General features: G+C 43.1%; 5 protein-coding genes and 1 pseudogene across 5 annotated transcripts; 1 reads left to right on the top strand and 5 right to left on the bottom strand.

Annotated features, from left to right (window-relative positions):
- Positions 1–60,005: 60,005 nt before the first annotated feature.
- Positions 60,006–70,136, bottom strand: LOC145416874 (glutathione S-transferase kappa 1-like). Its single transcript, XM_080285741.1, has 5 exons — positions 70,015–70,136; positions 67,066–67,248; positions 64,248–64,376; positions 61,608–61,760; positions 60,006–60,483 (listed from the first exon to the last, which is right to left on the bottom strand). The coding sequence occupies exons 1-5, from the start codon at positions 70,117–70,119 to the stop codon at positions 60,340–60,342; spliced, it is 714 nt and encodes a 237-aa protein (XP_080141867.1). The 5' UTR covers positions 70,120–70,136; the 3' UTR covers positions 60,006–60,339.
- A 7,876-nt stretch (positions 70,137–78,012) lies between these two features.
- On the top strand, positions 78,013–81,911 carry LOC145416930 (uncharacterized). Its single transcript, XM_080285786.1, has 4 exons — positions 78,013–78,130; positions 79,261–79,458; positions 80,357–80,522; positions 81,719–81,911. The coding sequence occupies exons 1-4, from the start codon at positions 78,013–78,015 to the stop codon at positions 81,909–81,911; spliced, it is 675 nt and encodes a 224-aa protein (XP_080141912.1).
- Positions 81,912–83,030: 1,119 nt separating this feature from the next.
- Positions 83,031–89,653, bottom strand: LOC145416929 (ionotropic receptor 21a-like). The gene is made up of 11 exons (XM_080285785.1): positions 89,572–89,653; positions 88,392–88,516; positions 87,766–87,876; positions 87,416–87,648; positions 86,999–87,127; positions 86,669–86,846; positions 85,921–86,157; positions 85,338–85,603; positions 84,923–85,060; positions 83,665–83,851; positions 83,031–83,279 (listed from the first exon to the last, which is right to left on the bottom strand). Exons 1-11 carry the CDS (start codon positions 89,651–89,653, stop codon positions 83,031–83,033), a joined length of 1,935 nt encoding a protein of 644 aa, XP_080141911.1.
- Positions 89,654–101,034: 11,381 nt separating this feature from the next.
- Positions 101,035–110,173, bottom strand: LOC145416927 (ionotropic receptor 93a-like). The gene is made up of 12 exons (XM_080285784.1): positions 110,092–110,173; positions 109,516–109,640; positions 108,311–108,424; positions 107,204–107,436; positions 106,751–106,879; positions 106,405–106,576; positions 105,778–106,014; positions 105,419–105,684; positions 104,370–104,507; positions 103,956–104,142; positions 103,633–103,809; positions 101,035–101,172 (listed from the first exon to the last, which is right to left on the bottom strand). Exons 1-12 carry the CDS (start codon positions 110,171–110,173, stop codon positions 101,035–101,037), a joined length of 1,998 nt encoding a protein of 665 aa, XP_080141910.1.
- Positions 110,174–112,595: 2,422 nt separating this feature from the next.
- Positions 112,596–125,988, bottom strand: LOC145416926 (uncharacterized; annotated as a pseudogene).
- A 955-nt stretch (positions 125,989–126,943) lies between these two features.
- On the bottom strand, positions 126,944–130,131 carry LOC145416887 (procathepsin L-like). The gene is made up of 6 exons (XM_080285753.1): positions 130,030–130,131; positions 129,693–129,845; positions 128,449–128,646; positions 128,101–128,292; positions 127,456–127,624; positions 126,944–127,155 (listed from the first exon to the last, which is right to left on the bottom strand). The coding sequence occupies exons 1-6, from the start codon at positions 130,129–130,131 to the stop codon at positions 126,944–126,946; spliced, it is 1,026 nt and encodes a 341-aa protein (XP_080141879.1).
- Positions 130,132–144,179: the final 14,048 nt, after the last annotated feature.

The raw sequence follows: 144,179 nt of genomic DNA, 5'->3' as shown, positions 1-144,179 counted from the left end.
GGGTTTCGCTAGTACCAGGTAACATTCACTGACTAAATCGCCGCAATCAAAACTTTACGCCAATAATGACCAAACTTCATGAGCTGCATAGTTTGAGAGAGAGAGAGAGAGAGAAAGAGAGAGAGAGAGAGAGAGAGAGAGAGAGAGAGAGAGAGAGAGAGAGAGAGAGAGAGAGAGGAGGGGGAGATGAGGAGGGATCAGAAAACAAGAGAAAGAAAAAATCAACAAACCGATGAGAGAGAGAGAGAGAGAGAGAGAGAGAGAGAGAGAGAGAGAGAGAGTACCCTAACTGTTATTGCTCCCATGTCCTGCTGGGAGGGGGAGAGAAATGGGAGGGGGAGGGAGAAAAATGAGAGAGGGAGAGAGAAAATGGGAAAGGAAAGGAAGGGAGGGAAAATGAGTGAGGGAGAGAATGCGATGAAAAAACTTACGAGAGAGAGAGAGAGAGAGAGAGAGAGAGAGAGAGAGAGAGAGAGAGAGAGAGAGAGAGAGAGAGAGTATACTGAAGCAAATATATGGCAGTGTATGCAGTAAATTAAACACAATCACAGGCAGTTACTCAATACCATGTGGACTGCAATTGGGGAGGGGGTGGGTGTAGGTAGGGAGGAGGTGGAGGGAGGGAGTGGAGCGGAAGAGAGGGAATACTAAAGAGTGAAGAGGGACAGGGGGAATGGAAGAGATGAAGTGAGAGAAGAGGAGAGAAGAGAACAGGAGGGAACAGAGTGGAGGACAAAGAGAAGAGAGGGGGGGAGAGTATAGAACAATGGGGTGGAAAGAAGTGGGAACGGGGAGCTGAAGAAGTAGAGCTGAGAGAAGGGGGGAGAAGGCAGGAGGAGGTGAGGTGAGGAGAAAGAAGAGGGAAGAAGGGAGAAAAGGAGAGGCGGAGACAAAGGATTGGGAAGTGGGAAGAAGTGATGCGGTGAAAAGAAAGAACTACGATGGGGAAGAGGAAGAAAGGAGAAAGTAGAGGGGAGAGATGGAGAGAAGGCAGATGAGGGGATAAAGTGAAGAGGGAGGGACATGAGAAAGTAGAGGAAGAAGAAAGAGAAGAGAACAGACAGAGGGGAAGAACAGAGAGAGAGAGAAGAGGATGAGAAGTGAATTTGTTTGAGCAGGTCCAGGAAACTGAAGGTGATTACACATGGACAATTACTGGGAGTTTAAATAGGAGGGGGTGGGGGGTTAGGGGGGTTAGAGAGGGGTGGAAAGCGGGGTTTGAAGGGGAGACTGGGGTTTAACGTGGCTAGAAAGGGGTGGAAGGGGGGTTAAAATGGAGATCTGGGGGCTTGGAAAGGGAAGAATTTAAATGGAAAGGGATTTAGATGGGGGGCTGGGTGTTTAAAGGGGGGGCTAGAGAGGGAGGGATTGAAATGAGAGTTGGATGTTTAAAGGGACTAGAGGGAGGGATTTAAATGGGGGGTTGGGTGTTTAAAGGGGGCAAGAGAAGGAGGGATTTAAATGGAGGGTTGGGTGTTTAAAGGGAGCCAGAGAGGGAGGGATTTAAATGAGAGGTTGGGTGTTTAAAAGGAGCCAGAGAGGGAGGGACTTAAATGGGAGGTTGGGTATTTAAAGGGGGCTAGAGAGGGAGGGATTTAAATGGAGGGTTGGGTGTTTAAAGGGACTAGAGAGGGAGGGATTTAGATGGGGGTTGGGTGTTTAAAGGTTGCTAGAGAGGGAGGGATTTAAATGGGGGGTTGGGTGTTTAAAGGGGGCTAGAGAGGGAGGGATTTAAATGGGGGGTTGGGTGTTTAAAGGGGGCCAGAGAGGGAGGGATTTAAATGGGAGGCTGGGTGTTTAAAGAGTTAAAGAGGGAGATTTAAATGGGCCTTTGGGTGGGTCGGGAGGTATGAGAGGGGTGGAGAGGGTAGTTTAAATTAAAGGAATGTAAAAGATCACACCCCTTCTCCTCCTACCAACAACTTATAAATATAAATAAAAATAAATAAATAACATGAAAGGGATACATAGTTGGTGGACTGGGTAGAAAGGAGGCACATTTTTTTTTTCAATGGTGGCCTCAGCTAAAAGTGAGTCACAGGAGCCGGAGATCAATGCAGCAAAAGGTAAATATGTAGTGAAAGCATGACGTCATCCACTGGCTTCATCACGCTATGGTAATCCAGTAATCAATGACCGTAAATAAACAGCAGCCTAAATGGGTCCCGTAATGGCACACAGGCAGACACACATGCATTAGCCACACACACACACACACACACACACACACACACACACACACACACACACATCGTTTTCAGTGACATTAGTATCGATTGTGTAAAAAAAAAAAAACTATAGCTTTCTTATGTAAAAAAATAATAATAATAATTCTCTATTTTTGGGCCATTAGTTTCATTCCATTAACACCCCTCTGTGGTCTCCCTCTCTCTCTCTCTCTCTCTCTCTCTCATAACGTGACCTTGACCTTCCCTCCCACCACCAAAAATAAATATCCATGGCCTATCTTCCAGCCTTATGAGGTCACCACCAGCTAGCCAATCACCTTAAAGCAATTTTATGACGTCACCAACGGCCAGCCAATCACAGTGCAGCAAGATAATGACGTCACCACCAGCCACCAATCACCGTAAAAAATATTCATGACGTCAGAACCAGCCAGCCAATCACCGTGGAGTAATATAATGGCGATTTAGTTTTAGCTTCAGTCAAATCTGCAGTCTATTCCAACTACTATCTATCTATCAATTTATCTATCTAAACTGCATGACACCGTAGCTCTTTATTATCAAGAGAGAGCGTACAACTCTCTCTCTCTCTGCCTGCCTGCCTGCATGCATACCTACCTACCTACCGACGTTCCTACTTACCTACTTACCTGTGTATATCTACCTACGTACATATCTATCTGCGGTCTTTTTCTGCTATATACCTAGATACTCCTCTCTCTCTCTCTCTCTCTCTCTCTCTCTCTCATCATCGATCTCCACCTCCCTTCAATCCCATGACCCTATAATTCCAATCTTTCCTTCAAGGCGTTCACTCATCCAACCCTCCCTTCCTTCACCTTCCTTCTCACCTGCCTACAATCACCTATAATAAGATGCAAAGGAAGTGATGAAGGAAGGCAATGTAGGATGCAAGGGAAGTGAAAATGATAAGGAGGTGATGAGGGGAGGGTAATGACAGGAAATGAGTAAAGGTGAGTATTAAGACATAAAGATAATGAAGAAAGTGAGTAACCATGAGTAATATACTGGGAAACAGTGTACAGAGAGAGAGAGAGAGAGAGAGAGGGGGGGGTAGTGCTGACTGTATCGACTGCTGACGTAGTTACTGCACAGCTGCTGCGTCCTCTCTCTCTCTCTCTCTCTCATTTTTTTTTAACCTTTTAACCTTTCGTACACCGCCAGCACTTTCACTCAAATCAACACACACACACACACACACACACACACACACACACACACTTCGTAATCATGCTAACGGAACACGCATACAGACACCCATGCATACACACACACACATGCACACCTCTTGACATACACAGACCCAGACACGCACACGCTCGCCTCCGACTAGCCTAATCATGGTAACGGTACAGACACACACACACACACACACACACACACACACACACACACACACACACACGCAGAAAATATGGACTGTGGTGTAGGCTATTTCTTCCAGGCTTTCCCACCCTTATTTCCTTCCCTCCTTCCTTCTCCTTTAAAATTTCCCTTCCTTCACTCTGTTCCTGCCTTCCCTTCCTTTTACCTTCCTTTCCCATATTCGTCTCCTATGTCTTTCCTTCTCTAGATTCCTTTACTATATTTTCCTTCTTCCTTCACTTATTCCCTTCCTTTTCTTATTATTTCCTTCCTTCCTTCCTTCTTTTTTCCCTTCCCTTTTCCTCCTACCGTCTCTTCTTTTTTCCTTCTTTCTTTCCCTTCCTTCTCTTATTTCCTTTCCTTTTTCCTCCTTCCTTCACCCACTTTATCCCTACTTTTCTCTCTCTCCATTTTCTCTTTATCTCTCCTTCCTTCATTATTCTTTTTTCTTTCTTTCCTTCCCTTTTCTTTCCCCTCCTTACCTTTCCTTCTCTTTACCTGTACTTTCTTCACCATTTTCTTTCCTTCCTTCTTCCTCTTTATCTTCTCTTCCTTCATCATCTCTCTCTCTCTCTCTCTCCCTCTCTTCACTTATTTCCTTCCTTCTTCCCTTCTTTCTCATTTTCATTTCCTTTTTCCTCTTCCTCCTTCCATTACTTTCACTTTCTTGCACAAAAACACACACCCAGGCAAATAATAATGATAATAATAAAAAAACAAATAAAACACTGAGAAAATGAAAGCAAGACCATAAAAAAACAAACGAAGAATAAAACAAGATAAACCAAAGCAATGAAAACAGACGAGTGAGCATAAAACAAACACACTGACAAACACGCACAAACAAACGAAGAGAAAAACACAAAAACAACTAAAATAAAAAGCAAGCAAGAAAAAAACAAGCGAAAATAAACAAGTGAATAAAAACAATGACAACAAACTCACAAGGGCAAACACAGATACTTAAAAAAACACAAATAAACAAACAGATCAATTAAACATACGAAGAAAAAACACGACAAACACACAAACAATTAAAACAAACGTAATCAAAGTCAACAAACTTACGAGGACAGACAAACACACTGACAATTAATAAAGCAAAAACAAACGAACAAACACAGGCCAATTAAATCGAGAGAGAGAGAGAGAGAGAGAGAGAGAGAGAGAGAGAGAGAGAGAGAGAGAGAGAGAGAGAGAGAGAGAGAGAGAGACCGTGAATAAACATGAAACATAAACACTGCACAAGGACAAACACACTAAAAAACACGGGAAAAACACTAGCAGAAATACCATCACATACGAGTATACAACATGACTCATACATATCCATACACACGCATACCAGGCCAGGTTGAAATATGTATACCACCTACCTGTACGTAATTAGAATACACACACACACACACACACAAACACATTTTATCCTGTCCGTCTGTCTGTCTGTCTGTCTGTCTGTCTGTCTGTCTCTCTCTCTCTCTCTCTCTCTCAGCTATTGTGGAGGCAGTGTATGACTTCCTCAAGGAGTGTCTGGATGGTTGTTCTTGCCGCAGTTTTGTTTAGTGTGTGTGTGTGTGTGTGTGTGTGTGTGTGTGTGTGTGTGTGTGTGTGTGTGTGTGTGTGTGTGTGTGTGTGTGTGTGTGTGTGTGTGTGCAGATGTTTCCAGTATGCTATCGTGTGTAAGCTCATTCATTAGAGAGAGAGAGAGAGAGAGAGAGAGAGAGAGAGAGAGAGAGAGAGAGAGAGAGAGAGAGAGAGTCATAGCAGTGAAGGGATAAAAATAAAAGGAAGATGAAGAGAGTCTAAGGATATATTCTTAGCACACGTAAGGAGATTGACGAAGGACTTGAGAGATTGGCGCTGAGAATAGCACATGGATCGATACTGCCAATCACACACACACACACACACACACACACACACACACACACACACACACACATTTTATCAACTAACCTACACCCATTATATTCTCTGTCTCGTCTCTGTCTGTCTGTCTCTCTCTCTCACACACACACACACACACACACACACACACACACACACACACACACACACACACACACCATATTACTTCTCCATTTATGCACTTTCTCAGCCATTCACTCCCATCTCTCTCTCTCTCTCTCTCTTATCTACCTACCTATCTATCTATCTGTCTGTATGTCTGCTTGTGTCTGTCTGTATCTATCTACCTATCTAAGTGTCCGTATGTCTGTTCTTGTGTCTATCTATCTATCTACCTTTCTACCTCTGCCATACGCACCTGTCAACTGCGCTCATTCATAACACACAGGTGTCTTTCACGCACACATTCATTCACTCACTGACGCACATGTGTATAAGTGTACATATCGGTAGTCATACACACGGCCTACCTGTGTAAACTGATACACAGGCATGATTCTCTCTCTCTCTCTCTCTCTTTCACACACACACACACACACACACACACACACACACACACACACACACACACACACACACACATCAATTCACTCACTGGAGCAGAAATATACGAGGCACACGCACACAAAAAACAAATGCTCACACACACACACACACACACACACACACACACACACACACACACACACACAGAACCAAGTTACACTCTTCCTTGGGCCATCTTCCCAAAAATTCCACCAAATGACACCTCCATAGCCCTTTTTCTCCCACATACATCAAAATACCAGAGAGAGAGAGAGAGAGAGAGAGAGAGAGAGAGAGAGAGAGAGAGAGAGAGAGAGAGAGAGACCTATGCAATTTCCCACACTCGTAACAATACTCTTATCAGCCATCGTCTTCCGCTGACTGATGCGATACGTAGGAAAGTCAGCATCGTAAACTTAAGATGCTGGACAGTTCTTACGCACATAAATAATTTCTCTCGTAGTAAAGAAACCTGGCTTCTCTCTCTCTCTCTCTCTCTCATTTTCTTTCAATGTTCCGACACTATGGTCTCTATGTCTGTCCCAAATTCTGCTTTCAATGTTACGGCACTATCAATGCTCTCTCTCTCTCTCTCTCTCTCTCTCTCTCTCTCTCTCTCTCACACACACACACACACACACACACACACACACACACACACACACACACACCACCATTCACCACCTCACCCCCTCCCCCACCTATATCACACTCAATCACTCCCTCATTCCACCCACTTGCTCTCATTCACTCTCCCTCACTCCCTCTCTCTTTCTCTCTCTCACACACGGCCATTCTTAAAAAACTCTACTGAATTTGATCGCCTAAGTGATTACGCCATTTGCTTCACTTAAGGTCACTCTCTCTCTCTCTCTAGTTGCTTCACTAACACACACACTCTCTCTAGTTCCTTCACTTAGGGGCTTTCTCTCTCTCTCTCTCTCTCTCTCTCTCTCTTTATCTCTATGTAGCATATTTCGTTCAAGGTCACAGTCATACATACAAACATACACATCTGTTTTACCTGCTTTGCGTGTCTGTCACTATGCATGTATCAGTGGGTTCTGTGTGTGTGTGTGTGTGTGTGTGTGTGTGTGTGTGTGTGTGTGTGTGTGTGTGTGTGTGTGTGTGTGTGTTTTGATGACCTTGCCCGGGCTACTGCCTTAAAAAAACAGTATCAACTTTGCAGGTCGTCACGCGCACACACACACACACACACACACACACACACACACACACACACACACACACACTCTCTCTCTCTCTCTCTCTCATATACACACACATGCCAGCAATCAACGGAAAGGAAACATAAGCAGGTACACACACACACACACACACACACACACACACACACACACACACACACACACACACACACACACACACATTCCTCTATGACTAACATCCTGCACCATCTCCTCAATCTCCTTCAACACTCAACCTGAATAAAATCGTCTGGTTGGGTTAAGGGTCTCGGTATTAACACTCTCAGGCTGGAAACTAACAGCTGAATAAAATCGTCTGTCGTTGAGTAGAACAGAATAAAAGAGTTGCACCGTTCATGACAAGGTTACGTGTCTGTGTTCCGTACTTCATAATACGGACCAGGTAAGGCAGAGAGGTCCCCCATTTAAACAGGTGTACTGTGATAAGTATAAGCACTCCTTGAACTACTACTACTACTACCACCACCACACCACGACATCACCACTACTACTACTACCACCACCATCAATACTAATACTACCACTACTATTACTACTAGTACACAGAGAACCACTACTTATCTCCCCAATCTTTATATCTCTACATTACTAGACAGCACATCAAACAAGGCCGCTTATCAACACGACAGAGGGAGAAAAAACGGGGAGAGGATAGTTAGGGAGAAAAGGGAAATGATGTATGGCTGGATAATGAGGGCCAGAGAGGAAAATGACACTGATAATGAAGGGCAGGGAGTAATGACGGTAATGATGATGGGGGATGAGGGAAAGTGTGACTGGTAATGAGAGGGGGAGGCAAAGGACCGTGTGTGGTAATGAGGATGGGAGATAATACAAGATAATGTGTGGTAATGAGGATGGGAGATGATATAAGAGAAATGACTGGGACAGAACACATAAAAGATGAGGTTAAATGGCCACAGAAAACGGGGGATGGAAGACGGAAGGGAGACTTTAAAAAATGGAAAGGAGGACGACAGAAAATGATATGGGAGACGTAAAAAGACTATCTATCTATCTATCTACCTATAGCCCGACGCCCTAATCCCGCAAAGGGTGGCCGAAGACAAAACGCCTCCAAGTCACTCTGTCACCCACCATTCGACGAAAGGATGATAAACGATAATTACAGATAACATACAATGCTTTATCACCTTTCAACACCTTCCACTTCAAATTCCTCCACTCTTATCTATTCCCTGTTAACCTGTTCCATCCAACCCCAGGAAAACGTACATGACTGAAAAAAAAAAAAACAGTCACCTCTTAGGGTTGACACACACACACACACACACACACACACACACACACACACACACACACACACACACACACACACACACACACACACATACACACACACACACACACACGCTAGCCATGAATTAGGAGTCCCATGTTACCATTAAAGATAGCATGATAAGATAAAGAAAAACGGAGAAATTGAAAGACAGAATGAACATCACATAAAGAGAGAGAGAGAGAGAGAGAGAGAGAGAGAGAGAGAGAGTGTGTGTGTGTGTGTGTGTGTTACTGCAGTCACGCGAGGGGTTATGTTATGGGGTGAAGTGGGACGTAACAAGGGGAGGGGAGGGGAGGGGAGGGGAGGGGAGGGGAGGGGAGGGGAGGGGAGGGGAGGGGAGGAGAGGGAGAGGGGAGGATAGGAAAGGAGAGGGTAACGAAGAAGAGAGAGAAAGGGGAGGGGAAAGGAGAATGAGGAGAGGATAGGGAGGAGACAGGGAAGAGGGGAGAGAAGGGGGAGGGGAGGATAGGGAGGGAAAGAGAAGGGAAAAAGGGAGAGACAGAAAGGAATGTGGGACAGAAGGGGTGTCTCCCTTAGCCTGGCTGCCCTTATGATCAGTGGAAGGGCACGAAAGGGAGGGAGGAGGGAAGGAGGGAGAGTAGATGGAGGGAGGAGGGAAGGAGGTAGAGTAGACGGAGGGAGGAGCGACGAAGGGAGGGTAGATAGATGGAGAAGGGGAGGAGGGAGATTAGCTAGAGGGAGAAGGGAAGAGAAGGGAAGGAGGGAGAGTACACAGAGGGAGGAGGGAAGGGGAGGGAAGGAGGGAGAGTACACAGAGGGAGAAGGGAAGAGGAGGGAAGGAGGGAGAGTAACAGAGGGAGAAGGGAAGAGGAGGGAAGGAAGGAGAGTACACAGAGGGAGGAGGGAAGGGGAGGGAAGGAGGGAGAGTACATGAGGTGAATAAGAGACAGGAGAAGAGACAAGGAGGGGGAGGAGGTAATCATTGAGAGGAGATGAGAGGAAAGGAAGGGAGAAGAGGAAGAAGGGTGAATAACGAAAGGCTAAAAAGGAAGGAAAGAAGGGTGAAATAAGGGAGACTAGAAATATACACAGAAGATAGGGTACTAGAGACTATGTAAGTATGTGGAGTGTATGACTATGTGCGTTATGTGTGTATGTGCGTTACGTATGTGCATGTACCTGTATGTGTATGTATGCTTGAGTTTACATCATGCTAATGTATATATGGCTAGTATGAATGAATGTATAAGTATGCATGTGTGTCCACGCGCGTCTGTGTGTGTGTGTGTGTGTGTGTGTGTGTGTGTGTGTGAAAGGGGGAGTAGGGGGCGGAGATGGAAGGGAAGGGTTAAGATCTAGAATGGTCAAACAGGAAAATGACACGAATGGGAAATTGAGGGATGATGGGATGGATGGGATGGGTCAGGGAGGAGGAGGAGGAGGAGGAGGGGGAGGAGGAGGAGGAGGAGGAGGAGGAAAATGTGCGACAGAAAAAAAGAGGAAGAGGACAATAATGATTATCAAGATGAGAGAGAGAGAGAGAGAGAGAGAGAGAGAGAGAGAGAGAGAGAGAGAGAGAGAGAGAGAGAATGATGACACGGATGATTTACTGAGAGCACGAATTCAAGCTTCATCATCATCATCATCAGCCGGCGTTACTCCACTGCAGGACAAAGACCCAAGCTTTCTCCACTCTGACCTATTGGCTACCACTTCAATATAAGAACCTTCCATACTTTCTTCTTCCTATACATCTTCCACCTGAACCTGGCTCAAATTTTTGTCCTGTTGCAGATCACACAGCTCAATGGCAGAGGAAGACAATGCCCCGGCTCAACGTCCTAGTTAGAGCACTTCCTCGTGACTAGCATCATATTCTAGAGTTACTTTTACAACTCAGCACTGATGATGGAAAGATGGCAATTTTAGGCCAATACACCTTACTGCACCTGATCCCTTAACGCATGCATTTCGCTACTTAACCAGGTGAACAGGGAAGGGACTAACTAGTGTATGTAGGTGACTATCTAGGGCAAAAACAAAGTGGTTCTCTGACATTCACTTCTTCTCCTTAAGTCGCCCCCAGAATGTAAAAAGAAAAAAGGAAAAGAAAAATAACTTGCCTGAGAGAGAGAGAGAGAGAGAGAGAGAGAGAGAGAGAGAGAGAGAGAGATTACGGGTGTAGCAATTTACGCCCACCAAAACTTTCAACGACGCCCATATAACATACAGGAACTTTCACAGCTTATATAGGATCAGGCCTCTCTCTCTCTCTCTCTCTCATTCCATTCTCCTATCCATTCCTCCCCACACCCTCTTCTCCTTCCTCCATCTTCCACTTTTCATCCCTCACCATTTCCATCAAACTCTCTCTCTCTCTCTCTCATCCACCCAACTCCACACCTACTATATCCACCTCTCCACCTTCCATTTCCTCATCATTTACATTTCCACCAAACTCCGTCTCTCCACCCTTCCCTATTTTTACACTCCACCCTCCTACTCCTCCACCTTTTTACCTCCACTCCCTCCAGGCCTCCCCCTCCTCTCCCTCCACCTACTTTTTCATCCTTTTATTTTCCACTTTCTCAGCAAACTCCACCTCTCTCCACCCTTCCCTATTTTTATATACTCCACCCTCCTTCTCCTCCACTTTTTTACCTCCGTTCCCTCCAGGCACCTCCACCCTTGCCTCCAGTCCTTCCTTGTACCTCCACCTTGCACCTCCACCCTTTCTCCACTCAATCAAGCCTCAACTACCTGTTCATTATAATCAATTCTTGTTTACCTGAAAATATAATCAATCTCACTATTAGATTACCTTTCTACTATTTTTCTTATGGTGTGTGTGTGTGTGTGTGTGTGTGTGTGTGTGTGTGTGTGTGTGTGTGTATACGTCTTTTCGTGTAGTAAAAACAACCAAACACTAACTGTACACAAGGACCCGAATTCTTATCAGTTAAGGAAGCTCCCGAACACCTTTTTCTATGCGATTTATTTGCCCATTACACCTTACTGTCCTCTTGTGTGTTATATAAATCCTTCCAACATCGCCTGCATAAATCACGTACAACAGGATATTAACCAGCCATATCCAAGAATAAATCGCCAAGGAAGTCACGTTGAGGATGGGATTGCAAAAATGAGTTGCACTGGCGAATCAATATTTAGTCGCGCTTGGGTATCGGATTAAGGTGTGTGTGTGTGTGTGTGTGTGTGTGTGTGTGTGTGTGTGTGTGTGTGTGTGTGTGTGAACTATATATGGGTGGACATGTTTGTATGCTCGTGTAGGCTAAACCAACTATGAATGTGTGTGTGTGTGTGTGTGTGTGTGTGTGTGTGTGTGTGTGTGTGTGTGTGTGTGTGTGTGTGTGTGTGTGTGTGTACGTCTGCCTATGTGTGCATGTGCAAACCAAGTATGAATGTGCGTGTTCTTGACAGTTCCGACACGCCCATTGTCCGTCCCATCTCCCCCCATATCCCCTCCACCTCCCCTCCTCTCTATCCCTTCTTTCTTTACCCCTCTTCTCTCTTCTCTATTCACAGTTCATCTATTCCTCATATTTCTTTACCCTGCCCTCTCTTCCTCCATGCTGTATAATTTCTATCATCTCATGCACTCTTCATTCCTCTCTCTCTCTCTCGCCCTCTTCCGCTCCTTTCTTTATCTCTCCCTCTTAAATACACAAGTACACTCTCTCACTTCCCTCTTTCCTCTCTCTCTTTATCCCTCCCTTTCTTTCTCTTATATACTTCCTCTTGTCACTTTACTCCTGCCTCATGCACAATACTTCTCTCCCTCCCTCCTCTCGCTTCCTATCTCTCTCTCCCACGTAAATCTGCCTCTATCTTCCTCTTCCTTCTCTCTTTATCCCTCCCCCTCCTCCCCCCCTCCCTTATCTACCATCACCCCCTCCCTCCCTTTCTCTTGCAACTCAACAAAGGCTGTCAGAACCACCCAATGATCTCCAACCTTACTATTTTGCGCCCTCCGGTGTGTGTGTGTGTGTGTGTGTGTGTGTGTGTGTGTGTGTGTGTGTGTGTGTGTGTGTGTGTGTGTGTGTGTGTGTGTGTGTGTTGAGACTGGACTGTTTTTGCCCTGCTTGTTAGGAACAGATTACTGATTCGATATTTATCCTGGAGAGTTGGCAAATTTGACTTAAAAATACCATCCCCATTGACCAAACTGCTGAGGTTACGGAAGAAGAGGAAGAAGAAGAAGAAGAAGAAGAAGAGGAAGAAGAAGAAGAAGAAGAAGAGGAAGAAGAAGAAGAAGAAGAAGAAGAGGAGGAGGAGGAGGAAGAGGAAGCAGGGGTAAGCGTGGAAGCGGAAATAGCGAAGAGTGGTGAAGTGTGAATATAACTGCTTGAAATTACGAAAATGCCTGCCCATCCTCTTTCCCGCAACACGACTTGAGAGAGAGAGAGAGAGAGAGAGAGAGAGAGAGAGAGAGAGAGAGAGAGAGAGAGAGAGAATTTCCTTCGACTTCTTTTCCCCTTCCATTTCTCCATTTCCCCTTCCATTTCATCTCCCCTCCTCCCTTCCTGCCTTTTTACCCCCTTCTTCTCATTCTCAATTCCCTGCCACGCTTCTTCCCCTCCTCTTCCTCTCTTCTATTCCCCAAACATCCCCTTTCCATCCCTTTCCCATTCCCATCCCACACATCACGCCTCCTCTCTCCCACCTCCATCCCTTTCTCCCTTCACGCATCTCAACTTATCTTTCTCCTCCCCCTCCCTGCTCCCTCCCCTTCCTCTCTCTCTCCATCCCTCCCTTTCCCCTCACCCTCTCTACATCTCTTTCCCCTCTCAAACACCTCAACTTACCTTCCTCCTCCCCCTCTCCCTCCTCTTTCCTCTCTTCATCCCTCACTTTTCCCCTCCTATACACCTCTCCTCTTCTCCCTTCCTCCCCCCTCCCCCCACACCTGGACCCATAGACAGAGAGGGACAGGCAAACAGACAGACAGACAGGCAGGCAGCTGTGTTTGTATGCCCGTGAGTGATAGGGGTAATGGAGAGAAGGTATGACGTGGGGGGAAAGGGGAAAAAAGACGAGCATCATCAGGAGAGGAGAGGAGAGGAGAGGAAAGGAAAGGAGAGGAGAGGAGAGGAGAGGAGAGGAGAGGAGAGGAAAGGAAAGGAGAGGAGAGGAGAGGAGAGGAGTGGAGGACTAATTTAGATACGATGGAGAAAAAGAGAGCAGAAGAAACGAGAAAAAATGAAAGAAGAGAGAAGAGGAGAGGAAAGGAGAGGAGAGAGGAGAAGAGGGGATGAGACGAGAAAAAAAAAGAAGAGAGAGAAGAATTGAAGAGGAGAGAAAAGAAAAAAGAGAAGAGGAGAGAAAAGAAAGAGAGAAGAGAAGAGGAGAGAAAAGAAAAAAGAGAAGAGGAGAGAAAAGAAAAAAGAGAAGAGAGGAGACGAGCTGAACAGAGCAGATTGCAGAAAAAAAAATGGCAGATCTGATTACATGAGGGTAAGAGATAAAAAAGGAAATAAGGGAATAGATGATGAGAGGAGGGAATGAGTGGATCAAAAGAGCAATGTATGTGTGATATTAATGTAGATGGGGGTGAGGGAGGGATAAAATGGAGGAATGGAGGGAGGGAAAGGGAGGAAGAAGGAAGAAGGGAGGCCAGAGAGAGGAGAAGGAGGAGGAGGAAGGAGAGATGAAAGAGAGAGGGAGGCATAAAATGGGATAGAGGAATGGAAAGGAAAGGGAGGAAGAAGGAAGGAAAAAGACAGAAGGACGGAGAGAAGAAAAGGAGGAGGAGGAAGGAGAGATGAAAGAGAGAGGGAGGGATAAAATGGAATAGAGGAATGGAAAGAAGGAAAGGGAGGAAGAAGGAAGGAAAAAGGGAGAAGGACGGAGAGAGGAGAAGGAGGAAGAGGAAGGAATGATGAAAGAGAGGGACCAAGAAGAGATGACGAAAAGACGATGGGAAGAGAAGGAAGAAGTGGGAAAGGGGTAGAAAGAGGAGAGAGAGAGAGAGAGAGAGAGAGAGAGAGAGAGAGAGAGAGAATCAAGAATGCTACCAAACAACACAACCCTCGATAATAAAAACTTGTTATGGAAAAACACTGCTACTAAGGCCTTGCACCCCTCACACAGCACTTCTTCGTGACTAGCACCATAATCCAGTGTTAATCTCTTGCCACATATCATCATTCACGACGGAGAGACGGCAATTTTACACCAATTAAAGTGAACAGAGTAAAAATAAATTTCTTTGACATTATTATTCCTACTTACGTAAGATTCCGTGAAGGGAGAGAGGGTTTTCTTGGTCCGGCTTCTTATGTCACCTGTCTTACCTGGAAATAAGAGAGACGGGAGTTAATTACAGGTATCTCTACAGGTAACATTTAATGAAGGAGCTGTTATATACATTCATAGACACATACAAAAATACAAATACACACACACTGACATTACATATACACACACATATAGATTAAGCACCTCAGTTATACATACATAAACACACATACACACAGACTAATATATATACACACACAAAATACATTACAAAGTTTACAAATTCGCTGACACATGGAGAAAATATCAACTATCTAACCATATAAATATCTCTATGGTTTACTGTGGAATATAAATCGAGAGACGGTGTGGAGTACGGTGTGTTGTAATTATAGTGTAAATTATAGTGTATGTTGTAAATTATAGCGTAAGGTCTTGTTATTACTATCTTATCCACCTTCACACCCCCAGGCCTCCACCCCCTACCCTCCTCCACATCCCCATCCCATCCACCAACCCCCTTGCTACTCATCCTCCCCCCCAAACCACCCCCAATGATCCCCTTCACAGTTCACTATGCCAACCCCCACTATAAATGTCCATCTATCTATCGATCTATTTATCTATCTTCAGGATGGCCACTCCACCCTTACTCCTCATCCCCCTTCCTCATACCCCACCATCCTTCCTCATTCTCATGTCATATATCCCATCACCCATCCACACCCATTCACTATCCACCCCCACCCATAATCACCCACTCCATACCTCTCATTCCCCCATCATTCTCCCCACTCCATACCTCCTCATCCCCCCGCCATTCTCCCCCCACTCGCCTTCCCTCCTCTCCAGCACCCCTCACCCCTCTCCCCCACCCACCACTCCCTCTTCGCTGCTAATTCACTCACCCTCACCCTTTGACAGTAAATACCTCTTCATTCTCTCATCCTACACACACACACACACACACACACACACACACACACACACACACACACACACACACACACACACACACACACACACACACACACACACACACACACCGTAATTAACAACCCCCCACTATTCACTGCATTATAAGGGTGCAATAAGGCGAAAATTCCCCATAAAAGACCCCTACGATCGCCCCTATGACCACCCTTTGACCCCTCACACACGTAATTGGGAAGAAAAAAACAGGAAAATTAGAGAGAAAAACATCAAACATCTAAACATAAATATCTAATATGGAAGAGAGGAGGGAAATTAAATGGTAGAGAGGAATCAGGAAAACACACCCACACACCCACACCCACACCCACACACATAAACTCTCTTCACACTAAACTACAGCTCAACTCTTGTCACTAATACACACACACACACACACACACACACACACACACACACACACACACACCCACACTCACACGCACACCCACACACACACACTCTCTTCACACTAAACTACAGCTCAACTCTTGTCACTAATACACACACACACACACACACACACACTCTTTACCAATTTCATTTAGTAACTTCCCCTCCTCTCTCTCTCTCTCTCTCTCTCTCTCTCTCTCATCTCAAAAAAATCTTACCACACCCAGAAAATAAAAAAATAAATAAGAGAATAAATGAATCAGTAAATTCGTCTACACTTGGCTAATAGTAAAATAAAATATGGCTTCCTAGTCACGAAGAAGTGGAGCAGTTTCTTAACCCCTTCAGCCCGACGTCCTTCCAAGTTAAAGACAATCATCTATGGTTAACCAGAGAGAGAGAGAGAGAGAGAGAGAGAGAGAGAGAGAGAGAGAGAGAGAGAGAGAGAGAGAGAGAGAGAGAGGGTACTGGGGTGAATACACGTCTGATTTTTCCCAACAATATGGCGCCGATTTACTTATATATCTACTACTACTACTACTACTACTCCGACTTGGTGGTAATAGTAGTAGTAGTAGTAGTAGTAGCTCCAGTCAATTTAACGCAATACTGGAAACGTCTCATGTATATAAGGGGGTACTGAGGAATATTTTTAACCCCTACAGTTAAAATGGCCTCTCCTGGGCTGAATAAGAATCGTTTGGACGGCAAGAATGTAATAATTAACAGAAAAATAGAATAAGTACAGAATATAATACCGCAAATACAAAAAATAAAAAAAAATAATAAATAGTACAAAATATAATGCCGGGAGTACAAAAAATAAGAAAAAAACATATTATATATAGTACAAAATATTAAATAGTACAAAAATATAATAAATGGTACAAAGTAATAGTAAAGAATGTAATAAATAGCTACTAAAATGAAGAAAGTAATACCGGTACAAAAATAAACAATAGTACAAAATATTAAAAAGTACAAATATATAACAATCAGTACGATATATAAAAAAAATAGTACAAAAATATAACAGGTGGTATGTGCAAAGGTAAAGGTGTTGTGAGCACCTGGTGGGAATGGGGCGCCTAGCTTCCCACGCTACGGCCAGACACAACCCAGACGGTAGTGTTTTCTCAGTAAAAAAAAAAAAAAAAGAATAAAATACTGAAAATACACATATACAACAAGATATACATATGGGTGTAAGTCTTGACCTTGGTACAATGATCAATAAAACCAAATAAATAACAATAACAAAAACAACAGCAATAATAATAATACTAACAATAACAAAAATAATAATAATGATGATGATACTACTACTACTACTACTTCTACTACTACTACTACTAATAATAATAATAAAACTCAAAATAATCCCCAACACACACATTGCACCAGGTGTTCCAAATGATGTGGATTACGACGAAATGGCTGGCATAAATATCCTGCCAGGACAAGAACACTGCATAAATCGGGGTCAGTCTGGCTGCAACAAGGCCATTAGGAGTAAGTATCACACGTTAAATTGCCTGGGAAAGGAAACAGTGAACGAGGCAAAGACTAATCACTAACTGGTTTCTTCTTATCACTTTCTAATGTCGTTTCATTGGTGCATAAATTCGTGTGACGGAAGTGTGGAAAAAAAGAGAAAAAAGTCGTACAGGAACTAACAGAGTCGAACCTTTAACTGGTGTGTGTGTGTGTGTGTGTGTGTGTGTGTGTGTGTGTGTGTGTGTGTGTGTGTGTTTCTGTTGATGGTGCTGTGTGTAGCGACCTTGGCTCAAATTTGCTATCTCTTCATCCTGAATGCTGAGATGTAGCAAAATACCACAACACAGCACACCACACCACAACACACTACACAGAATCACACCTAACCACCACACACCACACCACAACACACTATACAGAATCACACCTAACCACCACACACCACACCACAACACACTATACACAATCACACCTAACCACCACACACCACACCACAACACACTATACACAATCACACCTAGCCACCACACACCACACCACACCATACCACACACACTTCCCTCACACCACCACCGTCTTACCCAACGTCTTCTGTCCTCTCCATAGGTCCCACAGTTGCACTAAATTCTACTTATAGCCTCTTACAAGGATGAGGGAAGGAGGCCTTTGTACTTTAAGTGGATGGAGCTTAACATATCTTGATTAACCTTGTCGAGAAAGTGACCCAATTGACCTACTCCTCCTAACACCAGACGATTTTATTCAGCTGAGGAAAAGCCCCTGCCCAGAAGAAAAGGTTGGCCCTGTTCTTGGTGGTAGGGCCCATCTCCCCTCCAAGTCTCCCTGCCATACACCCTCCATCTCCCCTCCAAATCTCCCTGCCTTACGCCCCTCCAAGTCTCCCTGCTATACGCCCTCCATCTCCCATCCAAGTCTTCAATACACTAACTCTTCACAAAACAAACACTGGATTACCACCATGTATTTTCAACTCTATTAACTCCATCACTACCCAAACTCTAATATCCAAACAGTGGCAATTCTTTTATATGCATTTCTTTGGGTCTCACTCCTCTCAGTCCCCTTACCATGCGCCCTTCCCTAAGTACACATCAACAACTTACATCCCTTTAAGTTACTTGATAGATTTCAAGCACAAAATCTTATCTTAACCTCGAGATACTTGCACCATCTCTTATATTTCTTGAGGTCTCCCCCTCCACACATCGAAATCAACAACTACCATGTAACTGATTCCTGAATCTAAATACACACACACACACACACACACACACACACACACACACACACACACACACACACACACAAGTACCCTATCCTGCCCTAACCTCTCCACACACACACACACACACACACACACAAGTACAGCCGCAGTACCCTATCCTGTCCTAACCTCTCCACCTTACCATCAGGAAGGACAGGATGCGCTATATTACGTACTTACCCTCACTTTTACACAATTGGCTGTACAATTTACCTCTTAACAAGGAAGTAGGTGTATTTTTTTATGCTGTGGTACACCCGGAAGGACAATTTAAGAGTTAAGAGGGAAGTTATTTGTTGATGGATGAGGGCAGGCGCGTGGCTGCTAGGAGAAACGGGCCTAAAAGACTGTAAGTGTAAAACAAATGCTACTGTTCTGACGATGATGATGATGATGGTGGTGGTGGTGGTGGTTGCGGTGGTGATGATGATGAAGATGGTGGTGATGATGATGGAGTTTAGGATAAGGTGTCTATATGCATGTGCTTGTGAGAGTTACGAGGTGTGTGTGTGTGTGTGTGTGTGTGTGTGTGTGTGTGTGTGTGTGTGTGTGTGTGTGTGTGTGTGTGTGTGTGTGTGTGTGTGTGTGTGTGTGTGTGTGTGTGTGTGTGTGTGTGTGTGTGTGTGTGTCAGTCTTAATAAATCTGAACTACCGCCGTCCGCTGCCTAATGACCCCTATGTGGCCTAAATGAACTCTCTCTCTCTCTCTCTCTCTCTCTCTCTCTCTCTCTCTCTCTCTCTCTCTCTTTCTCTCTCTCTCTCTCTCTTACCTATTTTGACTCGTATCTAATATTTGCTAATGCCACTCAATTACTCCTCTGTCTATCTATCTGTCTGTCTGTCTGTCTCTCTCATTACCCCTCGCACCCACCACTAACAGCGCCATCATCCCAGCCAATCACCCGGGCATGGCAATTGTTGGGGAAATTCACCAACGTCACTGAACTCAGGTGAATCTCTCTCTCTCTCTCTCTCTCTCTCTCGCTCTCTCTCTCTCTCTCTCTCTCACACACACACACACACACACATTCCCCCTCTCTCTCATATAACCTACACACAAATACTTGGCATAACTTACATACCCTTTCTCCCCACCTCTCCCTGCCCCCTTCTCTCTCTCTCTCTCTCTCTCTCTCTCTCCATACATACGCACACATACCGGTACACATATACGCACACTTACTCTTCCTCTCTCCTTCCCTCCCATTCTGTCTATCTGTCTATCTATTTATTTATTTATCCATATAGGGTACAGTATCCATCAGTACATACATAGCCTACATACATACAAATATACACATGTAGGTATACAAAATCCCCTTCCCTCCTCCCCCCCTTTCTCTCTCTCCCTCACTCACACACACACACACACACATGCACACACACACACACACACACACACACACACACACACACACACACACACACACACACACACACACACAAGAAAACATCATGCCATCCGAACCGAAGAACGAATCGGTAAAAAAAAAAAAAAAAAAATTGCAGTACTTTATATAAAATGAAAAAAACTAAAAAAATAAAGAAAAATAAGTATATAAATAAATAAATACGGATATATAAAAAAAGGGGGAGAGAAAGTTACTAATAAATAATACGACATGAATGGGATAAGAGACATGAGGAGAAAGAAAAGGAAGGCTGAAAAAAGGAAGACAGAAAAGGAAGACAGAAAAGGAAGACAGAAAAGGAAGACAGAAAAGGAGGACAGAAAAGGAAGACAGAAAAGGAAGACAGAAAAGGAGGACAGAAAAGGAAGACAGAAAAGGAAGACAGAAAAGGAAGACAGAAAAGGAAGACAGAAAAGGAAGAAAGAAAAGGAAGATAGAGAAATGAAAAAATGAAAAAAGAAAGAAAAAAGAAGGAAATGAAAAGGAAGATTTTGAAAAGGAAGAAAGAAAAGGAAGAAAGAAAAGGAAGAAACTGAAAAGGAAGAAATTGAAAAGGGAGAAATTGAAAAGGAAGAAATTGAAAAGGGAGAAATTGAAAAGGGAGACAGTGAAGGGAGAAATTGAAAAGGAAGATAGGGAAGGGAGAAATTGAAAAAGGGAGACAGTAAATAAAAATAGGGAGCGAAATAAAGGGGGTGAGATGGTGAACAAAGGGGGGAAGAAAAGGGCATAAATTAATCAGGGAGGACTGAGTGGGTGAGGTCATGTTACACCCACGCTAACCCCCCCCCCTCGCTCCCTCTCTCTCTCTCTCTCTCTCACACACACACACACACACACACACACACACAGAGGCTGGGTAAGATGAATATAATTGTCGCATAATTCAATCTCTCTCTCTCTCTCTCTCTCTCTCTCTCTCTCTCACACACACACACACACACACACACACACACACACACACACACACACAGAGGCTGGGTAAGATGAATATAATTGTCGCATAATTCAATCTCTCTCTCTCTCTCTCTCTCTCTCTCACACACACACACACACACACACACAGAGGCTGGGTAAGATGAATATAATTGTCGCATAATTCAATCTCTCTCTCTCTCTCTCTATCTCACACACACACACACACACACACACACACACACACACACACACACACACACAGAGGCTGGGTAAGATGAATATAATTGTCGCATAATTCAATCTCTCTCTCTCTCTCTCTCTCTCTCTCACACACACACACACACACACACACACACACAGAGGCTGGGTAAGATGAATATAATTGTCGCATAATTCAATCTCTCTCTCTCTCTCTCTCTATCTCACACACACACACACACACACACACACACACACACACATATACACACACACACACTGACACACACACACACACACACACACAGGATAGGTAAGAGGCACAAAAATCACCTAATCAACCAATCAACTAACCAACCCACCTCTCTCTCTCTCTCTCTCTCTCTCTCTCTCTCTCTCTCTCTCTCATCTGTCCCTCCGCACCTTATCTCTCCTATCTCTCCTCTAATCATCCCTCTCACCTTTCCCTCCTCCTCCTTCGCTTTCATGTATTTCCCTCACCAATTACAATCTGTTCAATTTTTCTTTTGATTTTTCTATTTCCTTCGTTCAATTCGCCTCTTCTAGATTTAATTACGCTAATCTGTCAACCTTATTCTGTGTGTGTGTGTGTGTGTGTGTGTGTGTGTGTGTGTGTATGTGTGTGTGTGTGTGTGAGTAAGAATAAGACAGCGTATGATTCTCTCTCTCTCTCTCTAATCAAACTTTTTTCTCCCTCTTTTTCGTGACCTCTTTTCCTACCTGTTCGACCTACCTCCCGTGACCTATTTCTCTCTCTCTCTCTCTCTCTCTCTCTCTCTCCTGGTTCCCCCTTCCTTTCATCAGCTCCACTTCTCAATTCACTCTCCTGCCTTTCATCTCTTCATTTTTTTTTCGTTTCTCACTCCCTTTCCCCCTGCCAGTTTAATTTTCCTCTCTCTCTCTCCTATAATTCCCCATCATTCCTTTCTTTCTTCCTACTTCTATCTTCCTCTCTATTCTCTCCTTCCTTCCCTATATCTTCCTCCCTTTCTTTCCTCCCTTATGTACAATTATTCCTGTTTATTCCCTCCCTTCAGCTTCCCTTTCCTTCCCTTTTTCTTCATCCCTTTCGCCCTCGATTGCTCTCTCTCCCTTTTCACCTTCAGTTTCTCTCTCCCCTCTCCCCTCGATTTTTTCCTCTCCCTTTCAATCTCCATTCCTCTTACTCCTCTCCTTTCTTTTAAATGCTCTCTCTCTCTCTCTCCTTTCACAGCTGCTCCTTAATTCCAATCCACCTTTTCCCCCCTCTTCCCCCCTACTCTCCCCCTCCACCCCCTACTCTCCCCCTGTCTCCCCCCCTCCACCCCCTACTCTCCCCCCCTCCACCCCCTCCCTCCCACATATCACTTTTCAAAGAGTGTAAATCTTTATTGGACTTTATTGAGTGGCAAAATCTCAATACACTAGAGTCTGCCCCTACACTACACCTCAACCTGGTCTCGTCCATCCATCCATCCATCTACCTATCTATCCATCCATCCATCTATCTAGCCTATCTATTTATCTATCTATCCATTCATCCACCTACCTATCTAACTATCCATCCATCCTTCTACCTATCTATTTATCTATGTATCCTTCCATCCCTGCCTCTCTCCCTCCATCCATCCATCCATCCATCTACCCATCTATCTATCTATCTGCCCGTCTGTCTGTCTCTGTCTTTACTTTTCCATATATATGTCAGCAAATACAAACTCAAAACTTAAAAAATATCACTTTTCCAGAATGAACAGCTTATCAAAAAAATATAATATACTCAAAGGGAACGTACTCTCAATAAATATCGTCCATCTTACCGTCCATATCATTCTCAAACACAGACTAGGTATTGTGATATAGGACGAAGGATTGTGATTTTTTTGGGTACCCTGAAATTAACAGTAAAAATATTGTCCTTGGTAATTATCAGAACTCAAAATTATTAGGACTCAAAATTGCAAAAATCGTCATATATCGGATGGTATATTTGAGAGACAAGAATAGATTTTAATGTGTCTTTAAAATTAGCTCACTTTCGCAACTATTCGATCCCCATGTGAGCGATACTTTTAGGGCTGGCTGTACACTGAATTATTTGCCTATAAAATCTTGTCTCTAACTCGTCCACTCATTAAGTCTTCTGTAAATGGGCAATTAAGAGGTTAATTACCCTACCATATGTAATTTTCTCAAACGTAATGCCCACCTAAAGACTGGGTGAGGCTGGAACTAAAAATAATGAGAGAGAGAGAGAGAGAGAGAGAGAGAGAGAGAGAGAGAGAGAATGCAGAGTACAAAAGCGGGGTGAAGAATGGAAGTGAAGGGAAGCACGAAGAGGAAGGGTAGAGGGAAGGAAGGGAGAGGGGAGAGGTATGGGGAGGGGGAGGGGAGATGTATGGGGAGGGGGCAGGCAAGGGGAGGGGGTAATGGGGACCCTTGTGAATGGCAGGACATCCCTTATTGTTGCCCCTATGGTGGTTGCCCAAGTGAGGGAGGGGGAGGGGGAGGGAATTAGGGAGGGAGGGAGGGAGGGAGGGAGTTAGGGAGGGAGGGAGGGAGGAAGGAAGGAGAGGAGAAAGGAAGCAATGAACAGAGTAGGGTGAAGGAAGGAAGGGAAGAGGGAGGGGAAGAAAGGAGGCAAGGAGAAAAAAAATAGGATGAAGGAAGAGAATGTAGGATGAGACAAGAGAAGACAAAGGCAGACAGACACGGAGAAAGAGAGAGAGAGAGAGAGAGAGAGAGAGAGAGAGAGAGAGAGAGAGAGAGAGAGAGAGAGAAACCCCATAAATGTCCACTACACTCGTCACTATAACACCACAATAATCATGGTACCATATGCCGTCCCCCCCCCTCTCTCTCTCTCTCTCTCTCCAATGTCAAAGGGAGCGGCGCCCCTTAATTAGTGAAGGGGGCTCAAGAATTAACCATTTCACTGCTATGACGTCATTCTAATTATCTTTATACAATTCTTATCATTTTTCTTCCACCCTTCCTTTATCCGATATTATTCCTTTATCCGATATTATTCCTTTATCCGATATTATTCCTTTATCCAATTATCATTCCCTTATCCGACTATTCAATTACCTTATTATTATTATTATTATTATTATTATTATTATTATTTTATCCGATTTTTATTCCCTTATCCAATTATTCTTCCTTTAACCGAAATCATTCCTTTATCCAATTATTTTTCCTTTATCCGATTACCATCCCCTTATCGTATTTAATGCAAGGAGGGATGGGCAAAATTAACACGTCTTACATACTTTCTTCCTGCCCTCTCCAGACGACTTTCCTCAGGTTAATTATCGACCAGGTGACAGTCTCAGGTATAATGGCCCGTTTCTCGCTGTTAAAGTCTCCTAAACACCTTTTCCTATGCCATTTATTTTGCTTATTACACCTTACTGTCCTCTTCTGCTTACGTAAATCAATCTAATATCTCCACACTCGGCATAATCACGGTACAAAACTTTATTAGCTAGTAGTTAAATAAAAATATAATTAAAATAAAATAAAAAATAAATCGGTAAGGAAGAGGTGTTAGGAAGCGTTCTTAATACATGAATACAGACCCTAGTGACATCAGATATATGTAACTCATTCCAATATCACCACAATCTGGATAAACATCGTATAAAACAAGCCAATATTAGCCTGCCGTATCCAAAAAAAATAAATCGGTAAGGAAGAGGTGTTAGGGAGCTTCCTTAAGAGAATACGGACCTTGCTCTCCAGATGATTTTATTCAGCTCTAGAGGCTTTTTTTGAACTGCAGGTAAGGAATTGCTATAACTAACACCTTCACAAATAAATATCCTTTCTCAATTTAATACAAGTGTCAGGAGATAATAACGCGGATAAATAAGACGATAAATGAATAAAAAATACATGGATGGAGAAGGAGAATGATGTAAGGGAGAGAAATGGGGAGGGAGGGAGGGAGAAGAGGTGAGGAGGAGAGAAGGGCGAGGGGAAAGAAGGGGAGTGGAATCGATCTTATTCAACTTTTGAGAGACTTCGAACTCGTGTGTGTGTGTGTGTGTGTGTGTGTGTGTGTGTGTGTGTGTGTGTGTGTGTGTGTGTGTGTGTGTGTGTGTGCAGACAGACATGCGTGTAAGCGCTAATGTGACTCTATCTGTGTGTGTATTAGAGCGTGGCTGGTGACATGAGAGCAAGTGTGCGTGTGCGTGTGGTGAATGTGCGTGTGCGTGTGGTGAGTGTGCGTGTGCGTGTGGTGAGTGTGCGTGTGCGTGTGGGAATAAAGTGTGGCATTACGAAAAAGCATACTGACTCCACTCTGGAACACCATCTCATTATTATTATTATTATTATTATTATTATTACGATCACAGTTTTTTCTCTCCCAGTATCGTCAAAACCAAGGCTACGGTGCGTAAAGTCAAAGCTCAACTCCCAGTCAGCTCTAACAAAGGCCCTGGTGAAGCTTATCCCAAAATACGGAAGCGTGTAGGTGAAAACAGAGATGGAGTGCAAATACGTGAAAAAAAAAAAGGGAGCATAAAGGGAGGATAAGCCTCAAAGGGGAAGCCAGCCGGAAAGGGAAGGACAAAGGGAGTGAGCGGGATGTGCGAGAGGCCAGATTTACAGGGCAGGCTGTCACTAGGGTAGGGTAGGGTAGGGTGGGGTAAAGTAGGGCAGGACAGGGCAAGGCAGGGGGAAAGGGAGGGGAGTTGGGTTGGACTGGGTAGGGTAGGGCAGAGTAGGGTAGTAAGATACATTACAGTAGGGTATTAGGAGGAAATATGGGCTGGACGGGGTAGGGTAAGGTAAGCTAGGGTAGGGCAGGGTAGGGTAGGGTAGGGTAGAGGAGAGGAGAGGAGAGGGCAAAAAGGAGTGAGAGATAAGGAAAGAGAAAGGTGGGGTAAGGTGGGTAAGGTACGGGGAGAAAGGCAGAGTGTGGGGGAAATCGACTGTAGTAGGCAGGGTCGGATGGGGTACGGAAGGGTAGTGAGACACGGTAAATTGGGGTATAAAAGGGAAAGGCAGGGTAGGGTACGGCAGACTGTCACCAGGGTAGGGTAGGGTAGGGTAGGGTAGAGTAGGGTAGGGTAAGGTAGGGTAGGGTAGGGTAGGGTAGGGTAGTCAGATACATAACAAGAGTAACAAAGGGGGAAAGGCAGGGCAGAGTTAGGTAAGGTTGGGATTAGTTAAAGGTAAGGTAAGGTAAGGTAGGGTAAGGTAAGGTAGGGTAAGGTAAGGTAAGGTATAGTACAATATGGTATGGTAGGGTAGGGTAGGGTAGGGTAGGGGAGGGGAGGGGAGGGTAGAGTAGGGTAGGGTAGGGTAGGGTAGGGTAGGGTAGGGTAGGGTAAAGTAGGGTAGGGTAGGGTAGGGTAGGGTAGGGTAGGGTAGTGAGATATAAAGTGGGGTAGTATAAAAGGGTAAAATGAGGTGGAGTACTGAAGGACGTAGTGAGGCAGAAGGAAGCACAACACTGGGTAAGAGAGAGTAAATCTAGGTATAAAAGAAACGATATGGAAGGGTTCGGAAGAGCAAGGTGGGGCAAAGGACAAGGTAAAAGGTATGGGCAAGGTAGGACAGAGAGAGCAAAAGAAAGTGTAGGGAAGGTAAAGGAAAGAAAGAGATGGAAAATGATAGAAATATCTGAACATTAACACACAAACACACAGGGAGAAGTAGCAAAGGGATGGGATGGGATGGGAAAGACAGGGATGGGATGGGAAGGGAGTAGCGAAGGAAAGGGATGGGCAGGGGAGGGATGGGAAATGCTTAGGTATCGTAAAATTGGACAGAAATGTATAGGGAAGGAATGGGCAGCAAAGTATAAGGTAAGAATGAACGGAAAAGTATGGAGAAGGGAAGGGAAGAGAAAGGAAAGTATGGGAAAGGAAGGCAAGGAAAGGTAAGAGACGGGAAGAGCAGGGAAGGGAAGGGAAGGGAAGGTATGGGAGGGAAGGGAAGGGAAGAGTTGGGAAGGTATTATAGACTTGAAGAAATTATAGACTGACAGATAGACGGAGAGGAGCGTAAAAATATGAGAGAGAGAGAGAGAGAGAGAGAGAGAGAGAGAGAGAGAGAGAGAGAGAGAGAGAGAGAGAGAGAGAGAGAGAGAGAATTAATCATCAGACATCAAATAAAAAAGATATCATTGAAAAACGCCGAGTCATGAAGCAACAGCAGCAACAAAAAAGGAAAAAAAGAAGAAGATGGAAAACACCACGAGAAGGGGAGAGGGGGGAGGGGGAGGGGGAGAAAGAGGGGGGGAAAGGGAGAAGAGCGTAGAGGTGAGGAAGATGGAGAAAAGGGAGGAGAGCGGGAGGGTGTAGATAATAGGGGGGGAAGAGAGGAGAAAAGAGGCAAAAGGGGAAGGAAGAAAGAGGGTGAAGGTGGGGAGGAGAAGGGAGGGAAGAGGGGAGCGAAGGAGGGTGATGAAAAGAGTGGGAAGTGAGGGAGAGAAGGGAGACGAAGGGAGAGGGAGGAAGGATAGGAGGGATTAAGCCAAGGACAAGGAAGGAAGGAAATAGGGAATGCAGGAATGGACTACCGGTATATGAAGGAAGAAGAAAGACATACTGGAGGAAAAGGAAATGAAGAGAGGAGGAAAAGGGAAGAAAGAACCCAAGGCAAGAACTAAGAGGCAAGAATAGAAGAAGTTGATCCTCTCCTAGTCGCGTCTTGAACTAGAATTAATAGTTACGCCAGACGATTTTATTGATCTGAGTGAAAGGCAAGAATGGAAGAAGTTGATCCTCTCCTAGTCGCGTCTTCAGCTAGAATTATAGTTACGCCAGACGATTTTATTGATCTGAGTCATAAGGGTCTGAGGGAACGGAAGAAGGAAGTTGAGGATATACTCCGGAAGTGATGCTTAGGGGAAGGTGGGGTACAGAAAGGCAGAATGAGGTCAGGAAGGAATGGAAATAGATGAGAGAGAGAGAGAGAGAGAGAGAGAGAGAGAGAGAATAAAGAACAGGAGTAGAGGAAGAGAAAGACGAAAGGAAGACGGGAGGCGAGAGGTAAGTAGTAGTAAGCAGTAGTAAATGGAGGAAAGTAGAGATGGAGGAGGAAGTAGGAAAGAAAAAAGGGGAAGGAGGATAAAGGGAGGGAGGTGCAGCTGTGATCAACCATCCCTTTACAACAACAACAACAATAACTAATAATAATAATAAAAATAGGAGTAACAGGAATAATAATAATAATAATAATAATAATAATAATAAAATAATAGGCACTGACACCATATCGAGCCAGTTTAAAATAATTATAATGGATAATAATGAACCAATCCAAGCCAATAATTACAGAAGGGAAAAAAATAGAATAGGAAGAGGAAACATGAATAAATATAAAGAGGAAAGAGGAGGAAGGAACAAAACAAGAGATAAAAGAAGAGTGGGGGGGAGGGAGGGAGGGAGGGAGAAGCCAGGTGTTCAGTGAAGAAAGGGAGGACGGAGGGGGAGAGGATGAGGGAGGGAGAGATGAAAAGGAGGGGAGGAGGGAGAGACCTAGTGACAGGGAGAAGGGGGGAGGGAGTGAGAAGAGAAAGAATGGGAGGAAGAAGGAAGAGAGAAAGAGAGAGGACGTAGGAGAGAATAAGAGAGAGGAGAAGGGAGAAAAAAGGCAAATGAGAGGAAGGAATTAGACCAGAGGAGAGGTATAAGGAAAGGAAAAAAAGAGGATGATAAGGAGGGAGCGAGACGAGAAAGAGAAGGGAGAGTGGTAACCAGAACTAACCCTTTACCACGCTGGCGAGGTACGAATGACGAAAAGGTGTCCAGAGCGAGTAATGAATGTAAACAATGAATTTTTCGAACGGCGTGGAAACAAGAGTGAATGAACATATGCAAGGACACACTACCACGATAGTGTATATATATAAAACATCTTCCAAGGCTTACATTTCCCACCCTTTACTCAGAGCACACACAACACAAGACGAGAGCGCTACCCACTGAGCCACATCATCTCCGAAACTGAAAGGAGGTGCTGAAGAGAACTTGGCCCTCATAGTGTAAAGGCTGAATATCTTAGAAGATGGGACTATAATACACACCTAGGGATCTAAGACAGGAAGGAGGAGGGGAGGTCAGGGGGCAAGGAGGTGAAGAAATCTTGGAAGAAAAGAATGGAGGAATGTGGAGACGGGAGGCGGTATAAAGAAAAGTATTATGGAAGAAATAGAGAGAGAGAGAGAGAGAGAGAGAGAGAGAGAGAGAGAGAGAGAGAGAGAGAGAGAGAGAGAGAGAGAGAGAGAGAGAGAGAGAGAGAGAGAGAGAGAGAGAGAGAGAGAGAGAGAGAGAGAGAGAGAGAAACTATGGTAATGATACTGCACACACACACACACACACACACACACACACAAAGTGAGAGAGACATCGTGACATTCTGATGACAGCCTAAGTATGCTCTGGTGACGGACAAGGACTCCACACACACACACACACACACACACACACACACACACACACACACACACACACACACACACACACACACACAGACTGCAGACGTCACTACTTCCGCTGTGTGTGTGTGTGTGTGTGTGTGTGTGTGTGTGTGTGTGTTTTATTGGCATCTATCCACGAACAATTTTTCCTCTTATTCTCTCTCTCTCCCTCCCTCCCTCCCTTTCTCTCTCCCTCTCTCTCTCTCTCTCTCTCTCTCTCTCTCTCTCATGGAAGGGGTGAAGGACTCTAAGGCAGGACTGGTGACAAGCCAAGCGAGGCTACAGGAAGCACGCTGGGGGTCACACACACACACACACACACACACACACACACACACACACACACACACACACACACACACACACACACACACAATTACAAGTACATACACACTGCATAGACACAAAAACACAAAACACACACAGACAATTACAAGCACACACACACACTGCATAGACACACAAACACACACACACACAAACAAACACACACACACACACACACACACACACACACACACACACACACACACACACACACACAATTACAAGTACATACACACTGCATAGACACAAAAACACAAAACACACACAGACAATTACAAGCACACACACACACACACACACACACAAACACATCTGGTGGCTACCCTAACTGTCCTCAACGATGACGCCCTTTGTCCTCCTTCTGCTTACCTTACAAACATCTTATTCCCTGCACAAGACATCTCACACTGACGCTCAAGAAATTTACTACGAGAGGCCTTGTAAAATAAATACCATCTTCAAACTTTAGCAGGTGAAAATTAGGCGTCGGAAAATGGAGACTAACTTTAACATCACAAAAAATCACTCATGGTCTGAAAAAAATCGTCTGAGGGAAAAAACGAATTAAAAAAAAAAAAAGCCACTGTCCAAAGGGGTTGCTTTATGGAGACTACCAATAATCCCTTCACTACGAAAGGTCTCTAGGAAGCTCAATAAAATCGTCTGACAATATGAAGTTAAAATAAAAATACAGAATGAGTTATCTTTATCCAAACTGCTTCTAAATTCCTAAACCCTTCACTACTTAAGCCCTCCTAAGCTGAATAAAATCGTCTGGAGGTAGGATGAATGAACCACCTGGGACGTCACGGTACGGAAAGGGTCAATGGTACCTTTTTAACCCTTACACGACGAATGGTTTCTTCTAAGACGCTTGTGATGTCTTGGGGGACTTGAGACGGAAATATGAGATGTGGTGTTAATAATGGGTTGTAATGCTTCCTGTGATGCAGCAGTGTAATTAAGGACACAGGATAAATACACGACGGATGACCCTCTGACGCAGCCTAGTTCTATCGTAGTTGGGGATAATGAGATGGAAAGAAAGGTACACAGGTATATAAACAGATATTACACATACACTGACACACACACACACACACACACACACACACACACACACACACACCTGCCGTATAACTCTCTCTGAGCGAAGGAAAGCAGTGTGGACAGGTAGTGCTTTCACCATTTGGCGTGTAATCCTACCTTCCCGACACACAGGCACGTTCTATCGTGTGTGTGTGTGTGTGTGTGTGTGTGTGTGTGTGTGTGTGTGTGTGTGTGAAGGGGGGGAGGTATGACAGCCTACACAAAAAGGAGAGACAGAATAAAGAAAACGAGAAAAAAAAAAAGAGAAGAGTGGGTAGGGTAAACTAGACAAAACGTGGAGAGCGTGAAGGACATCGTGTTAAGAGGACACTGAACAGAAGAGTAGGATGTCCGTATTACGAGGAAAGTGGGAAGTGGAGGGCGAAGGGCAGAGAGTGGAGGGACGAGAGGGAGGGAGGGAGGGAAGGCGGCGGAGGAGGGGGGGGGAGGCAAGGGATGGAAGGTGGTGGGAAAGAAGGAAAGATGGAAGGGGGAGAGATGGGGAAGAGGGATGGAGGGGGGAGAATGCTGAAGGTGGAGGGAGTGGAGGGTAAGTGAAGTGGGTTACCAGGTACAAACGATAGCAAACAAACACAAAACTGGTCCTGTCGAGGCTGTTTCTCAAGACTACAGAGAGCTATTTATTCTGAGTCCAAGACAAGGATAACAAAGAGGGCTCTCCCCCACCCACCACTCCCTCCAGCTAACACCTACCAGTAGGCTAAGTTTAGCTGAGTGAGAAGGATTACTAGCACCAAGAAGCATTCAAAGGCTATCACTGAAATATCACAGGAAAGGATTAATGGAAAACATACGCTACCTTAACAAGTAACTCAAATTTCGATGATATTACTGTGTCTTCTACGTTTTATATTGTAGATGACACTACAGCCTACGTCATTAAAATATAAGCTACTCAAATGTTAAGCTGGTGTTTAGCAGATAAATATTTCAGTACCGCCTATGGCTTTTACATGAAGTACTGTGCTGAAGTTGGCTGCACTCAAACTATATCCACATATTTAAAACCCCACTGAAGAAAAAAAAAAAATGCTTAGTTTCATGCGACTGATAAGAAAAAAAATGCCAACTTTATGACCACTGCCTCTAGTAGTCTATGCTATGATCGACCTAGTGTAAAATATTAATCTTATCTTACAAAAATGCTACATACTTAAATTCAATCCCCTTACAGTCTGCGTCAGATCAGGTAAACATATTCATCTCCTCTCAACGTTACTCGTATGATTTATTTCTCGATCTTGGTGTCATAGGCTATTTGTTACCCTTCGTTGTACTATTTCAAGCTTTTCCTGTCCCCCTCTTTTATATAGTGATGGCCAGAACTGAATGTAGTAATCTAAGAGTGGAGGTACCAGTACTATGAAATTATGCAATATGATAATGATACTCTCTGATACGATGGGACGGTGCAGGTGGAGGGAGCAGAGGGATGGAAGAAGGGAGAGTTAAGGTTGACAGGGAGGGAATGTGGAGGGACAGGGAGAGTGGAGGAAAGACAGGATAGGCGAAGGTGGAGGAAGGAGGGAGGTCGGGAGGAAAGGGATGGGACTAGAATAAAAGTGAAGGTACTGAAGGGCATATCAAGAGGGAAGAAAGGCATGTGGAGAGGAGGGGGTAGGGGAGGTTGGAGGGAAATGGAGGGAGAGGGGAGGGGAGCAGTAGAAGGGGGGGAGAGGCGAGGGGAGTAGTAGAAGGGGAAGAGAGGGAGTGAGCATGAGGGAGAGTAGGGATGAGAGGGAAGACCCGTCGATGGCAAGGTCGGTTTGGCAATACTCTCACGGTCTGGGATGGGTCTGAAGTAGGTCTGAGTTCTACCGACCATCAATGAGAGAGAGAGAGAGAGAGAGAGAGAGAGAGAGAGAGAGAGAGAGAGAGAGAGAGAGAGAGAGAGAGAGAGAGAGAAGTAACAAAAGACTGAAGACCTGTAAGAATATTTGTTTTAGACGATGGTCAAAGACGGAGTGAGTGGAGGTGTGGAAGAGGGATGTGGAAAGAAGATGATGCTGAAAGAAATGTGGAAGGTGATGTGGAGGGAAGTGGAAGGCACACTGGAGGGTGGAGGATGAGAGATGAGTGGAGGAGGGGAAGGTGGATAATGTACAGGTGGATGATGATATGATGTAGCGGATCCACTCATTAGGGCGTTACCACATTCCACCCTTGTTGACAGCTGTTTTTGTTATTGTTGACACACACACACACACACACACACACACACACACACACACACACACACACACACACACACTGAATATAATCGACACCATTACTACAATTTCTTAACAAACATCATCACCAACATCGCTTTCCCAACTACCACAACTACCATCAACTACTTCCATCTTACTACCACTATTACCGCAAACTAACTAGGCCTACTAAGATTGCCTCGTCAGCTACCACAACCACCACAAGTACCAATACCATTACCGCACCACACCAACAACCACAATTACCACCACTATCACTTAAACCACCATTACCACGACCGCATCAATAGTACCACACGCACCACTATCACCACACCAACAACCACAACCACAGTCACTCCACACCTAAGCCTACCGCACTTACAAACCTTTAATCCCCTTACAGCTTCCCTCTTCCCTCTTCACCACCTCCCTCTTGCTCTTTATACAGTAGCACTAAAAAATGTCTTCCCACAATAATTCTCCCTGTTCTTGTATCTTTAGGCCTACTCAAAAGGGTGGTGATGCTGGTGATGAAAGCGATGGTGATGGTGGTGATGGTAGTAATGGTGATGGTGGTGTTGATAGTAAGTGACGATGGTGGGGATGAAGGTGGTGATGATGATGATGATGATGATGATGATGATGATGATGATGATGAAGAAGAAGAAGAAGAAAATGAAGAAGAAAAATAATAATAATAATAATAATAATATGATGATGATGATGATGCTACCCTAATCAAGCAACAGGAGCATATCACCATTTTTTTTTTTTAATGCAAGGAAGAAGGAACCCAAGGCCTGATAATATAATACACAATCTTTCCTCAGCCTACAATGCAGAAATCCCCATCTATCCCTTAAAAATCATCTTGTACCATCATTACACTAAAAATACATTAATTACACGTATATTTTTCTTTTTTTTTATTTGTTCTAAACGTCCACAATATATATATATTTTTTCAACAATAACCCTCCATATGCAGCATAACCTTCCATTATAACTGCATAAAATAAACAAAACTTTCCTCTATTTTTATATATATATTCTAATCCTATAGCTACAATAATTTCTCCTCTACCTTTAATCTCTGTCTCCGTCTCTCTCTGTCTCTCTCTCTCTCAATATCTTTTCCACATTTCCCACCACTACCACTACTGTCCCCCAACCACCACTGCCACACTCCTACAATTACTCCACCCCTGCCTTTTAATGTCTCCCTGAATTATAACTACAACACAAAACTGTCAGGAATTACCACCACGTTCATAACTTCCCACAACCACCAACGCCCTCCACTGCTCCTAACAAGACCTTCATTCACAACTTACATAATATCAGTCCCTTCACTTAACAAACTTCTGTTCAGAGCCCAACATGATAGTTTCCCCAATGCACACACACACACACACACACACACACACACACAACTTCCTGCTTTTTATGCTAGCGTTAGACTAGTTATATATACACCTAGTTAGAGCCTACACACACACACACACACACACACACACACACACACACACACACACACATACACACACACACAACTTCCTGCTTTTTATGCTAGCGTTAGACTAGTTATATATACACCTAGTTAGAGCCTACACACACACACACACAAACACACACACACACACACACACACACAACTTCCTGCTTTTTATGCTAGCGTTAGACTAGTTATATATATACCTAGTTAGAGCCTACACACACACACACACACACACAGTAACTTTAATGATAAGACTACACCATGAGCCTTAGAAGTACCATTAAAAATTAAAATACAAAATAGAAAAACTCAATCCAGCAGAGCACAAGAAAGTGTCATCTTTTACTACCCCACTCTCTTCCTGTCGCTAAAAACACCATTACTTTAGACAGCAAATGCGATAAGAACGCTAGACAATTATAAGAAAAATACAAAAAATGAAAACTGACAGAGAATAGGGTAAGAACGCTAGACAATTATGAGGAAAAACACAGGGAACGAAAAACGAGAAAGGAAGAAGCAAAATAAAAATGCAAAAAAGAAAAGAAAGAATTATAATAGATAAACCAAATGAAAAAAAAAAAGGAAAACCGAAAAAGCAAGACAAATGCAAAAAATAGAAAAACAATTGAAAAGGCAAAATAAAAAAAAATAAAAAAAAACAGAAAGCAAAATAAAAACGCAAAAAAACAGAAAATTCAAAAGCAAAATAAAACGCAAAAAAAAAAACAGAAAAAAAAGTCGAAAAACCAAAATTCGCCTCAGTACTGGACAAAACCGACCTCTTTAAATCCCATACAAACCTCCTATACATTACCTACATCAATAAATTAATAAATAAATAATAAAAATACTTAGGTGATGGGTAAATTATAAGAGACTGTACAATTTCAAGGGCCATAAAGCTCCATAATCGCTTCTTTAAAACTCCCCTTCCCTAACTCGTAAAGGATTTAACTCCGTCTTATATTATGTAGCCCACTCACTGGAAAGAAAAGGTTCGCTAAGGGCCCTTGCATCGACTTTCCTTAACCCTTTCTGCGGACGTCTTTATCACCGCCTGCGTCGTAAAGCGGTGGGTATATGGGAGCGGCGCGTGTCTGCTTATTTTGTTGTTGTTACTGATGTTGTTGTTGTTCTAGGAGAAGAATTGATCAGGTTCTTCAATCTGGGTATATCAGAAGACGATATTACTTGCTGCCTATCTCATGAACAGTACCGCAGTGGCAGAAGACAGTGCTACGACTACACATCCTTTCCACCGCACTTCTTCGTGACTAGCATCATATCCTAGTTAAACTCAGCAATCAAGAGGGAGAGATGGTACTTTTAAGCCAAGTAAAAGCGAAAAGAGTATAATTAAGTCTGGCTTTGTAGCTCCAGTTTTTTGCTAGGGAAGAATTTGGTGCAGGTATAACCCCAGGGTATATCCACTGCAAGTTTAGCCCTCGAGTATGTCTTCCATGAGAGAGAGAGAGAGAGAGAGAGAGAGAGAGAGAGAGAGAGAGAGAGAGAGTCTAGTGACATTTTGATACTAGCGTGTTCTGTGTGTGTGTGTGTGTGTGTGTGTGTGTGTGTGTGTGTGTGTGTGTGTGTGTAACATTTAATCTAGGTTTGTTGTGAAAGATTTGGTATGGCACCTACACAACTGAATATAAATGTACACACACACACACACACACACACACACACACACACACACACACACACATCTGACAAACAACTTAAGCTCAAGAAATTTTATGAATAAGGCACAATCTCTCCTCAAGGAACTCTTTCATCTCTCGTTCCTCATTTCAATGCAAGTAAGATGGCGTGAAGGTTTTCAAGACGCGTTGCTATGGTTACACAGAGGCCTTAAAGGATGTTGCAAATGGCTTAAGAGGCGGGGGTTGTGGCCAGGTGGGGGTGACTAGGGATGATATTTACAAACACACTTTACACCCAAACTCAGAAGAATCAAGAACCGAAAATATAAGTAACATTATTTACTTATTTATTTGGTTACATAAATTTACAAAGGATAAAAGTACTAGGCTAATTCTCTCTCTCCCCCCCCCCTCTCGTCCTATAGCTACCATACATTTCTCCCTACCTCGTGAATCTCAGCGTCTCTTTCCCTTCCCCCCCCCCTCTGTCTGTCTGTCTCTCTCAAAACCAGATATTTATAACAGTGGAGAGGAGGGGGCGAAAGTTACCACCCTATTATTTTCTCCAATGGCCATTAAACGCTAAAGTCAATTCCAAACTTTAAATAACAACACTTTCCAGGGACAAAAAAGGAACGTTCTCTCTCTCTCTCTCTCTCTCTCTCTATTTTCACCCCCTCTCCCCTCCCTTCACCATTTTCCTTTTCCCGTCATATACATTCCTCTCTCCTCTTTCAGCATCCTTTCTTTCCTCTTTCTTAGTTTCCTTTTTCTTCCTCGTCTCCCATCTCTCACTCCACGTTCTCAGACTGCTCCCCCCCCTCCCCCCCCCTCTCTCTCTCTCAGTACAACGGGTAAAGCTATCGATCCACACATCAATCAAATTTCAAATGCTTTTCCCGCCCTTTTGTGTCTGGGTTTTGGCGCGAAAACTTCAATTAACCCCTGGCAAAGTTTCACGGTTTTTCCCATGAGTAAGCAAAACCGTCTGATATTATACTGATTTTACTCAAGACCTACAACTGCCATCTGTCCATCTTGAATGCTAAGTTGTAGTACTAGATTCATACTAGAATACGAGGCTAGTCAAGAAGAAGTGCGACGGCAAGAATGCAGCACCATACCATCGTCTTTTTCTGCCAACGAGCTATGTGTAATAAGCTACAAAAGAATGAAAATCTGGGCCAAGTTACTGTGAAAGATCTATTGTTAAAGAAAAATATATATCGTTAATTCAGCAAGGGTTTTTATCCATTCAAATTCAGTGCCTCGTTTCGCATCCCGTTTCTTCGTCTGACAATAACATCTAAGAAGGAACACACTCATCAGCCTTAATTATCAACACACTTCCTTCCTCAGCATCTTCTGCCATTCACAGCTGTTTATCCTAGCCAAACAGCTTGACGGTAACGAAAACAAAGCAAATAAAGCAATAATTAACGAGAATAAGGCAAATAAAGCAATAATTAACGAGAATATGGCAAATAAAGCAATAATTAACGAGAATAAGGCAAGAGAAGCAATAATTAACGAGAATACGGCATGGAAAGCAATAATTAACGAGAATAACGAAACAAAAGCAATAATTTACGAGATTAAAGCAAGGAAAGCAATAATTAACGAAAATAAAGCAAGAGAAACAATAATTTATACGGGCCTGAAGCAACAAAAACAATCACTGTTCCGAGGAAGCCACGTAAAAACGTTTCTATGTCCACAAGAACAGATTAAAAAAAAAAAACTATACCGGTACTCAATTCACTTTAATCTGGCATACAGCTGCCATCTCTCCATCCTGACTGCTGGACTATGGTGCAAGTCACGAAGACGTGCTATGGAAAGAGGTAGAGTCAATACTGTCTAAGATTTACTACGGAATATGGTGCTAGTCATGAAGAAGTGCTATGGAAAGGAGGGAGAGTCACAATATTGTCTAAGATTTACTATGGAATATGGTGCTAGTCACGAAGAAGTGCTATAGAAAAGAGGTAGAGTCATAGTATTGCCTTTATTCCGTCATTAAGGTATATACACGAAATAGGCTACAGAAGGACGAAAATCTTAGCCAAGTTGAAGTGAGGGAACTATAGTCACCATCGAGACAACCGAGTATTTATTTATATATATATATATATATATATATATATATATATATATATATATATATATATATATATATATATATATTCTCACCACGATGACATCTTGGCTCGTGTTCTCGGTGGTTATGGAAGCTCCCTAACACCCCTTCCTTTGCGATTTAGGCGAATATGGCGAAGTCAGAGGTGTGTGTGTGTGTGTGTGTGTGTGTGTGTGTGTGTGTGTGTGTGTGTGAGAGAGAGAGAGAGAGAGAGAGAGAGAGAGAGAGAGAGAGAGAGAGAGAGAGAGAGAGAGAGAGAGAATAAAGACCTTTCAGGAACTCCAATAATAAGAGAAAGAAATAAGAGGAAACGACATCTGAAAAATTATCTTCAACTTCACATACATCCGATGGCACACATTGGTTTCTAGTTTATCTATCTATCTATCTATCTATTTATCATATTCGTTTCTCTATTTATCTATCTACTTATTTAGACTATTGTAGATTTATTTACGTGAGGTGGACGATAGCCAAGAAGAATATTATAACTTCTATTAAAATCTCTTTCTCAGTTCCACCTGAAGCCTCACGATTCTTCTTCTTCAGATTTTTAAAAAGATGAGTTAAAGGAGTCTATTTACGATCGGTGTGTGTGTGTGTGTGTGTGTGTGTGTGTGTGTGTGTGTGTGTGTGTGTGTGTGTGTAGGCTTTAACCAGGTAACTAATACAACTCTAGGATAAAAAAAGGCAGGAAGTTTTGTGTGTGTGTGTGTGTGTGTGTGTGTGTGTGTGTGTGTGTGTGTGTGTGTGTGTGTGTGTGTGTGTTTATTCTCAATGCGGACAAATGATACGCTACATTCGGTTTAAAATTCATATTATAATGTTCACTACAGCACATTTCTTCAAACATGATAAACTTCCCTCTCCTTTTAACCCAAATGATGGCCACGTGTGAGGTGATTTGACTAATAACCAAGGAGATTCATTCCTACCTTGTGACTAAAGGTAATCGAATTTAATATAGCCTAAGTCTTCCATTTCCTTCTACCCTCCCTTACTACCTCCTTCCCTCCCTACCCTCCCATCTTCCCTACTCTCCCTCCCTCCCTACCTCTTTTCCTTCCCTCCCTCCCTCTCCGCAAGTTCTCACGAGCAGTTTTCCTCCACTCCATTCCTCCTTCCTTACCCTCTCTCCTTTCCTCAGCCCCCCCCCCCCCGGCTCTCACGGACATTTCCCTCGCTTCTCTCTCTTCTTTCTTCTTCTCCCCAGGTATCTCTCCCCTCCCTCTTTCCTTACTTCTCCTCCCCATGCATCCCTCCCTTCCCTCTTTCCTTTCTTCTGCCCACGCATCCCTCTCCTCTCTCTTTCCTTTATTCTCCTCCCCATGCGTCCCTTCCCTCCCACTTTCTTCTCCCCAGGCAACCCTCCTCTCCCTCCTTCCTTTCCTCTCCCCAGGCAACCCTCCTCTCCCTCTTTCCTTTCTTCTCCCCAAGCAACCCTCCTCTCCCTCCTTCCTTTCTTCTCCCCAGGCATCCCTCCTCTCCCCCTCCCAGTTATTGATTTCTCCATGACGCTTCCTTGCACTCCAGAACCCTAAGAACCACTCCTGTTACCTGGTTCTGAAGGCTCCACGGAAATCTATTAACCTCTTGTTTACCTGGACTTTCCTCTCTCTCTCTCTCTCTCTCTCTCTCTCTCTCTCTCTCACCTCCATAATGTCTTTTTTTGTTGTTTTTTTCCATCTTCACTTCTATAATGTATTTTTTTTTTTAACATTTTTCTCCTCCATTTCCAGTATTTGTTTTTTGTTTTTTTTCATTTTTTTCTCTTTCATAATGTCTTTTTTGTTTTTTCCCTCTTCCCCTCCATGATGTCTTTTTCAATCGCAGTTTATTCTTGTTCATACACGCTGGGAGGACGGAGGATGACAATTAGGTGCGGGAGGCGAGAAATGTGAACGCCGGGGGGAAGGGTTGCGAGAGGCAGACCGAAAAAGACGTGGGACGAGGTTATACAGTGTGACCTCAGGGATAACGGACTGAATAGGGAGGCTGCCAGAGATAGAGCTGCGTCGAGAGCTGCCATTAGGTGACCGAGGCTGACGCATGCATGTTCGAGCCTTTATAAACGATACGATACAATACGATACGATACGTTTTTGTTTTGCCTATGAGAGCTGAATAAGACCGCCAATAGACAGTAAAATAAAGAGGCTACATAAATAAATAAAAAGGCGTTCTCGGTTTGAAGGGTAGACTCGTGGTATCCCCAAACGATTTTACTTAGCTTAAAGGTGAATGTGGCCCGTACTTAACACTTTTTCCCTGGCGACTTATTTTTGGATATGGCAAGTTAATATCCCTTTGCATATTATCCTTGCAGTGTATGGCGATATTTAAATGACTTGTCTAATACGGAGATGGACAGTAAGGGGTAATAAGCAAAACAAACTGCTTGGAAAAAGGCGTTAGGGAGCGTTTCCTCAACCAACAAGAATACGGGCGATTAGGCTAAGTTCTGAAATAAGACAAGGATAGAAGAAGGTTTTTTAGTGTCATAAACCCACAAATAACGCATAACAGCATCCGTGCCGCAGGTTATGAGAGAGAGAGAGAGAGAGAGAGAGAGAGAGAGAGAGAGAGAGAGAGAGAGATTGGTCAGGGAAAGGTGGTGGAAAGCCTCTTGAATGCAAACCCGAGTCTCTCATTGTCCCATTCTCAGCGCAATCAGACATGGGAGAATCCAGTTTTTAACGCCTGGGGAGCAAAATTGCTCTCCCCCCTCCTCACAGCTCCTCTCACCCCCATCCAACCCCCCTTCACAACTCCTCTCACCCCCATCCACCCCCCCCTTCACAACTCCTCTCACCCCATCCAAACTCCCCTTCACAACTCCTCTCACCCCATCCAACCCCCCTTCACAACTCCTCTCACCCCCATCCAACCCCCCTTCACAACTCCTCTCACCCCATCCAACCCCCTTCACAACTCTCATCCCATCCAACCCCCCTTCACAACTCTCACCCCATCCAACCTCCCTTCACAACTCCTCTCATTCCCATCCAACTCCCATTCAGTGCTCCTCTCCCCCATCCAATCCCCCTTCACAACTCCTCTCAAACCCATCCAACCCCCCTTCACAACTCCTCTCATTCCCATCCAACCCTCCTTCACAACTCCTCTCATTCCCATCCAATTCCCATTCAGTGCTCCTCTCCCCTATCCAATCCCCCCTTCACAACTCCTCTCATTCCCATCCAACTCCCATTCAGTGCTCCTCTCCCCCATCCAATCCCCTCTTCATAACTCCTCTCACCCCCATCCAACCCCCCCTCCTCACAAATCCCATCACCCCCATCCAACCGTGTCTCGAAAGCATTTCACACTCAACAGGCTTTTACCCCGAATTTTTTTACAAGTCTCCCATGTTCACCTATATTTTATCTTCACTGTTACTGATTCGTCCAGCCTGTCTGAATTCCACCAAACGAAAGAGGGATGAATCTGTGTATTAAAGAGGGTGTGTATTAACCTGTGTATGAAGGATCCGTGTAGGCTACTGGGCTGTGTATTAAGGATTTGTGTATCTAGCTTGCCCAGATGGTGCCACAGAGACTGAGTTGTTTTAAGTTGTTCCGTGTAAGCGTGATGAAGGTTGTATTTCAAAGCAGAAGACCTAAGGGAAAACACACAACACTCCCGTACACGTTGCTTCTCACACACACACACACACACACACACACACACACACACACACACAACATACCAGCATCCAATAGTCTCCCCTTACACATATTAAGGTTTACCTCAGGCTAAATGATAACAGCAGCTAGCAAAAACCGCGACCTGTAAAACTGCTGGGAATTCTCTCTCTCTCTCACTCTCTCTCATTCACTCACAAGAACCGGCCTAAAACAGAATGGGTGTGGCTTCATTCATAACTTTAGCTCTCCTCACTTGAAACTCCTCCCTCCCTCCCTCCCAGACTTCTCTCCTCCCTCCCTCCCTCCCAGACATCTCTCCTACCTCTTTCCCTCCCTCCCTCCCTGTAACCTTCCCCATCTCCCTCCCTCAAGCTATTTTTTTTTACCTCTCACTTACACTATTATTATTTTTTTTTTTTTCTCCCATTCTCCCTCCGTTTTTTTCTCCTTTCCTCCATTCTCTCCATTCGTTTATTTTCTTTCCTCTCACTTTCCCTCTCACTCTTTTTCTTCCTCCCTCCTCCCCTCCCATCTTATTATCCCTCCTTCCATTCTCGTGTTATCTCTATCATTACATTCTGCATCATCATCCTCTCCTCCCTCCCTCCATCCCTCCTCTCTCTAGTTCTTTCTCCTCCCTCCCTCCCCTCTCTAGTTCTTTCTCCCCCCTCCCTCCCCTGTCTAGTTCTTTCTCCCCCCTCCCTCCCTCCGACAATTCATACTCTCCTCCCCCCTGACCTCCCTGTCTCTCTCCACTCTCTCCCTTACCCTTGAGTCCCCCTTCCACTTCTCTCCCTTCCTCCTTGCCCATTTTACCACTTTCTCTCCCCTTCCTCAGTCCCTCCCTCGCTCCTCCACAAGGCTTACCATCCTTTTTCGCCCCTCTCCTTTCCTACATTCTCCCTCTTCACTTTCCTCCCTCTCCCTCCCCAGTCTTCTCCCCCCTCGCTTTCCTTACCTTCCCTCCAAACTCAGGACTCCCCTCACTCTTCTCTCTCCCCAGTCTCCCCATTCCTCTACTTCTCCCCCTCCCTCTCCACACAATTTACTCCCCCACTGCCCTTTCTCTCCTTTCCCCCCCACACATTTTACTCCCCACGTATCTCCCTAGTTTCTTATCTCCCTCCTCCCCTCCACCTCCCTCCTCTTTTCTCCACCCCTCCCTTCCTTCCCCCACATAATATACTCCCCACTCCTCCCTCCCTCCCTCCCCCACACAGTTTACCTCCCTCACATCTCCCTCTTCTCCCCCACCTCCCTTCCCTTTTCTCCACCCCACCCTTCCTCCCCCACACAATTTACTCCCTACACTCCTCCCTCCCTCACATCTCCCTCTTCTCCCCCACCTCCCTCCCCCTTCTCTCCACCCCTCCCTCCCTCCCTTACCGAGTTTAACAAGCCTTAATACAAACTCCTCCATGTTCTCTCCCTCCCTCTCTATCCTCTACTATCCTTCTCTCCAACTCGCCCTACATACTTCCAAAATATCTCGTTTTCTTTTCAACCGATCCTCCATTTTCTTTCCCATTACCTTTCCATATATTTTTTCAAACATGCATAAATTTCCGTCTTCTTCGATTACCTTTATATCCAAACTGCACAAATTCTCGTCTTCTTCGATTACCTTTATTTCCAAACTGCACATGTCCTCCTTTCCCATCGATTACTATTTCCCGTACTACTTGTCATAGGCTATACGGTAATTCCAACCTCTTACTGGCATCTTTACTGATCTGGGTAATAAAAACGGCAGCATCTTTACTTATCTGGGTAATAATAATCCATCCATCCGTCTTCCAATCCTGTGTTGCCCCATGAGGAGTGTAGGAACCCGGGGCTAGGCAGGTTATAATAATAATAATAATAATAATAATAATAATAATAATTATAATGAAGAAAGAAACACAAAAGAGGAAAAAGAAGAAATGGATGGATAGAGGAATGAGATGAAGGAAAGGATGGATATAGGAAAGGAGGAAGGAAAAGAAAAGGATATATGAGAGAGAGAGAGAGAGAGAGAGAGAGAGAGAGAGAGAGAGAGAGAGAGAGAGAGAGAGAGAGAGAGAGAGAGAGAGAGAGAGCTCCGTAACTACTCTCAATATTAATACCTACACAAACCAACTCTGCATTACCTATGGAGTACCTACACACAGAGATATCGGTATAAGGTAGATGTCACCGTCTCAAAGAAGTTACCAAAAATAAATACAATAAAAAATAAAAAGCTACTCTCACCATGAATGCCAGTACGACAACTTTGCATAAGGGTAAATATCACCAAGAGAACTGTTATTGTTATGGCTTTACTTCACCAAGGAAAAAAAAGTCAAAAACGACCCCCCCTCAAAAAAAAAAAAAAAAAAAAAAAAAAAAAACATCTAGCAAGGAAGAAAGCTCGAAAAAAGAAAGAAAGAAATGAACAGGGTAAGCAGAATTATACTCTCTTCACACAAATGGCCTAAAACTGCCTACCCTCAATCCCACATGCTCAACTGTAACAATATATTGACAGAAATATGATGCCAGTCACGAAGAAGTGCTACGGAAAGGATCCAGAACCGCAGTATTATATTTTTTTGTCAATGAGTTACGTAAAATAAACTGCAGAAGGACGAATATCAGTGCCTAAAATAAACTGCAGAAAGGACAAAAATCCCGGCCTAAAATAAACTGCAAAAGGACGAAAATCAGGACCTAAAATAAACAGCAAAGGGACAAAAATCAGGGACCTAAAATAAACAGCAAAAGGGCGAAGATCACGGCCTAAAATAAACACCAAAGGGATAAAAATCAGGGCCTAAAATAAACTGCAAAAGGACGAAAATCTGGGCCAAGTTAAGGTGACAGGAGTAAAGTTGTTGTCTATGTATGTCAAGGAAAAGGGCATTGAACCTCCTGGGGCGGGATTCACGGACGTAAGATCAATTCCCTGTTGTAACTTACGATATTATTTTTGCAGGAAGAACTAGAGACTCGGGAAGACTTTGCATTGCCCTTTCCAACTTCTTCCTGGAGAAAATTTACCGGTAACTTACAAGAATTTTTTCTCACGTAACAGGAACTGGGGATTTGGGAAGCCTCTGAACTGTCATTTCCTTGTCCTTCCTAATGATGATGATGGTGATGATGATGATGATGATGATGATGATAACAGTAAGTGGTACCGGTAGTTCATCGCGCAAGTGTTTGTACTTCCCAGCCATATTAACAGCAACAAAAGTAGTCAAGAATAGCTTACCATTCCAAAAACTATACTCTATTTCACCAAATTTGGCACCATTTCAGTTATGTCAACACCTGTAGCATTAATGAAGGTCCCCTGTACTGGATATACCTTTTTGTACTGCCTTTATATATTGGTTCTCAAGGTAATAAACAGGTTCACCTAGTGCAAAGGATGTACATCAACAATACACGCGTTGACGACGTGGCTGATGGTGCCGAACTTGGTGAAATGGAGTACAATACAAAGTCGAATGATGCTCGTCACGAAGAAGCGCTATCTTGAAAAATAACTATCAGCTCAATTATATCTAGCAAGAAAATACACTTATAAAGAGCGTTAAAGAGCTTTTGTGGTTCTTTTACCTTAATTTCCTTTTACCTGGCCATGATTCATCCTTCAGCAGCTTATTTCACCCAGCTCCGTTGCAGAAAAAAGGCAATGCTACGACTCTACATCCTGTAAATAGCACTTCTCTGTGACTAGCATCATATTCTTGTGTTACTCTGTTGCTACAACTCCGTATTCAAGAAGGAGATAGAACACAGTTAATGCTGCGACTCTACATCCTTTCCAAAGCACTTCTTCGTGACTAGCATCATATTCCAGTGTTACTCTATTGTTACAGCTCCGCATTCAAGATGGAGGCGTCGAATTTAATGCTACGACTCTACAACCTTTCCACGGCACTTCTTCGTGACTAGCATCATTTTCTCGTGTTAATCTCTTGCTACAGCTCCGCATTCAGGATGGAGATATGGCAAATTTAATGCTACGAGTCTACATCCTTTCCACAGCACTTCTTCGTGACTAGCATCATTTATCTCGTGTTTACATAATGGTATTGCTACAACGCATTCAAGACGAAGATACATCAAATTTAATGCTACGACTCAACCTTTCCATAGCACTTCTTCGTGACTAGCATCATATTCTAGTGTTAATCAACTGGTACAAATCCAAATCCAAGATGGCGATAGACTATGCCAAATTTAAATGCTACGACTACATTCTTTCCAGAGCACTTCTTCGTGACTAGCATCATATTCTTGTTAAGTGCTACAAATCCAAATTCAAGATGGAGATATGTCATATTTAATGCTACAACTCTACATCCTTTTCACAGCACTTCTTCGTGACTGGCATCATATTCTAGTGTCAATCTACTGCTACAACTCCGCAAATTTTAGGCCACGTTAAAGCAAAATTATAGTTAGGATACGATTGTTATAGTGGCTTTTGTTTCTGGAGGATGAAATACGAAAGGAAGGACATAAATTTCCCATATCCCTTGTTCTTCCTACCTTTCAAAATCCGTGCAGAGGGGGAATTAATGGTGTATTTGTGGAGAGGTGGAGGGGGAGATCGTGAACGAGATGGGAGATGGGGTGGAGATCTACGACTGTATGAGTGAGGGTGTGAGTTGGAGAGAGGCTAGCTTGATGGCGGAGGGCAGTGAGATAAAGATTCGTCCTGTCCATCTTTTCAGGGATTAAGATGTTTGGTTATTCAGGGATTAAGATGTTTGGTTACAGACAGCCAGATAAACAGACTGATAGATACAGATAATGCAAACAGCTAGGCATGTGGGTACGTATGGATAAACAGACAGATAAGCAGTGTACATACGAAGACACACATAAATGGATACCGCACATAGGCTACATACAAGCAGTCACACACCCAGCCAGCCAGGGATTGATTAAATATAGACACCGATACAAATAAACATACACAGACAGACAGATGAGGAGGATAAACAGAGACAGACAGACAGATGAAGATGAATAAAGAGAGAGAGAGATATGTAGGCTGGAAGACTTGTAAACAGTCAGCATCTTACCTTTTTGAAGTATAGCCGCTGCAATGACGAGTGTTGTAACAAGGCGTCCTAGGTAGCTGCGTCCCATCTTGCTTGCTGGTTAGTTTAATTGGGCTGTTAGGCAGGTGTTAGAAGCTGGTTCCCAAGCCCTAGGAGTCAGGTTAGCCGTCACAAGAGCACGTGGGATTAGTGGCACTGATGGGTTGGTGGGCGGTGGAATTTTAGCACTTTCACTTTTTTTAATGAGAAAAATATATACAAAAACTGCATTAACCCCTCTACAGCACAAAGACGATTTCCGTATTCTATGCTTGCTACCTCCAGACGACTGTATTTAGCTAGTCACGAAGAAGTGCTAAGCCATGTTGCTCTACCTTGCCCTATTTCTGCTATTGCTCCATGTTGAAAGCCGAATTTTAACCAAAGATTAACATTAGAATGATGCTAGTCACGAAGAAGAGCTATGGAAAGGTGGAATGGACTATTATACTTACGGTAAGAAGACTAACTTGGTCTAAAATTGCCTTAAAGAGATTAACACTAAAATATGATGCTAGTCACGATGAAGTGTTGTGGAAAGGATACAAAGCCGTAGCATTTTTTGTTTCTGCGACTAAGCTACGTCAAATAAGCCAAAAAGAACAGAAATCTGGGCCAAGTTAGGGTAAAAAGAGTATAGTTGTTACTGATGGCCGAATTTAAACTCTACAATCCCTAGTCTCCCCCAAGTCGAATAAAATCGTCTGGAAATGAAAATAAATCGTCTGGAAATAACTAGAATAAAAAATACGCCATGGGATTGAAGGGGTTAAGATAAACACTCCTTGTTAGTTTTTGAAAACGTTGCAAGTCATCTCCTCATTGGCCTAGGAATTTTTGTAGCCCCTCTTATTAAATTACTGTATAAATTACGCATTTTATAATCTTATATTATTGTTTATTTTTACGATAACGTTGAAAAAAGGGCACATCGCACTTTTTTTTGTCGCTATTCCGGATTATTAATTTCTATGCAATTTTCTTTCTCAAGTCTAATACAGACATTAATTACTGAACACATAGAAGGAAACTAATCTGCACTACTTTCTTTAATATTTACTTTTATCATGATTTTGCTTGTTCGAGTGAGCGCATAAACTGCGATCAAAACAATGACGCGGCATAAGCTTTTAAGTACACTAGTCACGAAGAAGTGCTACAAATCCTCCCCTGCCAATGAGAATACGACCACGTGAAGTAGCACACGGCGATGACGCAATAAAAAGTGGTTCATTGTTAGTAGCGCCTATGCCTACAAAAGCACGGCACAAAGCAAACTGACTTACACATTAAAGGTGAACTACCATCACGCGGTCTCACTCCCTCCCCTCTGCCCTACTAAAGTCGCCTATGTTACGGGAGAGAATTGGTGTCCAGTTAACCTTTTGATCAGTCAGGTTCAGATAATAAATTGCATCAGATGTTTTGGTCTTGAATATTGCGATCTGGGAAGCGCTTCTCTCTGCGTCACTTTTTCAACACTGGCGTGGTTGCCTCTGGTTCTCATCACATAAAACGCTACTGAACCGACGTACCGAGTTTACATGTCCCAGATATATCGCAGTTCGTACCTATGTCAACGATGCTACAGAACACAATAGCTGTCACGCATAAGGAACGAGCGTAAACAAGACACCAGCTTCACATATACACACAACACTACCCCGTCAGTGTCCGCACATACACTGAGCGGATGGACCACCAGAGGCGACGAACGTCAACCCTGTGTTCATGCCACACATCGCCAACTGGTCAATTATTGTTTCATATTTTCCCTCAAACTTAGATTTATGCAATGATTCACTTTCACAACTTTTTGAACAGTTTGTTATATTACGTTTGAAATGTATATTATATTGTTATTTATCTGTTATATAATATTACAAGGAATGACAGCACCGTCCATTCAAGTTTGTACTACGTAGTGAATATGGATGTTTAGCTAATCATGATTTTTGTTCAGAATGGTGCTGTTCATCGCTTTTTCTTTTTTTCTTTAGCCTAGGGCCCCTTCGTTGTACAAATTCCCTGACAACACCACTGTCCTACCTCGTGTTTTCTCATCGTATGTGGCAATCAATATATCGTGCACCAAGTTCAGAGTTGCGGTTGCTGCAAGTGACGCGCCTAGACTTCGTTGTTAATCAATTAGCTGCCAGAAATTTGCTGTAACTTGTAAATGCTATTCAGTTCACTGATCTGAAACTCGGAAACTGACTGACAAGTAAATTTGCTGCTATGACCTCCTATGACCAGTTTTTATTCCCTTCGGCACATACTATGTAGATTATTTTGCTGCTACCTGTAGACCAGTTTTTTAAACTTGTAGCTTCATGCACTCCTAAGCCAAACTTACAGAAACTCATGTACCTCAGAAGAATAAAGGCCACAAACTTGCATGTTCATTATTTTCACGTTTGTGCCTATATTATCGGTATTAACGCTTTGGGAACTGGCGGTTTCCCAGGGGCGAGTAAGATCGTCTGCCGTTAGCCAGAGTAAAATACTAAAATCGAGTAAGTACTCTAAGGGTTTAGATACTCATAAAACGCAAATAACTCATTGACACATATTTTACTACAGACAGTTTTCCTCAGTAACGTGCGAGAGGATACTGAGGCGTAATATGTTAAGAATAAGTTGCCAAGGTAGAGGTGTAAAGTCTCTAATGCCAAGGGACGAAATTTACATAATTGCGATCATGTCTCTCCTGCAACTCGAGCTTTTCCGGGATGAACAAGATAATTTTGCTTAACTTTGGAAAGAGACCCCATAATGAAGGGAGTTACAAGTGTCCCCAAGGCAAACGAAAACTATCTGGACGTTGAAAAAATAAAATTACACATCATGGTGGTCAAGTGGCCAAGATTCATCAGTGAGCATACAATAAATTAAACCCTGGTTTTGTATTCATTAACCTTAATTTACCAGGCAAATTTCCTAGCACTAGAAAATTATAAAATATGGGCCATGATGACGAGTATAATGATCACATGTCCACCCACATTTAGGTAACTATGTGCACATTCGTACGCAGCTCTTTTACGAATATCAACCAGTAACTTTATTCAGTATATTATTACCTACCTCCTTTCCAGCATATGATGTAGGGCGCGGGTGTCTTGTGTAACGCGAAGCTCGGGATCTTGAAGACAAACCACGTACGTGTACAGACGTCATCTGCATTTCGACCTGATTTGCTCTCCATTCTCATCACATCCTTCCAGAATTATCTAATCAAAACACCTTTCTCATAACCTCAGTTCAGTCCACATGCAATGTTTCACTAGTCTTTCCAAGCGCCACTTTTTTTCAGTCTTTTTGTGGCTCATTTCGCTATATAGAAGCAGGAACAAAGCATCCACTATCTGTACTATTTTCGACATCCCATGGTGCAGGAATCATCCATAACAGTTCTACCAGTAAGTTTACAATGTTACAAGCTCATCCGCGACGGTGGTGCTTAGAACATTTTTGGGATCGAGTTAAGGGTTACGCTTCGAGTATTTTTTGAACACTTACTTCCCGCACATGTATCTGCGTCATGAAAGCACAACACCCCACACCAGGCTCTATCAAATGGACAGTTGACAGCTACAATAAAAGTTAATATTTCTGTCCTTGTGGGTTAGGAGAGATATTACAGTCCATAGAGCACTGCATGACACGTTTATCAATGTCAATCAAATAGTTTGGCGACAGTAGGAAAGTATTTAAATTTTCTACAAACTGCAAGGGTAATTCTGTGTTGTAACTGATAGGAACTGGTTAAGAAAAATGCGAGTGATAAAATCAAGCTGGGTAAGGAAGCAGGTAGATCAGGGATACTAGGCGAAAACATTTGGTAACATTGGTGTGAAACTGTGGGGAAGAATACTTCCCCTGTATCCCTTGTCATAAGAAGCGACTAATAGGGCGCTTTTTGTCTCCAGTCTTTCTCTCCTGTCCTCTTCTTGATTTTTTCGTGTTTCTTCCTGCCTTTATTTTCCCCTACTATCAGGTCAGACATTTAGTTTCATGGGATGAATAGTCTAAGGGCCTCTCATTGTCGTCGACCCTTCCTGGGTCAAACCTTTAAACCAACTGACCCATCGTCACTTCATCGCCAAGCCACTTAATGCAATGCCACTTCACTGCCTAGTTGCCTCATTGCCATGCCGCTTCAATGTCAAAAGCACTTCAACACCGATACTACTTTCACACCACAACCATTTCTACGCCAAAAACCACTTCAAGGTCTCTTTTCCTATTTCTCTTCCTTTGCTAGTCATATATCTTTGCTTTGAATTAGTGCCAAATGGTCTTTGGTACCTGGGGCTAGAAATACATTACTGAATTCAATTTAATTGAAAAATTGGTTCTGATGGGTAGAACTAAAATTGCCATCTTTATTGTCAGACAGCTACAAAAGAAGGTTCTGGTCAAGAAGAGAGACCTGTACTTTGTCTTTGTGGATCTTGAGAAGGCTTTTGACAAAGTAGCCATTAAGATGGTACAGTGAACGATGAGGAAGGTGGAAGTTGGTGAACGGATTGTTAGAGTGGTTAAGAAACAATGGAGCTAAAACCTCAGTGAGAGAGGAGTGGCAAACTTTGCAATGAATTTTATGTGATAGGGACGGCATGGAGGCTTAGGTTTTGAGAGTGAATGACAATAAAAACAAGGTAATTTTAGCAGGTGGTGGCCCTGTGGTGATAGGCAGAGGAAGGTCTTGTATTTTATGTATACAGTAGGAAAGGTGTGGGTAGTAACAGTTCTGTGTACTGGGTAAATACTGTACACAAGAGGTACAGTGGTGTGCAGGGTGGGCTGTATAGTGTTTTGAACTTTGAATGTGGCATTTCAGGAGGAATCATGTAAATACTGTTACAGTGGATAGTGCAGGCTTTGGTGGTGTTCCCCCACAGTGTGTGAGAAGATATTTAGCTAACAGGAAGATGCACTCAGTGCTGGGGCTGGAGCAGAGGCCAGCTCCACTGCCAAAATCAGTAGTGGCTGCAAGTTCAGAGAACTACTACTACTTCAAACAACAAGAGGACTCATTTCACCGAGAGGAAAGTTTCTGATCCTATGAGAGAAGTGCGATGTACAGAAGTGAAACACAGCTGGTAGGGAATGAGGAGGTTGACAGGTTGGAGGGACTGAGATGAGGATGGGGATGATGGAATGGTTAGGCATAAAGTGTATCAGTGATATGCTATGAACGGGTCAAAGTTGATGGAACAGATATGTGGAGAGAATGAAAATATTTAACTGTGTGAGGAAGACTGCAGATATGAATGCCAAAGGCAGAATGGTATACAAAGGGTGAGATTTTACATAAAGACCTCAAAATAAAAGATTAACTTGGAATGCTGCAAAACATCAAGCAGCTTGAAAAGCTGCCACCAGATGACCAAAGCTGACATTCTAACATGGCCTTTAATCATATAAAGTTAATGTCTGTCATTATACACTGAGTAAAATATACAATCTTTTCAAAGTTACAGAAATTCAAAGCAAGAGTTACTTTAGTGGAAGGAAATTAAATAATTTGCAACTACAAAATTATTCCCCCCCCACTCAGTTCCTCTCAGCATAATTCACTGTACCTGGTAGGCCTGACTGACAACTACAGTGCAAATACTGTATTCCCATGCCTCCATGTTCTGCATTCAAAAAAGATCTTCATTACGAGAAATTAGTGTTAAGTAATTTTACGTAGCAAGAACAACAGAAAAGAGAATGCTGAGTGTTAATGTCTGTTGTTCTTCCTGCAAAAACATCGCTGAGGTATGACAGGGAACTCATCATAAGTTTGTTTGGGCATCCTGACCCAAAATGACAACATAATGAATGATCTCTACTCTTTTGACTCTAATTTGGCAAACAAATGTCATTTCTCCATCTTGAATGCCGAGTTGTAACAATACAAGTATATTAACATGAGAGCATGATTACACAACAGTGTTATGGAAAGGATGTACGCAATGGCACAGTCTTTTTGTGTCACTATGCTTCATAAAATAAGTTGCAGAAGGATGAAAATCTAGGACAGGTAAAGGTAAAAAGGGTACAGTACAGCAGTATCCAACAACAAACAACAGTTTCAGATAATGCAAGTGACTAGCTAGGTTTTTCTAAAGAAACACAGAAAAAAGTATCCCACTATATTATTACAGTACCAACACACTGGCACTCCCTACAAAATTAACCATCACTCTCTCTATTTACAATTTTTTTTTTTTATATCAGGGAAAAGGGTTTAGTGAGAGGAAAGCTCAGGCCTGAGCAAATACTTTACTTCTTTAAATTAGGTAAAAATATAACAGTTTCAGACTCTATCAGTTATGTTTATGTGAAGGTACAGAACATGGTGGAAGTTTTTGAAGCATCAGATACAGTCAGGATTCTGGGGGCTTGAATGATGAGTGAATGGAACTGTGGCCCATTGGACTGGGCAAAATTGGGCTGTCGGGATGCTGCTACTCCTCACCATGCCCTAGGGTGGGAAAGGAGGTCCCGATGATGATGATACAGTTAATACTGTATCACCCTACAATTACCATAATTATTAATAGTTGTGTGATGTCAAATCAGTCAGGCTATCAATTAGCATATAGTGTACAGTACATAAAAAATTATCTACACACTGATTACTTCTTACATATTTTATGGTGGGGTTATTATCAGGCAGTATATGAGCAAGACTTGAACCCTTTTGCTGCAAATTCATTACTTTGTATTATTTTACAGCAAACATCACAGTTTTATTATTCTCAAGCAAAGGCTATGGCACCAGATATATTAAGCACTATCACAGTTAATGTTCTGGTTATGAATAAAGAACATCAAATTATATTCCTGCTTAAGAAGAAAGTTTCAACGGACACGCAATAGGATATGGTAAGCTGAACATCAAATATAACCACATTCGCTTCCATAACTGGACATAGCTGTACCATAACTACCATATATAATGATACAATCAACTCATATAACACACTTTTTTGCTTTCTTATTACCACCAAATGCTTTTATTCAGCACAACATGGAGCTTTATTAACAATTTTTCCATGATAACAGCTGATTCATCCTTGCTAGGCTACCAACATACTGTTTTATTCAGCTGGGGAAGAGGCTCTTGGATTTACATATTTTCTAAATTACCCCTGAATATTACTTTGTACAATTTTTTAACATGGACAAGCTTCATTCTGCATTTGACACCAAATGTCCCCCTGTATGCTTTGTACTGACACAGGTGTTAAGGAGTGATATGCGTAGTAAGAAAGAGAAAAAAGTTTAAAATCTTGTAAACCAAAATTAATAGTGTATGCCCCAATGACTTAAGTATATCCCTAAAACAACGAAAACTAAACCTCTACACATTCTCAACCTCTACGATCCTGCAAACAGCACTTTTTTCACAGGATCATATACGAGATGGCATAAGAGGCTTCACAGTACTGCTCCACAGCAATTTATTTTGCATATTAAACTTTAACATTCTTTTGTTTATATACATGGCTATACAAGTCATCAGGAAGGCACATATGGTTTCTAATTACTAAAGTTATAATAACTTGTACAGTATAAGGTTGTTTGTCCACTTATTTTTCTCTTCTTAATACAATTATGTACTTGGCTTGCAACATGTGCAGCCACCCAGGTCTGACTGATTTGGCTCTTATTGGAATGTGGGTGCCCTATCCTCAATGTATAAGACAATGAACAACCCATGTCACCCTCTGCATGGTGAATTTCAATGTTGCTCCTTGACAAATTAGAGCTCCAGGAAGATTGCATGGGCCTTCTTGTGACTGAACTGTTCAATGACACTGATCAGGGGTTTTATGAATTTTTAGTGTGTGGTTGTAGAATTGCTCACCTAAGTTCAGAAGGCTTATTTGGATGGCGCCAAGTACTGGAAGAATTGTGAACAGTAAAACCTCATTATAACGGACTAATTGGGGCCCAAGCCATTCCGAAAAAAGCGATATCCATACTTCCTCCTGCTAACCCGGACTTTTTCAGATACATCAGACATTAGTCCACATCACACCAACAGTTTTTAAATGGTTTTCACTACCATTGCAGCACTGTACTGTATTTACATTCACTACAATAATTAAATGGTATATTCTGTATATAATAATACTGTACTGTACACTGATAAACATGTCTTTTATTTACCTTACTGTGGTGAAAATAGCTGAAATGGTCAGGAAGTCCAGAGCGCATCTGGCTCTATCAGACTTTTTTTGATGTATAAGAATTTAGTCCGGTCGGCTCCTCGAGTCCGATAAAAGCAAATTCCAGTATACTGAAGTCCTTTATATTAAAGTTTTACTGTACTTCTGTCTGATTTTTGGTTATTTTTGGTGTTGGGGACCAATAACTTCGACAGCGATAATCCGATAACCCCAATACTGTATTTGAGTCTGATATCGATAATACGATATTTTAATACTGTACAGTAATCACTCTAATATCCGGACGCCCAATAACCGAACATCCCCACTAACCGAACCTTATCGTCCTGGGATCAAACATTCCCAAAATGGTCCGAAAATCCAAAAAAATTGGAAAAAAAACCGATTTTTTGCCGTCCGTAATTTGAACTTGCCGCGCGCGCCGCGTGAGAGCATTGTTTTGGTTCGTCATTCCTCCGACGTCCGATAGAGCGCCGCTGCATCCTCCCCACTTCCCGCCTGTCTCTCACCGCGACTGGACCTGCGCTCTTCGTAATGGCTGCCCACGTGCTCGCTTTTGTGGTGGTGCCGTACTTGCTGCAAGGCCTCCTGCTGCTCTCTGCCCTACTCTTAGTGTGTGTGATGATGGCCCCGCCTCCTGAGAAAAGGAAGAGAGTGGTGTTGACTCTGGAGAAGAAACGGGAGATATTGGAGAAGGTTGATGCGGGTTGGTCTTCCTCTCGCATTCTCCGCGAGTTCAACCTGTCGCCCGGTCGACTTTGTTTGATATCAAGCGTTCCCGAGACAAGCTCATGCAGTACACGGCTGACTTCTCGTCGAGAAGCAAACGCAACGTGGAGAGGAAGGTTATGTTTACTCCCAAGTATGCAGAGATCGACCGCTCCACGTTGATTTGGTATCGACAAGCAACGTGCAGCTGGTGTGATGGTACGTGGAACGGAGCTGAAGGCTGCTGCTGAGAAGTTTGCAAGGCTTCACGACGCCTAGACTTCAAGGCATCCGAGGGTTGGCTCTTCGCGTTCAAGTTGCGACATGGCCTTACTAACCGTAAAGCACATGGCGAAGCATTGGACGCTAACGAGGATGGAGTGGACGAGTTTCGGCACAAGGTGAAAGGCTTGATCGACAGGGAGGGCCTCACTCTCGGTCAAGTCTATAACGCTGACGAAACTGGCCTATTCTATCGCTCGGTGCCAACGAACACTCTCGCCGATGAGACGGAGAAGCGTGTACCTGGCCGCAAGCTTTCTAAGGAACGGATATCTGCTTTGTGTTGTGCCAATGCTAACGGCATGCACCGGCTTAAGCCCGTTATTGTTGGCCGTGCAAAGCAGCCTCGGTGCCTTCGTGGGGTGATGGATGTCCTTCCTGTCGTATGGTACCATTCTTTGAAAGCATGGTTCACAGCTGTGATTTTCAAAGACTGGTTTCACCATCACTTCGTCAAGGAGGTCATACATTACCAGACGAAGACACTGGAATTCCTCGCGACCAGGTAAAGGCTCTCCTTCTCCTCGACAATGCACCTGCCCACCCGTGCGACAAGGACTTGGTTGCTGAGAATGGCCGTATTAGGTGCATGTTTCTGCCACCTAATACGACTGCTCTCATTCAACCAATGGACCAAGGAGTGATCGTGGCAACAAAGCGCCTGTACCGTCGGAAGTTCCTGGACGAGGTGATGGTGGTTCTCGAGGACGAGGACGAGCGCAGGGAAGGACGTGACACTCGAGGCAAGCGGACTTTGGAAAACCTTCGCCGCTACAACATCAAGTCTGCGCTGTACAACTGGGCTAGTGCATGGAAGGAAGTCCCTGTGAAAACTCTTGAAAATGGTTGGTCTCGTCTGCTTCTCGGAACAGATGTGGAGTACGATTTCCTAGGGTTTGGCGTGGATGACTTCCATGCACGGCTACGCATACGCACGGCGACGATGTTGATGTGGACGATGTTCGTGAGTGGTTGGACGACGACGAGGGCGATCCTGGGTATCAGACGTTGTCTGATATCGAGATCGCGTCTTCGGTTGCTGGTGTCAGTCCCGAACTTGAAGATTCCGGCGACGAAGGCGATGATGATGCAGACTCCGCCCAGCAGGACACTACTCAGCCATCCCCAAGCTGAGCGCACTCCGGGAACATCTAGAGTTCGTCCTAGACTACCTGGAACACCCGGACTGCGACAGGGGAGATGGGGCCCTTGGGACTCGTGGAGGAAGTGCGTGCTTTCCGGCAGCATCATCAATCGCCAGAATCGTCGGTCCTTGCGTCAGTCAACGATTGACAGTTTTTTCAGGCCCGTGACCCCCGCTGTGCCAAGCCCTGGTTCCACTCCGTTGCCTCCCCAAGACAGGCCCTCATGCTCCGAGCCACAGCCCAGCACATCAGCTACAGTGGAGTCACCGCTCGACGTGAGTTTGTGGCTGTCTTCAGAGTCTTCTGTAGTCGGTACGCCATCACCACTACCCACCGATGCACCCCTTGGACGCCTGCCAGTGATACTCTCGGGCTCTGACAGTGAATAAACAGCAAGAACTTCTCCACTAGACCACACGGGAATTTTGAGTGTTGTGCAGTGAAAAAAACGGTGTGTTGTGTTAAGGTTTTCAAGTTGGGAGAAAAGACTAAGTAGAAAAGAAATTTAACGTAACTAACCTTCTTTGTTTTGGCTTTGGAAACTTAAAAAAACTTGGGAAAAGTTAATGTGCAACACTTAAATTTAATGGAACATTATTTGGACTAAAGTGAACACTGTGAAAAGAACGGACTTCTGTGTGTTAGTGACTAAGTTCAGTGCAAGACTTCAGGAAGAGTGTAGTGCAAGTGCTTCAGGAAATCGTTCTTACTGTCAGAGTCCGAGAGGAGGCGGTTATTCATCGAGGTGGCCAGGGACTTGCTGTAAGTAGCCAAAATGTTTCATGTTGTACTATTTTCCATACTATATTTACCAGAATGTTTCATATTGTATTTTTTCCCATACTATACTTACCAGAAAGTGTCATACTGTACTTCTTTCCATACTAAACTTACCTCATGCATGTGCAGTAGGAATGGGTTTTTCAGAGTTCGGTTAGGTTCGGTTAGGTTAGGTTCGGTTAGAGTCCATAAGTACCAGAATGTTTATTAATGTATGAACATACTTCTAAACCCACATTTTATGTGTCTATTGCATTTATTTCAGTCATTTATGTGCCTTATTGGTGTGATTTGGGTGTTAAATAGGTGCTATGCATGTCCGGAGGGAGTTGTATAGGTGTTTCTCTGTGTTAGGGTCCGTAAGTACAAGTCCATAAGCTGGGGCCCAATATCCGGACAAAACCAATATCCGAACCTACCGATGGCTCTATTGATCCGGATATTGGAGTGATTACTGTACTTAGTTATCAGAAGTTAACGAAAATCCGATAATGATAACTTTTTAAATAAAAATTAAAAAGCAAGAAAAAAAACATCAAAACCCATAGAAAATGCTTATTTATGCTAAATCCAAGAATAAGTAAGCATTTTACAAACCATATAATTTTCATCAATACTGTAATAAAAAATAATCAAAACTAACTATTGCATGATTATGCTGGACATATGAAACATATAAACAGTATTTCTGAGCTATATACTTTTACATAACACATATATACATGTAAATGACAACAAATAGAATGGACAACAAGGTAAGGTGGATCAATTATATAATCAATTATAGTTTAAATGTTCCTATTACAAGAAATAAAATTAACAACAGAGAATAACAATTACACTGAAGAACTCAAATAGAAAATGTAAAACGATAGAAATTTTATTGGACAAAAAATTGAGACATTATTGGACTCAAATACTGAATTATCATAAGTTAACTGGTCCGATAACGAGTATGGAAGTTCATTCATTCATCCATCCATCATCCAATCCTATGTCGCCCCATAAGAAGCTTGGGAACCCAGGGCTAGACAAGTTGGTCCTGACATTTAAGATAACAGTGAATTCATCATCTAATCCAGTGTTGTCTCATGAGGAGAGTAGGAGCCTGAGGCTAGGCAAGTTGGTCCTGACATTTAAGATGAGAGTGACCAGCCTCATTCATACCTGAGCAAGCAATAAACCCCAACCACCCTTTGGATGTAAACCTGCACTGGCTCAATCTGACTGGAGTGCCTTAACTACCCACTGAACCACAAGGCGCCATAATTTATTTATATGGTTACCACCGACTGTAGTAAATGGTTTCCTGGTGTACAGAAAACCATTTGGCTTGTCACTCAATGTAGAGTCACCTGTAGACAGAAGGAAAGAGAAAGAATGAAGGAAAGAAAGACAGAAGAGGAAGGAAGGAAGTTAACTTCCGATAATAGTCCAACAACAAAATTAACTTTAACAATTATCTGTTATCGGATTATCGCTTTAGTGCCCAACTTTGATTTTAACCATATATTATAATTTCTCCGCTGTCAGTCATTTGTGATCTGTTATGCCTTTCTAGCACTGCTCCAATGGTGTGGTGCAGGGGGACAGATTAGGTTAATAAACAATAAACAAACAATTAGCAATTTCCACCAATAACTTCCCCCACATCCATCACTAACTTCTACTTCCATCATTAATTACTCCCATTTCCACCAGTAACTCAGAGTTTAGGCTCGGGATCATCAGGGTCTGGTCCCAGCCACTTCTCTCCAATTTCCTGGGCCAGAACTGGGAAACGATCTGACCCAAAGAATAACATTGGTTTCCCTCCTACATGAGCCACAATGCTGGGTGATCCAAAAGCCTGCAAAACAAAAAATCATTAACATCCTCCTCCTCCTCATCTACATCCTTATCATTATGATCATATATATATATGTTTTTCTGATTAAATAGTTTGTCAACCTACACCTCTCTGGCACTTGAGTACTTTCCCCCCTATGGGACACTTCTATGTTGTGTGAAGGGAGATGAAGGGGGGCCTTCATGCTGGGTACCGATGTACTGGCATCTCCAGTTTTTCATGGCTCTGACCTTTAATTTCAGATATTCAAAGATGAGTAATCCATCACAAAATACATGACTGTAAAGTGTAGTTTGGGATTGTTAAAAACAAATCTGTTACATCATTTGAAAATACAAGTACAGATCGTCCCCATAATAACGGTGAGATGCGTTTGGGAAAAACCATCGCTGAGCCGGCGTGACGTTACATGGGGATATCATATCGAAAGTACCGTACTGGGATGCAATTGGGAGCCTTGGGATTACCCCCCCAGCCAAGTCTAAAACCACCCAAATGAGTCCAAAAACAAGTTTCTAGCTCACCTAAACCCCCAAATAGCTTTTAAACAAGCTAAACTAAGCTAAAAGCAGTTTATAACTCACCGAAACCCAAAAATAAAATCTGAAAATCATCAAAAGTATGGAAAAAAAATAAACCTTGGAAACTGTACCCCAAAATGACTGTGTTCACCCCACTTGTGACTAAAGCACATTAATCTAAGTCTAGAAACAGTTTATAAATCTACCTAAACACAAAATTTAAGTCTAAAATATCATCAGCATCGTTTAAAAAACACAAAATTCATATGATAACCAGGGACTGGCCATAGTTGGGCAGGGAAGGGAGTTAATTTTTTCACATTGCTAAGGCGGGGTATTGTATAGCAATGGATCATACAGCGGGGAATGCCTGTACTTTAAACCAGTCAATTCCAATGTCCAGTGATGCTTTGGAACACTGCAATGGGATTTCGGGCCATCAAGGATTTATAGTGTCAACAACATTCCGTTTGTGTGAGTATCAGTCTTGAGAAACTGTAATGACTTCAGGAAAAGTTCAATAAAACTATTACTGAATCAGTTAACAAATAAATCAACAACTCTGTCTGCTCCTTCCATCCCTCCAACTGGTCCTTCACTTACCCTATATTCTAGTGCCTGCTTACTGTGTGCCTTGAGCCGGTCCTTGGTTTCTTGGTGAGTCATATGCTCTAGAACTCTGCTCAGTTCCTCTTGATTCATTCCACACGTTAGTCCTGCACGAGACAGTATTTCTATCTGTGTAAAGTCCTCGTCCTGGGGGAAACAAAGCATCAATCACAATTAGCACATAAGGAAGGCAGAAGGATGTTTTGAATATTCTATAAAGTACCATACATAAACATGCTTTGCCAGATAATGATAATGTGTTGAGAAGCCACTTTTTGGCACTTGTGTTGCAAAAAGATATGAACTACAGCATGAAAAGGATTCATTTTCCCCCAATTCATATCCCCATTGTGACTAATTCTTGTATCAGAGGACCAGAGATATTTCTTTGCTAAACAGAGGCTTGTATTAGCCATAATAAAATACTAAAGTGGAAGGCCACTCCTGACTGGGTTAAAACATATAATCAACTTTCTCAAACTGATGCAGATTCTGATTAGAGCTCTTTTGCTGAACTAGGGAAATAGATCAGAGGAGAAAGGAAGCCCTAGATACAATCCTTCTTCTGTGATACGGTACACAATATATCAATGTCAAAGATGTGTGTGCATACAAATGGCACTTCATGTGAAGCTACTTTACATGATGTCACGTAGGATTGGGTGATGGATGGATGGATGGACTTAAGAGAGTGGACAGAGAGGCATTGTAGAAAGTTTTGTGCATGTATGGTGTAGATGGTAAACTGCTAGGTGCCGTCAAGAGATTTTATGATAGTAGTGAGGCATGTGTAAAGGTTAATGGGCATCTTAGTGAATGGTTCATGATTGGTGTGGGCGTGCAGCAAGGTTGTGTGATGTCCCCATAGTTGTTCAATATACAGTATATATATATGGATGGGGTGAAGGGAGAAGTAAAAACACGAGTAATGGAGAGAGGGATGTCATTCGTAATGCATGGCGATGGATGGAATATCTCAAATTTGTTGTATGCTGATGATGCAGTACTGCTTGCAAGTACCAGACAAGAACTTTGTAGGCTTGTGCAAAATTTTGCTAATGTCTGTGAGCGTTGTGCCTTGAGAGTAAATGTGGAAAAGAGTAAAGTGATGGTTACTGAGAGAGAAGATGACTCCCAGTGCCATGTTACAGTGAATGGAGACTGGAATTGGTGAGAGAGTTCAAGTACTTGGATACAGTGATAGAAAAGAGAGGAAAATATGCAAAGGAAGTTGAAAGTAGAGTGACACAAGGAAGAAAGGTAGCTGGTGCAATGAAGGCCTTGATAAGAAACAGAGGCTTGAGTGTTGCAGCTGCACAAGGCTTACATGAAGGAGTGTTACTGCCAACTTTAACATTTGGATGTGAGATTATGTTGTAGCATGAAAATGAATGTCAAGAGTAAAAGCAGTGGAGATGGGACAGCTGAGGAATGTATGTGGAGTACAGAGAGTGGATAGGATAAGAAATACTGTGATTCGTGAAAGATGTGGAGTGGGGAAATCAGTGGACACCAGAATCGAAGAAAGTGTGCTGATATGGTATGGTCACGTGGGGAGAATGGATAACAACAGAGTAGTGAAAAAGGTATACCTGAGCGAATTTGAAGGAGGGAGGAGGCGAGGTAGGCCAAAGAGAAGGTGGAGAGATATGGTGGATGAGTGTGTGAGGAAGAGAGATTTGAAGTCAGTGAGGCTAAGGAAATGACAAGAGATATAGCTGGCTGGATGAATGTTGTGAGAAGAAGTGCATGATCAGGGATTTGGCACACCTTTTAATGTGGCAGCATCCAGACTGACTCAATTGGATACGTTTATGTGAAACTACAGAACATGGTGAATGTTTTTGGCACATCCGATACAGCCAGGATTCCGGGGGCTTGAGTGATGAGTGAATGGAAGTATGGCCCATTGGATTGGGCAAATTTGGGCTGTCTGGACATTGGTACTCCTCACCCTGCCACAGAGTGGGAAAGGAGGTCCGGATGATGATGATGATGATGATGACTTAAGAGAAAATAAAAAAAAATATAAAATAAAAACACACACAAATGAAACAATAACTTCCAACTTCCAAAAGGTCTAATTGTGAGCAACTTTGTACAACAATATGTGTAAATCCAAGGATAAACTTTAAATGAAGGCCACCTGTATTAAACTTGCTGCTGTGAATCAAAGGGTATTGCACTTTACATCAGCTTTTAAAATGTACACTCAAAAACAATAACTGGTATCCCCCACCAGACAGAACCAGGGCCAGTGACCAGACCAATCTTAGATGAAATTAACAACAGTAGAGGGTGAGTACACAGTGAGATTATGAGAAAGATACAGGAAGATGACAGATAATAATGCCCCATGGTTTTCTTTGAGAAGTGTGAAGACTGAGGGTAGCATAGTGAGAGGGAGACTGAAAACTTGGGGATGAGGTCATAGTGTACCTAAGGGTAAGGGACTGAATAAAGAGCAAGCTAGAGATTGAGCAGTGTGGAGTGACACCATTAGGTGATCTAGGCCAATGCATACAAGCATGTTGGAGCCCTTTAGAAGTGAATAAGCAATGATGGTTTTGTCTGTTGGGAGAGGGCACCAATTACTGCTTTTGCACAGAGCTACAGTACTGCTGTTTCCATCACCTTATTCCAGACTTCCATCCAGAGGGCACGTGAGAGAGGCTCCAAATACTGCGGGTACAGCAGGTCAGTAGCAATCAAGAAGCGGTTGGGGATTATCGACCCTTTTACCAGTACCAACTCATGAGGATTCTGGAAAGTATATTTTGAAAATAGTCATGGCCCAAAGACTTACTCATAGCTGAATAAAACTGTCTAATATTAGCTGTTGTTGTTCTGACCACAGGCACATCTGAACATCAACCTGGTGAACTGCAAACTGACAGTGTCCTTCTGGGCTGCAGGTTGACATTCTCTTTCTGCAGTCCACCATCCTCTTTCTGTGGGAAATCTGTATTAACTGGGTATTGAAGCCACCCCATCAAGGCATCCCTCTCCAGCACCAAAGCAATATAACCATATAATGAAATAATGAGGTGATGTGAGGCCTACTACTGTGCCCCTGTAAACTCGGTGAAGAAATGCAAATGCCACATCTATCCAGAAACCAAATCTCCACACTCCTCCCCCTGCCTTGCTGTGGCAAGATGCTGTCTGCCACAAAAGAACATCAGTTCACTGCATGGGATGGCCCTGCAGGGGGGCTGCTTTCCTACAACTGATTGGTTTACTTGATCAGATAGACCAAGGTTACTCAATAACATCATCTAGGTTCCTATTACCAGTATGGTACAGTTCTATGTCTGAACACGGTGAGATAAAGAAGACCTTGGCTTTCCTCTAAAGACACTACCTTAGTTTTCATTCTACATATCACCTCTTAAAAAAAAAAAAAAAAAAAAAAAAAAAAAAAAAAAAACTTCAGTCAGATGACAATCAGTAATTTTGCTTTAGCCTTGCTAGTAACAGACTTTTCTCTACTTATGGAAAGATCTGGGGAACTGGATGTGGTTAAACAGTCTGCATTAACCCTTTCACTGAATATGGTGCACTTAAGGTATTTTATTCAGCCCAACTTTGTAGCAGAAAATTTAGTTCACCTGAGAAACATTGGCAATGTAACTTCAAAATCTGTCCTAAAACCCTTTCTCTGCTGCTGGTACACCTAGAAATTTTACTGTTCAAGGTGCTGTGGTAAGTGCTGTGCTGCTGATGAGTCTGTATCTGCCCTACACAAGGCTCATGAAGAGAATGTATCAGCTAGAGCTGGTGGAGGTGTCCTAAACTTCTGAGGAAGAGACAAAGATGGCATAAGATGTGATGACGTAGTGATGAACTAAAGCCCACTCTGTCAAGGAGAGTCACCACTGTGAAGTACATGATTTCAAGGGCTGATAGACGATATGATGATCCAGTAAGAGAGTGCATGCACAGCTGAACCATGGGCAATGCAGAATGAAGTGGGCCCTAGGAATCTTATATATGTTACCACTAGGTGACTGTTTACTTGAATGGAAACCTAGTGACCAAAGGGTTAATCCACTCCCCACCTGAAATACTTTCCAATATTTACAAAAATGTTTGACAGTAGTAAGAATAAACTGGAAAATACATAATCTGGCTGAAGCAGTTAAAACAAGGGTCTGTATGCTAGTGAGGCTAGGATACTCTCTAGAACCTCTTTATTATACTGTGGGGTGGAGAGGTATATGAGAGAGGGGGATGTGAGCTGGGAGCAGGGCAGTGAAATGGCAAGGGATGGGGCGACATGTAGGTGATTTGTTTGTGGCCACTCCTTACAGGATTAAGATATCTGGCAATAGATAGATAGACAGATAGTTTACCTTAGCCTAGCAAATTATCATCCTTTTGCAGCTTATTTCAGGTAGCTCAGTGGCAGAAAAAGGCAATGCTATAGCTGTACATCCTTTCCACAGAGCTTCTTCATGGCTAACATAATATTTTAGTGTTAATTTATTGATACAAATCTGCATGCAAGACGGAGAGACTGCAAATTTTGGCCAAGTTAGAGTAAAAAGCGTATAATTTATTTGTATCTGGTAAGTTATGATGTGACAGAAAGCATTAGGAGAAATACATGGAGGTGATTTGGCCATGTGGAGAGGATGAAGAGCGAGAGACTAATGAGGAGAGTGTGAGTGAGTGAGAGGGAGGCCGAGGATAAAATGAAGGGATGGACCAGAGTGGTACAGTATATGAGAAAGGTGTATGTGGGCTGGGGGTAAGGCAGTAAAATGGCAGGGGACAGGGCAACATGGAGGCAATTTGATTGTGGCCACGCCTTATGGGGTTAAGGCATCTGGAAACAGACAGACAGATGGAGTTATGATATACATCATCATCCAGCCTCTTTTTCTTCCCACCTAAGGATGGTGTGAGGTTGAATCTATGAGAGAGAGAGAGAGAGAGAGAGAGAGAGAGAGAGAGAGAGAGAGAGAAAGAATTGGGCATAATATGCAAAACATATTATTCAAGAAGGGGTGCCTCTAAACTTCCCAAAATAGCCTACAGATCAAGAGCTTAATGCATTCTCTAACCTAATCTAATCTAATCTAAAAATGATGCCATGTTTCCCCTTGAGGAGTCCCCATATTTGCACTGGCTGTGGTACAACATATTTTTATATGGACTGGAAGCTAAACCACATGCAAAAACCAGCCAATTATTTCCTAATAGTTGCTGGTAGCTGCATGGTTATAACAAGTTTGAAATGTGTAGTAAGATTTGTAACAAAATGATATACAGTCACTCAGGAGGATCAGAGTGATTGAACTTGTGACTGTTTCCTGCCTAAGTGTGACATTTGTGTGGTCAGTTACCAAGCTTGTAGCCACATTTCATTCATGGTAATATCTCCCTGGGTCAATGGCAGCCACCCATTACTTAATCCACGATAAGCTGTTGGCCCGTGGTCACTTGCCTCAACCATTTTCAATGGGACTTTAAAGTATTTGGCACAGCGGACGAGATCCTTTCCCATGTAGAATGCCTTGTTGGGGACCAGCATGGGGGCAGTATTCCCAGCCTCCTTGGCCACTGCTGCTAGCAGGAATGGCTTAAGCTCGAGGTCTATATTCCAGTGCTTCTTGTACCTCATCAATACCTGACCAAAAGAAAAGATAACATGAGAATTAATTTTTTTATATTTGGCTTGTGGATGGAAAGGGACAAAACTATGACACATGGTCAGTTCTAAACTAATCTAATAATAAAGTCAGCTCAACTTTACCATGTACAGTAAGTCCTTGTATATGTCAAGGTGTTCCAAACTATCATACGTTTTTTGCAGAGGATGAAATGTGTGCATGTTGGGGGTAAGGAAGTGAGAAGCAGACCAAAAATGACCTGAGTCGAGATCACAGGATGTAACCTCAGGGATATGTGACTGAATAGGATAAAGGACTGAAAAGAAGCTGCCACAGACTGAGCAGCATGGACAACTGCCATTAGGTGACCAAAGCCAATGCATGCAAGCATGCTTGACACGTTATAAATGAACAAGCGAACAAACAAATGGTACCTGTTGCTACTGTATTTTATGGAAAACTGCTTATTCCTCCTCATAATTTATTGTTAAGAAGTTGCATACACTTTTTCTTTTGATGAACACAGCTTCCCCCTCCCAAGGATCAGCTAGACTGAAATCTGGTGGATTTCAGGCTGCAGTCCACCAACCTTCTTTCGAGAGACTGGAAAGAAGTTGGGTAATGTCTGTATAACTGGGCAGCAGACCCACTTGAATATATCAGTGCCACTACATATATTCTCTCCAGCACCAGCTAAGTACAGTACCATAACATGTATAAATAATGAAGTGATGGTGCCCCTGTAACTGGGAGAGGCATAATTGTGGTATCCATCCAGGAACAAAATTTCCACACCCTTTCCCATGCGTTGCTGTGATGAGGCACTCACTGCAAGGAAATGAAGGTTCACTGCATGGGAAAACCCTGTAGGGGCAACTGTTTGCCTTGAAGTTGATGGGTCGGCACAGCCAAACAGACCAGAGTTACTAACTACTACAGTGTTACTATTGTGACACACAATGCCAATACTTGAACATGGTACTGTAGGAATATTCATGAAACCTATTAATAAAAAAGCGGGGGGAGGTCAAATTTCAGTACTTATGAGTATGAAAGACGTACAAAAAATAAAATACTGTACCATATAAAAAAAAAAACGAGCTGAAAATACTAAAAATGGACAAACTTAATCTGAATCAGGTTTTGCCAATTATCAGAGAAATGTTTTCACAATACTGGAGACAGGCCTTACACAATATCAGTTACCCAATGCTCGGATAAACTTTGGCATCTTATCAAACCTGGTATTTTTCTGACATAACCTTAACTTCTGTAGGACCTAACTTCATCTTTCAGGCTTTCACCAAATCACCTGGACAGCCTTTGAAAAATAAATAAAATAACCCAATGGTGAAAAACTATCCTTGGCACCCTTGTATAAATTTACCAGCATTTTTTTTTTTTTTTTTTTTTGACATAGTAGTAGAGTAGTAGCAGCTGCAATCCGAGGCTCATTTGGATGTCAACCCAACAGACCAGTGGACTCCATGCTGAAATAGCCTCTTTCATGCACTCTACCATCCTCCTTACTGGGGATAGGGAGGGAGATGAGGGACTAATGTATAACTGGGCAGCTTTACCATCGAATATTTCAATTCAATTCATTCACTGGATTATACTGATGCCGTCTTATGAAGACGCCCCTCTCCAGCACCGTCTTTTGGACTTAATATGACTGAAAATATAATGGAGGCAATCTTAACACACTTGTCACTGTAATAATCCTGTGAATCCAGTGGCCTATATTTCAGTTTATCCTTGCGACTCTCAGATGATTTTGTTGAACTCAGGGAAGGTCTCGAACTGAGGGGGCTGACAGGGACCATACTTTCCTTTAACCCTCCCAGTTAGTAAGTTTCTGCACTGAATCAGTTTGAAAGCAGCCAAATTATACAAGAATATACCAGAATGGGTAAATATTTCCTTTATTGCCATTTTTTTTTCAAATTCAATTTTTTTTTTTAATTTGAGTGTTTTGAGGCCTCATTTGTTGTGCAAATGAATAATAACCATACTATGACTATGACAATCTGACTGGAAATATTAGTAATGGTGGAAGGGACTGGCCTAATCTAAGTGTTTAACTAAACCTAACCTAACCTAGCTTAATTGTACCTAATAATTTAATCTACCCTAACTTAACCTAACCTAACACAACCCAGCCTAACCTAACCTAACCCAGCCTAACCTAACCTAACCCAGCCTAACCTAACCTAACCCAGCCTAACCTAACCTAACCCAGCATCCAGTTGGGAAATGATATCCACCTTTGAGTATGCTGAGCAGGATTCAGTAATATTCATTTGCACAAAAAAAAACACACGTACAGGCATACACTACATGACAGCACAAATCCACTGAGTATGGTAAGATTGCCTGCTAAAGAAACGGCAATAAAGAAATACCCTAGAATGTTATCTGATGGGAAGGTTATCTAATATGATGACTGGGAACAATTATCAGGAAGAAAAATGTCTAATTACAGTATATTGTATGGTCAAATGTATGACAATATGAGGATACCTATCCCCAAATCAACCACAAACCTATACAGAAATGTCAAAAGGAAAAACTGTTGTTCTGATATTTCTGCTTAAGGGTGTTATCTCAGTAGGCCTACCGGTTTAGACTGGGGTGGCTATAATTGGAAATCATGATGTCAGAGGGAAAAACTGGTTCGAGACAGCTCTGCTTTAGGGTGTTCCTCAGTAGGCTTACCGGTATTGCCTAGGGAGGCTTTACTATTACATTAACTTCAGACATGACATGTTACAATAACATACCTCGAAAGCAAACCATGTATACGGTGAAAAGATGTCGTAAAAGAATTCAATTTTCTTCGTGCCTGCAGCACTAGCCATGGTTCTCAACTGAAGTAGCCTCATCATCTTGACTTGCTTCCAGTTATCACCCCTCTCACCAAGATTATCAATTTATCAAAAAATGATCTCGTATGACTTGAGGGGTATGCTGCCGTGACCTTGCAGCCAAAAGTATCGCACACCAGAGGCAGAATGACACTGGTATGGTTTCCACTTGTGCAGGCCTGGAAACTTTCATTCATTCATTGCCAGACGCCATGTATCCCAAACGGGGTGGCCAAGGGCTTAGAGTTAATTGTTTTACAGGGAGGGGCACTAATCCTCCACCAACCCCACTTTCTAATAAACATTCAAACTGGGTAAACACAGTACTATGTCTTGTAAACAATAGCTACTTAAAGTTTGTTTACGATTTAATGGGTTATTATATATGCATAGAATTTTAACAAAAAGAGGAAAATGAAAACAATATTATACTCCAGCTTAAACTATAGGAACGGCTTAGAATAATACAGCGAGCAGCTGACGCAAACCTCAAACAACTTTAGTTGGGAATCTAGTTTATTTTAACAAGAAATCCCTGTATATTAACTGAAATTGATACATAAGGAGAAAAATAACTGTCAGAGCTTAACAAACAACGCAGACATAATCATATTTACATACATTGGCTAAAACATTTTTACAATGAAAGAAAACGATGTAAACAAAACATTTTGAAGGGGTAACTTTACGAGGTATAGTCGTCCGCCCTAAAGGTCCGAAACGTGAGATTCGGCTCTGCTCCCAAAGTACTGTGATTGAAAAGCTTCAGTTTCATTCAGCAGTGATATGGCCATAGTCGCTTAAACTGGCTCGACTCAGGTCGAATCGAATCGCCTTGGCCTCTTGCACTTACATGAAAACTTTCAGAATGCTAGGTCAGCTGTTGGGAGGGAGGGAGAAAGAGCTCGAATTTTTACCTTGCTACCACCAATACCTCGCTAAGGCAAAGAAGCGTTAGTAACCCAATGGTCAGTGCAACCATTCTAGGTAGGATCAACGTTAGGACTCGAGTGTTCCTCTCGCACAACGTATGAACATGCCCTGCCCATGAACCCCTCCTTCTACACCAGTCTTACAGCTCCCTTCAGTCCATGGGCCCGAGTCCCCACCAGCCATGGAACAATAACCATAGTGGTGATAAGCCTACAGTACAGCAAGAGGGGCTAAAAATCTTAGGGTACGATTTGATCAGAAGCTCTTAAGTATGGTTACTCAGTTTGATACATATTTGGTCGAGTTTATTGATCCATGCCTCACAGCCATGGTGCCCCACTATTGCATCCTAGTCCCCTCGCTCCCCCCCCCCACTTTTTTGTTGTTGTTAAGTCCACTTGATCGGATATTTGCCTTAATACTGTCTTACTTATCAACGTGCACCCAGAAAACACTCCAAGTAACACTACAGTTTACTTGTAGGGCAGTATATGTGGTTTCTGGTAGACCCTGGCAGATAGCTGAAGGTCTTGGGTCCACAATGAGTCAGACTACCAAGAGCGATAACTGGACTCTCACTGATGCACGTGTAGGTGGGGCTTTTCTCTCATATTCTCTGCCAGGTCGGTCTATACCTTATATATTGGGATATTTCCTGGAAAGCCTCGTCTGTCTGAATTCCTTCAGTCAGGTGCCTTTTTAATATCGTCCGCCTTTACCGAGGAGGAGCGATAATGTTTTTGCCCGCCTCTGTGTGTCTGTCGGTCAGTGTGTGTGTGTGTGTGTGTGTGTGTGTGTGTGTGTGTGTGTGTGTGTGTTCCCATTATATCTCATGAACGGCTCGAGCTATGAACACGAAACTTTCAGGGTATCAATATATGGCCAAAATCTTGGACGAGGTCGAAAATGGGCAGTTGGGGCCAAGGTCAAGGTCACCAAAATGGCTGCCAAAGGTCAACTAGTTTTTATCGCTCACATTTAGCATCATTATGTTTCATGAACGGCTTGAGCTATCAGCATGAAACTTTCAGGGTATCAAGATGTGGCCAAATTCCGCCTCCCCCCGTCGCTCTCTGGCTCCCTCCAAGGAGGGGCACTGCCATCCGTCCCCCCCGGGGGAGGCTCCGCCCACGGCCCCCCTAGGGGGGAACAACTCTTGTAACTTGGTCAACAGCATATTCTGGCGGGCGATTAGCATTCGGCTCCCGAATGTTTTTCTTTAATTCATTTTCTATTCTTTGTTCTTTTCTGATTTTTTTAAAATTTAGTTCTTTGATACCATTAGTACTGGAGAAGTTATACTGTTCGTGATATACTCGTAAATCACAATTCACCAGTCCGAACCATGCCACACACCATACAGTATTAGCCCCTCCATGACAAAAGGTCTCCTATTAACTGCATGAAATCATCTAGCGGCAGCAGCAGCAGCGGCAGCAGCAACAGCAGCAGCAGTAGTAGTAGTAGTAGTATGAACACATAAAGACAATCAATATACGATACTGACTTTTATTTTTTTTTCCATTCTTCCCATCTAGTCTGCATAGGAGAAACGTTTTAGAATCAGAGGGGTTGGAGTTTGGCTTCACTAGCACCCCCATAGCTATCGTGCCTTTCAAAGCTAAATAACATGGTCTGAAGGTACCATGAATAAACTACACTACTGCATCATGGTAGAGAGCTACTTAACGTGGATCTACTGACAATAAGTGTCAAGTGATCAGCCTGCCAAGGACGGTGAGTATCACGATCCTGGTATACGTGCCAGATCCACTCTCAGTCCACTTTGCGAGGTTGTCCTGAACGGTACTCACTCAGGGTATGTGCTGTGGCTGTTGCACTGACACACACACACACACACACACACACACACACACACAGCTACACATGCAAGCAAACACAGACGTACCAATACACAGACACAGACACAGAGCTGCACACACACACACACACACACACACACACACACACACACACACACACACGCACAGCTACACATGCAAGCAAACACAGACGTACCAATACACAGACACAGACACAGAGCTGCACACACACACACACACACACACACACACACACACACACACACACACACACACACACACACACACACACACACACACTATTTGAGTTAATATGTGATACTCTGCATTTTACAGTGGTTAAATGTGCCAGAGGGGAACGCCTTCACGTGATGGCACCAATATAACAGGCGGGTCAGCTGCCCATTTATAGAAACGTCCCTCGCATCCCTCCCCATCTCTCGAAAGGAGGATGGTGGAGTGCAAAAGCAATATTTCCGCATTGATCCCTTGTATTTCACGTCCGGATGAGCCTGTAATAATAATAATAATAATAATAATAATAATAATAATAATAATAATAAAACGAATCTTAATTACAAACCGTGATTGAGGCCTAACATTTCGTTTATCGGGAAAGAACAAAAATCCTAAAAGGCCTCGTCTCCCTCAAATTGAAACTCTTTACGGAAGTGGCTTGCTATTTTCAAACGATATTTACTCCCTTGGTTTCCCCCCCGATATACCAAACGTCACACCACCTGTCGCCACACCACCTGTCGTCACACCACCTGTTGTTACACCGCCTGTTCGAGCGGGAATCACGACTGCAGCTGCGTCTTAAGTACACCAACAGATGACCTAAAAGGTGTCTTAGAGGAGAGTGCTTTTAACCCTTTCAGTGTGAGTTTATTTTTTGAGATGAATAACACAGTCTAAAGGTAACAAAAATTTAATCTCTTCTTCTCTATGATGTATTTTTATATTTCCTTCTTGTTACCCTCAGACAATATCTTCATCTTAGGTCAGGCTGCAGGTAGGTAAGGACTTCAGGTAAACAAGGACTTCAGGTAGACAAGGACTTCAGGTAAACAAGGACTTCAGGTAAACAAGGACTTCAGGTAGGTAAGGACTTCAGGTAGACAAGGTGTTAATGAAGGCTATTTCTAACTCCTTCGGGTGGAAAAGCCTCGCCAAAATTAAATATAATCTGGAAATAACGATTGAACAAAAAAAAAAAAAGTAATTGGAGTGAAGGTATTAAAAAAAGATTTAAAAAAAAATGTAATTCGATTGAAGGTATTAAAAAAGATGAAAAAAAAAGTAATTGGAGTGAAGGTGTTAAAAAAATACAGGTGGATTAAAAGGAGTTGAGACCTTTGGGAAACGTGTAATTTTCCCGTGAATAGAAATGAATGCCAGTTATGAATAGATATAAGATAAATAAAAATAATGTTACAGTGGTTTATGGTGATGAATAAAGTGAGGTTATTCAATCAATGCATTAGCCATTGTTGTATAATCTCAATCCATCCAGACCAAGAGATGATTTCCAAGATGAATGGAATATAAAATCGCCCGAGAGTGACTGAAAAGGCGTCATTGAAGTCTATATATTGCCAGACGCCTTAATCCCGTAAGGGGTGGCCATGAACATATCGCCTCCATGTCGCCCTGTCCCCCGCCATTTCACTGCCCTGCTCCCGGCTCACACCCCCCTCTCTCATATACCTCTCCACTCCATCCCTCTATCTCATCCTTGGCCTCCCCCTCCCTCATTGAAGTGAAGGGGTAAATGCTACTACTTTTAACCCATCATTTAAGAGATCCTCCTAAATTTAATGAAGTTATCTAGCTGAATCAAAAGCAAAAAAAAAAAAAAGTCTCTCTCAAAACAAAGATGCTAAAAAAAAGTACAATGGACTAAACTCAAGAAACATCAATGTCTCTCAAGATGGGACGCTTAATCTCTTGCCTGTCTTGGGTTTTTTCTTTTTTGTTTTTCTACAGTGATCTTGAACTTAGAGTAATGGTCTTCTAATCTAACTGGATCTATATATGGTCAGTAGCTGCCAGTCTATAAAAAAGAATTGCTCCCTAGATCGAGGCTTTAAAAAAAAAATATCTAAACGAACGGTAATTATTTTTGATACGATGCTACTTTCCATCCATGCAAATAATAATAATCTGTCTCCTTTCTCTGTCTTTCTGTCTCTGTCTCCTTTCTCTGTCTCTGTCTCCTTTCTCTGTCTCTCTGTCTCTGTCTCTGTCTGTCTCTCTCTCTCTCTCTTTCTCTGGGTTTAGTATAGAACCGATGGAACACATTAGATAATATAAACCATGAGCAGACGATTTTATTCATCTGATCAAATACCCTCTCAAGATGAAGGAATTAACACCTTATCATGCTCATAATAATAATAATAATAATCATCATCATCATCATCATCATCATCATCATCTCGACCTAGCCAGCATCGGTATGGAAGGCCTCATTACCTGGGAAAAAAATCACCTAGCTAGAACATACTGTAAATAAGTGAACAACAAAAAAGGGCGTTCTCGTACTGAAAGGGTAAATTTGGGTTACATTATAATTACTGAAGGTTAATTGAGATTATTCGGCACTTTTGAATTATTTCACCTCTTTCTGAAATTGCATAACACGCCTGACAGTAGAAATAATAACTAGAGAAAAAATGATAGTGAATGGATGACGTCAAACAACACTGTGGCAAAATCTGACATCACACTGGCACTACACAGACATCAGTGCCAAGTGTATTGTGTTTAATGCTAGGTAAGTGTACTGGGTGTATTATTAGGTGTAGAAGCGTAAAATATCACCTGTATTCCTGAGTATAATATTACCTGTATAACTGTAAGCAACGTTGGGTCTGGTTAGTACTTGGATGGGTGACCGCCTGGGAACTGTTGGCATCCCTACGTCAAGTGGGGTTGGTGGAGGATTAGTGCCCCTCCCTGTAAAACAATTAACTCTAAGCCCCTGGCTACCCTGTCTGGGATACATGGCGTCTGGCAATGAATGAATGAATGAATAACTGTATGTTGGGTGTAAAAGCGTACATGGTAGATATATAATTGTGTATGTTTATACTGTTGTGTATAGTGTTGGTTGTGTAAGTGTATCGTAGTGTACTGTATCTTAGTGTATTGTATCTTAGTGTATTGTATCTTGGTGTATTGTAACGCAGTTTTACGCTCTTAGGCTTAAATAACTCCTGATATGGCAGTATAATTTTGTGCCTAGATTTCTATTGAAGGGGTAAGTTTTGTAGATTCTCAGCCTTAGGTTCATTTATTACACACACACACACACACACACACACACACACACACACACACACACACACACACACACACACGCATAAAAACCGTGAATAATGCTCGTTATATATCTGCAAAAGATGGTCGTTCTATTAACCACATTATATAAGACATAATGTACAACAAGTCACGCAATCTTCTTTATTAATTTTAACACTGTAGCCAAAAGATGTTTACCTCAAGATGGATGAAGTGGTTTGGCAGATACGAGGATAAAAATCAACTCACGTCATCCGTCAGTGTGTTACGTCAGCAAACAAGGTGCTCTATTTTGGTAGCACTTTGATGGAACACAGAACACTGACAAAAAACAAGGTGCTCCATTCTTATGTCACTCTGATGGAACACACTGCCAAGGAGGACGCAGTGTGTATAGTCTAATGTTCAGCTTATACCAATGGAAATAATGGCAGCTGTTTTTGGTGTTAGAATAAGAAATGAAAAAAAAAGATGGAGTCACTTCCCAAACAGTAATAAAATCGTCTGTCAGTAGCGGGAATAAAAATGAAGGTATCCTCGTAGTATTGTCTTTGCTCTCTACGATCTGTCTTTGCCGGGCTGAATGAAATCGTCACGCTCCTCTTTAAAACTATTCTTGTTGTCTCCAGACGATTTGGCCCAGCTTAGGGATTAGTTAAGGCCGTATCTAATCCCTCCAGTTTTGAAAAGGGGTCTCCTAAACTGAATAAAAGCGTCCTGATAAAAATGATGAGAATAAAATACGAAAAGGCATTATGGTAGTGAGAAGAATAATGACGATTTCGCCCTTCACCATATTACGTTCTCCTTTACGCTGAAGAAAATCGTCTGACAGTGTAATATCCCCGTAAATAAATTAACAGGTAAGTAAGTAAATAATTAAATAAAGTAAATAGATAAACAGATGAAACAGATGAAAACAGGGCAAGGTGTCATCTTCCGAACGTGGCTCTGACGGCGCGTGGGTTGTGGTGCCAAATGACACCTTGCTTACAGATGAAAGCTTGGAGGAAGGCCAGAGCTGAGATTAATACAACTACTTACGAAAATATTTTCTCGTAACTAAGATATGTTTTTGCAGGAAGAATAAGAGGTATGAAAACATTCTGAATTCTCTTTTCCTCGTCTTCTCTGCTGAAAGAAGTTGGAGTTAAGATAGGAAGTTAATGGAAGTTTTTGATTTGACGTACAGGTCCCCCCCCCCTCCTCTCTCTCTCTCTCTCTCTCTCTCTCTCTCTCTCTCACGGGACCTACATTGCCACCTGCCGGCTCACTCACACAGTCCACCACACACTTCCCTATGTTCACGAAAATTGTGTGTGTGTGAGTGTGTGTGTGTGTGTGTGGACAAGGTACGAATCTATTTAAGATCCCCTGCACACACACACACACACACACACACACACACACACACACACACACACACACACACACACACACACACACACACACACACACACACACACACACACACACACGCACCATCCATTTACACAGTCTCTTCTCCTCATCTCCCTCCACAATGAGAGGCTTCCCCTTCACCAAAATAATCTATATGTAATTAGCTTGAAAAAGACTCTATCAGGCTGAAAGGATGAATAGAGACCGTTTTCAATAACTTCAGTGCGACATAGTAATAAAATGATGATGATGATGATGATGATGATGATGATGATGATGATAATGTTGATGATGATGATGGTGGTGGTGGAAGTAGTAGTAGCAGTAGTAATCGTAGTGGTAGTAGTAGTAGTAGTAGTAGTAGCAGCAGTGGTGGTGGTGGTTGTAGTAGTAGAAATGATGATGATGATGATGATGCCAACTGAACCCCGTCTGTGTTGGCAGGACAGACATGGGAGAGGACGGAGAGAATGAGGATGGGGGTGTGTATGGTGAGGAGAACAGCCAACAACAAAAACAGCTTCGAGAGTCCCAAACAAAAAGCAAAGTAATATCACTGGTTATGGAAGGTAAGCCAAAGTAAACAGTCTCTCTCTCTCACTCTCTCTGCCAAACTACTGATTGATCTTCATATTCTTTTCTATATAATTCCTATCAGTTCTTGGTGGTCGTATTGTCATTTTATTATCTTTTTTTTTACACCTATTCCTTCAGTGATTTCTTTTTCATGCAACGCCTTACTATTTCCTTCTTTATTCTCATACGTTTAATATTAACCTAATTTGTTTTACTACCAAGAAAGAGAAAAAGTGTTAGAGTGTGTCAGGCATAAACTAGTAACGAAGAAGTGCTTGTAGCCTCCTAAACACACTGCGTCTCAGAGTCCCTTATTAACAGTGAACAAGGCAATGAATAATGTACATTTTTACAGTCCCCTTCATCTCCTGGCAACCATAATTATTTCCTTGTGGTCCAATTTCCGCTAAACTACTTTATTCAACTTGGAAGATTCTTTGACACGATATCTGTGCTTAGGTGCAAATCTGTTTACCTATCTCTTTTATTTTTTATTATTATTTTTTTAACTGGTATTATTTCGTCTCCGTGTCGTATCGTTTATAAAGACTGCAACACCTCTTCATACGTCGGCCTTGGTCACCTAAAGGCGGGTCTCCATGTTGCTCGATCTCTGGCAGCCTCCCTATGCAGTCCCTTATCCCTGAGGTCACGTTTTATGATCTCGTTCCAAGTCTTTTTTGGTCTGTCTCTCGCAGTTTCTAACACGATATTCACTGCTTCAATATACACAGTACATGCCTCCATCTATGTGCTGTATACGATCCGTGCCGGGAGACAAACAGAAAAGGCTGAATGTGAAAGCAAAATTAATTAACGACATAGCGTAGAAACGAGTTTAAGTAAACGAGGTAGAGTAAAAGGGATACAACAACATGTACAGATGATTAATATTTTTTTACGCTGTCTCGAAGTTGTCCAGGCCTAACAAGATCTTGCTAAATTAACCAATAATACTGAAAAGGATTGGAAGAGTTTGATTCTCGCTTCAAACGTGTATACTGATTATTTCCGGCCAATGCACAGGTAAAGTATCCAACCTGCCACCTGAACAGTGTAATGGCAGTGCAGGATGGGAACTACCTTTGTTTTAAATCGTGATATGCTGTTATTACGTACACAGGCAACGTATCTGAGGTGCTGAGTGCCCTGCGTCGTGATGGGTATGGTGCTGAGTGGGACCCGCTGCTACTGTGGGTGCGGCCACAATTGTGCTGCCTTCAAACCATCGCCGATCACGTTCGCCAGGCCCGCCTCACAGCCCTGGCCTCCGTCGGCTGCGGCACTGGACTGCTGGAGTGGCTCATACACGCAGTTGCAGGTACATTTCATGCTACTGAATCGTTTCACAGCCAGGTGACTTTGCTTAGCTTAGGGGAGGTTTATAAATACTGCCACAGGTACTCTTGCAGCATGTGGACCTTCAGTTGTTTGTTGTTGCTCTACCCCATCGACCACAAGCAATCAACAGCCTTCTAGTGGCAGACAGAGCCTCGCCAGGGTCAGAAAAGGGTTCTTCCAAATGGCGAGGTGCAGGCAAAATGGAGAAGGCATAACCCCCAAGAGGAAGAACTGTAATTAGGAGATACCTATGAGTAACAGTCTCAGCCCTGACTTTAACTTCTTGGTAAATGTGGTTGAGTTCCCCGCCTGGGAGTGTTGCGCAAAGCCAGCTGCCGATCCTTGGATCCACGACACTCCCATGCGAAATGCAAATAGTTAATCTGACCTCCAGCTTCCCACTAGCGAGGACTGATCTTGTGACCCTTTTTCTCCTTATCATATGTTACCTCCTTCAGTCTGAGCAGGTATTTTGTTATTTATTCCTTGCCAGACGATTTTTCTCAACTCAGGAAGATAATATAGTAGTGAGAGTTTAAAAGAGACTATTTTTAACCCCTCCAGTCTCGCCAGAGCTAAACAAAATCGTCTGAATGCAGCAAAATCAAATCCAAACTAATCCAGCAAACTGAAGGACTTAATAGACAAGGTGGCCATAATAACGATCCACTAGAAATGCACCTGGCAGTATCTTGTGTGTTGCGAGGGCGGCTCAGTCTGCTGGTGTGGGCGTGGGTGTGGCAGTGGGAGTGGGAAATGAATAAATGATGTAGGGTAGATGCAGAGAAGACACTGAACTAACCCCACAACACAAGAAATGGCCCGGCGGAGTGGAAGTGGACCGGACGAGTATGGACCCCTTTTTTTTGTGTCCCCAGGTGTGTCGGTGAGGGGGTACGAGGTGAACCCGGAGTGGTGGGGGTCCAGGTACTCCCCCCCCACCTTCATCCCCATCACCTTCACGAAGATGGGAGCAGACACGCCCACAGTACCGCCCACGCACGCCCTCATGTGCTGCTACTTTAATGACGGAGCGGCGTTTCGGTGGGTTGCTGAATGTGGCGTTACTTTACTGATAGAAAGGCTGTTGAATGAATCTATAATGTGCCTAGAATGTGCTGTTACTTGTCTAATCAATCTATAATGTGCCTAGAATATGTAAAAATGCTTCTGATTAAATGATGTTGATATTTACTTAATCCGGTATCAATAATTTGCTTCTATCTCATGCTATGTTTGTTTTCCGTACTCTAATGTGTTGTTACTTTATTGCTTATTGACGTAGGGGTTGTTTATTGTATCTATTGTTGCATATTGATATCTAAGCGTCTAATGTGTCTAATCTGCTGTTACTTCACTGATCTAAGGGCTGTCTAACGCTGTCTAATGCTATCTAACGTGTCTAGTGTCTTGTGTTGTGACTTCAATGATGTTCTAGTTAGCTGTCGTGTTTTATGTTAGTGATGGTGAAGTTGCCTAATGCTTCTAATATTATCTAACGTATCTTGTGTCTAATATGCCCTTATTCTCAGGTGGCAGGGCTGTCTTCTAAGGTGTCTTAATATTCTCTAATGTCTTAATCGTTACTTAAATGATCCAAAGTTGTTCCTGTCAGCTGGTAAAACGTTAAGTCACCGATGAGAAAGCTATCCATTGCATCCATCACGGTGTTACTCCAAGAACATACAGGATAAAGAACTTGTTATATCCAATCTAGAATATTAAGTTTGCTAGAGAGCCTCCTAAATCCACGAGAACACAGCCCCTAAAGAGTATAGTGTTATTGCTAGTTAGAGAGACCGCTAGAACTTCCTCCTTACGAATTTATTTTTGTATATGGTACGCAAATTTCCTCTTGTATGTAAGGTATGCATTCTGTGTCCTTGAAAAAGATGTAAATGAAATACGTAAATAAACCGGAATACAGAAGTAGTTATGGAAGAGGCAATGAAGAGGTTTATAAATAAAGGAGGATATTGCCCTTATTAAACAACTCAAGCAGTGGGCCAACGTCGACTGATGATGATGATGCTGATGATGATGATGATGATGATGATGCTGATGATGATGATGATGATGATGATGATGATGTCTAAGGTAGGTTGTAATGAGAGCAATGATCCAATGCACATTAATGAAGATGGCAATGATAAAGATGGATCATTTCTGGAGCACTAATTAACTGATTCGCTCACTCATTTATCCACTTATTTATTCATTCACTTATCTATTTTCTGCAGTGAGTACGTGTCAAGGTATGAGGGTCCAGCGTTGCTTATCATCGGCTCAACAGACGGGCACCACCGCACCGACCCACATCCCCTCTCGTACAAATACGTGTCCCCTTGGATCCTAACCCACACACACCGCATCTCAGACAGCGACCTCCTTGCCTGCTACCTCCGCCAAGACCACAGCCAGCAGGATACGTGACTGCTGTTCTGTTTTGGTGTAATGAGTTAACCTGAAGGAGTATTATTCTCCTTTATCCAGCATTTTATTCTCTGTTTACCTCTAGTTTTTCTGTATGTACTCTGTGTCTGATGGGTGGGTACCGAAATACCAGTGGCCTTTTAATACCTAAGTCTAAACTCTTAAGGCAGGTGAGAGATAGAGTGAGGAAGGACCAGGCCTACCAGGTGGAAGGAAAGAGAGAATAGGAGGTATCCCCAATTAGTTGGAGGGGAACAGGAGACTGATTTGTAGGTGGCACTGAATCTGATTTATACCCCTCCTTGGGTAACGTCTTCATCGCACCCAGACCTTCTAGAAAGCAAGCATGCCTGCACACGGTGGTGGCAGATCCCCTTTCCATGCACCTATTGTGTGCATACTGCTGTAAAATCACCACTGGCTCGGCTATGGAGGTACAGTGTTTACAAGCTGTGGTTTTTCAGAAGTAATGTCGGTAACACGACGGTGGTGTAGATTTAGAATCCCAATGGAATGCCTGTTGTTTACACTGTACCGAGCCCTGTGACTGTGAACCACGTATTGAATTTTCATCTCGGGTATATCCATTCCTTAGCTTGTGGTGAATGACACATTTTCCTCAGTGTCTGTGCACTTACTATATATGACAACCAATATACACCTCAAATGACACTGTACACCACAGATAAAATAAGTTTATGTGAAAAAATCAGGTGAATCGACCAGAGAAGTGAATTAAAAGCATAACGATACATCAGTTTTATTTCAGTGCAGCCGACTGTGGGCAACTGCCTACTTGTGTTTTGAATGAAGTGAGAGGGATAAAAGAAGTGACTCCTAATGCCTTCTGTACATAAGTCTAATAAGCTCTAGTTCCTTCACGCAAAATGTATTAAAAACAAGAGCTTCACATTACATATGGCGTATCTTTTAATTCAAAGGCATAGCTGAATGTATAGATGCCTTGAACTCATGAAAGAGAAGACATGATTGAAACCTCTATAGATAGGATCATATGTGACAGAAGAACCAGCTACTCAGTACAAAATTCTTCGTTTGTCTGGATTTCTTACTAAGCCATTCTTAACCTGTTGCTTTGTGTCTTGGGGATTTAAGATACTATGGAATCTGAACCTCAACGATAAGAGTTATAAAACCAAAACCCAGCCCCAGGAGCAGGATCATAAATGGCCCCTGTAAATGCGTCACGGTGAGAGCTCTGGCCGTGTTTACTCTTCGCTGATCACCTTCGCCTTCCACCACCGAGGTACTATGTCCTTCTGAGGCTTTTTGCATCCTCTGCCGCCGCTGACCCTCAAGTTGGGTCTTTCTTGACATGTCGGCTACCCATTTTTCATAGAGTCCTGCCTGAAATTAAATAGTGTAGTCTTTATAATGAATACCCATACCTTGATAAAATAGTGCTCTCTCTCTCTCTCTCTCTCTCTCTTTTATATAGTACCTAAAGATGATCACCTACGAGTCAGTTCAGTATTAGCAGATAATGTCAGGATTAATTATTGTGTTATTCCACAGTGGCTCCCTCAGTCACAATCCTGATAATTTGAAGATGGAGATAATATTTACACCTACCGTCCAGTGTGTGTGTGTGTGTGTGTGTGTGTGTGTGTGTGTGTGTGTGTGTGTGTGTGTGTGTGTGTGTGTGTTTACAATGAAATCCTGTTATCGTCAGTCAAAACAGACACGATTTTAGGGACATAGAAGGTCCTGAAAAATGGCAAAAAAAACTTACCTCCATCACTGCCCTAATGACCCGATCGAGCTGGGGTTTATAAGGTGCGTCGTGAGGGATGGGCCAGCCAGAGGGACCAGGATAAAGTGACTCCCGACCTACGTACAGTCTCGTGTTGCCATCCGCCTCAGTGAAGAACTCGGCTATTTTGTGTTGCAGGAAGCGTCGGCCTCCTAGATGGGCTTGGCTGTAATTTTTTTGAACCCGCACATCACTATTATTATTATTATTATTATTATTATTATTATCATTATTATTATTATTATATTTACTAGTTTTGAATCTTGCCACCTACAGACGATTTCTTAAAGGCCTCTCTGTCAAACTGAACTACACCGAATTCTTCTGCCTAAGGAGTAGTTGCCTTACATGTCTAAGTGTTAATAAAGCTAATAAACGCAGAAGGAGGTCTTGCCTTCATAGCACATCCTTTAAGTGCTGAATGCCTTGCTCTCTTCTTCAGCAGGATGTCTCTTTAAGCGGTCTAGAGTTTGTACGCTCACTCTGTTACAAGCAATACATTCTTACGTTCATCCAAGTAGCACCTTCTTTGAATCCCACACTTATTTCTCTCTGTCTATCCTCACTCACCCCAAGGTATGTCTCTCCTCCTGTGTCCTGTATCAGTTTCACAGTCAGATATTTGTTCTGTGCAATACATACGTTCATCGAGGCACCACTTGCTCTGAACCCCACACTACTCCTCTCTGCCTACACCCACTCTCCCTAAAGTATGGCTGTTCTGTGTCCCGTCATCCATCATCATCATCATCATCATCATCATCTTCGTTTTTCGTCCTTCTGTTCCCATATTCAAACTGGGGTGGGACGTGCGATGGCTTTTCTCCCGTTATCCATACAGACCCCAGTACTAGTTCTATATGTGCTGTTAAATATCCTAGTGCTGTGCCATCTCTTCCTCTGCTTCCACTTCCAGTCACCTCTTGCGGATCGGACGTATACTCACTGGCAAGGTCTTCGCTCCAGTTGGGGTGTTGTAACCACTAGACCACTGAAATCTATTTTAACTTTGCCTCACACTGCCATATCTCCACCTTGAATGCTGAGCCGTAACAAGATATTAACAGGAGAACATGGTGCTAGTCACGAATAAGTGCAATGGAAAGGAGGCAGAGTTGAGGTCTGCTCCTATTTTACTACTAAGGTACCGGAAATAATCTGGGACGAAAATCTCCGCCAAGTTGAAGTGGAAGGAGTATAGGCACCTGTCCTTAATGCTTCACTACATCTGGCTTACTTTTTCTCTATGGCCCCCGTCAGTCCTTCCATTAGTGGGGGTCCGACTGCCAACAGCTCGGCCAGGGCGTTGAATAATGGCGAGGTCGATTTCTTGTAGTAGGTGTAATGGCTGGCACCGAAGGAGGGTATTGTCACTCTGGAAAAAAATAATGGTTCGTCGGTTCACTGTGGTTTTGAGGTGAATTATGTGTTTTAATGAATCCGGTGATGTGTTAATTTTCCACCAGACCACAACACCTCCACCTTGAGGACTAGGGACACCTGCATCGGCGAGACGAAGCATTGTTGAGTATTATGATTTTTTGACTGGATGTTGTGGGTGGTCTTGTTGCTGAGATATGACGATGTGCTTGTAATGAACGAGCAACAGCGTAGGCTATAGGTCAAAATGATTTCTTTTTATTTTTCCTTACTTGTCAACAGTTCGAACCAGCTGAGGAAGTGTGTCTGCTCGCGGTGGAATATTTGGCAGCATGAGAGAGGCGGTGAGGTTGCCGCGGTAGGCTGAGGCCAGGATGATGGCGAACACAAGCCAGGTGGTCACCAGGATGCGGGTGGAGGTGGTGGTGGGCAGCAGTGGCGGAAGACTCTGCCCCAGCAGCATCCCTGTCATATCTTGAACCACTATAGCCACACCTGCACCCCTGCCAGTGTACTCCTGCGTCATCACACGGCTCACCTGTGCACACACACAACACTGTTACATCTGGAACCACAACTCTTTGCATATCTGGGACTACAAACCAGTGGGGTAATATTTCCAAAAATTCTTATTTCTGATTAGGTTGCTAAGATCTTATGGTTGCATCATTAGCTGAATACATATTAAAGATCATGTGTCAAGAAGTGGGTTGGTGGAGGGTTAGTGCCCCTCCCCGTAAAACTAACTCAGTGACAAACGGGCACTCCTTGTGGGATTATGGCGTCTGGCTGTAGATAGTTCAGGTACAACACTGAATGGGATAATGGATCAAGAAACGACGGCTAATTATTTACCACATAGAGGGCGCATGGCACCATAAGGAGTGTCGCGAGGATAGCCAGCCACACCTGCCCTGACAACGGGTAGTAGACGCTCAACCACCGCGGCATCGGTCCGGGCTTGGCCATGGCGAAGGAGAAGTAAGAGAATTCATAGACGGTCGTGAAGTCATGTTCCTCCAGCCGAACCGTCATTATGATGTGGTACGTGGGACTCATGAGGGATTTTCTTTCACCTACCAACCTTGTTACCTGTTGCAAAGGGATTATGTCAATTTAAAAGGTAAAAATCGATGTAGGGAAGGGGTGACTAAAATGGGTTTAATTGTCAAAAATGTTGCACAGAATAATCAACAAAAGCAAATAGATGACAGAATGCAGCTTACTTGTAATTTAAACCATCCAACAAACACAGTACTATGGGTAAGAAGAAAAAAAAATTATCGGAGCACATATGCGTGAAACTATTGACACCACAGAACGAAGGCCTCTAAAATATTCGTGTCCCTGATGTTAGGAGGCGCCAAATATACCCAACTAACGATATCTCTTGTCATATAGCAAATCTTACCTTCGCCACACCTTCCCTTCTCTTTCCCTCACAGTAATCCACATCCTACTCCAATTTCTCACCCCAACCCCCTTCTTATCCCACAATAATTTGCTGGCAGAAAGGTTGCGGAGGGGGAAAGAAAGGCAGTTCATTAGTATTAAGCGTTTTTGTGCTACGGTATCGCTTACCTCGGCGCAGAATATCACTAACCTCAAGCCAGTTCTCTGTAGGAAGGTTCCGGAAGGTGAAGTTAAGGACACTGGCAGTGGTGGTGAAGAGTTGATAATCTGAACCCACGTATTTAACACCACCATCAGAATCAGTCTTTTCCTCCCCCCAGAACGGCATGTAGGGTAGCGCTGTTATGTTGATCGTCTCGCCATGAAAACTGTAAATATAAAGTAACATTAAAACTGGGACAGATGTGTTTTTTATTTTTTTATTTCAGGATGTGTAAATACAATAAGCTTCGTTCTGGTGAAGGGACCATGTGTTGTGGGACTACAGTATATGCACACGCCAACAAATACCTACACTTACTTTTCATATTTGTCAGGGAAGAGAGACAGGTGTGAGAGGAGGTGTAGTTTCCGCTGAGGAGTCCAGGTAGCAATTTGGGTCACCTGGGCACCACTGGCACTGTACGGCAGCCAACTGTACACCACACACCTGACGCCATGGAAGGAACATCACATTTGACTCGTGACAAGGGACTCACACTTCCAGGCTCACATGTTTAGCTAAGACAGAACAACTTTTGAGGACACAGCTTCTTACAGAGACCGTGTTATATTCCAGGCCTCAGTAATGGCTGTTCTGTAGCCTGCAGACCAGATGACAAATGTTCCCCCTGGTTTAAACTACACAATAATATAATCGTATGTGTTGAAACGTCTTTATTTTCCTCTGCATTTCCCTCTTCAGTGGGTATCTTATCTGTGGTCATCTAATGCTAACCTTTCACTTGACGTGTTGTCCTGGATGTTGAGGATTGCGACGTTCATCATGGTGAATGTCCAGTGTTGAGGTATGAGGGTGAGAAGGTGGTGGAGGGGTAGGCGGGTGACCACCAGCAGCCTGGTGAACCACACCAGCAGGCGGCCCCTGAGGGACCACTCGGCCAAGGTGGCCAGGAAGGTCGGGTCCTCACTCACCGCCACCACCACCGTGCACCAAGACAACACACGCACCTGTGGTTATACAGTTTATACTTATTTGTCCGGCGATATATCTCTAGTGTCGTCCAGACTTCCTAGATATTCCAAACAACAATCTTCATGATGATATGATGATGGCCAGAACCTCACCTGGCGAGCGAGAGGAGCCAACTGCAACAAACGTGCTGTGTTGTTGATGTCTTGTGTAGCCCCACGCAGCTCAAACACCGCTGTGGCAGGCTCCCCAAGGCTGTGCACGAGCTACGGGGTGGATGATGACAACATAACGACTAAAAAAAGAAGATTAATACCACAAACACTGAACGACTGCAAAATAACGTTTCCCTTAAAGAACATTTGAAAATCTTAAAATATCTTGAACTGAAATGCTAACACACACACACACACACACACACAGACACACACACACACACACACACACACACACACACACACACACACACACACACACACACACACACACACACACACACACACACACACACTTCAACTGGATACAAGGACGGCCAAAGCTTGAAGTGCTGTGAGAGCTAAAAACATCCTATCATTAAGGCTAAAACCTAAACTCCCATAATGGCTAAAGGCATCGAAAGTCATCAAGCCAAATAACTAAAATGAAAAAATGGAAACACAACACACTTATGGTTTAATTATGACGAGGAAGAAAATACCGAAGTTTAAATGATATGCGGGTTTATAAATATGAGTATGTATAAGGGGCAAGTATTAGGAGAGTGAATATAAGGCTGGGTTACCTGATAGTGAGTCGAGGGTGAGGTGGCTCCGTCTGTGATAAGTATGAGTGAGCAGGATGGGCTGACACTGGCCTCCACCACCGCCACTACCACAGCACCGCCAGCCACACCCACCTCCGCCACACCTGGACACAGCAACCATTAACCTGGCCTTGGTCCGTATGTTCCCTCCCTAACGCCTCTTCTTTACCGATTTATTTATGGGTGCGTCTAGTTAATATCAGTTTATGTAGTAATTATGACGGGTGTGCTTTGACGGATTAACATGACACAGAAGAGGATACTAAGGAGTCATAAGTAAAATAAATCGCTTAGGAGGAGGTGTTAGGAAGCTTCATTTACCGACGAGGATACAGGCCCTTATGCATAGGTTGTTGTTTTTTTTTTTTTCTGTTCTCTGGTGAATTTGAAAACCGAACTTTCCTCCGATTATTTTTTTTTTTTACCATTTCTCACGGAGACTTGAGGCCCGCAAAGAAGCTCCCTAACGCTCCTCCCTAAGCGATTTAGTTTTATTTTCCTCAGTGGATGTTTTACGGGCGCGTCTTGTAAAAACTGTGTTGTCATATTCGGTATCACAGTTTTCTTTTTTTCCGAATTGTACCATTTCCCTTTCCCTTAAAAATTATTCCGACTTAAACAACTCAAATTTTAGCCATAGTCAGACACCGCAGCATCTAGAATACTCCCTTGTTAGAAATTTAATAGTAAGATTGATAGTACCTGAGAGATTTCTGTTCCCTTCTTGCTTATTGCTTGTTATTTAGTGGTGGAATTAGATAATGTTATGTATATACACGATTTCCTTAACTCATCTTCACAGCAGGCAATATATTCCACTATCCACCTCCTATTACAGCTTAGGATTTGATATAGTGAGGTAGCAGTTATCAGTCAACTTAGAGTAGTAGTAGTAGTAGTAGTAGTAGTAGTAGTAATAGTAGTAGTAGTAATGGTTATAGCCCATGGTTCATCTGAAATGTGAACCCAGTGGACTGCAGGCTGAAAATGTCTTCCCGCAGTCCATCCTTCTCCTTTTAGGGTATAAGAAGGGAGGTGAGGGACGTTTGTATAACCGGGCAGTTCCGCAGCCCAGTTACGTCAGTGCCATCACATGAAGGTGTCTCTCTTCGGCACCCAGGATGGAATAAATCAACGAAGGTGACGACTACCCGCTTACCGTGGGAGGCGATGTTTGCTTGAACGAAAAGACACAACGCAGCAGCCACACCCACCGCCCCGCACACCCTCACACCCACCATCATTTGTCACCTGTCGAATTTTTACAGGACTGTTTGAATTCCTGCATTTATTTACAGCTTTACACATATATTTTTACATTTTACTCTTGCTTCCAGTAGGCTTGAACCGGGAGACACTAGGAAACAGCAGCCACACTCACCTCCCCGCTCACCTGAACACACTCCATCAGTACCTTAGTCACCTGTCGAGTTTTGCAGTACTGCTTGATTTCCTGCATTTATTTACAGACACTGAATGCAGAATTGTGTGTGTGTGTGTGTGTGTGTGTGTGTGTGTGTGTGTGTGTGTGTGTGTGTGTGTGTGTGTGTGTGTGTGTGTGTGTGTGTGTGTGTGTGTGTGTGTGTGTGTGTGTGTGTGTTGCTCTTCCAATCCGCTAAATTATTAGTCAGTTGTTAATGGTTCCACAAACTTATGTTCCCAAGTGGCTTCCTGTAATGTCATCTTTTATTCACAGCCCAACACGAGAGAGTTTACAGTGAGCTGGGTAAATAAGCCAGAAAATGAAAACTGGCTTTAGTATATTGACAAGTACACTATAAGGGCAGTTTTTTTTTGTATCTGTATTCGCTTTTATTATATGGGAAAAAGTAGGCGAAAAAATTAAGACTCGAACATTGGGAATTTGCACCGCGCCGAGTAAATGAGTTAGAAAATGCAATATGATGTTCAGGTGTTCGAGATGTACACTGTAATATATTAGTTTTTTTGGTTTTCTGTTCGGTTTTACATGCACGGGAAAAATTAGGAGACAAATTAGAGTCTAACGTGCCCGAGTTTGAACCACGGCGATTCTGACTCGGAAAATGCAATATGGTAACGCGCGTTCGAAATGTACATTATAATTCGTTTTTTTTGTTTTCCTTTTTTTGGATTAGTTTTTATATGTGTGGGAAAAATAATAATGGACAAAAAATTTCAGAGATCCTTTGCTCGTAACCTCAAGCCAAGTTACGTCCAGGAATGTGTCAATATGTTCGCGTTGTCTGGGTGTCGACCGCCATCCCGCCAAAGCAAATAACAGCGATTGGTCTGTGTAGATGATAAAATAAGCAATGGCGTACTGAGAATACTAGTTCAGAATACGATAATCTTGATCAGGGAAGTACGGTACATGAAAGAACACAGTCTATCCATCCATGTATCGTCTCTCTTTTTCTCTGCTTTTGATTTTTGAGTGTTATAGAGCAATCTCTTAACAACAGATCACATTCAGTTCCTAATCAGTAAATGGAAATGTTCGAAGTCGAGAAACCTAACATCACTCTGCACTTCTCTGCTTCAGGGCACAGAGATTCGAGGCTTCGCTACCTTGGTCCGGAACGTTTTTGGGTAGGAGACTCACCTTTCTTAGTAGTTTTGAAAATAAATGATCTCCCAACACCTCTGAACCAATGCGAGGTCACGATAGAAACTCCAGCTCTTAAACTCTGCCACTTGACCTGCATGGCGTCTCCCTGGAGCGTCTAGGCGGTCGTCTTGATAAAAATGTAGAATATTCCATCGTATTGGAGGGTTTTAGAGGAGGTGGAGGTCATTAGACTTCCCCTCACATATCTTCCATACTAATTATGTCGTGTGGTGGATAGACTCTGTTTTAATTACATCATTATTTGGGTGGAGACTCGTTTTAAGATCTTTATTGTGAGGGCTTCTTCCTCACCTGAATAAAATCAAGAAATGTATTAATAAACTATACTTTTTATATTACAACATTTAATGGTGATTGACTCTAACCTCCCCACTATGAAGGGTCTCACCTCACCTGGATAATTAGTCTGTAAAAGGAATACAAAAGAGGTCACCTGTATTACAAAAATCTATACTATCCACGTTGGCAAAACAAAATTGTGCTCTTCCCTTGTCCAGATCAATAGCACAGGCAGGTATAAGAGTTTGCTAATTAATTCCCACACTTCTGGTCCACACTGTTGGCTAATCTAACTATAATAAGAGAGGATTTATGGAACTCTTCTTGCCTATAGATAACTTCCTGATACTATGCGTCAGGGATGAGAGAATCTGTTGTGTCAAAGATCAGAAGTTGACAGAGGAATATTATGAGCACTGCTGAGCGTGACAGTGCCTATGGTTAATAACTCTCAATACTGACTATCGTGTGTGGTGAGTCTGACAGTGATATACAGAGTCATTAGTTACGTGGGGCTTTATGATTCACGCCCCTAATTGTGCTGACGTAATGTTTACCAAGAGATGTTTGCATAGACATTACCTGCTTAAAATTGCATGAGGACATCTAGAGGGTACCGGAGTGTTCGATAGGAAGGTTGAATTTCACTGTATTTATTGTATACCAGGAGATGTTTTTAGAAATTTAGATTGATGTGGACAAGGAATTAACGTAAACGGTGAGCCTCGTGAACAGCGCTCGATTTTCTGAAGACATAGATGCTTCAGTGAATCAGGAACTATAAGAAATTAGAGCTGAGTTGAATGAGGGTCTGTCTATCTATCTATCCATAGGCCGACGCCCTAATCCCGCAAAGGGTGGCCACAGACAAAACGCCTCCAAGTCGCTCTGTCACCCACCTCTTGACTGCCCTCCCCCCAACTCACTCCCCCTTCTCCCTGAATGAGAGGAGTCTGAAATTAATGAACAGATCTTGAATTTTGCTCACTGTTAGCTTGGTTTTTTTTCTTCTTAGAGGGAGCAGTCTTACGGAATTCTGGCCTTTGGTTCCTTCTTCTTTGCATTAAAAAAAGCAACCTGACACTGAATAAGAACAAGACAAAAAATATGTTTAAAAGGCATGATCAGTCCAGTCAAAATTAGGAGCCAACTAGAATGTGTTAAGGAATACATATAGTACAGACAGAGTTCAGAGATTTTCAGTTCATGACAACGAAGTGAAGCGTAGATTAAGAACGAGATGAACGATTTTTGGTACACATTTTAACATCATGGCTAAAGAATTACCTCTAAGTAAAATAAAATAAAATAAAAAAAGTATATAGCAATCCGTGGGTCCTTCATTCTCTTGGTTATGGATCGAGAACACGGAATCTGATAAAATCCTTGAGACTTGAACTTAAGCTGATCAGAGAGGATTGGAAAGGATTAGGGGTCATATGGAGAGACAAAAAGAGAGTTTCCTGGATAAAGGGACGGACAAACGTAGAGAATAAACAATACAATAAATACGGTAAGCATAATTGGACTTAGGCAGGTAACGTCTTAGTATAATTAAGGACAAAAAGGTAACTGAGTGGCGGCCCAGGGATGGAGTGGGAGGATGAGGCACCCACACGAAAATGATGGTGAGGCGAATTTCTAAGTTTTCCTGTGACTGGACTGAACAGCCAAACAGTCAACAGGTCAGAGTGGAGAAAGCTGTGGGTGGGAAAGGTGAGACTGACCAGGAGAGCTGATGGTGGGTGGCGCGGAGAGGGTGACCGAGAATGAAATGGATACGAAGAGGGTGTAAAGCAGGGAGGTGTTGTCGAGGGAAAAAAAGGTAGTTATTGGATCCAGACAAAACCTCTATTGCCAGGGCTCTTTAGTTGAGACCACCCCTCACAGGACACGGGGTTAGACTATACACAGGTAGAGACAGGTAGACAGGTAGATGATGCCTAACGAAACTCACCTGGTTGTGTCGAGGCGGAAAGAACCCGGGACTGCTCCTGCGGCCTCAATAAATAAGGTGTGGTGGCAGGGAGGCCGGGAGAGGCGGGGCTACCTGTACCTGGCCAGTGCGCGTGTCACCTGCGTACATTTCCTCCAGGTAACACAGGGGGCTTCGTAACACCTCTCCCTTACTGGTTTATTCCACTGTTCTGCAGGTTAATAATTGTGCTCTATTTTTGCAGACTATATCGATGGTGCTAAATACAAAATTAAAATACTAAGGTGTACTATGGAAAATAAACCGCTACGGAGGAAGTGTTTGAAGGCCTCCTAAGTCCACGAGAATACGTACCCTAGCACCCTTCCCTCAGCGATTTATTCTGCAAATTTCACCTTCTTATTCTCTTGTATGTTACTGAAGCAAGCTATATCCGTACTTGAAATACACGAATCGTTAAGGAGAAAATGATATAATAAGTACAATAATTCGCTATGAAAAAGGAGTTACGAACCATCCTATACCAACGAGAAAAAGATTATAAATAGTCACATCCAACCAGTCACATTAAAGTCCATCATCATCATTATCATCACCATCACAATCACCACCATAACCACCATCACTACCACCACCACCACCACCATCATCACGACCACCACCACTACCATCATTATCCATGTTTTATTATCGGGACAACAGAAAGTTTATTATTAAAGATGGAACTCAAAAAAATCGTGGCGTTATTTTGCATTGGATTTAAGCGTCACTCCATCCGTCATATATTGCAACACATTACTCTCTGATGCGTTTGTACTTCAGCAATTTACGGAGAAAGCAAACTCTGATTTCACGCAGTTTTTTTTTGTATTGATCCTGTTGTTGTTATTATTATTATTATTATTGCTATGATGATGATGATGATTATTATTATTATTACCTTTTATTTATATTTTTGGCAGGTGCGTATCAGACACTGGTGCAAAAAAGAAAAAAGGAGAGAAAAGTGGATATCACCTGACTTCAATATTTCATTTACGCATCCTCGCAGCTGTTTTAAAAAAGGAAAAGAAGTGAGAGAATCCTGATGCCCATTCCTCTTCATGTCTGTCTGTCATAACTTTCTTTGCTGCGACAGATGACAGCAAAGGAGAGGTTCAAAGTAATAAAAAGAGTTTGACAGTGATCAGTGATACGCTTCCAGGCGGGAATATGTAGAGGGAAGCATTTTATTATTATTATTATTATTTTTTTTTTTGATGCAAGAAAGAAGGAACCAAAGGCCACGAGACTGCAAATTACTCCCTCCAAGAAAACAAAAAATAAGATAACAGTGAGCCAAATCCAAGATCCGTTCATTTCTAGATGCCTGGACACACTGCGTTTGACAGATTGGAGATCAGTGGCAATAGGAAATACAGACAGGGGGAGACAGTTCCAGAGTTGACCAGTTGCATACAAGGACTTGGAGTAACTGATTAGCACGTTAAACTAGCAGCCAGAAAAAAATACATTTCGATTTTTGGGATAATCCGATTCCTGAGCAAAAAAAAATCCTCTCACAGTTCAGCATGTTTTGAGAGAGTGATTTTCTAGTACATGTAAAGACTCACTCCTTTTTTTCCCTTTATTTTATTTATCTATTTAGTTTTTATGAAGCATGCCTAGGCTCTTCTTCACATATTCACGCGTCTGACAGCTAAAATATTAACGTTACAGTGGCTTATGAACACCTTAAGGTTCAGACAAGACTAATTCAGCTCATTTACCTCAACAAAATCGGTCTGCCAACCAGGTAAAATAAAAAGTAGAAGGACCTTATCATTTTTATTTAAGTGAATGGTGATGATTACCTGTTAATCATGTACATATATGAACGAGAGAAACCAGTGAGGGAATAATTTGGTTTTCATAAAGTACCGTACTCTATTTTTTCATTCTCGTTTCCTTCGGTAATCTTGGAATTTGTAAAGAATGTATTAGCCCTACTTAAAGACGAACCGGCATGTCTTCTAGATTATGCACAGGCTGTACCCAAAGAGTGAAAGACTGACGAGGAGAGTGTACGTGAGTGAGGTGGAGGGGGGGAAAGGGAGGGAGAGGCTAAGGATGAGATAGAGGGATGGAGTGGAGAGGTATATGAGTGAGGGGTGTGTGAGCTGGGAGCAGGACAGTGAAATGGCGGGGGACAGGGCGACATGGAGGCGATTTGTATGTGGCCACCCCTTACGGGATTAAAGAGTCTGGCGATAGATAGATGGATAGTTAGATAAACCCAAAGGCAAATCTTAATGGCCAACTACCCTGAATAATGAAACTACAAAAATAACACTGATACTCGTGCAGGTAGGAGTGTACAGGTGTGGCCACGAATGTCGCTGCACTTTTTAGTCAAGCATTATTTAAACTCTTACACATTGTTCTGAAAAATTTGCTGGATTCCCAATATTGCCCCACAGGGTCTCAGAAGTTAGTGTTCACTGTCCCATTAGTTATCGTAATGAAGAGGACTGATAGGTGTCTGAAAATCAACACAGCAGGAGTAAACACATTCGGTGCAGCGATGTTGGTTTAAATTTGCAGCTCGTTTAACCTCAAGTAAACAGAATACTCCAATGAAACCTAAATAAACAGCTAAATTTGACACTGTGGTACGCTGTATGTAATTAAAAAAAGGAAATAAATAAATAAAGGTAGATTTTTGACTACGTAACTCTGGGTGAGGGAGACTTCAGAATATACGGAATTAGAGGCTTGAGGAAATACGGAGTTAGAGCTTCGACCACCAGACCAAGAGCACCAAGAGTTAGTCCCAAGAGCAGGATGATGAAGGGTCCCTGGAGATGCGTGAGGTTGAGAGCTTTGGCCGCGTTGACTCTCCCCTTCTCACCTTCCCCTACCACCACCGAGGTATTGTCTTGTTCTTCCGACCCTTCTTGCTTGTGCTGTCGCCTCCTGTTCTTCATCCGGGCTGTTCTTTTCATGCCGGCCAACCATTTGTCATAGAGGTCAGCCTGGTGTAAAGAAACTGCTTTGAAATCTATCTTCATCATTATTACGTCACCATTATTATCAAAATCATCATCATCATCATCATCATTATCAGTATCATCCTTAACCTCTTTCCTGCCCATAAATGGCATGAGGTAGGTTCCCGAAGCAAGGAGGAAGTAGGAAATTAAGAAAGCTATTAAGAAAGCTATTTAGAAAGCTATTTAGAAAGCTATTAGAGAAGCCATTAAGAGACCTATTAAGGAAGTTATTAAGAAAGTTATTAAGAAAGTTATTAAGAAAGTTATTAAGAAAGTTATTAAGAAAGTTATTAAGAAAGTTATTAAGAAAGTTATTAAGAAAGTTATTAAGAAAGCTATTAAGAAAGCTATTAAGAAAGCTATTAAGAAAGTTATTAAGAAAGTTATTAAGAAAGTTATTAAGAAAGCTATTGAGAAAGCTAATGAGAGAGCTGACAGTCAATCAACACCTTAAACTCCCTCGGTACTGTCTCGGCCTCGACTTAACCCTCTTACCAATTACTTCTTAAGGTGAGAGGGACCAGGAAACAGGATCAGGAAGGTGGAAAAGTTTGAAGTATTATTAACAGTGCCTATCAAAAATGTTCCACTCAACCCTTCATCCATCATTCATCCCTTCGAAATTCTTAGCTTCATGTTACCTATACTGAGTTTGAAGTGAGAATTATACATGAAATGGTGAGGAACTTTCAATCCGCAAATTTAATACTAAGAGCTCTCTATGTACAAGGTATGGACTCCAGGAAAATCGATGTGGGGACTTAACTCAAGCGGCAACTCGAGTCCCAACTCAAGCGCCAACTCGAGTCCCAACTCAAGCGCCAACTCGAGTCCCAACTCAAGCGCCAACTCGAGTCCCAACTCAGGCGCCAACTCGAGTCCCAACTCAGGCGCCAACTCGAGTCCCAACTCAGGCGCCAACTCGAGTCCCAACTCAGGCGCCAACTCGAGTCCCAACTCAGGCGCCAACTCGAGTCCCAACTCAGGCGCCAACTCGAGTCCCAACTCAGGCGCCAACTCGAGTCCCAACTCAGGCGCCAACTCGAGTCCCAACTCAGGCGCCAACTCGAGTCCCAACTCAGGCGCCAACTCGAGTCCCAACTCAGGCGCCAACTCGAGTCCCAACTCAGGCGCCAACTCGAGTCCCAACTCAGGCGCCAACTCGAGTCCCAACTCAGGCGCCAACTCGAGTCCCAACTCAGGCGCCAACTCGAGTCCCAACTCAGGCGCCAACTCGAGTCCCAACTCAGGCGCCAACTCGAGTCCCAACTCAGGCGCCAACTCGAGTCCCAACTCAGGCGCCAACTCGAGTCCCAACTCAGGCGCCAACTCGAGTCCCAACTCAGGCGCCAACTCGAGTCCCAACTCAGGCGCCAACTCGAGTCCCAACTCAGGCGCCAACTCGAGTCCCAACTCAGGCGCCAACTCGAGTCCCAACTCAGGCGCCAACTCGAGTCCCAACTCAGGCGCCAACTCGAGTCCCAACTCAGGCGCCAACTCGAGTCCCAACTCAGGCGCCAACTCGAGTCCCAACTCAGGCGCCAACTCGAGTCCCAACTCAGGCGCCAACTCGAGTCCCAACTCAGGCGCCAACTCGAGTCCCAACTCAGGCGCCAACTCGAGTCCCAACTCAGGCGCCAACTCGAGTCCCAACTCAGGCGCCAACTCGAGTCCCAACTCAGGCGCCAACTCGAGTCCCAACTCAGGCGCCAACGTAAGTCCCAACTCAGGCGCCAACGTAAGTCCCAACTCAGGCGCCAACGTAAGTCCCAACTCAGGCGCCAACGTAAGTCCCAACTCAGGCGCCAACGTAAGTCCCAACTCAGGCGCCAACGTAAGTCCCAACTCAGGCGCCAACGTAAGTCCCAACTCAGGCGCCAACGTAAGTCCCAACTCAGGCGCCAACGTAAGTCCCAACTCAGGCGCCAACGTAAGTCCCAACTCAGGCGCCAACGTAAGTCCCAACTCAGGCGCCAACGTAAGTCCCAACTCAGGCGCCAACGTAAGTCCCAACTCAGGCGCCAACGTAAGTCCCAACTCAGGCGCCAACGTAAGTCCCAACTCAGGCGCCAACGTAAGTCCCAACTCAGGCGCCAACGTAAGTCCCAACTCAGGCGCCAACGTAAGTCCCAACTCAGGCGCCAACGTAAGTCCCAACTCAGGCGCCAACGTAAGTCCCAACCCAAGCACCATCTTAAGTCCCACCTCGAGCACCAAGTTAAGTCCCACCTCGAGCACCAAGTTAAGTCCCACCTCGAGCATCAAGTTAAGTCCCACCTCGAGCATCAAGTTAAGTCCCACCTCGAGCATCAAGTTAAGTCCCACCTCGAGCATCAAGTTAAGTCCCACCTCGAGCATCAAGTTAAGTCCCACCTCGAGCATCAAGTTAAGTCCCACCTCGAGCATCAAGTTAAGTCCCACCTCGAGCATCAAGTTAAGTCCCACCTCGAGCATCAAGTTAAGTCCCACCTCGAGCATCAAGTTAAGTCCCACCTCGAGCATCAAGTTAAGTCCCACCTCGAGCATCAAGTTAAGTCCCACCTCGAGCATCAAGTTAAGTCCCACCTCGAGCATCAAGTTAAGTCCCACCTCGAGCATCAAGTTAAGTCCCACCTCGAGCATCAAGTTAAGTCCCACCTCGAGCATCAAGTTAAGTCCCACCTCGAGCATCAAGTTAAGTCCCACCTCGAGCATCAAGTTAAGTCCCACCTCGAGCATCAAGTTAAGTCCCACCTCGAGCATCAAGTTAAGTCCCACCTCGAGCATCAAGTTAAGTCCCACCTCGAGCATCAAGTTAAGTCCCACCTCGAGCATCAAGTTAAGTCCCACCTCGAGCATCAAGTTAAGTCCCACCTCGAGCATCAAGTTAAGTCCCACCTCGAGCATCAAGTTAAGTCCCACCTCGAGCATCAAGTTAAGTCCCACCTCGAGCATCAAGTTAAGTCCCACCTCGAGCATCAAGTTAAGTCCCACCTCGAGCATCAAGTTAAGTCCCACCTCGAGCATCAAGTTAAGTCCCACCTCGAGCATCAAGTTAAGTCCCACCTCGAGCATCAAGTTAAGTCCCACCTCGAGCATCAAGTTAAGTCCCACCTCGAGCATCAAGTTAAGTCCCACCTCGAGCATCAAGTTAAGTCCCACCTCGAGCATCAAGTTAAGTCCCACCTCGAGCATCAAGTTAAGTCCCACCTCGAGCATCAAGTTAAGTCCCACCTCGAGCATCAAGTTAAGTCCCACCTCGAGCATCAAGTTAAGTCCCACCTCGAGCATCAAGTTAAGTCCCACCTCGAGCATCAAGTTAAGTCCCACCTCGAGCATCAAGTTAAGTCCCACCTCGAGCACCAAGTTAAGTCCCACCTCGAGCACCAAGTTAAGTCCCACCTCGAGCACCAAGTTAAGTCCCACCTCGAGCACCAAGTTAAGTCCCACCTCGAGCACCAAGTTAAGTCCCACCTCGAGCACCAAGTTAAGTCCCACCTCGAGCACCAAGTTAAGTCCCACCTCGAGCACCAAGTTAAGTCCCACCTCGAGCACCAAGTTAAGTCCCACCTCGAGCACCAAGTTAAGTCCCACCTCGAGCATCAAGTTAAGTCCCACCTCGAGCATCAAGTTAAGTCCCACCTCGAGCATCAAGTTAAGTCCCACCTCGAGCATCAAGTTAAGTCCCACCTCGAGCATCAAGTTAAGTCCCACCTCGAGCATCAAGTTAAGTCCCACCTCGAGCATCAAGTTAAGTCCCACCTCGAGCATCAAGTTAAGTCCCACCTCGAGCATCAAGTTAAGTCCCACCTCGAGCATCAAGTTAAGTCCCACCTCGAGCATCAAGTTAAGTCCCACCTCGAGCATCAAGTTAAGTCCCACCTCGAGCATCAAGTTAAGTCCCACCTCGAGCATCAAGTTAAGTCCCACCTCGAGCATCAAGTTAAGTCCCACCTCGAGCATCAAGTTAAGTCCCACCTCGAGCATCAAGTTAAGTCCCACCTCGAGCATCAAGTTAAGTCCCACCTCGAGCATCAAGTTAAGTCCCACCTCGAGCATCAAGTTAAGTCCCACCTCGAGCATCAAGTTAAGTCCCACCTCGAGCATCAAGTTAAGTCCCACCTCGAGCATCAAGTTAAGTCCCACCTCGAGCATCAAGTTAAGTCCCACCTCGAGCATCAAGTTAAGTCCCACCTCGAGCATCAAGTTAAGTGCCACCTCGAGCATCAAGTTAAGTGCCACCTCGAGCATCAAGTTAAGTGCCAACTCGAGCATCAAGTTAAGTGCCAACTCGAGCATCAAGTTAAGTGCCAACTCGAGCATCAAGTTAAGTGCCAACTCGAGCATCAAGTTAAGTGCCAACTCGAGCATCAAGTTAAGTGCCAACTCGAGCATCAAGTTAAGTGCCAACTCAGGCGCCAACTTAAGTCCCAAGTCGAGCATCAACTTAAGTCGCAATTCGAGCACCAACTTAAGTCACAGCTCAAGTGACAACGCCAACTCATGAGTTAACTTCCAAGTCAAGCGCTAACTTATGTTGCAACTCAAGCGCCAACATTAACCTAAACTCAAGCAAAAGCTTAAGAGCCAACTTTGGTCCGAAATCATACGCCAGCTTAGGTCCCAACTCGAGCAACAACCTAAGTCCCAACTCAAGCGCCAACGTAAGTACCAAGTCAAGTGCCAACCTCAGTCCCTACACAAGAACATACTTAAGTCCCAACTCAGGTGCCAACTTAAGTCCCAACTCAAGCACCAACCTAAGTCGGAACTCAAGCTCAAACTTCAGTCCCAACTCAGGTGAGAACATGCAAATTCAAGTGCCAGCTTAGGTCCCAGCTCAGGCCTCAACATAAGACCCAACACAAGCGTTAACTTAAGCCTCAACTCAAGTGCCTGCTTAAGTCCCAGCTCAAGCACCAACTGAAGTTCAAACTCAACCGCCATATTAAGTCCAAACTAAGAGCCAACTTAAGTCCTAACTCAAGAACCATCTTAAGTCCCAACTCAAGTGCCAACTTAAGTCACAACTCAAGCACCAACTTGAGTCACAGCTCAAGTGACATCGTAAGTGCCAACTCATGAGTGAACTTAACTTCCAACTCAAACGCTAACTTTTGTTGCAACTCAAGCGCCAACATTAATCCAAACTCAAGTGAAAGCTTAAGTGCCAACAAATCAAACGCCAACTTAGGTCCCAACTCGAGCGCCAACCTAAGTCCCAACTCAAGCGCCAACCTCAGTCCCTACACAAGAACAAGCTTAAGTCCCAACTCAAGTGCCAAGTTAAATCCCAACTTAAGCGCCAACTTAAGTCCAAACTCAAGTACCAACGTAAGCTCCAACTCACGTGCCAACGTAAGTGCCACCTCAAGAGCGAGCTTAAGCGCAAGGAAAATTTATGTTGGAACTCAAGTGCCAACTCAAGTGCCAACTTAGGTCCGAACTCAAGTGCCAACTTAGGTACCAACTCAAGTGACAAGTTAACTGCCAACTCAAGTGCCAAATAAAGTGTCAACTCGAGTGCCAACTCGTGTCAAGCCCCAGCTCAAGTCCCAACTCATGTGTCAACTCAAGTCCCAAATCTAGTCCCAACTCCCTTGGTACTTGTTTTGTTTTCATTTAGGCCAAGGTGAAGGTAGGGGTACTATGTTTGGGTAATGGTTAAAGGCAAAGAGAAATGTGTTAAGGGAGAGAAAGGGAAAATTTAGGGGAGATATAAGGGCAGAGGGAGACTTGCTACGTAATGGGAAATATTTTAGGGGCAATAGAGGGAAATTTAGGGAAGTAGAGAAGTGTCGTAGGGGAAATCCTGAGAAGTATTATAGATATTTAAGAATTTAGGGAGAAAATAGTAAGGCCTCAAATGCAAACTAAATCGTCAAGGAAGAGGTGCTAGGGAGGTCTCTCTCTCTCTCTCTCTCTCTCTCTTATTCACACACACACACACACACACACACACACACACACACACACACACGTAGAGCAATACCCACCCTATAAGACTTATATCACATCACGTACTTGAAACAGAGAGCAATTGGATTTTACAACTTTGTCTCCTGTGTACCTATTTGTCAGGAAGAGAGAAAAGAATAGGGGTTGGGTTTTGAGAGAGAGAGAGAGAGAGAGAGAGAGAGAGAGAGAGAGAGAGAGAGAGAGAGAGAGAGAGAGAGCACCACCATGCATTGATAATTTATTACAAAATCATCTCACCCGCCCATCTTCCCATTTTATATAAAGTCACCCTCTTTGTATAAATAATTATTTTTTATGATCTGCATTACTTCCTAGTTACCATCTTATATATATATATATAAAAAAATGTAATGTTTATGTAATTGTCTTCGGGTCATGGAGGGCTGTTAGTCTCGGCTGTCTTTTGCTATCGTCTGCTGGTTAGAGGTAAATGAAAAGAGCTCTGTAATAACGATGCTGTAATGGTCTCAGCCCACGTGGATATGAAGACATGGACCATCATATCAGCGAGATTTGAGGACATACGAGTGCATAATTAGCTCGTAGTCTCGTTAAGGAAGCTCCCTAACACCTCCTCCTAACAGATTTATTTTTGCATATGGGTCGTTAGTATCTTTTTGTAAGTTATCTATGCAGAGTATGGCAATATTGGTTGGATTTATATAACACAGAACAGGACAGTATGGTGTACTAAGCAAAATAATTCGCTTAGGAAGAGTTATTAGGAACCATCATTAACAGGTTGGATACAGGCCTGGATTCCCCCTTAACCTGTTCAGATCCTACCTTCTTCACCTGTCTTCATCGTGGGAAATGTCTACGTACTGATCACACAACCCTGGTGACACTACAAAGGCTTCTCGAAACATTCTTTTGAAGATATACCAGAAGCCAGCGTTTGTTGGCCTTCATATATACCAGTATCTGTCTTATACCACGGCAAACCTGCGTCTGTTTTATCACACAACCTTGGCATAACACCGGGCGACGAGAAGCTTAGCAAAGAGAGCTTAAGCAGGACTAGCGAAGCTCAAAAGTAGCATACACAGACCCTGGAGCTGGGTTAATCTGAGGCCCTTCCAAACTCCTTTCAGTGAAGCTTTTCGAATCTTCTCCATTATTATTATCTTTTTTTTTTTTTATTTACCGTATCACAAGTATCTCCACTCATCACAGGACTTTGAGAAAGTTGTGAATGTGACAATAAATTCACTCCATGTAGTTCTGAAGAAATATATCAAGCATAAAGTCTATGTTTTTATCACGTATATATACGTCTCTATACAATAACAAATATCTATCCTCTAACTGTCTTTTTATCACTCTTTATCACCCAGCCTTGCCAAAATACCGAGCTACGAGAAGTTCAGTAGTAAGAGCATAAGTAGCACAGATGAAGCCCACGAGGAGCAGCATAAATAGCCCCTGGAGCTGTGTTAGTGTCAGGGCCTTGGAAATCCCTCTGGACCGGCTCTCCTCCCGCTCCTGTCGCGTCTCCGGTACCTGTCGCTGCCGTCGCCTCAGACTCCTCCGCGTGGTGTCCGTCAGCGTGTCGTCCACCCATTTCTCGTACAGCCCAGCCTGCGGGTCCAAAAATGATCAAGAAAATAATAAATAAATTTAAAAAATAAATAATAAAATAGAGGCTTAATTGCACTCTATCTGCAATGCCTTCTTCACTACAGCTGACAGAGAAGGGGAGAATTTTTGCTCGCCATCGTACGTACCTCAAGCACAGCCATTATCCACCGGTCCAGTTGGTCCTTGTAGGGTGCGTCGTGAGGGATGGGCCAGCCAGAGGGTCCAGGGAAAATGGACTCGCGACTCAGGTACAGGCGACTCCTTCCGTCTTCCTCCGTGAAGTACTCAGCCATTGTTTGTTGGAGGTAGCGACGCCCTCCAAGATGCGCCTGCCTACTCGGGGAAATTTTATCGAAACGTGAGGTGAAATCCTGTATAAACGTTGCTATAAATGATCTCTCCTTATCCCAGACCATGAAGATTTATACATAATCTCCATGAAATAGCTTTCTTTAACCTTAGTCCTTAATCCCCTGAACAAAACAAAGACATTATAACGTTGCCAGAACGTATTGAGTCCACCATTACTTGAGACTTTAAAAAATGCTGTCTGGACTTACTTTTTCTCGATTGCCTCGCTGAGTCCTTGCTGAACATCAATGCCCACAGCCATCAGTGCAGCCAGCTCTCTGAACAACTCTGATTTTGACTGATGGTAAAAACTTTGAAACTGGTCCCCGTAGGATGGAATGGTGATCCTTCAGAAAGAGAGTAATATAAGTACACACACACACACACACACACACACACACACACACACACACACACACACACAGACACACACAGACACACACAGACACACACAGACACACACAGACACACACAGACACACACAGACACACACAGACACACACAGACACACACAGACACACACAGACACACACAGACACACACAGACACACACAGACACACACAGACACACACACACACACACACACACACACACACACAGCGCAGGTGAACGATAAGAAACTAAACGCAGGTATCCTATGAACTTAGAAATATATCTGGAAGACCGACAAGGAAGGACATGTGCTTTTGGGGGGTACAGGTAGTCAGTTAAGGAAGACTTTGCTAATGAGTTGTAGGTTTATCGCGAGAGCCAGGTTGAAAGAAAAGAAGAAAGAGTCAGGTGATATTCTGCAAAACGCACCTGTCCCAATACAAAAGTGTCTACAAATATAATGATAAAACTCGTGACGATAAGGAGGCAGTAACAAAACACGGAAAGCGTACTTCTCCCTAAATGGATGGAGAACTGATGATAGTGAAAGATGTAGCTTTCTTTTCACTAGTTCACAGGATCCATCTTCTAACCTTCTATCCTGAAGGCTTTTTCTGCGTTTCATTACTACTGAGAATTTATTGTAATTTCCTAAACACTTTCTCTGTACACCAGACCACGTGTACATTACGCAAAGCACAATCTTCCTTAGTTTGGAACAGTGGGTTTGAACTCGTTACCCGTCCCCAGGGAAGAGGATCACAGACTTCGCCATCGTTGGCTCCTTCTTGGTGCTGATGATAAAAGATGTTCCGGTTCATTGTCGGACTCACCTGCTAGAATTCTTCATCCTAAATATCAGTTCTAAATGTTAACTCTTCTCACCTATCAACTGAAGTGACCAGCTGCTGAAGATTCTCGGCGCGGGGTGGGTACTTGGGAATAGTGAGAGAGGCGGTGAGGTTGCCGCGGTAGGCTGAGGCCAGGATGATGGCGAACACAAGCCAGGTGGTCACCAGGATGCGGGTGGAGGTGGTGGTGGGCAGCAGTGGCGGGAGACTCTGCCCCAGCAGCATCCCTGTCACATCTTGAACCACTATAGCCACACCTGCACCCCTGCCAGTGTACTCCTGCAGCATCACACGGCTCACCTGTACACACACACAACACTGTGAGGTACTTCCAGTTCTTCATTAGGGAAGCTTAACCAGACAACAGTAGGATCCCCTGCAGGTGTTACTTACCGTGTAAAGTATTAGCGGTACTACAGCCAGACTGATCACCACAGCCAACCACACACCGTCAGTCAGAGGGCGGTAAAGACTGAGCCACTGAGACTCCAGACCCGGCTTGGCCATGGCGAATGAGAAGTAGGCAAACTCGTAGGTGTAGGTGAAGTCATATTTCTCTTTCCTCACGATCATCAGGATGTGGTATATCGGGCACAGGAGGGACACTCGCTCCTGTACCAGTTCCGTAACCTGTTGAAAAGGTATTTTTGTAAAGGAGGAAAGCTGAATCGATAGTTTTTGAGACAGGTCACCCCTCATCCAAGTAAAATTGCCTGGGAGGAGTAAGGATATGGAAGAGTCACAAGCAGTCCTCAGTGCTTTACTGCCATCAACTGTTCCAATTACTTCTAGTAGTTTACTGTCTTAATTCACACAATCTTCAGTAATCCATAGACTTCCAATACTCCACTGCCCTTTTGAGACATAACTAACCTTCAGTAGCCAATCTCCAGTGCTGTACCACTCTGTTAAATCTCCAGTGCTCTCCTACTCTGTTAAATCTCCAGTGCTCTCCCACTCTATCGATCTCCGGTGCTCTCCTACCCTCCATGCTTCAATACCGCCCACTACTCCACCCACCTCTGCCCAAGATGCTGCCGGTACAATGCGGAATGTGAAGTTCAGCGCTCTGGCGACATACAACAACATCTGGAAGTCTGAGCCCGTGTATCTTGTGACCGACCCGACCTTCTCTTCACCCCAGAACGGCAGGAACGGCATGGCGGTTACGTTTATCGTCGACCCGTGGAAACTGAGAATTTATAAGGCAAGATCCCTTCGATTAATGGCTATCAACGACACGAGGGATACCAAGACAGACATTTCATTCCTCCTAAGTTCCACTGTTCTCCATGCTACTCGCAACTAGTGAATTTACAATCTAGAGTCCTATGGCAGTTCTGGGTGTCGAGATTGGCCAACTTACTTTATGAATTTGTGAGGAAAGAATGTTTGTCGAGGTGTGAGCTGTAGGCCCTGCGACGAGGTCCAAGAAGCTATAGCCACTGTCTGGGGTCCGCTGGCAGTGTATGGCAACTGCACATACACCACACCCCTGCACCAAAAACATCCAGCTTTCAATATACACCCACGATAGTACACCATACATTTGCACCAACAACATGTACCTTGAAATGCGCTGCCAAATAAAGCATACTATACACCATACACCTGCACCAACAAGTGTGCACTGATAATAATGCATGCGATGATTATGAGCACTGTACGGTATAGGATAGAAAAACAGTCACAAAAGTTCTAGAAATTAATTGAATCAGGGCAGGTTAACTGATCTTCACTCAATGACCCCTGGAGGCCCCAGTGTAATGTCAGTTGTAACCAAACATGTAAAGTACCGAAATTACTGTGAATGTTGTACCTGATTGAAGGTTGGAGGTGCTGGATGTTGAGTATGGCGAAGTTCATCATGGTGAATGTCCAGTGTCGAGGTATGAGGGAGATGAGGTGGTGGAGGGGTAGGTGGGTGACCACCAGCAGCCTGGTGGACCACACCAGCAGGCGGCCCCTGAGGGACCACTCGGCCAAGGTGGCCAGGAAGGTCGGGTCCTCACTCACCGCCACCACCACCGTGCACCAAGACAGCACACGCACCTGTCCACAATAACACTCGTTTTAACTGAGGACATTAGGATGGAAAGGAAGATTGGAACTGTATTTTAATATATTGGGTGGGAGAGGAGAAAACTGTATCATGTACCAGATCGAACAGAGACTTTCAGATCCCAGTAATTAACCATGCCACCCACTCTGACTACGACTGCATGAAAGCGAAGGGTAACTCTGCCCAATTAGGTGGATGACTCTTGGAGGTACCATTCCACAGCCCACATCTCTCGGGTTGAAATGGGAGGTATGATGCACAGAACTGGAAGCATGAAGCTGCAAAGCTAGACAGTGGATAATGAAATAGGTTATTGGAGGTAGAGGTCAATGGCCGCCTAGGTCAATGTGAAACTGTGAATAAAGATGTGAGTTTTGTGAACACTGTATGTCACAACATGATACAGAATGACTGAAAAAGAAGTGGGTGTCACAATGTGCTCGAACAATAATAGTCCAAATGCGAAGGAGAATCTAAAGGGTGATTTGAATGCAAAGGTAGGTAGTGAGAACATGGAGTGGGTCTTGGGCAGTTTTGGAGTGTTTTGGAATGCTTTGATGGACATTTGCACAGGAAGAGCTCTGGCTGTATGCAAATTCGTTCTTTCAGCGCAGACTGATACGCAGGTATATCTGGAGGGTGGAAATAATACTGCAACGTAGACTTGGAGTAGAGGGCAATGAATAACCTAGTCTGTATGGATACGCGATGGAAAGAGAGGTTCCAGATGCAATAGCAGTTAGTAAGATGGGGAGTGGAGCTAAATTCAAACATCTAGTGAGAAAAAAAAATGAATTCAAGGAGTCAAAGAGGTAGTGACAATAAATCAGTAAAACACGTGGTTGAAGAAATAAAGTTACCTACCTGTCGAGCGAGAGCGAGTGCCTGTGAGAGGAGGAGCAGGGTGGTGGTGGTGTTGGTGTGGCTGTATCTGTCTGCCTCTAGAACGGTTGCCGCCCTTAGTCCCCTCCCCACCATCTGTCAAGCATCAGTGAAATAAAAGACCCACGTTCCCATTACCCTAGGACGCTTCGCAACACCCATTCCTTAGCGATTTATTCTGCAGCGATCATAATAGTCACCTGCATGCTATTTAAGTCACACTAATAATGAAATGGCTGACATCAGTAACACACAGGAGACTAGTAAAATTGTAAAATGTAACTTATGTCACTGAGGAAGATGTTAAAAAAATGGGTAAGGTACTCGTATTTATAAATCTAAGGTAGGCTACAGCATTTTTCTTTTTCAGGGATTAGTTAGTTTGTATTTGCTCCGTTCCTGAAGAGAGGTTAAAAGAAAATTCAAAAGGTCACCCAACGCCACCACATCACATGAACGAAATAACTAATGCACTTCAACATTTTTCGTCGCATCTCTGAAAGTCGACTGAAATTTGAGGCAACCTTCTTTACTATACCAGTTTTGGGGAGTTCATAGAGTTTATAATGTGGCTTTTGAGTCCAGCTGTTTAGGAAGGGGTTCAGACTGACGCATGATTCGAGAAAATGGGCAAGCTTTGTGTCGGTCACTGCTGAATATTTGAAGTGACGACGGATGTTCAGGCTTGGGAGTTGGTAGAAGCATCTGAGAAGGAATGTGACTCTCATACACGAACGTCTCATTCACTTGCACAATAGGCTGCTCATTTTAGGCTCATTTTATCAACTTATTAAATACTGGAAGAAGAAGGGAAGAGTGTGGAGACGGGACAGACTATATAACAGGAAGAGGGAAGGCAAAACATCACTGGAAGATCCGAACTTTCAACAAGATGCCGAAGTTTCAAATGCTGTCGCGATACGAGGAGCTCAAGCCAGGCCTTGTTCTCACTGAAGCGGAATATGACAACCTGATACAAAATTTCACTCTTACTGGTTGTCATATAAATTAAAAAAAAGAACTCCCTGCTTTATTCGTCCACATTCCAGGTACCTGTTTCTCACCGGCCCAACATAGCCTACCTGACAGTGAGAAATGACGTGCCCAGAATGTTACTCGTTGAAACGGGGTGTTCTTCCTCGCCTAGAAACTTTGAATGCAGTACTGAGGATGAGGGCTGATCTTACCTGAGAGGTGGCATGCGATGTTGTGGTGTGGTCAGTGAGGATGATGAGGGAACAGGAAGGTGACGTCAGCTCCAACACTGCATTCACGGCTCCACTCACACTCCACAGCCCCTCACCACCAATACCTGCTGATATTCCACGTTTACTACGATGATGCCCTTATTATTATTATTATTATTATTATTATTATTATTATTATTGTGCAAGGAAAAAGGAACCAAAGGCCAGAAGCCCACAAGACTGTTCCCTCCAAGAAAAAACAAAGACAAGATAACAGGAAGCCAAATTCAAGATCCGTTCATTACAGATAGTATTCAGTTTAAGGGGGAACTATGGTACTGCTCACCACTTGAATCCATTTCCATTAACCCTTTCAGTCCAGATACATCCCCCACCCCAGATAACATAAATCAACTCTGGGAAGACCCTCTGTCAGCAAAGAGGTTAAAGAAGATATCCAACTCTTCCAGCTGAAAAATCTTGATAATGTAATTCATCTCTTATTTGTTTGAAAGCAAGGAGAAAGTAGCAAAGACGTCGCATGATTGATGGGAGTAGGGCTTATCTTTGACTTACTTCTGTTAGTGACGATGACCCAACCCCCAACACCCCCCACGGCCACCACACTCAGCCACACCGCCAGCCGCACCAGCCTCATCATCATTATCATCATCATCAGGTCGACTCATCAACTGCAATTAAGAAGATGAAGGCTTAGATTCCCCCACTGCGTTCACACTCATCCACATCATCCACATCATCATCATCATCAGGAGGTCGACTCATCAACTACAATTAAGATGATGAAGGCTTATATTCCCCCACTGCCACCACATTCACCCACACCGTCATCATCATCATCAGGTCGTTCATTTTCTAGTGATTGTGAAGAGTGACCTAAACTGACATTAATATATCTGGGCAGTTTAATGGACAGCTTTAGTATCCATTCAAGGTCACGTCAGGTCAGCTCGGATCCATTTAAGGTCACTGAGAACAGTTGAATATTTTCGCATTATTTTTTCTCCATTCAGGTCAACTCCGAACCATTTTAGGAATCACTGTTCATTTGAGCCATGTTCAGCCCAAAGTGAACTATTTAAGACTGGTTCAAGTAATTTCGCTCCTTTTGGGAATGATTAGATTGACTGATTTAGGTAACGCCTATAGATATGTCAAAAATCTGCCCTATATAATTTGATTTTGAAATATGAATGTTCAAATCTTCCACATCCTTACAGGTCCATTTAGGTCCATCAGAACGATCGAGGTCAGTGTAGAGAGTTTCAGTCCACGCCTTTGAAAGCTTGTTCCTAAAATCATATGTCTTCGAGCATTATATTTAATTTTCTCTTTCTTCCCTTTTTTTTTTTTTTAATGCTGATTCAAGTTTTTCAGGACTGGATGGGTAGAGATGAGAGAGTGGGATGTGCTGGAATGATGGTGTGGGGTGGAATGGTGTTTGGAATAAGTACACCCTGTAAATATGGAAACTGTAGATCGGCTGGTAGTTGAGACAGTCTTTTTTTTATATCGCATCAGACTGAAGAGGGTGGGATGGGTGGAGAGATGTGGGTGAAGAGGACTTTGATGGTGGGTGGCAGGGATGCATATGCTGTGAAGATGAATGTTGTAGGTAGGCCAATGAGATGCGAGCCAAAGGCGTGGAAGAACCTACTGAAGGAGTGCGTGTGACGTTTGGGATGGCGAAGATGGTGGTCTGCAGTGGGGCAGGGCGGGATTGAAACACCCTGCTCAGGAAGGCGTTGCTTGAGGGGTAGTGTTGGCAGGAGGAACAGATTTAATTCAGAAGTCTCTTGTCAGAACATCATCAATAACAACAAGGTAAGCAGGAGCCGCTCTAGCAGCCGATGCCTGGCTTATCATGACAAATAATAAGGCGTCACCGTAATGATATGGTTAGAAGAAATCCATCATCGCTCAGTAGTCCAGCATTGCCCTCAGCAGTTCAAAGGCTGTAGCAGAATGATACTGAAATACTTACGTCCTTGGAGCAGCTCAGCAACTGGATAATAGTGTCTAGAGATGTCTAATATATTCTATGTGTAATGATAATATGTTTCCCAGCACCCACAACCCGCGAACTGAGAGTGGACCAGCCCTGCCTCACCTGCCACAGTGGCCACTCCAAGAAGACTGCCACTGCATCATCCACCTCAGTCAGTTATATACTCCACCTCTCCTCCTGCCCTGCACACGTCCTCTCATTGGCCACACTGCCGCAAAAACGCATCACTGGCTCACACTGAATGCGCGCGTCTCTTCTTAGGCAAAAAAACCGTGTGCCAAGCCTTCCATGAAATATGCCAGGTCATTTGAAAAGGAGAAATTATCGGAGTCATTACCGCCAGAGTGTAATGGTTCTCGTGACAAAACTTTCCTCCGCCAGTATTTTTGTTACAGGGTGTGCTGCGCTTTGCCTTGGTTCACCTATGCGTATATATTTGTGGCGAAATGATAGTCAATAATACTAGGAATACAAGTCATTCTGTCTAGAACTGTCAGAACTGGCGCTTGACTGTAACTGCCGCTTCGTCGTCTTTGTCTGCCCTGAAATCTTTAGAAGTGGACTTGCAATGGCTGCTGCTGCTGATGATGATGATGATGGCAGTTATGGGTTATGATTTCTAATGGCAATATCTGATAAAGGGAGGTATAAATACAAAAGACTCCGATAACATATGTATTACAGAAAAGACGAACACCATTACATTCGCTCAGTACAAGTTTGTGCTAAAATGGCCACGAGTCTACTGGCTATATTTTATGTGGATCGGGAGATTTCGGTGCATATTTTACTTAGCGATTTGTTCTGCGTATTACACCTTTATATCTGCATTTCGTTATTGATATACTTCTAGGAACGACATAATTACTAGAGGGGAGAAGAAGGTGTTACATGCAGAATAAACAGCATATGAAGTGGTGCTACGAAGGCTCCTGTGTTGGTAATATCATGACTCGACAACACAGGTGAGGATAAAAAGCGCGTTAAATGCAAAATAAATCGCAGAGGAAAAGGTGCTTGTGGAGTCTCCTGCGGTGGTAATATCAGGACTCTACAGGACCACACTGCCGAAGACTTCCACAGCCATGACCCCTGTACTGAGGATGACGCCCAGAAGGAGTACGATGAAGGCGCCCTGAAGGAGTGTCACTGAGAGGGCCTTGGTCTCCACGTCCGGCCCTGCACTGCTCACCTCCCCATCTTCCTCCCTGGACTCCCTCTGCCGCCGCTGACTGCTGCGGCCTCCCTCAGCAAGTCAGCAACCCACTTCTCATACAGACCAGCCTTCCGATAGCACAGAGGAGCCTTTCATCTGAACTTTGCTGAAGCTTTAAGTCCCTCTGAAGTATTACCTATTTCGCTTCAGCTACCTTTACGTGACTTCATTCAGTTTAGGAAAGACTTCATGAGCTGGAGGAGTTAGGTGAAGCTCTCTTTAGCCTTCTCATTCCTAGGGGGGTGACTGAAGTTGAAAGAAATCCTATGTAAACAGCAAGAACTTAGCGGAATAATAGACCACTGGAAGGAAAGGGTTAAGGCATCCTCTTCCAGGTGCTTATAGAACCATCAGTTGTATTATTATTATTATTATTATTATTATTATTATTGTTGTTTCTAGTTTTCTTTTTTATTCTTTTTCTTTTTCTTTCTTCTTCTTATTATTATTATTTTCTGACTCTCACCATTGTCCATACCTCTACAGCAGTCATAATCTCGCCGTCGAAGTGTGTCTTCTTAAGGTGCTTCGTGAGGGATGGACCAGCCTGAGGGGCCGGGAAAGATGGACTCCCTACCAACACACACCTCACTGCTCCCGTCGTCCTCTGTAAAGCTCTCGCCGATTTTGTACTTTATGTCTCGCCTGCCGCCTAGATGTGCCTGTGTACTGTTCAATATATATAAGTACTGTAGTGGTTAAAGTACTGTTTTTTACTGAACCTACTCTTTGATGACGTCTGATGTATTTTTCCCCTTCCTGTCACTAGATAATTTTTTTTTCCAGCTCAGAGGCATGATTAGGAAGAGCCATCATTAATCCCCTTACTGCTAAAGCCTTCTCCTAAGCTCAGTAAGATCGTGTTGTAGCAGCAAGATTGGAAAAAGAAAATATTGACATCCTTGGGTTTAATGTAAATCACTTATAAAACCTTTTCCCATTCACTGCGGAACATCCTTTGTGTTTATACGTATATGGCGTACAAGAAAACACACAAGTGAATGAGGCACACTAAATCGCTAAGAAGAAAGTGTTAGAAGCTCTCCTAATCTGACGGGAATGTGGGACTGCGAATCTTACCTCTGCTCGGTGGCCTCTCGCAAACCATCCATTCATCTGCTTGGCGAAGGCTCTGAATACCGGGGACTCCGATTGGCTGGAAAACTTGAGATAGGCCTCCCCGTACTCAGGCGTGGTTACTTTGAAAGGAAAACGGTACATCTAATTAATCTCTCAAACAAATTCTTGCATGTGATACGTAGCGTGATAGGTCCCCCCGTACAAAGAAATACTGAATTGTGCACTTTGCTTCAATTCACCTGTGCTTACATTGGCTATTTTTCGCTACACAGATAGTCGCCCTGATCTGACTGCAGTGGATCGTCAATTCATCTTTCCTGAGCTAATTACAGAGTCAGACGAAGGTACACCCATGGGCAAATGACCTTCAGCAATCTTTTATTAACACTGTCCAGCATCTCTCGCCTCCCATTCCTTCCCAAACGACAGAGTATTCTTTCTTCTCATACTCTTTTGTTGTGCGGTTCATACTGCTGTCACATATAGAAATACCTTATGCAACACCTTCCACTGACACATACAATTGGAATGTATAGGCGTACTTTGCTCTTGGCTGTACCAGTGTAGAAAGGAAAAATTATTTACCATCAAGATTCTCATTAATTCTGAAAGTCGTGCCCCCTCGACACCACTGGCTCCATATAAACACTCCTGAATGCCCTTAACGTAAATGGTCTTTACTGTGTATACCCGAAGCGAAAGTCAGGAAAGAGGGCACTATCTCAGAGCTGGATAATGGAATGCTCGAGTGCACGGTATAAAGGGTAGACTGCGCTTGTTCCTATCCTTCACGTATTCTTGCTGCACCAGGTTTGTGGATAGGAGAAACAGGAGCCACTTGTATTCCACACTGAGGCGTAGTGACCTGTTTTTCTTCCATGCTGGCCAGAGAGGACCAAGGGCTAGTTGAGGGTTAAATTATACCTACGCCAAATATATCCTCTGACACTCCTCTGCTGCATTGAAGGTGGGGTATATTCTCAGGTGTAATTGTTGGATAGGTGCTTAGTCATCCGGTTATATTGGCAACGTCGGAGCCAGTTCAACGAGAAAAGATTCGGCAGCGTCGCGCCTTTGCTCGGGAAAAAGTTCGACTAATCAAACCATAAAATCATCAGACAAGCCGTGTTCTGACATTAAACCAACCTATACCTAACTGTCTCCGGCCTAACCTAACGCTAACCTACCATAATAGCTTTTTTGTTTGGGGGGGGGGGAAGATGACGAAGGTACGACAATGCCGAGTCTCTTATCAAGGCTCTCGATCCAACGTTGCCAATATGGCTGGATGATCAATTATACCCGGGAAAATAATCGCGGCCTTGACTGTCGCAAATCACTAAGAATCTTCAGCAATACAGAATATGTGATTACGTAGATGAACATGCGGGTACCTGTCAGCTGAAGCAACGAGTTCGTAAAGGGTCTCGGCACGTGGGGGACTTTTTGGCAACGTGAGAGAGGCGGTGAGGTTGCCGCGGTAGGCTGAGGCGAAGATGATGGCGAACACAAGCCAGGTGGTCACCAGGATGCGGGTGGAGGTGGTGGTGGGCAGCAGTGGCGGGAGACTGGCCTAACAGCATCCCTGTCACATCTTGAACCACTCTAGCCACACCTGCACCACCCCTGCCAGTGTACTCCTGCATCACACGGGTCACCTGTACACACAACATATATATAGTGCAGAATGTCAGTTAGCAATATACCATCATGTCGATTAAACATCTCAAAGAGCGAGGCCTTGTAGTCACGTCGCCACTGCGGGTCTAAAAGGTCTGAGACCGCCACGTGACGTTTCTTCTCGGCTTCCCACAGTCCGATCCATCGCAGTGGGGTCGACAGTGAATTTAAGCTAATGTAGCCACGATCATCGACAAATAAATGCAGCATGACAGGTACCCTTTCTAAAAAGAGTATCGGCACCCTTTCAGTGTGAGACATTATGATACACGGACTATGGTTTACGGGGAAATTACACGGATACATTGCTACTGCAGATGTGACAGAGTTGCCAGTTGGTAATATCTAACCCGGCACTCTGATACGGTACTGCATTTTAATGGGCATTGTAAATATCGGTGAATTAAACAGGCATGCCAGCACTACCGATTGAACCAGAGACGAAGCATTTCACAACTTATCCGACCTCAGGGTGCCGATATATATATATTTGTTTATCGAGGGTACAATACACCACAAAGGCAATCAAACACCATCGTGACCGTCTTACCGCGTACAGGACGACGGGAATGATCAGCAGCGTCGCTCCTATGGCCGTTCACACCTCTCCTGCCAGCGGATAGTACACACACTCCACACCTCTCCTGCCAGCGGATAGTACACACACTCCCACTACGGCCTCAGTCCCGGCTTGGCCATGGCGAAGGAGAAGTAGGCAAACTCGTAGGTGACCGTGAAGTCGTGGATCTTAGCCCGCACCGTCATGAGGATGTGGTAGACGGGGCACACTAAGAGACACACGCTGAACCACCAAACCCACCGCCTGTGTGTAAAGTTTGTATTTTTACACACTTTTGGCTGCCATATCTTTCGCCTGCAGGTATAGAGTTTACTTATTTCAACCCCTTAAATCCGCGGACGTCTACTTTTTTTTTTTTTAATTCTTGGTACGTTTAGTTTATAATTGTCTGATTTGGAGAGACTGGTCTTGGAGGGGTAAGGTATAGCCTCCATTAATTCCTCCAAGCCAAACCAAATCCAACCTAACCTAACCAGAACCAAACCAAAACAAACCTAACCTAACCTAACCTGACCTAACTAAACCTAACTAAAACCAAACCATAACCTGACCCAACTTAGCCTAACCTAACCCGGCCTAACTTAGACATCACCAACCTCTCCCCAAATAGCAGCACACAGGACTCGGAAGGTGAAGTTGAGGGCTCCTGCGACGGTGTGGAGGAGGTGGTAATCTGACCCTATGTATTTCGTCACTGCCCCGTCTTTCGTCTCTCCCCAGAACGGCATGAACGGCAGTGCGCTCACGTTCACTGTTGCGCCGTGGAAGCTGGATCGTGAGTGGATGGTGTAGGCTGGCAATCGTCCCTAATACCTTTTCCTAAGCGATTTATTTTGTGTGTGTGTGTGTGTGTGTGTGTGTGTGTGTGTGTGTGTGTGTGTGTGTGTGTTTTACTTTATCCTCTTCTGTGTTACGTAAATCCTTCCAATATCGCCATACTCTGCATAAATAACGTACAAAAGGCTAATAACCATTCATATCCGAAAACAAATCGCTATGGAGGATATGCTAGGGAGCTCCTTAACTAACGAGTGTACACGCCCAAGCCCCGGGGTCTCTCTTAAACCCTTCAGTACGATGACGCATTATGTCGTTTATAATTGCTACCTAAGGACAATTTATCATCTTGGAAAAACCCGCCAGTAGTGAAGGAGTTAGTAAAGTCTTCCTGTTTTTCTGTTTATATCTGGATGACTAGACCTTGAAAAAATATTGCTAACCTAGTCTATAACATTACCTGGATCCGAGAAAAGAGAGATGAGATTAGATAAGCCAAGTGGTAAAGCTAGATTACCAGTTTGTACAGACTCGCTTCCGGTACTTGGCAGGGAACACAGGAAGGGTTGAGAGGAGGTAAAGTCCACGATCAGGTGTCCACGATGCCACCTGAGCTAATTGGGCTCCGTCAACACTGTACGGCAGGTAGGAGCACACCTCACACCTGCTAGACAAAATGGATGTCTCTGTTTATATTAGAGAGAAAGAAAGGGAGAAATAAATAAATAAATAAATGAATAAAGAGACAAGCATAACTGGAAAAATAGAAAGAAATAAAGAGGAAGATACAAAGAGGTATAAATGATTTTATTTTTTTAACATCAAATTTTCCTTTATCCATACCGGGTACAGTTCATTTTCATAGACATCATCATTTAATATTTCTTTGCCCTGCCATTGGACGTATTACGCTTTTCTCTAACATACCTGGCTTCTTAAGACAGAGCCAATGGTCACTGAGGTCTTGGAAGGATTTAGTTACAAGGTCATATATCTTATTTACCGTATCTATCAACGTCTTGCCTCTTGTCGCCGGGGTCAGTAACGTTGAATTACTTGATAACGAGGGGTGTTCTGTCATTTCATTTGCTGATTTATCTTCTCTCTGAATAATACTTGAAATTTGTTGATTACGTTAAACTTTGACAAGACTGAATAGCAAAACTTGGCTAATTATTCACACTCGACAGGTTTACTGCTGTTGTTCTGTTATTGGCTCATTCTTATTGCTGGAGGGTAATAACATACTTCATCATCATCATCATCATTGTCGTCGTCAATTATCATCCATCCATCATCATCATCATCATCGTCGTCAATTATCATCCATCCATCATCATCATCATCATCGTCGTCAATTATCATCCATCCATCATCATCATCATCATCGTCGTCGTCAATTATCATCCATCCATCATCAACATCATCATCGTCATCGTCTTCAGTCATCATCCATCCATCATCATCATCATCATCATCATCATCAATCATCCTAATCATCATCATTATCATCATTTGTTAATTTCACCTGAGATTCTTGAAAACATTGCATCTTAAAGCCTCAAGATCTTAACCAGTGAAAGAAAGACTGAGGAAGACAGCAACAACCCTGACCAGGTGTGTAGTACGTGGAAGACTAAAGGTACACCTGTTAACTCATTAGAGACCTAGACAGAAAGGTGAAGGTGGGGCTGGCAGGGAGGGTAGTTCCTGTCGCTATGGGTATCGTAGTGTATATGTGTAATGTATCGTAGTGTATCTGTGTAATCCATCGTAGTGTATATGTGCAATGTATCGTAGTATCTGTGTAATCTATCGTAGTGTATATGTGTAATGTATCGTAGTGTATCTGTGTAATCCATCGTAGTGTATATGTATAATTTATTGAGTTTGGGGCTACACGGAAGTTGAAAAAAATTGACACTGATAATTTTCGTAGTACTGGCACAGATAACGATAAAAATAAATATATATCGAGTGAACATAGATTTTGACATTATAGACGTGCTTGTTGATTAGAGAGAGAGAGAGAGAGAGAGAGGGATGAGTCTCCTTGGTTACTAGACAAATCAACCCCTCAGTCTGATAACACCTGGCCATCGACTGAGCTGGAAGGGGTTACGGATCTTTGCCAGGTTAGAGTAAACGCACTATAGATTATTTTATTTATATTTTGGAGGAGAATGAGAGTAATAAACAAACAAATAAGCTAATAAATAAATAAAGATGTCCTCGTACTGAAGTGATTAGCCCATTGAACTACGTGACGCATTTTATTTATTTATTTATTTTTTTCTCTCCAGATAAAATTTTTGGATTCCGCGAGGCAATTTTTTCGTAGCGATGTGGGGCCGTATCCAAGCGCTTTATTTTGAGCGATTTATTTTGGCCGATTTTTTGAGAGATAATTTTTGAGCAATTTTTTAATAGATATTTCGAGCGATTTATTTTGAGCGATTTTTGGAGCGATTTTTTTTTTAAGAGATTCATTTCGAGCGATTTAATCTGAGCGATTTATTTTGAGCGATTTATTCCGAGTTATTTATTTTGGGCGATTTTTTGAGCGATTTATTTCGAGCGATTTATTTTGATCAGTAATCCCTTGTATATTACTGGTGGAAACTACGTTGATGTGAAAACGAAATAAATCAACAGGTAAAAGGGTGTTAAGGTGACATAAGTAAAACAAATCGTTAAGGAAGAGGTGTTAGGTAGACTTCTGTGCCTCTCAGAACTATACTCCTTTCACTGTAACTTGGCCTAAAATTGTCATCCCTCCGTCTAGAACGCTGTGTTGTGAATATAGATTAACACCACAGTAAGAAATGCTAGTCACGAAGAAGTGCTATGGAAAGGACTTGGACTGGAAGCATTACATCACTAAGCTACGTGGAAGAGGCTGCAAGAGGACGAAAATCTGGGCCAAGTTAAGGTGAAAGGACTGTAGTTTATTTTTGCTGCCTTTAAGTAATATTTGTAGTGACGTAAAAGTAGCAAGAAGAAGTAAAAAAAAAAAGGGATACAAAGAATTAACTCCATTCGCAACTAAGGAACGTTACCGCAAGAGATCTTCAGTGTGCAATGTCCTCAGAATAGATCGGTGAAGAGGAGGTGTTAAGGGAGCCTCCTGGACCACGAGAATGCCGCCGAAGGGAAACCCACTCATTACCAAGGCCTGATTCCAGCCCCTAAGTTTTTCGTAAGAGAGAGTAAGTGGCCGTGGTGTCAGTTAGCTGGGGGTGAGTGTGGCTGTGGTCTTTCTCGCCTGGGCTGTGGTATGAATAAATTATGGGGCTGACTAAGACCCTCACACACACACACACACACACACACACACACACACACACACACACACACACACACACACACACACACACACACACACACACACACACACACACACAGATTATTAACTTCTTGATGACAGTGACGGCAAATTTCTCTTTTTTTTAATATCTCCAGACGAATTTATTTTGCTTGAGACATTGAACTGGGCAGGTTAAGGATCAGTCTATGGGGTCAAGGCGTGTGATGTATATTCTCTCTCTCTCTCTCTCGCTGGGAACTAATATTAATCCCAAAGCCCAGGTGAACTCCGTGGGCGACATTCAGGGCAGCCATTTTCTACAGAGCAGCCACTGATAGCGGGCACTGACGTAAAATAACCAGGATTCCTTATAACGATGGCGTCCTTCAGAATGGTCCAAAAAAATGGGTAATTATATACAGTGATTTAGATTCGTCAGGTAATTAGGATCGTGCACTGGATATTGACTCATTAACGATGGCTGTCCTGATGATGACTAGGAATAATTGCCCACGACACTGCTATTACCTGCTGTTACCTTCTGTTTGTTTACCTGGCGTTGAGGGAACCAGTAAACAAGCTCTTCTCCAGGTGACAAACAGGTGAACATCTTTTCCCAGAAGCTGGTGGCATGAAAGGTAGGTTACTTACTTTCAAAAATCTAAGCACGTGAGAGGAATATGACTTTCAAGGTAAACTGAAACACGAATGATTACCGATGGCTATGTTTTCTTGCAGTCCATAAGAAATTTATATCTATCTATCTCTAGGCCTGTCTATCTATCTATCTATGTATCTATCTGTCTATATTAGGACACTCCATACTGTGTGTTAAATTCTATGTCCTCGGAGTTATATTTTGGGGGTGTAATTTTCATGTCTCAGTTGCAGACATCGTACTGACTTCCTTGGGTTAACATTTGTTCATCTTGCAAGTTATCAGAATTAATGTGTTCATCGGCCTTCTTCATATAACAAGCACTATGGAATGATCTGCCTCTGGCTGATGGATACTCGTGGAAAGGATGTCAAGTTATTAGCAGACTGTCACACATTTATTAGTGAATATTTTTGTGTCTTCTGAGATCGATTTACTTTTGCTCTTCAGAACACATTTCATTTCCTTATTTTTTCGCTGTACTCTTTGCGACAAGGTTTGTGCATGGATTCGTCTTCAAAGATTCACGCGACCATAATAGCGTTTTTCTTAGTACCTGGTCCAGTTCATGATTCTGTACATAGTGATTAGCCAATGAGATAATGTTTTCCATCAAAGTATTCAGCATATTCTGCCGGATATGGCAAATGCTGTTCAATTCAGCTGGCAATCGGAGTTCTGCCTACTCACTCCTACAGTCTCCGTCACTCCTTCTGATAAACAATATATTCTGTCTTACTGTGCTTTCTGCGTTTGCTGTGTGTGCTGTGCTGCATTTTCTTATTTTTTTTTAATGCAAGGAAGAAGGAACCAAAGGCCAGGAGCCCGCAAACCATTCCATCCAAGAAAAACAACAACACTAACAGACAGACAAATTCAAGATCCGTTCATTTCGAGATGCATGGACACACTGCTTGCTTGTTTATGGTTTCTATTTTTCTTATAATCCATAAACAACATATTATTTTCTTTTCTGTAGTTATTGGTGCTATAGTATGAGGCTTTCATGTGGTGGCATCAATATAGTCAGGCTGCTCAACTGCTTGGCTATACAAACGTCCTTTTAATTGCTTCCTTAGATCCCCTAAATGTAATTCCAATTCTTCAGTATTACCACATATTCCTGTTTCATTATTAACAGCAATTCGTCTTCTTTATATCTACTCTTAATGTCTTCTCAGTCGCTTTTTCTTTCCACCTTTTGGTTGTACTACTTTGCCATTATATTCCTTTGTTTCTTTAGTAGTCACGTAAATGCTAATAAAAGTAGTAAAAGTGTATTATATATTATTTACCGTGCGTCCAAAATGAATCTCAGAACCTGCTATGATCCCTTAGTTTATTATCCAGTAAATGAACGTACTTTAAAAAAATGGTGATTAATTAGCAGTGTTATGTTAAGCTTCATGAATATATATATATATATTTTTTTACTCCCCCAAAAATCTATAAAGTGTTACTGCCACAAAGGCGACGGCTTCGTAATTATGATAACGTATTGACGACCTAAATGACTTGCAGGGAAGGTAAGGACATCTTTTTGTATTAATTTATTTTTTTAAAGAATTTTTAGGTCTGAGTTCAGATTTGTTTTGCATTCTGTCAAGCTGATGTTTACATCTAGGTAATGTATCTACTCTTAAATATCTATCTATCTATCATCTGTCTGTCTATCATCTGTCTATCTATCTATTTTTTTTTTTTACATTGCGGATGATAAATAAACTCATCGGTCATACTCACTGCATTTACAAACTATGATTATCATGAAGCATTTTCCTCAGTCAAAATGATTTACCTTTTCATTCCAGCGATTACACCTGGAATATAATTAACACACCTGCAGCGAACGTACTTTACCATCATATGCAGCTAAATCTAGACCGTTTGTGCAAGTGAAGGAAAGATTACTATAGTGTTTTCACCTTAACTTGGCTTATATTTTCGGCCTTTCGTATCTTAGCTCACGTGGCTCAGTGGCAGAGAAGGCAATGCTGCGGCTCTTCATCCTTTCCATAGCACTTCTTCGTGGCTAGCATGATATTCTACCATTATTACATTTTTACAACTGAGTAGTTAAGAGGGAGAGACGGCAATTCTACGCCAAGTTAGAGTAAAAAGAGTATAGCAAATTAACTCCTTCCCTGACACAGACTCAGTTATTTTAGCTATCCTGTATAGAACTTAATTTATTTATTTTTTTTTTTGAGATGCAATAGCAATAAAAATGTTAAAATTAATCTTATGGTGCATGTATACTAAAGATACACATTTATTATTGTTATTATTATTATTATTATTATTATTATTGTTGTTGTTGTTGTTGTTGTTATCATTATTTTTTATTTTTTCGGGAAGTGGTCGTAATTACTTGCTGGGAAATACAAGCCTAAGTTTTTTTTTTTTTTTTTATATAGCCGCGACATGGTCTGGGGCTCCAAAATGTCATTCAGCTTTTCCTTTTCTTATAAGTTCCGCTGATTTTCGAGACGAGGGGAGTTTAAGGTGTGATCTTTGGGTGATGGACCGAGGTGCACATTAGTCAAGAGGGAGGGAGCCACAGTCAGACGGGTTACGCTCCATCACCACCCATTTCCAGACAGTCTCTCCACCATCACCACCCATTTCCAGCGGGTCTCTCCACCATCACCACCAATTTCCCGCCAGTCTCTCCACCATCACCACCAATTTCCAGCCAGTTCTCTCCACCATCACCACCAATTTCCAGCCAGTTCTCTCCACCATCACCTCCAATTTCCAGCCAGTCTCTCCACCATCACCACCAATTTCCAGCCAGTTCTCTCCACCATCACCACCCATTTCCAGCCAGTTCTCTCCACCATCACCACCAATTTCCCGCCAGTCTCTCCACCATCACCACCCATTTCCAGCCAGTTCTCTCCACCATCACCACTGGGGGAGAATAGTTACCTGTGGGAGTGAGCACAGGAACACTCTACATCACAGAATATCGCCCGTGTTTCTTTGGTATTAAAAATGGAAAAATTAAGACATTCAAGATGATTAACTACTATTACCCTTGAAGGTGAAATACTGTTATAAATATCTCTTCGTTTTTCAGCATGTGTATTTCAAAAGCAGGTAAAGGTAGTCGATAGTTAAAGCATTATTTCAGAACGGGAAGTGCAAAGGGACCAAAATCTAAGGACTTATTGATTTCACGTTCAGACGCTTTGAAGACAGAATACGTGTTGAGGATTCTATATCTAACCATTCTTCCACTAAACTAAGCCCACCGATTAAAAAAACATCCCCACTATTAAGCCTGGAATCTGATGCTCTTGATGTATTGTAATAAATGCTTGAGTTTTGCGAATAACTCTTTCAATACTATGAGTTCCTGGCCATTTTTTGTTTTTTTTTGTAATGAAGGAGGTAAACATTGACCCATTTTGTACTTAGACGCTATTTTCTATTTTTTTTCTCTCTTTTCTTTTAATGCTACTTCCAGGTGTCATTGTCCAACGTACGAAAAACTTCAAGATAGTGCCTTCATCGTACGCTTAGATCCAATCATGTAGCGAAACGTAAAGGCATGCAAAAACAAACAAATAAATAAATAAATAAATATAAATGGTCAAGGAATCTAGTTATGAAACGATACTGAACGGTATGTAAAATAAATCACCAAGGCATACGGGCGAGGGAGTCTCCTAAACCCATGAGAATACGTACCTTTGCCTGGGGTAGAATAACAGCAAGAAAGAATGTAAAAATCTTCCTCTTCTGAGAGTACTGGAGAGGGACGCCTTCACGTGGTGGTACTCATATGACCGGGCGGCTTCACTGCCTGCTTATACAAACGTCCCTCATATTACTATGGTGTTGGGGGGGGGAGGGACGCCTTCACGTGGTGGCACCGACGTAGAGGCGGTGGAGGTGCCCGGTTATAAAAACGTTCCTAGGCACTGGGGGACCTGGTGGCTCCTATCATACTGGAGCCGCCCATGTCTGGATCCCCCGGTGGTTACCCACATATACTCCCTCACTACCTCTGGGGTCGCTAGTGGTGTTATCCCTGGCATATGACCTCCTCTTGCTGGGCTCCGTGGTGGGTGGAGGGGTGAGGGAATGAGGAATATTTTGCTGTATATGGCATCATTTAATAATAATTCTGTGGATGATCATGCATCTTTCCCTGGCTTTTCAGACTCACGATCCCTCATTGCCACTCTGGAGTCAATCCAGCCCCTGGGGCCTGTCCTCCTTTGTCCCAGCGTAGAGCTGCGACTGGGAGTCATTCACGTCGCGTTGGTACGGCACTGGGGTTAGGCCCAGAAGATACGGTACCTGAGTCATACAGAAAATATCTATTGCTGCAGGCTCTGTGGGTGGGTCAGTGCTGGATGTTGACTTTTTTATTTTTTATTTTATTTTTACCGCGTCATTGTTTCACCTTGTGGCAGAAACCCTAAAATTTCTTCCCAGGGGGATGGAAGCATTGTTATTGAGGTGTCCTCCCCGGAAGAGAGCTCCCGTTCACTGGCTCTGACCTGTTTATGGTAATGATGTTTCATGTATTCCTCATGCTATATTTAATCGGTGTTAGGGTGTGATTTTTTCCCGTGACTTCCTCCGATACTCAGAGGTACAGCTGTTGGGGGAACTGCTATCCTCTGGTGCGGTGACTGTTGAGCGCCTGCAGAAGAAAACAGGTGGTGTTCTGACACAAACTCCGACCTAATACCTGACATTTGACAAATTAAACTTGCCTGCTTCTATGAAACTTGCTTAGCTGCCACTTCCCGTGAAGCCGGACATGCCAGTTCCAAATTGGTGTTTCCACTATCAAGGAACACGTTAGCCGTTTTGCCGCCATGCACAGGCTGGTCTTCCCGGTGTCAATGTTTCCTGTGGCGAGACAAGCCATACCAGTGACTGTCCGGGACTTAAATGCGATCACTATGGGGTTCCCTATGGTATAACTTCTCGAAACTGTACTCGTAATTGCCTGGAGAAGGAGATTTTGTCCATTCGTGCACTCGAGAAGGTTTCGTTTCCTGGAACAAAGTACAGAGCCCAGACTTGCTTCTTCCAGCCCGAAATTACTTATGGTTTTGTCCTTTCAGGAGCACCTGTGCGCCCTCCTGTCCTGGGTCTCAGAAGCTGCCTCGACCCACTCCATTGCCCACTTCTCCATCTGTTGATATGCCGGATGCTCTCCCCTAGGTTAACACTGCTTGTGAGACTGGTGTTCGCTCATCCTCTTCTCCGACTGTTTCTGTCCCTAGTTCCTTGACTGAGGGTTGGCTCACTTCCGTTGTGGTGGTGGATGTCGTCGCTGATGTGTCTCTCTGTCCTGCCTTATCCAGCCTGCCCGAAGTTCCATCTATACCTGGCAAACGTCACCGTGGTTCTTCAGAGTCCTCAGAGCCTGAAGACCATCCACCTAAATTCTCTGTTGTGGAACCTTGTGTCGACCTCTCTGCTGTTCCCTCTGCCGTGGAGTCTCTGCAGTCTAGCCAGGTGGAGGCTGAAGTTGGTAGTTTGCCTCTGGTCCTGTCCTTACCTGGGAATGGTGCTGCATGGATCGTACAGTTACCCAATATTTCTGGACACACACACACACACACACACACACACACACACACACACACACGCATGGGAAATAAAACAACAACTTTCCTCTTAATGCAACTGTAATTTAAATCATACCTTATTCATCAGTATGACCTAAAAATAAATTAAGTAGAATAAACAAAGACTCTTCTCCCATGAAATGTACCCAAAAGATCCCTAAAAAAAACAAAAAGAAAAAAAAACAGCAGCATTAACCTCTTCAGTGCGAGTATGTCTTTGTAATTTATTTTTCCTAATGACATTTTTTTTTTTAAATGAGAGACTCGCAATGAAGGGGTTAACTAAGTAGATATATCTCAAATTTTAGAGAAATTTTGATTTTTTTTGCCATTTATTATGGGGGGAAAGATGCGAGGGAGGTAAAAGTTGGTTGCCATGGTTACGCAGGATCAGTAAACAAGTGAAGGAAGTGAAGGAGGGATACACTGCTTGTCTTGGTAACGCAGGATCAGTCAACGTGGAAGCAGAGCCATACAGGTTGCCAAAGTAACGTCGCATCATCACACAAGCGGGAAGGATGCAAGGGAGGCGGGTCCGCATTGGTTGCCATGGTTACGCAGCATCCTAATGTACCCATCCTCACCCCAGTTAGTGCCCCAGGAGTTCTTCACCAGCCAGTAGTCCTTGCCCGTCTCTTCATCCCTGCCGTACCCCACCGCCAGGACAGCGTGGTCCAGGTAGTGTGGGTTGCAGGTAGGTTCGTCATACACACCTGCATAGAAGGGTGGGGAAAATGAAGTTATGTTTACAGGTGAGAAATGTGATTGAGTCTCTGTATGTTTGTGTGTGTGTGGATGTGTTTCTGTGTCTGTCTGTCTCACTCTGTCTCTGTGTGTCTGTCTGTCTCTGTGTCTGTCTGTCTGTCTCTTACACGTTACTTAGTTCTTACGAGTGTTTTTCGTTTTTTTACAACAAATCACGTCGTCAGGGGCCCCTCTCTCTCTCTCTCTCTCTCTCTCTCTCTCTCTCTCTCTCTCTCTCTCTCTCTCTCAGGAACCTCAAACTCTCTCACCCTTATGGTAAAAGCGGAAGCTGTCTTTGGAAGCATCAATAGCAATAGCGATAGGGCCGACGGCAGCCACGGCACTCCTCAGGGCGTCTTCATCTCCTTCAGGTAGATCAACGTATCCTGTGTCCGTCGCACCTGTATACTTGGGATTGTAGAGGCACTGGGGCAGCTCCTGTGGGTAAGATAGATTGATAGATAGAAGGATAGATAGATACAGATTTGACAGGAACAGTTGGATGGATGGATAGATGGATGGACAAATGGATGGACTCATAAACAGGTGGGCAGATAGACAGGTGGGCAGATAGACAGGTGGATAGATATAGATGAGTAGATAGGGGGACGGATAGACAGATGGATAGATAGATATAGGCAAATAGATCTGGCAGCAGCAAGAATAAGTCACCTTACTGATGGTGTTAAGAGGACGAGTATAGGAGTCAACGTTTGCAGGGAATGCTCACACCGCAATGACAATAATAAAGTAGTAGTAGTAGTAGTAGTGGTAGTAGTAGTAGTAGTAGTAGTAATGGTAGTAGTAGTAGTAGTAGTAGTAGTAGTAGTAAAAGCAGTAAAAAAAAATAAAAAAAGCATTAAAAAAAATAAATATTACCAAAACAACAGCACTAAATGATTCACTCATCTCACCTCTGCTTTATAAGGGTAAGCATCTTCCGTATCAATCCCATCGTTATTCTTTACATACTGAAAGGCTACATCCATCAGCCCTCCATCGCAGCCATTGTTTCCAAGGGTCATGGTACAGTCAACGAGATTCTGCTCCGAGAGACTCACTAACTCGCCCGTCTTGCGGAAGTGTTGGCCCTCCAGTGATCCAGTCTAATAGGGAGAGCAATGCGGGTGAGGCTGCGTGTGTGTGTGGGTGGGTGTGGGGGAGATTAAACCATTTATTTCGTTTATCATTTATCCCTCTTCCTGTTGAAATTATTAGCCCACTAAAAAAAAAGATTGAAAACAAAAAATAATGCAACTGACCGCGGAAAAAGCCCAACAAGACCCGCATAGTCCTTGATCCTTCACTTCCGTCACTGCCCCCTTCTCACGCCAGTCCACAGAGTCCGGGATCACAACGTCGGAGTCCGGACCGATGAAGGTGGAGCCGGTGGAGGGACGGCCAGACCTCAGAGCTGGTCCCCTGAAGCCGTTTAATGAGGAGACAAACTCGTGCTGGAGCTGAGGAGAGATAGTTGACAACATTTGAGGTCCTGCAATATATCTACAGTCATTTATCTCAACTTGGCCTAATATTGCCATCTCACCAGCTTGAATACTGAGTTGCAACAATGGATTAACGCTAGAATACGGTGCTAGTCACGAAGAAGTGCTATAGAGAGGATGTACAGTCGCAGTGCTGTCTCTTTCCACTACTGACCTACATGAGCTAGGCTGCGAAAGGAAGATAAGTCGACCAAAGCTAATTGGAAGACAGTACAGTAACACAAACTTCAAAAATAATAATAATAATAATAATAATAATAATAATAATAATAATAATAATAATAATAATAATACATAAGAGAAATATATCACAAGCAAAAGCAATCCTAGTTACACTAAGGGAAGAATTTCTGAATTTTACTCATTTTTCAAAAAGTTGGTAGGGGGGATTGGGAGTAATATATATGTGATTTTTATTGGTGGTAATGGTGCTGGAGAGGGGCCTTCACGTGGTGGCACTGATATGGCCTGGTGGCTCCCCCTCTTGCTCATACAAAGGTCCCTCAGCTCCCTCCTCATCCCCCGAAAGGAGGATGGTGGACTGCAGAAGGATAGTTTCAGCCTGCAGTCCACTGGGTTCACATGAGACTGCAACTACTACTACTAATAATAAAACTTTCATGTATAGTCCACTCAAATAAAAGTTCATATTTTCTGTCTTATATATTTCGCTTTTACTGGCTAATATTCCTAAGCTAAGAGAGTCATGGTATGTTTCTCGACCATAGATGATTCCCTGTGATATGATGCGTAAATGACGGTAATTTTTTTTCCTAATTGTGAAGCAGGCTCAGTGAAATAGTAGACTAGCTTTTATCTTTGAGGGAGAAAGGGAGAGAGGGAGAGAAGAGGGAGTAGACAGAGTAAAGAGGAAGGATGGGGGGGAGAGGAGGGAGAAAAGAGGGAGGGAGGAGGGAGTAACGAGACAGAAAAGGAGGAAAGAGTCAAGGAGAGAAAGGTAACTGCGTGGACGGGGGAAAAGAGGACTCCAAACTCCTTACCATGTCACCAAACTTGTTCATCCGCATCTTGAACGATTTCTGGCCGGTACCATAGAGTCTGTTGTGTTCTGCGATCTTCTGTTTGTTCTCCAGGTATATGTTCATCCGTAGTTTCTCCTCTGCTTGGGTTTCGTAGGATTTGTTGTACATCACCTGGGAATGGAAAAATGTTACCTCTCAGACGGGAAGAATTCAGTATTTAAGATTCTACTGCTTGAGCTACTGTGTTAAAAATAATAAAAATAATGAAAATGATGACGATAATAATAATAATAATAGTAATAATAATAATAATGATAATAATAATAATAATAATAATAATAATAAATAGTCTTACCTTAAATGTCTGCCACTCATCCATAACAACACGGTAGAAGGAGACTGCTGATGCGGATGTCGCCATGGCAACCACCAGCACTATTCCCGCTAACCCCTTCATCTGTGAATAAAAACAATAGTCACACTCCTTTAATCTTTCCAGGTCTTTATGATGAAACGTTCCTTATCTATGTATATTTAACAAGGAATTTATATTTTATTTGTAGTACGGACACCAAAACTGCACAGCATAATCTGAGTGCGGTGTTACTAGGGCATGACAAAGCTGTAGTATTATCGTGAAACTTCTCTTACACATTTAGAAATAAATCCTTGGGCTATTTATGATCTATTTTGAGAACAATTTAGCTGCTGTCTATGGGATGGGTCTTTACAAAAATCAATGTTATATCCAGGTCCCCAACTTTACTGCTAGGTGAACGGGGACAAGGGAGGAAGGAAGAAGCTTTGTCTAAGAGTCTGATCGGCCCCAGAATTGAAGGGAATGAGGGACAAGCCACCTACCTTGAAGTACAGCAAGACAGACCTCCTCCTAGTGGACCAAAGGCACGACTGACCATCACACACTCCCTTCCCTCTATATATACCCATACCCATCCATCCACGCCCTCCTCTTTTGATGCCTCCACCTCCCTCTATGTATAATATGAAGCTGTATTCCTTTATTGTATGTTTCAGTAATGAGGTGTATAGTTAATTTAGTGGTATATGACCCTACCAACCATCATACCTGCCCACAGAGGTATATAATAAATGATATAAGTATTCAGGAGCCATTTATTTATTTATTTTCTTTTATACAGTAAATGGTAACACAGTCCCCCCCTTGAGAGTAGCCATTCCAAATAAATAATAATCTTACCATAAACCTTAAGAAATACACCATTATTATTATTATTATTATTATTATTGCTGTTATTATTATTATTATTACTATTATTACGATTATTATTATTATTATTACTATTATTACAATTATTATTATTATTACTATTATTACAATTATTATTATTATTACTATTATTATTATCATTATTATTACTATTATTATTATTATTATTATTATTATTATTATTATTATTATTATTGTTATTATTATTACTCTGGTCTTTGTAAATAAAAGCATCTAGAAAAATAGAAACATAACACTAGGAGATTACTAGATAGGACGGCCCTTGTTGGCAGGTCCTAGAAGTGTATGACTATTATGATAAGACAAGGATAGCAAAAATAAGTCTCTCCTCTTAAATCTTCTCTGTTATTCTTCCACTTCCTCTTGTTTTTTCCTCTTCTTATTCCTCCCATTAACTTTATTCATATCCTTTATTACCCTACATCCTCATTCTCGGCCTTCTTCTCTTGTGTTATTCATGCAATCTATATTGATATTGAAAAGACATAATGAAGCAAACCAGGGGACATTAATGAGCAGTTTGGAAAATAAATCGCTAAGGAGGAGGTGTTAGGGAGCATCCTTACCCTGTGACGCAACTGGAATAAGAAAAGGATAGCAAAGAATAACCGATTTACTTTGTTCTTTGTTTATCTTCGACACTATCAGTTCGGCTTATAATCTGATACTTGTGGTTCTCAGTCTTCCCCTCCTTATGCTTCCATTAGTTTTGCTTCTATCCAATACCCCTCTTAATCCTTCCCCCTCATTCTCGATCTACTTCTCCTCATCACCATTATTATTATTATTATTATTATTATTATTATTATTATTCCTTTACCTCACCCGCATGTGCGAAAAATAGGCGAGATGATTATGAAAATGAAAATAATGATGATAGTTATTATTATTATTATTATTATTATTATTATTATTATTTATCATCATCATTATTATTATTACTATCATTATAACCCCTCTGACTCACACATCTACAGTGCTTCATTCCAGACAAGACCAGATCTCATTCACCTATGAGTGAGTCAGACAAACCAAATCATCCCTAACACCAATAACACCAATATGATAACACGCATCAGATAAACACACATACACCAGTTATCATTCACCCTCCTACCGTAGCCTCGATAACGCCCTCCCCTCAGAGATACTGTATTTACAAGCAAACACACTTGGGTCGGCTACAGCTCTCCTTATCATTCTCTTAACTGCGTTAGTCTGCCCCTCCGTCTTCTTGGCCAAGCGCTTTCGTCGTCTTCACCATCGTCGTCATTAGCCATTTCAGTGTCATGTGAGTTTTCGTTTGTTTTATCGGGAATTATCATCATATCATCATCATCATCACCATCTTCATCATCCATCATCATCATCATTATTATCATCATCTTCAAGACGAAAAATTGCCATCTCTTCGTCTTGATTTCTGCTCTGTAACAAATGATTAATACTAGAATATGATGCTAGTCACGAAGAAGTGCTACGGAAAGTAAAAACCTGGGCGCCTTAGTGGTATTATTATTATTATTATTATTATTGGTATTGTTGCTGTTGTTATTATTATTACATAGAGCATGAGAGGGATTGTGAGATGTGGAAAATTGTGCTTGTGAGTGTGTGTGTGTGTGTGTGTGTGTGTGTGTGTGTGTGTGTGTGTGTGTGTGTGTGTGTGTGTGTGTGTGTGTGTGTGTGTGTGTGTGTGTGTGTGTGTGTGTGTGTGTGTGTGTGTGTGTGTGTGTGTGTGTGTGTGTGTGTGTGTGTGTGTGTGTGTGTGTGTGTGTGTGTGTGTGTGTGTGTGTGTGTGTGTGTGTGTGTGTGTGTGTGTGTGTGTGTGTGTGTGTGTGTGTGTGTGTGTGTGTGTGTGTGTGTGTGTGTGTGTGTGTGTGTGTGTGTGTGTGTGTGTGTGTGTGTGTGTGTGTGTGTGTGTGTGTGTGTGTGTGTGTGTGTGTGTGTGTGTGTGTGTGTGTGTGTGTGTGTGTGTGTGTGTGTGTGTGTGTGTGTGTGTGTGTGTGTGTGTGTGTGTGTGTGTGTGTGTGTGTGTGTGTGTGTGTGTGTGTGTGTGTGTGTGTGTGTGTGTGTGTGTGTGTGTGTGTGTGTGTGTGTGTGTGTGTGTGTGTGTGTGTGTGTGTGTGTGTGTGTGTGTGTGTGTGTGTGTGTGTGTGTGTGTGTGTGTGTGTGTGTGTGTGTGTGTGTGTGTGTGTGTGTGTGTGTGTGTGTGTGTGTGTGTGTGTGTGTGTGTGTGTGTGTGTGTGTGTTTTAGTCCTACAATAAAATCAACAGCAGGTGTCTTTTTTAAGGTGTAAGGCCAGGTGTGTCGAGCGCTAGCTACCCAAACGAAGACACCACTACACCTGCCACACCTTCCACTGTCCTTCTCCTCAACGCACCTACAACAGGTTCGTGGTATTACAGTGACTTACGTAATTTCATCGTACCACAGCATAACACCACCGTACCGTATGTCACCTGCACAGTACCATATGACACCTGCACAGTACCATATGACACCTGCACAGTACCATATGACACCTGCACAGTACCATATGCCACCTTCACCGTACCATGTCATCTTCACAGTACCATATGTCACCTTCACAGTACCATGTCACCTTCACTGTTCCATATCATGACGTCACTATACTCTGCTCTTCACGGCATTAACAACACTGTATCATGTTCGGGGTATCACGGTGAAGTTGCTACTGGACCCGTCGATCGCAAGTAAGCAACTGATCCTAAAGGGTAGTCCCTTAGATCCCCTTCTCCTTTGGTGTTGTGTCTGCTTCTATGTGTGCAGTGTGTTGGAGAGAGAGAGAGAGAGAGAGAGAGAGAGAGAGAGAGAGAGAGAGAGAGAGAGAGAGAGAAGACTAAGTGGGAGTGTGAGGAAGTGAGCAATGGGAGAGAGGACAGTGAGGACAGTGAAATATTGTAGAGGTAAGGGGAGGAAGGAAATTTTTCAACCTCTTCAGTGTGATGATGCATTTTTTATCTTCTTGCTGTCACCTGGGAATATTCATTCATTCATTCATTGCCAGACGCCATGTATCCCAAACGGGGTGGTCAAGGGCTTAGAGTTAATTGTTTTACAGGGAGGGGCACTAATCCTCCACCAACCCCACTTGACACGTAGTAAAAAACTAAAAACAATGTATGGGTCTCTCGTGAACAAAAATAAGCAGAGGAACCTGCTGGTGTGGTGCTGGCTCAGGTGTGTGGAATAGCATCTCAGGCACAGGTGGTTTGAGTTGTCAGATTGTTTAACAACCTGTAAAGCGCACCATGACGTGAATCGGTTAAAAAAAAGGCCAAAATATGACACACATCGGCGGGAAACTTGTCTCTTCCTTTGTTTGACACGATGTGCATCATGGCGCGTTGTACAGGATGGTACCTAATGACTCGATTGGAGACCATGCATGAAAGGGCTAAGACTAGACACAATAACAGACGAGATGAAAGTATTTTTTTTTTTTTTTCGGGAAGATAACCAGAGGAAAAAAATATTGTTGTGGATGTGGGCATACACAGACAAAGTACATCTTCATTTATTTCCTCTTAGACTTGACGAAACGAATCTCGAGTATTTATGTTGAGGAGGGAAGAACACCGGAGATGACTGATCGGAGTTTGTAATCACTCGGTACACACACACACACACACACACACACACACACACACACACACACACACACACACACCAAGTATCCAGAAGGTTGAAGATACGTAGAGTGTAGCCGCCAAGCAAATACACTAGGTTCTGGACGCCAGCTTGGCAGGGAACAGCATAAGGTAAGTTAAAGACGTTTCAGCTTAATTAATAGGAAGATAAAGTTTGACGAGACGGGAGGAAACAGAAAACAAAAGTGAAATTGAAGTAGTGTGGCCTGATACTTGAGAGACAGAAATTGATAACTACCACGAGAGAGACTAAAAAAAAAACAAAGGATTTTCATTTCTACGGCGATGAACACTATTGCAGATCCCACATAGGAACTCGGTAAGGTGTTTGCAGCAAAGATTTGGCTATTATCTCCAACGTTCATGCATCAGTCACTTGGTCTTTTCAGCTAATTTTTCACAACTCCTTTCACTCACATTCATGCCACCAACAAACATGAGAATACGTCATTGGTGTCAAACGTACTTAATGACACACCCATGTTACATAATGATGCTGTCCCATTATGTAACCAACTGTACCTGCAGCCTTCCTTCCCTACCGTACCGTTTCTCATACGTGATCCTCCACACTCCATTCCTTAGTCATCACACTACCTATGCATTTTAAGGCATTCATCCTGCACTCCATGTCTTCGTTTCTCCCCCAAGCCAAAACTCTAGTGTTCCCTGCATTCATTTTCGGATACACACATCGGAAATCATTCACCAGACTCTGCAACTTTCATTCATGAGACCTGTAAGGGGAACTACTGGATTTTTCCTTTTTCTAACCCGTGCTGTATCTCCCTGCTTTGTTACAGTGTTGGCAGACCCATCGGGGGCGGGAGTGGGGTACAAGCATGTCTGGAGCCACGCAGTGTTTGGGGCCACGCAGGTTGCAGCCCAGGTGTACTCCCCCATCATGGAGGAGGCGCTGCAGGCCAGTTGGTGAGCTAATTAATGCACTCCCAAACTTCCTCATCCATCCGTCTGGCTCTCCACGTAACCCCACATGTACTCGCACAACTAATTCCCACTCCTCCCACTCCTGATTTGTCTTTCCAAAAAAATTCACTCCCGAACTTCCTCATCTACCTGTCTGGCTCTCCACGTAACTCCACATGCCATTCGCAGATGACAAAATCCCAATCCTCCCGCTCTTGATTTGTGTCTTTTCAAACAAATTTCAAGCTTCACGTCCTTACCTTATGCCAGGTTTCCGTCTTGTATAATTACTTTAGTTAATGATTAAACATGATATCCTTTATTTAACCTAAAACACAAAAGATACAGCCAGGTGTGTGTCTAGAGGTGCGCTTTTTACCAACCAACCTTTCCAACTCTGACACAAATTCTAATGAGCCAATTGCCCTTTTTCTCACCTGCAGATACGCTGTTTGTGAGCTTGTTATTGGCTGTTTATATACTGTGGGTGACGTGCCTGCTGGGGGGAGGTGACGGTGAAGGAAGTATGGAAAATCAAGGCTCCATTAATACCCTGTCCTTCCTTGCACCCCAAAATGTGACCATCAAGTTAATCGTGGCGGAGGAATCGTTCTGTGATGTGCCGGATCTTCAGGTGAGGCGTAAATGAGGGAGTCATTAGATAGATTGGTGGACTGATAGATAGACTGATAGATGGATGGACAGATAGAGAGATAGATGGCTGGATAGATGGATGGCTAAATAGATAGATAGATGGAGAACAACTTGAATTACAGTGCATGGCTTGTGTTCACTGTCATATAGTGTACTAATGCGCTGTTTTACACTACCTTGCACTACACCACACTACCCCACCCTACCCTACACTACCCTACCCTACCCTACCCTACACTACCCTACCCTACCCTACACTACCCTACCCTACACTACCCTACCCTACACTACCCTACCCTACACTACCCTACCCTACACTACCCTGCCCTACACTACCCTGCCCTACACCACCCTGCCCTACACCACCCTGCCCTACACCACCCTGCCCTACACTACCCTGCGCTACACTACACTACACTACACTACACTACCTTACACTACCCTACCCTACCTTACCCTATGCTACCTTACCCTACCCTACCCTACCCTACCCTACCTTACCCTATGCTACCTTACCCTACCCTACCCTACCTTACCCTATGCTACCTTACCCTACCCTACCTTACCCTACCCTACCCTACCCTACCTTACCCTATGCTACATTACCCTACCCTACCCTACCCTACCCTACCCTACACTACCCTACGCCACCTTACCCTACCCTACCCTACCCTACACTACCCTACAGTACATGGGCTGTGTTCTCCGGCAGATGGTGTTTTACGTGCTCACAACAGCTGGCAACACGGAGCATCGTGAGGTCATCCGGGCCACCTGGGGACACGCCAGGTGGTTCAGCGTCTTACGCCACAAGGCAGGTGGTTTCAATAAAAAAAAAAAAAAGTAAAAAAAAAAGAACAAGAAAAATAAAAAACAACTAAGAATGAAAAACGAAAATAAAATCAAAACAAAAAATGATGAAAGAAAATGAGAAGTCAAAATAGAAATGAAAAAAAAAGAAAAAAGAAAAAAAGAAAGAAAGAAAATGAAAGAAGGAGCAATGAAAATAGATTAAAAAAAAGAAGATCGTTTATTAAGAGCAAGACCAAAACACATCCAAATTTACATCATTATTCCTGACATCAGCTAACATCAATCTTATCTGATTTAGGTCACACAGGCAGACGGTTTATTCAGGGTGAAGGAAATCTGAAGGAAATATGAAGGAAAGCTGTCTATGCATGCGTACCTGAAGGCCCTATCTAGCGTATTTAATTCCACTGTCTCTTCAGCTGAGTGAAATCGTCTGAAACAGCGAGAAAATTAAGAAATGCGTCCTCATACCTAAGGGGTTAGCTCCAAGAACGTCATTTAATTCTCGTAGACTCTAGACGATTTTATTCACACCTGTCAAAGTAAAGTGATTAATTTTACCTACCCATACTAACCCCCTTTACTACCAGGCGTCAATCCCAAGATGAATAAAATCGTCTGGTAATATAATTTCTCCTTCTCTCCTATAGTGTCTACGGGAAAAAAATATATATAAGATTTTTTAATGTGTTTGATGATTCTATTTTTTTTTTCCTCGTTGCTACTGTAAACTTAATATGACTTTATTAGATTCAATTGGTTAATGTTTTATTAGATAATGTTGGTTAATTTCATGGTGGGTGACAGAGCGACTTGGAGGCGTTTTGTCTGCGGCCACCCTTTGCGGGATTAGGGCTTCGGGTTATAGTATGAGATAGATAGTTAATATTTGTCTTTGTTTTGTCTTGAACATAGTATACTTTAATAGTTTTAGTAAAATTAATATGACATTCTCGGGTGTAAGTGGCAAAGGGCTGTTATTTTTTTTTTTTTTTTTATCCCTTAGATGGTGATAAGTACGATAAAAAAAAATGATCCTAAGTTTGAGTGGTTAATGTTACTTTTATCGTTCCTTCCTCTGGTTAATGTTACCTTTATCGTTCCTTCCTCTGGTTAATGTTACCTTTATCGTTCCTTCCTCTGGTTAATGTTACCTTTATCGTTCCTTCCTCTGGTTAATGTTACCTTTATCGTTCCTTCCTCTGGTTAATGTTACCTTTATCGTTCCTTCCTCTGGTTAATGTTACCTTTATCGTTCCTTCCTTTGGTTAATGTTACCTTTATCGTTCCTTTCTCTGGTTAATGTTACCTTTATCGTTCCTTACTCTGGTTAATGTTACTTTTATCGTTCCTTACACAGGTGCTCTTCGTGCTGGGCATACCAAAGGACAACCAAACTCTGAACGCACTTCTTGATGAGAGCCAAACATATCATGACCTTATCGTGGCCGACTTTGAAGACACGTACCGCAACCTGAGCTACAAGGACCTTACCGCCCTCTTCTGGCTCCAACACCACTGCTCTGCCCCAACGTACGTCACCAAGACAGACGACGACGTATTCATAAATATTTTCGTGCTTGGTGAGTATATTGACAGCCTTGAGAACGGAACCCTGAGTGCAAATACGTCCCAGTCTGTAGGAAGTCAAGAGAAGGGGACTACAACTGGGACTGACGAAAGGGGTACCCAGACGTCGAAACCCAGTGCAATGAAGAAATCTGGAGCTACGGGAATAGGCCGAAGGGACAAGATCCGCTGTATGGTCAGGAATAACTCCATCGTAATCAGGGATGAGGAGATTCAATGGTATGTCAAGTACTCAGAGTTCAAGGAAAGTGTTTATCCTCCTCATTGTTCTGGCACCGCGTTCGTGATTGAAAGAGACGCAATTCCCGCCCTTTTTTCGGCCAGAGTCTCAACCCCGCTGTTTTGGCTGGAGGATATTTACGTCACGGGGATGCTACGGGGAACTGCTGGCCTCTCTCTCGAGTCCATGAGCCATTTGTACCTCCTCAACATTGGTGAGCCCTTTGACCCTGCCCTTCTTAAAGATCGAATGGCGTTTTACCTCTTACATGGTCCAAAACAGGAAGGTATTCGATATCTTGTGGGGAATTTGTGGAACTTGACACTCGCAATGGAGGGTGTTATAAAGGAATGAATCTGACCTGTACGTTAATAATCCAAGCCTGGTGTGTGTTTTGCCATCTATATCGTTCTTTGTATTTTTTAATGCAAGGAAAAAGGAACCAAAGGCCAGACTCTCTTAAGACTGTTCCCTAAAAACAAAAGTAAAATTAAAAAATAACAGAGAGCCAAATTTAAGATCTGTTATTCGCCTGTTTAATATTGTGTGTGCCAGTAACATAATTCACTGAGCTGAATAAACACTGATTTTTACACTAATATTAGTTCATACTATCTGTACACATGAAAGGTATACTGAACACTCTCAAGTCTTCATTCTGGTTCACTTGGTAGGGGTTCCAGGGCTGTATTTATCACAGCATACTGTTGCTCATGAAGAATTGTACTCTAAGGTGTTTATTAATTACTCTCTACGTTTGATTTGCATAATTTTCCTTTTATAATCATGGTATGGAATGTAAATATAGATGTAGCTATTTTATTTTCACTGTTTAATTTCTGTAAAGCACAGACAACGATGAAGTGGATGGAGTGGAGAGGTATATGTGAGAGGGGGTGTGAGCTGGTGGGAGGGCAGCGAAATGACAGGGGACAGGGAGACATGGAAGTGATTTGTTTGTGGCCACCCTTTACGAGATGAAACCGTTTGGGAATAGATAGATAGATATATAGCCAACGATAACACGGACAAAATCATGTTCCAGTACTGATGACCCCCCAACCAAATTGTGTGGGTTTATATCCGAGGGTGGGTTAGGGTTTATTGCTCATACTGTGCTACTCAGGGGTTAGTGAGGCTGGTCACTAACACCAATTCCATTTCTACATTATTGAGTATTAGTGGCAAGAATCTCGGTGAACTTTAGCTATGAGATAGGAATGCGTCTCCTTGGTTACTAGTCAAATCGATTCTCCAGAGTGACAAACTGAACAGAGTAAGGTTAGGGCTTTTCGCCAGGCAAATGGAAACGCGTTATAGTAAAGGAAAAAGACTTTATTTGTAATTCTAACTTCAGAGGCTCCAATCATGTCACATTTTGATAGAGTATGAGATAAATTACACACAAAACTACGATTATATTCTAGAATTTGCCCCTACAGTGCCACGATTTCCTACAGTTTCCTCACCTTAACTTGGGCCAGATTTTCGTCCTTTTGCAGCTTATTTCGCATAGCTCAGTGGCAGAAAAAGACGATGCTACGGCTCTGCATCCTTTCCATTGCACTTCTTCTTGACTGTCCTCACGTTTTTGTGTTAATATCTTGCTGCATCTCACTATTTCAGATGGACAGGTGTTAATCGTAGGCCAAGTTAAAGTGAAAGGAGTATAAATCTATGCTTACCTTGTACACACTTTAACCCCTTCACTTCGATGACGTCTATTACATTCCTTTCTAATTCTAAACTTTTTTTTTTTCTAACTGAAGGGGTTAGGTACAGCCAAAATTAACCCATTCACTCCTAGAGGTATCAAGGTTGGTATTCAGAAACTTACTTACGACTGATTCTCCGTCGTAACTAAGATTTTTTTTTGAAATAGGGAAAACTAGTGATACAAGGAAAATATGGACTTTTCTCTCCTTGTTCATCCTACAGAAAACAGATTTGGCTTACTATTCTTTTTCGTAAATCAAAATTGCTCATTATTTTCCCCTCGTAACGAAAATTTGTGGATTTGTGGAAGGATCAGGAGACATGGGAAGGCTGTGCACTCTCTTTTCCTTGCTCTTAGTGCACAAAGGAAAAGAAAAGAAAAGGATTAAGAAACACGGAAAGATGAATAAAGAAAAGAGAAAAGAAAAAGAAAAGAAACAAGAGGATAAAAAGAAAAGGAGAAACAAAAGAATAATAACAAAGACACGAAAAATGAACAGAAACGAAAAGCAGAAAAACAACAAGAATAAAGTAAAGAAAAGTAAAAGAATGAGAAAAAAGAAGGAAGGAAAAAATAATCTTAGGTATGACAGGAAACTGATTGTAACTCCATTCGTGTCTCTGTTTCGTCTTTAGTAACGTCGGGGGGAGGAAGAGTAGGGGTAAGAGCGAGTGGAGGAGGGGGGAGGAGGCTGCTGCGGGTGGTGGTGGTGCTGGGATGTGAGGGGGTTGGGGTGGGAAGTGGGGGCTTGGTAGACATTGTGGGAGTGAACGGTGACGGAGCTGGCCACAACCTCAGGAGCTACTTTAGCCATCTTTCTCGAGATCTGGAAGAAGGGAGAGGATGGCGGTGTTAATTTCTGGTTTAGAGCATGACCTTGGTAGAGCAGGAACGTTGTATGGAACGGGAAAGTTGCAGAAGACTGGATGATTGTGTATTGGTGTTGTATTGCTAGTGTGTGTGTGTGTGTGTGTGTGTGTGTGTGTGTGTGTGTGTGTGTGTGTGTGTGTGTGTGTGTGTGTTGTTACTGCCATCTGAACGAATTCACTCGAGAGACTTTTCAACCTGGAGTGTTCAGATACAACTTCCTCTAACCCTTTCACAACCACAGGCTTTCCTAACCTAAACAAGACCATCCCAAGAACATTGTACAAATACAGGTAATAGGAGTGAGGGAATTAAGCACGCACCTGTGTATTGAGACCTCCAGCCAAGCCCGTAACGATAAAGCCCACGACGAAGGAGTAGCTGCAGGAGTGAAGAGCAACTAGAGGATCCGGAATTGGCTCCTCCCATTTAACAAGCCAATCCAGCGACGTTCCCCACACAGCCATCGCCACCAGGGAGAAGGTCAAGAGGCGAGCTGTGTTCCGGTGCAGGTCACGCAGTCCGGATGGGTCAGGGAAGCTGCTGGCCTGGGAAGTGACGCGCAGGTTAGGTGAGGTCACATTAGGTTAGGATCTATGTTACCTGGAATGCTTAGGTTAGGTTAGGTAAGTTAGGATGCTGTCAGGTCGTGAAAGATGTTTGCCTGCGGATATGGCGTGTAGGTTAGACTGGGTTAGGATATGTTAGCTTAAGTTGGCTAGGTTAGATTAAGTTAGGCTAGGTTAACTTAGATTACATTAGGAGGCAGCTGATCTGACCAAACCTAACTTAAACTGACTTAACCTAACCTAACTTACTTTAACACTGATGGTAAATGAGACAAAGGTAGTGACATGTGAAGTAGGCCTATTCTCCCTGTGTACTTTACGAGGCACTGATGGGAAAATTCGTAAAGAAGACACCCCAACCCCCCCAAAAAAAAAAAAAAAAAAAATCCTGTCATACGAGTCCTACTGACACTAATATTTACCGCCACGTTGCTCCTCAAGTCATTCCCTCAAGTCATTCCCTCAGGCTTTTTCCTCAAGTTATTTCCTCAAGCGATTTCCTCAAGTTATTTCCTCAGGTTTTTTCAAGCTTTTTCCTCAAGTTATTTTTTTAAGTAATGGAAGGCCTGCTAAGATGGGACGACGATATTCTTGCCTACTGATGATATTGGTACCGATATTTACTCATTTTCTTCTCGTAGGGGGAGACTCGGGCAGATAGGGCCGTGAAATTCTCCTATACTCACCGTGATGAGGAAGATTACTCTGCAGGTGACATAGGTGAGGCCGATGTTCGCCCCGATGAGCACCCAGAAAGAAGCATGATGCTCTATGATTCCTGTGGGTATAGTAGTAGTAGTAGTTTTAGTAGTAGTAGTAGTAGTTTTAGTAGAAGTAGTAGTAGTAGTTTTAGCAGTAGTAGTAGTAGTAGTAGTAACAGCAGTAATAACCTGACACTAACAAAACAAACCTAACCTAACCTAGACTTTCCCAGATAAGAAAGTACAAAAGTGGTACACAAAACGGGAAACAGCGCCCTGGCTTGTCTACTCACCAGTATACTCGTAATACGAGTAATTGTTGATGTATCCGAGACAGAATCCCGTAGACACGCCCCACGCCGCCTGCAGAGGAAGAGAAAATACTTAGATGGATGGATCACTTAATTTCAGAGCTGAGAAGAGTGTCCAAAAAGAGCTAATTGGCAGACGATATAGTAAGAAAACTTGATACAGGTTAAGATGGCATAATTGTCGAGGAAGAGGGAGAGTGGCTTGAGGAGGCTCGCAGTTATGAAGAGGTAGACCGAGGAAGACTTGAGTTGGGGCCCTCCGGTGGGGACCTTTGGGATAAGGGTTTGAGAAGGGATATGTCATAAGACTTTCCTCCTTCTCTCTCCCACCAGTTACCCCACTTTACTCCCTCTCTCTCCCACCCCTCACCCCTCTTCCCCCTCCTCCTCTCACCTGCCACTTACCTCAGACGTCAGGAAATGCCACGACGAAGTTAAGGTTACAAAAAGACGTATTGTGGTGAGATAAGCATTGCTCTGATCAGCCACACACACTCACACACTGATGATAAGGTCCCCCCCCCCTCTCTCTCTCTCTCGCTCTCTCGCTCTCTCCCTCCGGTGGTGCATTGGTTAGAACATTCACCTCAAAACCAGAAGCACTCGAGATCCATTTTGAAGCCAGTCAGTTTCTTGGGCTGAGTTTCTTTCTCACTTTCCCCTATTCACCCAGTAGTTTTTTTTAGGGACCTGGACATAACATCGACCGTTGAGGATTGTATTATATGGGAAATTTGACAGGATAAATTAACTGCTTGGGTGACCGTTCGTGGAGTCTATTTTATGCAGTGCCTTCTTCTTCATCATCATCTTTTTATTAATATTATCTTTATTATTATTACTATTATTATTATTATTAGTGTTGTTATTCTGTTTTTTCCTTCGTTTCTTTTTGTTGCTATTGTTGTTGCTGCTGTCCCTGTCGCTGCTGTTGTTGTTCTTCTTTCACTTGGACACACACACACACACACACACACACACACACACACACACACACACACACACACACACACACACACACACACACACACACACACACACACACACACACACACACACACACACACACACACACACATACACACACACACACACACACACACACACACACACACACACACACACACACACACACACACACACACACACACACACACACACACACACACACACACACACACACACACACAC

The sequence above is a fragment of the Coenobita brevimanus genome, chromosome 108, assembly GCF_032717465.1.
Source record: "Coenobita brevimanus isolate Jiangsu-jjx chromosome 108, ASM3271746v2, whole genome shotgun sequence".
NCBI lineage: Eukaryota > Metazoa > Arthropoda > Malacostraca > Decapoda > Coenobitidae > Coenobita > Coenobita brevimanus.
The sequence above is the reverse complement of the archived record's forward strand: the minus strand, read 5'-3'. Positions and strand labels throughout refer to the sequence as shown.

Bases quoted from the DNA above. Each gene is read 5' to 3' on its own strand.
- LOC145416874 (XM_080285741.1), bottom strand. From the start codon at position 70,119: ATGATGAGGCTACTTCAGTTGAGAACCATGGCTAGTGCTGCAGGCACG. The intron at 61,761-64,247 runs GTGATGGAAACA...TGTTTCCCCCAG, and splicing joins GGATGGAAGTCTGGAATAAG to GACGAGGACTTTACACAGAT. The intron at 60,484-61,607 runs GTAAGTGAAGGA...TTTGTTTTGCAG, and splicing joins AGCAGGCACTAGAATATAGG to GCTTTTGGATCACCCAGCAT.
- LOC145416887 (XM_080285753.1), bottom strand. From the start codon at position 130,131: ATGAAGGGGTTAGCGGGAATAGTGCTGGTGGTTGCCATGGCGACATCC. The intron at 128,647-129,692 runs GTAAGGAGTTTG...ATCTCTCCTCAG, and splicing joins TGAACAAGTTTGGTGACATG to CTCCAGCACGAGTTTGTCTC. The intron at 127,156-127,455 runs GTGAGAGAGTTT...CCTTCTATGCAG, and splicing joins CTTCCGCTTTTACCATAAGG to GTGTGTATGACGAACCTACC.
- LOC145416927 (XM_080285784.1), bottom strand. From the start codon at position 110,173: ATGAGGCTGGTGCGGCTGGCGGTGTGGCTGAGTGTGGTGGCCGTGGGG. The intron at 106,015-106,404 runs GTGGGTGGAGTA...CCTTTTCAACAG, and splicing joins CGGCAGCATCTTGGGCAGAG to GTTACGGAACTGGTACAGGA. The intron at 104,508-105,418 runs GTGAGAAGAGTT...CTCTTTCTGAAG, and splicing joins CTGGTCACTTCAGTTGATAG to GATCACCATTCCATCCTACG.
- LOC145416930 (XM_080285786.1), top strand. From the start codon at position 78,013: ATGGGAGAGGACGGAGAGAATGAGGATGGGGGTGTGTATGGTGAGGAG. The intron at 79,459-80,356 runs GTACATTTCATG...TTGTGTCCCCAG, and splicing joins GCTCATACACGCAGTTGCAG to GTGTGTCGGTGAGGGGGTAC. The intron at 80,523-81,718 runs GTGGGTTGCTGA...TATTTTCTGCAG, and splicing joins AATGACGGAGCGGCGTTTCG to TGAGTACGTGTCAAGGTATG.
- LOC145416929 (XM_080285785.1), bottom strand. From the start codon at position 89,653: ATGGTGGGTGTGAGGGTGTGCGGGGCGGTGGGTGTGGCTGCTGCGTTG. The intron at 86,158-86,668 runs GTTAGTGATATT...CCTTTGCAACAG, and splicing joins CTACAGAGAACTGGCTTGAG to GTAACAAGGTTGGTAGGTGA. The intron at 83,280-83,664 runs GTAAGTTTTTTT...ATTTAATTTCAG, and splicing joins TCATTAGGGCAGTGATGGAG to GCAGGACTCTATGAAAAATG.